This window comes from Balaenoptera musculus, chromosome 5 (assembly GCF_009873245.2).
Source record: "Balaenoptera musculus isolate JJ_BM4_2016_0621 chromosome 5, mBalMus1.pri.v3, whole genome shotgun sequence".
Taxonomy (NCBI): Eukaryota; Metazoa; Chordata; class Mammalia; order Artiodactyla; family Balaenopteridae; genus Balaenoptera; species Balaenoptera musculus.
The window spans coordinates 76521551-76655576 of record NC_045789.1 but is presented as its reverse complement, the minus strand read 5'-3'; the positions used below and the strand labels follow the sequence as shown (position 1 = coordinate 76655576).

General features: G+C 37.9%; 2 protein-coding genes across 8 annotated transcripts in view; one reads left to right on the top strand and one right to left on the bottom strand.

The window, feature by feature from the left end:
• Nucleotides 1-19169: 19169 nt before the first annotated feature.
• On the bottom strand, nt 19170-72797 carry TMEM156 (transmembrane protein 156). Of its 2 annotated transcripts, none has more exons than XM_036853340.1 (7): nt 72672-72782; nt 48790-49059; nt 47563-47823; nt 44253-44372; nt 42013-42096; nt 22117-22222; nt 19170-19755 (listed from the first exon to the last, which is right to left on the bottom strand). In XM_036853340.1, the coding sequence occupies exons 1-7, from the start codon at nt 72757-72759 to the stop codon at nt 19743-19745; spliced, it is 942 nt and encodes a 313-aa protein (XP_036709235.1). In that variant the 5' UTR covers nt 72760-72782; the 3' UTR covers nt 19170-19742. The 2 variants fall into 2 exon arrangements, with proteins under 2 accessions (XP_036709235.1, XP_036709236.1); XM_036853341.1 differs by having other exon boundaries at nt 19172-19755; nt 22117-22219; nt 72672-72797.
• A 14875-nt stretch (nt 72798-87672) lies between these two features.
• Nucleotides 87673-134026, top strand: part of KLHL5 (kelch like family member 5) — an 87334-nt gene continuing 40980 nt past the window's right edge. The window contains exons 1-5 of one of the 6 annotated variants that reach the window (XM_036853976.1): nt 87673-87964; nt 112686-113159; nt 126449-126631; nt 129772-129908; nt 130447-130643. In XM_036853976.1, the coding sequence (XP_036709871.1) occupies nt 112777-113159; nt 126449-126631; nt 129772-129908; nt 130447-130643 (900 nt within the window). In that variant the 5' untranslated portion in view covers nt 87673-87964; nt 112686-112776. Of the gene's footprint in view, nt 87965-88252; nt 88380-89495; nt 89514-112685; nt 113160-114335; nt 114397-126448; nt 126632-129771; nt 129909-130446; nt 130644-134026 lie in introns of those variants that run through there. The other 5 variants (XM_036853975.1, XM_036853977.1, XM_036853981.1 and 2 more) reach the window with 5 other exon arrangements.

Below are 134026 nucleotides of genomic sequence, written 5' to 3'. Positions count from 1 at the left end.
CACCAGTGGTAATGGAAGACTTGTTTCCAACCTGCCCTGTCTATTGCCTTGACAGCAGTGTGACTGATTATTAGGAGTCTTGGACTATTCTGCAGCCCCCTGGGACCATAGTATGGCCATTTATATAAGATATGGTTATCACAATCCAATGCCTGGTATCGCACATCTCTTTCTTTTAAAACCAGCTGATCTCTGGCAAGGAATATAGAGTGAAGACTCACATTTACTCAAAGAAAGTCATGTACAGAATAACATGTTTGCTTATTGAACAGTAACAAGTCTGTCACTTGACTGGTCATCTCCATCTGGATTTGCTGCAAAGGCAGCAGTCGATCAGTCACTGCTAGGGCATCAATACCTAATGGGAATAATATACATCAATGGTCTGAAATTAGTTGGCATAAAAATGAAAGGCTCATTGACTTTTAAGAGCAGGAATACAGGCTTCCATGTATTGCATCCAAACAACCTGTCCATTGTGGCCTGCTTGCTTCTTTGAGATAGTCATATTTTTCTTCTTTCCAGAGCTAAAACTGAAACAAATCATGAGATAAAGTAAAAGAGGAAAACATCTATTGATTTTCATGCAGCTCTACCCTTCATTCATTCAATTATCCATTCATCCATATATTCATCCAGTCAGTACATAACATTTATTGCAACTGTTGTACCCTCTAGTAATTAAAATAGGGTTCAATTTGAAATTCAGACTGAAACCGACTTTGCAGTTCTCTTATCCAAAATTATATAAATCTGTTTGGGCAAAAAAATCCACTAGGTATATCCATGGTTTCCACAGCTACCCACCTATATGTTAATGACACCCAAATTTCTACCTGGAGCCCTGATATCACTCCTGGATTCTAGCCATGGAGTCAGCTTCCTACCAGACACCTGTACATCAATATTTGGGTGTCCTAGTAAATTTAATCTGAACATGTCTGAATTGAATTCATCACCTTTCCCCCTCCTTCTACATTCTCTGTCTTAGTTGCTTGTCTTAGATGCACAGTGTTACTTCTACCAGAAGCCTAGCTGTCACCCTAGGCTCTTGCTTTTCTTCACCCTCAACACCCAATCAGTTTCCAAATGCTATCAGTTACTTCTTTGTATATCTTCCTCAATCCCATTGCCTCAGTCTTGTTTCCCTTTCTTCTCATCATTCCTGTGAACTGGTGTAATAGATACTGAAGGGTAGCAGCATATGCCACTTCAGTATATAACTGTAGGAGTTCAGGACATGCCATCCCCAAATATGCTGCTTTGGTATGTTGATTACTTTGAGTTGTAGGCACTTGAAAAACAGCAAATACAGGGAGAGGCTTCATTTGAACTCCCCTTATCTGCCTGAAGATAGATCCTCCAAAAGGAAATCAGTTGTCATAGATTCCCACACTAGGAGTTTCATCAACCAGGGAAGATTGACTCAATACAGGAGAGGAGACTATGAGATGACGCCACCCCCAGACAGACTTTGTCACAAACTATCACACCTCCCACCTGTTCTTCTAAGGACCCATTCATATTTCCAAAAACTCATTTACTCTCCCCTAAGAGGCTGACATCTCCTGCCCCTTTCCCTATTTAGATGGCATTTGAGTCTGAATTCTAAGCCACCTCTTTGAGTTACTCATTCTTCCCTGGGTATCACCCGTGTATACATGAGGTTACATGTTAGTAAATTTCTGATTGTTTTCCTCTTGTCAATCTGCCTTTTATTACAGGGGTCTCAGTTAAGAACTCAGAAGGGTAGGGGGAAAATCATTTTTCCTCTCCTGTGATACCAAGCTGGTGTCAGCGCAGGTCTTAGTCCCCCTCTAATCACCCACGATGGTAGTGTCAGCATAGACTCTCTAAGAGGGCAAACCTTCGTTGGCTGAACCCCAGCATTCGGGAAAACACCCAAACAAAGCCCTTCGTAGTCTGGTCCCTGCCTATGTTTTCTGGCACCTTCATCAATTCCTCATCAACTCAAGGGTAAAGCCCACAGAGATCCTTGTGGGTTGCCCCTTGCACCATGCTCCCTCTCAGCTCTATGTAGTGGCAATTTAACTTATGCAGCTGCTACCATGCATTGATTGGAGCCCATCAGGGACCCGTATGAATTGAGGAATTCAACATTATCGCTAACATCATAGACCAAGGCATTCCTAAAATCAGCATAGCATCATTAGCACAAATTGTGCTTTAATGGAATTTATCTTAGACTGGATTTTTAAAAATCTGTCTATAATATAACCCCAAAAGAGGGATGAAATTTCCTCCAGTGTCTCAATCTTCTCTTACTGCAATGATTCAAAAACTGGTACTCAGGGATAATTGGGAAGGAAAAAAAAGAATTTTCCTGAGAAAAGTGTTAACCATTAATAAACCTTTTTTTTAGAAAACTATAGTGAATTCCCAAACCTTTCAGTTTATTATTGTGCATTGAAACTCTCCAAAAGGGGGACTGAAGGTGCAGCTTCTCTCCAGGTTGAACAGGGAAGCCTAGATCTGGAGCCCCAAATAACAGCCACCTCCAGTGGTGTTCCTCTGAATGCAATCTGGCTTCCCTCTCTTCCAATAACCTTGTGAGTAATAAATCATTCTTTCAGTTGTGCAGTAGCATTTAAGACCTGCCTGCTTAATCTTTAATTGGTTAAGCAGTTACACGCTCAAATTATAGAGTGTGAAAAATATCACAATAGATCACAGTATTGTTAGTTTTCCCCTGCAGAACCCTGACATTATCAACTTTAACAAAGCCCATCCCTCACCCACATTAATTACTGCAATGTCCTTGAAAGAGAATAGCATGGTTATTACTATTTCCAAGAGAGCATGCTTCTGTCTCCTGCATGACAGGAGCTCACACGTGTGTGTGTGTGTGTGTGTGTGTGTGTGTGTGTGTAGACACATAGATCTTAATTTAGGCCCCCCCCTTTTCTGTACACAACTGCCCAAGTGTCTTCAGATGTATTCTTTACACCCTGGCCAACTTCTCCTTTCAGTCTCAGATTGTGTCCCCTCCTCCAGGAAGTTTTCCTTCACTTCTTCCTCCTTCATTTAGGTTCCCCTTGTCTGGGCTCCCATAGCACTCCATTCATTAAGTCCACAAACACTTATTGGGTAATTTCTATATCAGATACCAGTATTCGTTACTGGCGCTCAGACACTAGCTTGTTGGGGGCACAGGTAGGCCAATCTGGGTCGCCAGGGAGGGGAGGCCTACATGCTCAGGGCTCATAAAACCAGTTCCCAAGGGAGGCAGGAAGTCTCCTACCTCCTCTTCCTCTCTCCTCCCTACTGCTCCTCCACCCCTACCCATCCCATGCAAACCAGCAATTTCTCAGGAATACAGCCTGTGTGAATTCTGTCTCTGATGACATTTCTGTCAGTAAAACATGCCATTGAAAGAGATCCTTTTTGCTCACATTGATCTAATTATTCTGCTAAATAAGCAACAACTACTACTGAATAATAAACTTTTCGTCTAGTATTAGTCTGTTATTTAGATAGCTGGAATAAAATAGACAATTTTTAAAGTACCTTTTTTTCTATTGAATTTTTCACTCTGAATAAAGAATAATGTAAGAAAAAGAAATCTCACTATGATGTAATCATTAAGCACTCTTTTTTTTTTTAACATCTTTATTGGAGTATAATTGCCTTAAAATGTTGTGTTAGTTTCTGCTTTATAACAAAGTGAATCAACTATACATATACAAATATCCCCATATCTCCTCCCTCTTGCGTCTCCTTCCCACCCTCCCTATCCCACCCCTCTAGGTGGTCACAAAGCACTGAGCTGATCTCCCTGTGCTATGCGGCTGCTTCCCACTAGCTATCTATTTTACATTTCATAGTAGATATAAGTCCATGCCACTCTCTCACTTCATCCCAGCTTACCCATCCCCCTCCCCGTGTCCTCAAGTCCATTCTCTACATCTACATCTTTATTCCTGTCCTGCCCCTAGGTACTTCAGAACCTTTTTCTTTTTTGTTTTTTAGATTCCATATATATGTGTTAGCATACGGTATTTGTTTTTCTCTTTCTGACTTACTTCACTCTGTAGGACAGACTCTAGGTCCATCCACCTCACTACAAATAACTCAATTTCATTTCTTTTTATGGCTGAGTAATATTCCATTGTATATATGTACCACATCTTCTTTATCCACTCATCTGTCGATGGACACTTCGGTTGCTTCCATGTCCTGGCTATTGTAAATAGAGCTGCAATGAACATTGTGGTACATGACACTTTGTGAATTATGGTTTTCTCTGGGTATATGCCCATTAGTGGGATTGCTGGGTCTATGGTAGTTCTATTTTTAGCTTTGTAAGGAACCTCCATACTGTTCTCCATAGTGGCTGTATCAACTTACATTCCCAACAAGAGTGCAAGAGGGTTCCCTTTTCTCCACACCCTCTCCAGCATTTACTGTTTGTAGATTTTTTGATGATGGCCATTCTGACTGGTGTGAGGTGATACCTCATTGTAGTTTTGATTTGCATTTCTCTACTGATTAGTGATGTTGAGCATTCTTTTGTGTGTTTCTTGGCAATCTGCATATCTTCTTTGGGGAAATGTCTATTTAGGTCTTCTGCCCATTTTTGGATTGGGTTGTTTGTTTTTTTGATATTGAGCTGCATGAGCTGCTTGTAAATTGTGGAGATTAATCCTTTGTCAGTTGCTTCATTTGCAAATATTTTCTCCCATTCTGAGGGTTGTCTTTTTGTCTTGTTTACAGTTTCCTTTGCTGTGCAAAAGCTTTGAAGTTTCATTAGGTCCCATTTGTTTATTTTTGTTTTTATTTCCATTTCTCTAGGAGGTGGGTCAAAAAGGATCTTGCTGTGATTTCTATCATAGAGTGGTCTGCCTATGTTTTCCTCTAAGAGTTTTATAGTGTCTGGCCTTATATTTAGGACTTTAATCCATTTTGAGTTTATTTTTGTGTATGGTGTTGGGGAATGTTCTAATTTCATTCTTTTACATGTAGCTGTCCAGTTTTCCCAGCACCACTTATTGAAGAAGCTGTCTTTTCTCCATTGTATATTCTTGCTTCCTTTATCAAAAATAGGGTGACCATATGTGCGTGGGTTTATCTCTGGGCTTTCTATCCTGTTCCATTGATCTATATTTCTGTTTTTGTGCCAGTACCACACTGTCCTGATTACTGTAGCTTGGTAGTATAGTCTGAAGTCCAGGAGCCTGATTCTTCCAGCTCGGTTTTTCTTTCTCAAGATTGCTTTGGCTATTCGGGGTCTTTTGTGTTTCTATACAAATTGTGAAATTTTTTGTTCTAGTTCTGTGAAAAATGCCAGTGGTAGTTTGATAGGGATTGCATTGAATCTGTAGATTGCTTTGGGTAGTATAGTCATTTTCACAATGTTGATTCTTCCACTCCAAGAACATGGTGTATCTCTCCATCTGTTTGTATTGTTTTTAATTTCTTTCATCAGTGTCTTATAGTTTTCTGCATACAGGTCTTTTGTCTCCTTAGATTGGTTTATTCCTAAGGTATGTTATTCTTTTTGTTGCAATGGTAAATGGGAGTGTTTCCTTAATTTCTCTTTCATATTTTTCGTCATTATTGCATAGGAATGCAAGAGATTTCTGTGCATTAATTTTGTATCCTGCTACTTTACCAAATTCATTGATTAGCTCTAGTAGTTTTCTGGTAGCGTCCTTAGGATTCTCTATGTATAGTATCATGTCATCTGCAAACAGTGACACCTTTCCTTCTTCTTTTCCGATTTGGATTCCTTTTATTTTTGTTCTCTGATTGCTGTGGCTAAAACTTCCAAAACTATGTTGAATAATAGCGGTGAGAGTGGGCAACCTTGTCTTGTTCCTGATCTTAGTGGAAATGGTTTCAGTTTTTCACCATTGAGAATGATGTTGGCTGTGGATTTGTCATATATGGCCTTTATTATGTTGACGTAAGTTCCCTCTATACCTAATTTCTGGAGGGTTTTTATCATAAATGGTGTTGAATTTTGTCAAAAGCTTTTTCTGCATCTATTGAGATGATCATATGGTTTTTCTCCTTCAATTTGTTAATATGGTGTATCACATTGATTGATTTGCGTATATTGAAGAATGCTTGCATTCCTGGGATAAACCCCGCTTGATCATGGTGTATGATCCTTTTAATGTGTTGTTGGATTCTGTTTGCTAGTATTTTGTTGAGGATTTTTGCATCTATGTTCATCAGTGATATTGACCTGTAGTTTTCTTTCTTTGTGACATCCTTGTCTGGTTTTGGTATCAGGGTTATGATGGCCTCGTAGAATGAGTTTGGGAGTATTCCTCCCTCTGCTATTTTTTGGAAGGTTTGAGAAGGATAGGTGTTAGCTCTTCTCTAAATGTTTGATAGAATTTGCCTGTGAAGCCATCTGTTCTGGGCTTTTGTTTGTTGGAAAATTTTTAATCAGTCTCAAATTCAGTGCTTGTGATTGGTCTGTTTATATTTTCTATTTCTTCCTGGTTCAGTCTCAGAAGGTTGTGCTTTTCTAAGAATTTGTCCATTTCTTCCAGGTTGTCCATTTTATTGGCATACACTTGCTTGTAGTAGTCTCTCATGATCCTTTGTGTTTCTGCAGTGTCAGTTGTTACTTCTCCTTTTTCATTTCTAATTCTATTGATTTGAGTCTTCTCCCTTTTATTCTTGATGAGTCTGCCTAATGGTTTATCAATTTTGTTTATCTTCTCAAAGAACCAGCTTTTAGTTTTATTGATCTTTGCTATTGTTTCCTTCATTTCTTTTTCATTTATTTCTGATCTGATGTTTATGATTTCTTTCCTTCTGCTAACTTTGGGTTTTTTTTTGTTCTTCTTCTTCTTCTTTCTCTAATTGCTTTAGGTGTAATGTTAGGTTGTTTATTTGAGATGTTTCTTGTTTCTTGAGGTAGGATTGTATTGCTATAAACTTCCTTCTTAGAACTGCTTTTGCTGCATCCCATAGGTTTTGGGTCATCGTGTTTTCATTGTCATTTGTTTCTAGGTATTTTTTGATTTCCTCAGTGATCTCTTGGTTATTAAGTAGTGTATTGTTTAGCCTCCATGTGTTTGTACTTTTTACAGATTTTTTTCCTGTAATTGATATCTAGTCTCATAGCATTGTGGTCGGAAAAGATACTTGATATGATTTCAATTTTCTTAAATTTACCAACACTTGATTTGTGACCCAATATATGATCTATCCTGGACAGTGTTCCATGAGCACTTGAGAAGAAAGTGTATTCTGCTGTTTTTGGATGGAATGTCCTGTAAATATCAATTAAGTAGATCTTGTTTAATGTGTCATTTAAAGCTTGTGTTTCCTTATTTATTTTCATTTTGGATGATCTGTCCATCAGTGAAAGTGGGGTGTTAAAGTCCCCTACTATGATTGTGTTACTGTCGATTTCCCCTTTTATGGCTGTTAGCATTTGCCTTTTGTATTGAGATGCTCTTATGTTGGGTTCATAAATATTTACAATTGTTATATCTTCTTCTTGGATTGATCCCTTGATCATTATGTAGTGTCCTTCTTTGTCTCTTGTAAGAGTCTTTATTTTAAAGTCTATTTTGTCTGATATGAGAATTACCACTCCAGTTTTTTTTGATTTCCATTTGTATGGAATATCTTTTTCCATCCCCTCACTTTCAGTCTGTATGTGTCCCTAGGTCTGAAGTGGGTCTCTTGTAGACAGCATATATACAGGTCTTGTTTTTGTATCCATTCAGCGAGTCTATGTCTTTTGGGTGGAGCATTTAATCCATTTACATTTAAGGTAATTATCGATATGTATATTGCTATTACCATTTTCTTAATTGTTTTGGATTTGTTATTGTAGGTCTTTTTCTTCTCTTGTGTTTCTCGCCTAGAGAAGTTCCTTTAGCATTTGCTGTAAAGCTGGTTTGGTGGTGCTGACTTCTCTTTGCTTTTGCTTGTAAAGTTTTAATTTCTCCATTGAATCTGAATGAGATCCTTGCTGGGTAGAGTAATCTTGGTTGTAGGTTTTTCCCTTTCCTCACTTTAAATATGTCCTGCCACTCCCTTCTGGCTTGCAGAGTTTCTGCTGAAAGATCAGCTGTTAACCTTATGGGGATTCCCTTGTGTGTTATTTGTTGTTTTCCCCTTGCTGCTTTTAATATTTTTCTTTGTATTTAATTTTTGATAGTTTGATTAATATGTGTCTTGGCATGTTTCTCCTTGGATTTATCTTGTATGGGACTCTCTGTGTTTCTGGACTTGATTAACTATTTCCTTTCCCATATTTGGGAAGTTTTCAACCATAATCTCTTAAAATATTTTCTCAGTCCCTTTCTTTTTCTCTTCCTCTTCTGGGACCCCTATAATTCGAATGTTGGTGCATTTAATGTTGTCCCAGAGGTCTCTGAGACTGTCCTCAATTCTTTTCATTCTTTTGTCTTTATTCTGCTCTGCAGTAGTTATTTCCACTATTTTATCTTCCAGGTCACTTATCCGTTCTTCTGCCTCAGTTATTCTGCTATTGATTCATTCTGGAGAATTTTTAATTTCATGTATTGTGTTGTTCATCAGTTTGTTTGCTCTTTAGTTCTTCTAGGTCCTTGTTAAATGTTTCTTGTATTTTCTCTATTCTATTTCCAAGATTTTGGATCATCTTTACTATCATTACTCTGAATTCTTTTTCAGGTAGACTGCCTATTTCCTCTTCATTTGTTTGGTCTGGTGGATTTTTACCCCACTCCTTCATCTGCCGTGTGTTTCTCTGTCTTCTCATTTTGCTTAACTTACTGTGTTTGGGGTCTCCTTTTCGCAGACTGCAGGTTCATAGTTCCCATTGTTTTTGGTGTCTGCCCCCAGTGGGTGAGCTTGGTTCAGTGGGTTGTGTAGGCTTCCTGGTAGAAGGGACTAGTGCCTGTGTTCTGGTGGATGAGGCTGGATCTTGTCTTTCTGGTGGGCAGGATCATGTCTGGTGGTGTGTTTTGGGGTGTCTGTGAACTTATTATGATTTTAGGCAGCCTCTCTGCTAATGGGTGGGGTTGTGTTCCTGTCTTGCTAGTTGTTTGGCATAGGGTGTCCAGCACTGGAGCTTGCTGGCCGTTGAATGGAGCTGGGTCTTAATGTTGAGATGGAGATCTCTGGGAGAGTTTTCGCCATTTGATATTACATGGAGCCAGGAGGTCTCTGGTGGACCAATGTCCTGAACTCGGCTCTCCCACATCAGAGGCTCAGGCCTGACACCCGGCTGGAGCACCAAGACCCTGCCAGCCACACGGCTCAGAAGGAAAGGGAGAAATAAATAAATAAATTAAATAAAGTTATTAAAATAAAATGTAAAAAATTATTAAAAATAAAAAAGAAAGAAAGAAGAGAGCAACCAAACCAAAAAACAAATCCACCAATGATAACAAGCACTAACAACTATACTAAAAAAAAAAAAAGAAAATGGACAGACAGAACCCTAGCACAAATGGTAAAAGCAAAGCTATACAGACAAAATCACACAAAGAAGCATACACATACACCCTCAGAGAAAGAGAAAAAGGAAAAAAATATATATATCATTGCTCCCAAAGTCCACCACCTCAATTTTGGGATGATTCGTTGTCTATTCAGGTATTCCACAGATGCAGGGTACATCAAGTTGATGGTGGAGATTTAATCCGCTGCTCCTGAGGCTGCTGGGAGAGATTTCCCTTTCTCTTCTTTGTTCGCACAGCTCCTGGGGTTCAGCTTTGGATTGGCCTCGCCTCTGCATGTAGGTCGCCTGAGGGCATCTGTTCCCGCCCAGACAGGACGGGGTTAAATGAGCAGTTGCTTCGGGGGCTCTGGCTCACTCAGGCTGGGGGGAGGGAGGGGTACAGAGGATGCGGGACGAGCCTGCGGCGGCAGAGGCTGGCGTGACGTTGCACCAGCCTGAGGCGCGCCGTGCGTTCTCCCGGGGAAGTTGTCCCCGGATCACGGGACCCTGGCAGTGGCGGGCTGCACCGGCTCCTGGGAGGGGCGGTGTGGAGAGTGACCTGTGCTCGCACACAGGCTTCTTGGTGGCGGCGGCAGCAGCAGCCTTAGCGTCTCCTGCCCGTCTCTGGGGTCCGCGCTGATAGCCGCGGCTCACGCCCATCTCTGGAGTTCGTTTAGGCAGTGCTCTGAATCCCCTCTCCTTGCGCACCAGGAAACAAAGAGGCAGGAAAAAGTCTCTTGTCTCTTCAGCAGCTCCAGACTTTTTCCCAGACTCCCTCCCGGCTAGCCGTGGTGCGCTAACCCCTTCAGGCTGTGTTCACGCCACCAACCCCAGTCCTCTCCCTGGGGTCTGACCTCCGAAACTGGAGCCTCAGCTCCCAGCCCCCGCCCACCCCGGCGGGTGAGCAGACAAGCCTCTCGGGCTGGTGAGTGCCACTCAGCACCGATCCTCCATGCGGGAATCTCTCCGCTTTGCCCTCAGCACCCCTGTGGCTGCGCTCTCCTCCGTGGCTCCGAAGCTTCCCCCCTCTGCCACCCGCAGTCTCCGCCCGCGAAGGGGCTTCCTAGTGTGTGGAAACCTTTCCTCCTTCACAGCTCCCTCCCAGAGGTGCAGGTCCCGTCCCTATTCTTTTGTCTCTGTTTTTCCTTTTTTCTTGTGCCCTACCCCAGCGTTCGGTAGGTGTTCTGTAGGAGTTGTTCCACATGTAGCTGTATTTCTGATGTATTTGTGGGGAGGAAGGTGATCTCCACGTCTTACTCTTCTGCCGTCTTGAAGGTCTCCCCCATTAAGCACTCTTGATTTGTTCTGACATAGGGGAACTTTGTTTTGATGAATTGTTTAAAAATAAAACATAGTCCGTTTGCCAAAATAGGATGGGGAATAGAGATGATTTCCTGTTTCTCTGTAACAAATTTCAAGTAGAAAAATGTTTTGAACCCATAAGCAGAAAGAGACTTTCCAGGTACTTAGTTCACAGCTTTTTCTAAGCAATATTTGGCTGTTTTTGCACTGTAATTAATATCATTCACCAAAGGGGATCTTGAGATGAGTTCAAAGAATTTACCTCTTTTAAATATCTATTAAATGATTTACCTTTGATCCTATTTTATGAGCATCCAGAGCAAAAAGCTTCCTTCTGTGCAATTTTTCTCACAACTACCAAATAATTAAGTTCTTTAGATGTGCTTTGTTGCATGGGTAGAGACAAGAAAAGCATTTGTTGTGTAGGAGTACTTGCAGTTGAGTGGTGCTTTTTAAGTATACCCTCCAAGCATTGTTGGGACACAAGAGATTCATGCTACAGAACCCCCTGCTAGAAGTGTTTATGAAAAGGTATTGGACAATATCTTCCTAAGAAGATGGATCTACCTTTACCTCCATAATTAAGATGTAACAGGGAAGAGGGTTAAGGACATGGACTTTGAACCCAGACCACCTGGGTTCAAATCTCAACTCTGCCACTTAAACCTGTGTGTCCTTGAGCAACTACTTGACCTCTCTTTGCCTTAATTTCTTCACCTATAAGTTGGGATCCTGATAAAAGTACTTACCTTCGGGTATTGTGCTTAAAATAGAGACAGGCACATAATTAGTACTACATTAAACCCCTCCTCAACTCCTACCCTAACATTGGGCTATTTTGGCAGCAGTTGTATGAGCTACGACTGCCCTAAAGCAACTGAAAAAATAGAGCAGATATATATGTTTTAGTGTGAGTTGAGGAAGGCTCTCCCCAAATGCACACAGCCAGAAGCTAGAGTTAAAAATGGTAGATAATCACTTTCAGAACCCTAGCCCATATGTTTCCCTAGAGCAAACCACTTCCTTTCCAAACATGAATTTCAAGAGAAAAATAAACATTTATAGATAGCTGGAAAGAATTAAGGCTCCATATAAGGATATAAACTGATGCCTGTCTTTACCAGATGCCATATACCTGAAAGGACTATCTCTGAAACAAGTTTTTTCACTACACAAAGCAAGTTGTCAGTTTGCGGGGGGAAATGAAGATTTTAAAGTCACTATTCTGTATTAATCATGAGAGAGAGAGGAGAAAGTCAGGCTGTGGTTTATACTAAAAAGGAATTAAAATTAAAAACTGACTGCACTACCCTGGGCAAAGGAGACCCTGTCTTATTCCCAGTTCTGTCACTGACAAGCTCTGTGATGTAACCTTGGGTGAAACCCTTAACCTCTGGGAACTTCAATTTCCTCAGCTGTAAAATGCAGGCATTGACCAAATGATCTATAAGATTTCTTACAGCTCAGACATCCTATGAATTTACGAAATAAAGTAGATGTTAGATGTATATAGCAGGCAACAGAAACCAGCTCTGAAACTGAAGCAGGAAAGAATCTTTTTGCAAGGATGTTACTGGTAGCTCACAGAATCAAAGGGAAGACTGGAGAATCAGGCTCAGGACCAAGGCAGTTTGGTGGGGGTAGGGGGATATTGGGGTGTCTAAAAGCAGGAATGACTCAGCAGCTGGAATGAAGAAGCTCAGATCTTTTTTTCCACCCTCGTGTCGCTATAAATCAAAGTCCTAAGAAAGTGGGTCAAATTGGTCTAGCTCAGGTCATATGTCACCCCTTGGCCGATGGGAAAGAAACCATGATTTGCAGTCTTGCCAAGACATCATTCAATGGACGAGAGATAACTCCTAAGAGGAAGGTCGTATAAGGCCACGAAAGAAAGGTAACAACGACCATGCAGCTCTTCACTACAAATGTTGTGCCTGCCTTTGTAATATCACACACTGATATCACTTTTCTATGTGGAAATAGTTGGGTTATTTTCACAGTCCATCTGAAAATAGACGTGTCTTTGGAGGGAGATAATGGCCCCAGGACAGCGCTGTTGACACCCATCATGAAATGCTGGGCAATGACATATGCTTGGCAAACAGCCTTAGCATGCCCCCAAGAGATTGTTCTGGGGGGAAAATAAACAAGCCTGCATTTTGTCTTCAATCAGTTTCTCTCTGCACATCTCCTTGGAATTGAGGAGGAACATTCCCAGAGCCACACAATAGTCATTTCCTCTTCTTCCATGTTTACAGAGCCCTGTTTTCATTCTGATGGTCAATTCCTCTCCCCTCTTTAAAAACCAAGCAAATCTGAGTTCTTCTAAACTAGTCATCATGGTCCCAACCCCCTGTCTTGTCATTGGTGGGTTTAAGGGTGGGTCTGTGATCCAATCCTAGATGCTCTGACATGAGGAGAAATCTTTCCAGGAGGGGTCTTCTTATAAAGTTTCTTTACTCTTAAAAAGGATACTGTGGTGTAAGAATGTGCTGATGGCTGGTGCTGTGGCACCACCATTTAATACAATCTCTTCTTGAAACCATAAGAGGGGAAGCCTGAAGGCAAAAGCCAACAAGTTGAAGATGGCAGAGAGGAAAAGGAGGAAAGAACCTGCGTGCTCGATGATGTGAGTTCTTGAATTCACCAACTTGGGACGCACCCTATTCAGAATTTCTATTAGGTAAGACAATAAATCTTATAATTTATGTCATTTTGATTTGGGCCTCCTATTACTTGCAGATGAAAGTACCTCAATTATAACCCTCAACATGATATTCTTTCAATAAGCAATACATTTATCTCCATATTTCTCTCTGGAAACAGCCTTAACTCTCAGGTGAAAAAATAACTCATCCAAAGAATTTTGTATTATTTTTTGCCAAAATGTCCTGTTTTGCTCCATGCCCTTGCATGCACACTTCATCTTGTCCCTCAAATTATAGAAGCTTCTAGACTACCCTATCTTTACTAAAGTACATGATTCCCAGTTCATAGAGGATTTTTAAATGCATCTTTTGTTGTCATATCTCTCAGTTAATCAATAACATCCTTATTTGGATTTTAAAAATGTAAGAACTTCCTTCCACTCATTATCCTAAGATTGCCACCCATCAGAATAGCACCAATAGTTGGAGATGGTTAAGAAGATGCAGACAGAAAAGAGAAATAAAATAAAAAATAGAGAAGGAAGTAAACAAAATCAGATCATGAGAATCAACTGTCAGAAAATTGACTCCAAGTCTTTATTCTACCATGCTTTACATGAAGGGAAAGAAATATAGTTGGGAGAGAGACAGACAGAGCTATCTTCTGACAGAGGGAGAAAGGAAGATGCAATTTATACGATATTTATCCTTTGTAAAATTTGGTTTTATTAAATTTCGTGTAGGTACAAAAGTATATTTTAAAATATATGTAAGCTACATAGAATCATGACACAATGACTCCCCTATACCCACCACCAAGTTTATAACAGAACATGACAGTTGTGTTAGAAGTCCCTGGCATGTAGCTGCCCAGCCCCATCCCCTTCCCCATCGCCTTAGGGGTAACCACTGTGCTGAATTTACAGCCAACACCTGTCAAACTCCATTGATGAGCATTGTGAGGGAGGAGAGGGTAGGGAGGAGTGAGTACCTGTCCCTGGGGACTCAGAAGCTGGAGAAGCTGTGGTTCCCAGTCTCCTCACAATCTAGAGGGGAAACAGACACGAGTACAATGGTTGTGGTGTGAGGCAGGAGGGAGAAGTACTTTGCAAGAGGACTAAATGCTGGGAAAGCACAGAAAAGAGACATTATTCCAGCTGCGGTCAGCAGGGGCCGCTCCATGGGCAAGGTAGCCTTTCTGCCTTTGAAGGGTGGAGAGGATTTCTACAGATGGAAGGAGAGGGCAGATGTCACAGTCAGAAAGGAGGCAGAAGGAGCAAGGTGGTCTGAAGAATGACTGCTCCATCCAGGATGACTAAGGATGCAGGGGGCAGGGGGAAGTAGAAGTTACAACCAGGATGAAAGTAAAGTTTGAAGGGAATCCTCTGGGAAATGAAAATTCTTCTAGAAACCCAAGCTAGCTGCTATAAATTCAGGTGATGCTGTTTTCCCCACATAGAGATCCGGAGGGGTGCCCTCCGTGCCTCTTCTCTCCGCCTTCTCCTGCCCCACCCTCATTCCCACACCTGCATCACATCATTGCCAAGTGCCTCCAATTCTCCCCTCACATCCTCTCTCTCTGTCTCTCCCTCTTTCTACCACTCCAATTCCACCGTGTCGGCTCAGCGACTGAGCAACCCCGGCAGCCTCCCCGCCTGGTGCCGGTTTCCCTCCCCCCAGTGCACACCTGAACCCCTCTGCATGGAGTGCTGGGCTCCCGGCTACTGAGCGGGACACAGAGGTCGAGGAGGTGAGTGTGGCTCACAGCTGGGAAGGGGAGCCCGTGGTGAGAGCCACAGACACACGACGACAAGGCTGTAAGTCATAGGGAGGGGGCGCGAGGTGGGTCAGTGTCAGACGTGGAACCAGTTGAAAACCGGAATGGGCTAAAAGTCAGGCTCAGTTGTGTAGACTGGAAGCCAGGCATCACACCAGGCACCCAGGAACACAGTGTCGTTTTTATTGGAGCCAGGTGGGCAGGGAGGCGAGCAGAACTGCGGGGCTGAGGGAGACATGCAGGACCAGCAATGCCGAGGCAGTTCCATCAGAGGCCCTCCTCCGAAGGCAGGTTCACCCAGCCTCCTTGCACTCCCAGAAGAGAGGCCGCTGGTGCTCTTGGAGGGAGCCCTTCTCTCAGGCACCCCCTCCAAGCATCCTGCACCCTTTGTCCCGTCTCCAGCCCGCAGTGCGAGTCCTGGGAGCAGCGCCGGCTTTACACACTTTGACTGGAGCCAAATATTAGTCCAGAGATGGCAGGCAAACTGGTGAGCTTCCCTTGGCCTCAGCTTCCTCAGGGGTAATGACACCTGTCTTGAGAGCAGTTGTGAGGAGGAAATGAGTATACACGGAATGTGCCTGATGCATAGGGAGGCTCAAGAAATAGTTCTCCATCCAACAAATATTTATTAAGCGCCTACTGTGAGCTGAGCATTCTACCAGCTGCCAGGGATAGGACGGTGAGCAGAACCAGTCTAGAGAAGGAGACAGACATTAATTAACAACCACAAAAATAATTGTAAATGACCGATATGAAAAGGGCTATGAGGGCTGCGAACATGTACACTTGGGAGATTTGACTTCTACTGAGAGAACAAGAAAAGCCATCTTCCAGACCCTGCTCAAAAGTGGCCTTCCCAAGAAGCCCACCAGATTACCCCCACTGGCAATGGTTCTTTTGGCCTGTGAACTCTCAGCATGAAGCATGGAGCCTGCTAATGACATTTATCTTACCATTGCATCTAGTATTATAACTAACGGCATTCATATCCTGTCTCCTCCACCACATCGTAAGCTTGCTGTGGGTGGAGAGCCCATAACACTACATCCCTCAGTGCTTCACAGTTTCTGTTAAAGTCTAGTATTTTAATAAATAAGTGAAATTAGCTTCTAAAAGCTGCCACAATGTAACAGAACTTGAAGCTTAATTCATGCCTTTTGTAAACCAAGTTCCCATTGATTTCCAAGTCATTTGTCAGATCATAATAGGTGATATACAAGGAAACAATAATTTGACTTCTCAGAAACTGTATAAGGTCCATACCTCAGAGAGTGTGACATCCCTCAATTCCTGCTGAAGTATCCCAGACCTGAGCCTGATTCACCTATTAATCAGGGATATACAAATAAGAAAAAGTATGGCTAGTAGAATTCCATTTGCCAAATCCTCAATCCCTAAATTTTACAATTAGAATTTCAGTTTGTGATCTAACAAAAAAAAAAAAAAACTGGAGTACCAAAAAAACCTCTGTGTGCTGAAACATTCATTCCTGTTAGGTTGCTTAATGTTAAATCTGACCCTGCAGTTAAACTCTGAAAACCTACTCAGATAAGCAATTTTAACCATATAATGACGTCAGGAGATTAAGTTCCACCTTAACTCTCAGAAGGTGTTTTCTTTTCTTTTTTTAAATTGAAGTATAGTTGGTTTACAATGTTGTGTTAATTTCTGCTGTACCGCAAAGTGATTCAGTAATACATATACATTCTTTTTGATATTCTTTTCCATTATGGTTTATCTCAGGATATTGAATATAGTTCCCTGTGCTATCCAGTAGGACCTTGTTGTTTATCCATTCTATATGTAATAGTTTGCATCTACTAACCCCAAACTCTCAGTCCATCCCTCTCCCACTCCCCCTTGGCAACCACAAGTCTATTCTCTATGTCTGTGAGTCTGTTTCTATTTTGTAGATAGATTCATTTGTGTCATATTTTGGATTCCACATATAAGTGATATCATATGGTATTTGTCTCTCTGACTTACTTTGCTTAATATGATAATCTCTAGGTCCATCCATGTTGCTGCAAATGGCATTATTTCATTCTTTCTTAAGGCTGAGTAGTATTCCATTGTATATATACAGCACGTCTTCTTTACTCATTCATCTGCTGATGGACATTTATCTTGTTTCCATGTCTTGGCTATTGTGAATAGTGCTACTATGAACATAGTGGTACATGTATCTTTTTTTTTCTTTTTCTTTTTTTAATTGGAGTATAGTTGCCTTACAATGTTGTGTTGGTTTCTGCTGTACAACAAAGTGAATTAGCTATATGTATACATATATGCCCTTCCTCTTGAGCCTCCCTCCCACCCCCCTGTCCCACCCCTCTGGGTTATCACAGGCGTGCATGTATCTTTTTGAACTATAGTTTTGCCCGGATATATGCCCAGGAGTGGGATCTCTGGGTCATATGGTAGTTCTATTTTTAGTTTTTTGAGGACCCTCCATAATGTTTTCCATAGTGACTGCACCAACATACTTTCCCACCAACAGTGTAGGAGGGTTCCCTTTTCTCTACACCCTCCCCAGCATTTATTATTTGTAGAATTTTTAGTGATGGCCATTCTGATCAGTGTGAGGTGATATCTCATTGTACTTTTGATTTCCAGTTCTCTAATACAGTAAGTCCCCTACATACGAACAAGTTCCCTTCCAAGAGCGCATTCATAAGTCCAATTTGTTCATAAGTCCAACAAAGTTAGCCTAAGTACCCAACTAACACAATCGGCTATATACCACTGCTTTTACGCTTGCTTCTGGACATCCTGGGCTTGAAATAATGATACTGTACTACTGTACTCTCTACAGTACTGTACAATAAAGTACACAAAAGCACAACCACTTGTAGAGGATGCACACACGTGACAAGGTATGCCAGACACATGAACTTACATGATTGGACATGCAAACACATGTTCGCATCTCTGAAAGTTCACAACTTGAAGGTTCATATGTAGGGGACTTACTGTAATTAGCAGTGTTGAGCATCTTTTCATGTGCCTGTTGGCCATCTGTATGTCTTCTTTGGAGAAATGTCTATTTAGGTCTTCTGCTCATTTTTCGATTGGGTTGTTTGTTTTTTTGTTGTTGAGTTGTATGAGCTGTTTGTATATTTTGGAAATTAGGCCTTGTTCGTCTCATCATTTGCAAATATTTTCTCCCATTCCATAGGTTGCTTTTTCATTTTGTTTATGGCTTCTTTTGCTGTACAAAAGCTTGTAAGTTTCCCTAGATCCCCATAATAATTAGATTATTTTTGTTTTTATTTCTATTGCCTTGGGAGACTGACCTAAGAAAACATTGGTACAATTTATGTCAGAGAATGTTTTGCCTATGTTCCCTTCTAGGAATTTTATGATGTCACGTCTTATGTTTAAGTCGTTAAGCCATTTTGTGTTTATTTTTGTGCATAGTGTGAGAGTGTATTCTAACTTCATTGATTTACATGCAGCTATCCAACTTTCCCAGCACCACTTGCTGAAGAGACTGTCTTTTTCCCATTGTGTATTCTTGCCTCCTTTGTCGAAGATTATTGACCATAGGTGTGTGGGTTTACTTCAGAGCTCTCTATTCTGTCCCATTGATCCATATGTCTGTTTTTGTGCCAATACCACACTGTTTTGATTACTGTAGCTTTGTAGTATTGTCTGAAGTATGAGAGGGTTATGCCTCCTGCTTTGGTTTTTTTTTTTGTTTTTTTGTTTTTCCTCAAGATTGCTTTGGCAATTTGGGGTCTTTTATTGTTCCATATCAATTTTAGGATTATTTGTTCTAGTTCTGTGAAAACTGTCATGGGTATTTGATAGGGATCACATTAAATCTGTAGATTGCTTTGGGTAGTAAGGCCATTTTAACAATATTAATTCTTTGGAAGGTATTTTTCTATTTTGCAATGTTAAGAACTGTCCTCTTTTTTATATATGATTTTACTGTAATTAATAACTATAATTATTCTTGACATCAATGATAGCTATGAAAAGATGAAAGCCAAAAGAAACAGAGGAAACATGTTGTTATTAGATTTAAACATTCAAGTATTTCACTTAAATTCATTTTATTTTGGTATTTTGAATTTTTTTTAAACATCCCAGTGCCAAAAGGAGGCAAGATTTACAGATGCAAACAAATGTATAAACAAACAACCCAGGTCCTCTTAAGCAATTTGCCAAATAGAAACAATCCATCTATATAAGAAAACACATCAAATCAGGATCTGCAATGTGGGCCAGTGAGAGAAAGGATTTGCATCCTCAACCCTGTTTTTGGTCCCTCAAAATCAAAATCTTGGGGCTAGTGTAAGCTGTATAATGATGGATAAACAAAGAGAGTAAGTGTTCTCTTGCTTTTTCCATGGGTTTCATTAGCTTGTTTTCCATGACTCATAATGCCTTCCTGAAAAAAACTCTTGTCCCTTTGATCTCCTGGGTCAAATGAGTACTGTTGAGTTAGTTTCCATCAACCAGTCAGCACTCCTACTGGTTCCTATTGTGCATCCACAGCCAGACCAACAATTACCAGTTAACTCATTCCCAGAATAGAATTATGAGTACTTTTCAGAAGGGTTCAGTCCAAATTGCCCAGAGGAACTCATAAGGATAGTCTGAAGATTTAAAAAAAGGCAAATATTATTCACACAAAAATGTTGTTGACCTGAAAATTATTAGTGGAAAAAAATTTTAAACCATTTATTAAAACTATGTCTTGGGGCTTCCCTGGTGGCGCAGTGGTTGAGAATCTGCCTGCCAATGCAGGACACACGGGTTCGAGCCTTGGTCTGGGAAGATCCCACATGCCGCGGAGCGACTGGGCCCGTGAGCCACAATTACTGAGCCTGCGCATCTGGAGCCTGTGCTCCGCAACAAGAGAGGCCGCGATAGTGAGAGGCCCGCGCACCGCGATAAAGAGTGGCCCCCGCTTGCCACAACTAGAGAAAGCCCTCGCACAGAAACAAAGACCCAATACAGCCATAAATAAAAACAAAAAAAAAAAAAAAAAAAAAAAAAAAAAAAAAAACTATGTCTTATAAGAACACGAAAAACTCCCTAAAGTCACTGATTAAGGGCTCTTTCCAATCCTTTGTTATGCCATGGACACTCCTTTATATCCCCAAGTAGACAGTGTGGTTAGTGGTAATAAACTTCTCAGCATCGGTCCCAGGAAACCTAGGGTCTCCTTCAGCCTCTGCCACTATATTTTTTTGGCTTATTTTCCACTTATATAAAATAAAAGTGAAAGTGTTCACGCAAGTTTCTTTTGGTTACAGGAGTCCATGATTCTAGTAGAGAGACACAGAAGTTGAGATTTATCCATTCACTCAATACTTATGTCCACTAAATATTTATTGGACATCTATTAAATTCTAGGCAACATGTCCTCTGAATGAGGGGTCTCCCCATAATGCTCCCCAAGTCCCTTGTGGGTGCCTCCATCATGGTACTTGACACTCAGTTGGAATTAGGGATTCCCTAATCTGATTCCTCCACTGATAGACTGCATGTTATTTTGCCAATGAGTAGCAGAATTCTTGGCACACAGTAGGTGCTCCAAAAGCATTTGGTAAAAGGACAGAGGAGAGCTCTTCACGAGCAAGCTTGAGCATCCCAGAATGAGGACCAGAATGAGAAATATCAAGCATAATAGCCAGTAACATTTCATTAAAACAATTGTATGATGACATTATATTCTCCCTAGGAATTTCTGAGCCAACAGCAGACCCTGATTTCACTAAAGACCCAAGCACGAAGACCTGCCTCTCTCTAGTCCTGAAGACAAAGTGTTCCTTGGCACTTAGTTTCCAGTTTGATGTATTGGGCCACCTATGCTGGAACCCTTTGGTTGTCTCTCCAGATCTGCCTTCCCCTTTTGTCCACTTTGCTTGGTGCTCTGGGAGGCCAATCTATATGAACTGTCTCAATCTAGCACCAGTGTCCTCTGGCTCTGGTTGGGTTTGGCCAGTGGGGAGTACTAGACATTGGGAAAAAAGGAGAACACCCAAGTTGGGATATTCATTCTCTCTCCTCAGGGCAACCACAGGCTGTTGTGTCCATGACCAAAAGCCACAGCTCCTATCAGGCAACCCTCCCCACATATTCCTTCTGTGTGTGTATGTGTGTGCTTCTGTCTCTGTCTCTCTGACTTCCTTGTCCCTTTAGTCTTAGGGACAGTAGCAGTGCCCCCAGTTACTAGTCCTAGGATGCTACACTGTCCTTTTTTGGTTTTCCCACATCCTGGTTTAATAGGCCCTTTATGAAACTCTCCCCAAATTATTCAATATGAGTATACCATCAGTTACCTGCTGGGACCCAAATATTATAAACAGTAAATGATCTAGTCTATCACCACCAAGCACAATAAAAGAATACTAAGAAATGCTAGTTTCCCTTCTTGTCCCTGTTATAATTTTTATACCCCCTACAGTGGTTATCAGTAGTGCCTTTAACAAAATAGCTATTTAATAAATATTTGTTGAACGAAAGAAAAAGATTTCTAAGACATTTCTGATCACAGTTTTGTATACAAATACATGGAAATCAATGTGCATTAATCTAGGTTATCAAATATTAAATTTAGAGAAGTTTTATTTCAGTAGTTGGAAGTCAGTGAGTAGTTCTGCTTTACAAATGTACATTCTCTCTTTTCTCATGTTCCAAGTGAAACAGTGATTAGCCTGCTGGACTTATGACTCAACCCCAGGAAACAGTACCAAGAGATGAGTAGACATCTCAGGGCACATGTTGTTCAACAGACTAAGAGATTAGTTTACTGGTCCTTCCTAGACCTTGGAGGAAACAGTGATTATATTTCATGCCATCTAATTCATATGAACTGATTTCGCAAGTTCATCACTTTCTATCTCCTACACCTGGATAGAAATGCAGTTTGGGGCAAACTATACCTCCTTGGATCTATTCACGTTTATAATGAATAGTCAAATCGTCAATAAAGCTGAAGCATCACTCACCGTGTATATTGATCTTGCTGATGCGCCATGGAAGTAACTTCTAGTTCTGGTATTGGAGGAAGCGCGTCCTTGACCTGAGCCATAGGCAGCCTCTGCGTGGTCTCTGCTGTTTAAGAAGGAGAGCTGTTCTAGTCTGTATTTAGTCAAGAGCAATGCTAAAGTAGACACAGTATATTCCAATGTAGTAAGAGAACCATGCCTTCCACCTAGACAGGACTCTGGCAGTTTCCACGACTTACTAAATTTCCTGCCTGCACCTCTGACACTTTGTTTTTCTTTTCTCATTAGTCATCAGTATTATACACATCAGTGTATACATGTCAATCCCAATCGCCCAATTCATCACACCACCATCCCCACCCCCCAGCAGCTTTCCCCCTTGGTGTACATACATTTGTTCTCTACATCTGTGTCTCAACTTCTGCCCTGCAAACTGGTTCATCTGTACCATTTTTCTAGGTTCCACATGCATGCATTAATATACGATATTTGTTTTTCTCTTTCTGACTTACTTCACTCTGTATGACAGTCTCTAGATCTGTATGACGTCTCAACAAATGACCCAATTTTGTTCATTTTTTTGGCTGAGTAATATTCCATTGTATATATGTACCACTTCTTCTTTATCGATTCATCTGTTAATGGGCATTTAGGTTGCCTCCATGACCTGGCTATTGTAAATAGTGCTTCAGTGAACATTGGGGTGCATGTGTCTTTTTGAATTATGGTTTTCTCTGGGTATATGCCCAGTAGTGGGATTGCTGGATCATATGGTAATTCTATTTTTAGTTTTTTAAGGAACCTCCATACTGTTCTCCATAGTGGCTGTATCAATTTACATTCCCACCAACCGCGCAAGAGGGTTCCCTTTTCTCCACACCCTCTCCAGCATTTGCTGTTTGTAGACTCTCTGATGGTGCCCATTCTAACTGGTGTGAGGTGATACCTCATTGTAGTTTTGATTTGCATTTCTCTAATAATTAGTGATGTTGAGCAGCTTTTCATGTGCTTCTTGGCCATCTGTATGTCTTCTTTGGAGAAATGTCTATTTAGGTCTTCTGCCCATTTTTGGATTAGGTTGTTTGTTTCTTTAATATTGAGCTGCATGAGCTGTTTATATATTTTGGAGATTAATCCTTTGTCCGTTGATTCATTTGCAAATATTTTCTCCCATTCTGAGGGTTGTCTTTTCGTCTTGTTTATGGTTTCCTTTGCTGTGCAAAAGCTTTGAAGTTTCATTAGGTCCCATTTGTTTATTTTTGTTTTTATTTCCATTACTCTAGGAGGTGGATCAAAAAAGATCTTGCTGTGATTTATGTCAAAGAATGTTCTTCCTATGTTTTCCTCTAAGAGTTTTATAGTGTCTCGTCTTACATTTAGGTCTCGAATCCATTTTGAGTTTATTTTTGTGTATGGTGTTAGGGAGTATTCTAATTTCATTCTTTTACATGTAGCTGTCCAGTTTTCCCAGCACCAGTTATTGAAGAGACTGTCTTTTCTCCATTGTATATCCTTGCCTCCTTTGTCATAGATTAGTTGACCATATGTGCCTGGGTTTATCTCTGGGCTTTCTGTCTTGTTCCATTGATCTATGTTTCTGTTTTTGTGTCAGTACCATACTGTCTTGATTACTGTAGCTTTGTAGTATAGTCTGAAGTCAGGGAGTCTGATACCTCCAGCTCCATTTTTTTCCCTCAAGATTGCTTTGGCTTTTCAGGGTCTTTTGTGTCTCCATACAAATTTTAAGATTTTTTGTTCTAGTTCCATAAAAAATGCCATTGGTAATTTGATAGGGATTGCATTGAATCTGTAGATTGCTTTGGATAGTATAGTCATTTTCACAATATTGATTCTTCCAATCCAAGAACATGGTATATCTCTCCATCTGTTGGTATCACCTTTAATTTCTTTTCTTTTCTTTTTTTTTTTAATTAATTTATTTATTTATTTATTTTGCCTGCACCTCTGACACTTTGTGTTTTTTTTTCTCATTAGTCATCAATATTATACACATCAGTGTATACATGCTACGTGATGTGTACACATGGCTGTGTTGGGTCTTCGTTTCTGTGCGAGGGCTTTCTCTAGTTGTGGCAAGCGGGGGCCACTCTTCATCACGGTGCATGGGCCTCTCACTGTCACGGCCTCTCTTGTTGCGGAGCACAGGCTCCAGATGCGCAGGCTCAGTAGTTGTGGCGCACGGGCTTAGTTGTTCTGTGGCGTGTGGGATCTTCCCAGACCAGGGCTCAAACCCATGTCCCCTGCATTGGCAGGCAGATTCTCAACCACTGCGCCACCAGGGAAGCCCATCACCTTTAATTTCTTTCATCAGTGTCTTATAGTTTTCTGCATACAGGTCTTTTGTCTCCCTAGGTAGGTTTATTCCTAGGTATTTTATTCTTTTTGTTGCAATGGTAAATGGGAGTGTTTCCTTAATTTCTCTTTCAGATTTTTCATCATTCGTGTATAGGAATGCAAGAGATTTCTGTGCATTAATTTTGTATCCTGCAACTTTACCAAATTCATTGATGAGCTCTAGTAGTTTTCTGGTAGCATCTTTAGGATTCTCTATGTATAGTATCATGTCATCTGCAAAAAGTGACAGTTTTACTTCTTCTTTTCCAATTTGTATTCCTTTTGTTTCTTTTTCTTCTCTGATTGCCATGGCTAGGACTTCCAAAACTATGTTGAATAATAGTAGTGAGAGTGGACATCCTTGTCTTGTTCCTGATCTTAGAGGAAATGCTTTCAGTTTTTCACCATTGAGAATGATGTTTGCTGTGGGTTTGTCATATATGGCCTTTATTATGTTGAGGTAGGTTCCCTCTATGCCCACTTTCTGGAGAGTTTTTATCATAAATGGGTGTTGAATTTTCTCAGAAGCTTTTTCTTCATCTACTGAGATGATCATATGGTTTTTATTCTTCAATTTGTTAATATGGTGTATCACATTGATTGAGTTGTGTATATTGAAGAATCCTTGCATCCCTGGGATAAATCCCACTTGATCATGGTGTATGATCCTTTTAATGTGTTGTTGGATTCTGTTTGCTAGTATTTTGTTGAGGATTTTTGCATCTATATTCATCAGTGATATTGGTCTGTAATTTTCTTTTTTTGAAGTATCTTTATCTGGTTTTGGTATCAGGGTGATGGTGGCCTCATAGAATGAGTTTGGGAGTGTTCCTTCCTCTGCAATTTTTGGAAGAGTTTGAGAAGGATGGGTGTTAGCTCTTCTCTAAATGTTTGATAGAATTCACCTGTGAAGCCATCTGGTCCTGGACTTCTGTTTGTTGGAAGATTTTTAATCACAGTTTCAATTTTATTACTTGTGATTGGTCTGTTCATATTTTCTATTTCTTCCTGGTTCAGTCTTGGAAGGTTATACCTTTCTAAGAATTTGTCCATTTTTTCCAGGTTGTCCATTTTATTGGCATAGAGTTGCTTGTAGTAGTCTTTTAGGATGCTTTGTATTTCTGCGGTGTCTGTTGTAACTTCTCCTTTTTTCATTTCTAATTTTGTTGATTTGAGTCCTCTCCCTCTTTTTCTGGATGAGTCTGGCTAATGCTTTATCAATTTTGTTTATCTTCTCAAAGAACCAACTTTTAGTTTTATTGATCTTTGCTATTGTTTTCTTTGTTTCTATTTCATTTATTTCTGCTCTGATCTTTATGATTTCTTTCCTTCTACTAACTTTGGGTTTTGTTTGCTCTTCTTTCTCTAGTTCCTTTAGGTGTAAGATTAAATTGTTTACTGAACAATTTAACCTTGAGATTTTTCTTGTTTCTTGAGGTAGGCTTATATAGCTATAAACTTCCCTCTTAGAACTGCTTTTGCTGCATCCCATAGGTTTTGGATCGTCGTGTTTTCATTGTCATTTGTCTCTAGGTATTTTTTGATTTTGTCTTTGATTTCTTCAGTGATCTCTTGGTTATTTAGTAACATAGTGTTTAGCCTCCATGTGTTTGTGTTTTTTACGTTTTTTTCCCTCTAATTCATTTCTAATCTCATAGCCTTGTGGTCAGAAAAGATGCTTGATATGATTTCAATTTTCTTAAATTTACTGAGGCTTGATTTGTGACCCAAGATGTGATCTATCCTGGAGAATGTTCTGTGCGCACTTGAGAAGAACGTGTAATCTGCTGTTTTTGGATGGAATGTCCTATATATATCAATTAAATCTATCTGGTCTATTGTGTCATTTAAAGCTTCTGTTTCCTTATTTATTTTCATTTTGGATGATCTGTCCATTGGTGTAAGTGAGGTGTTAAAGTCCCCCAGTATTACTGTGTTACTGTCGATATCCTCTTTTATAGCTGTTAGCAGTTGCCTTATGTATTGAGGTGCTCCTATGTTGGGTGCATATATATTTATAATTGTTATATCTTCTTCTTGGATTGATCCCTTGATCATTATGTAGTGTCCTTCCTTGTCTCTTGTACCATTCTTTATTTTAAAGTCTATTTTATGTGATATGAGTATTGCTACTCCAGCTTTCTTTTGATTTCCATTTGCATGGAATATCTTTTTCCATCCCCTCACTTTCAGTCTGTATGTGTACCTAGGTCTGGAGTGGGTCTCTTGTAGACAGCATATATATGGGTCTTGTTTTTTGTTTGTTTGTTTGTTTTTTTGTTTTTTTATTTGCATAGGGCTTTATTGTTGAAACTACCATCCCATTCTTCGCTTTTTCTTCAAGTTCTTCCAAATAACCAAGTGTGTATTTTTTTTTCTATTTGTACTTGAGGCAGTTAATTGGACAGCATGAGAATTATTCATATTCATATTGTGCCTTGCTTGCAAGAAAAAGAGGAATCTTACTGTGTCTTTTCAGTTTCATTTCCTCTTCCTAAATAAGCTTCCAGGCTCACCAGCTCCTAGGCAACTCTGGCTCAAAGTCTCTCAGGAGGCTGTGTCAAACTATTGGCTGAGGCTGTGGTCTCATCTGAATGCCTGACCTGGAGTGAGGTGGGAATCTTCTTTTAAGCTCATTCATGTGGTTTTTGGCAGGCCTCAGTCCTTTGCCACATGGACCTCTCAGCAAGGTTGCCTCAGGACATTGCAGTCAGCTTTCCCAAGGGTGAGTGATCTCAGGCTCAAAGCGACACCTTTGCAGGGAAGAAGATGTCCCAGGGTCGGAATCTGGGTGACTTGAGGCTGGCACAGGAGTCCTCTGAGTTTGAGAGAAGAGAAGTGTTCAGTGCTTCACAGAAGTGCGGGCAGGGGCACCAGAGCCTGCGGGTCCAGAAACCGCCCCCTGCAGGATCTGAAATTTCAGCCACAACGTGAAGGACGGGCAGGAGTCAGTTGGGCTGCGTGGCTGAGTGGGCAGCAGAGAGAGGATGGGCATCGTGGTCAGAAAGGATAGGCACGGTTCTCAGTGAGGAGAAGGGCACGGCGAGTCCTGCTAGTGTTGGAGGGTCTCCTGCAGAGGCGGGGGTGGCTGTGGCTCATCATGGGGACAAGGACGCTGGCAGCAGAAGTTCTGGGAAGTACTCCTTGGCATGAGCCCTCCCAGAGTCCGCCATTAGCCCCACCAAAAAACTGGGTCTTGTTTTTGTATCCATTCAGCAAGCCTGTGTCTTTTGGTTGGAGCATTTAATCCATTCACGTTTAAGGTAATTATCAATATGTATGTTCCTATGACCATTTTCTTAATTGTTTTGGGTTTGTTTTTGTAGGTCCTTTTCTTCTCTTGTGTTTCCCACTTAGAGAAGTTCCTTTAGCATTTGTTGTAGAGCTGGTTTGGTGGTGCTGAATTATCTTAGCTTTTCCTTGTCTGTCAAGCTTTTGATTTCTCCATCGAATCTGAATGAGATCCTTGCGGGGTAGAGTAATCTTGGTTGTAGGTTCTTCCCTTTCATCACTTTAAGTATATCATGCCACTCCCTTTTGGCTTGTAGAGTTTCTGCTGAGAAATCAGCTGTTAACCTTATGGGAGTTCCCTTGTATGTTATTTGTCGTTTTTCCCTTGCTGCTTTCAATAATTTTTCTTTGTCTTTAATTTTTGCCACTTTGATTACTATGTGTCTCGGTGTGTTTCTCCTTGGGTTTATCCTGCCTGGGACTCTCTGCACTTCCTGGACTTGGGGGGCTATTTCCTTTCCCACGTTAGGAAAGTTTTCAACTATAATCTCTTGAAATATTTTCTCTGGTTCTTTCTCTCTCTCTTCTCCTTCTGGGACCCTTATAATGTGAATGTTGTTATGTTTAATGTTTTCCCAGAGGTCTCTTAGGCTGTCTTCATTTCTTTTCATTCTTTTTTCTTTATTCTGTTCCGCAGCAGTGAATTCCACCATTCTGTCTTCCAGTTCACTTATCCGTTCTTCTGCCTCAGTTATTCTGCTGTTGATTCCTTCTAGTGTAGTTTTCATTTCAATTATTGTATTGTTCATTTCTATTTGTTTGTTCTTTAATTCTTCTAGGTCTTTGTTAAACATTTCTTTCATCTTCTCGATCTTTGCCTCCATTCTTTATGAGGTCCTGGATCATCTTCACTATCATTATTCTGAATTCTTTTTCTGGAAGGTTGCCTATCTCCATGTCATTTAGTTGTTTTTCTGGGGTTTTATCTTGTTCCTTCATCTGGTACATAGCCCTCTGCCTTTTCATCTTGACTGTCTTTCTGTGAATGTGGTTTTTGTTTCACAGGTTGCAGGATTGTAGTTCTTCTTGCTTCTGCTGTCTGCCCTCTCAACTCTGACACTTTTAACCCTTTTCTCTCAACTCTGTATCTATTCTTTCAATTCCTCCTCCCTCATCTCCTTCTGAGCACAAGATCTGCAGTATAGTTAAGGAGGAGCAAAGTAAAGAAAAAATTTAAGGTACAATGTCAAGTAGCAAGAAAAGAATTTTAGTTTGGAAAGTACAAACATTTCCTTCTTTGCATATTGTTGAAATATGTCCCTAAGAATAATATTAATAAATAACATCCTTGATTTCAGGGACAATTTTACCAAAAAGCAAGGTTACAAATTAGATGAACTCTAACCTGTCTTCCTTTGCTATGACTCTGTGACTTTATAAAATTCTTCTAATATTATCTTCAACTGACTTTAAATAGAAGGTAAAACTTAATGTCCATGGCTCAGTGGTATCTCTTTTATTCCACTGGGGTCCTGGGTCTTGCTTTTCTAGTCTTTATATTGAAACTTGAGTTCTACATAATACACGTGGTTTTTTGCTTCACAGATGTCTCTACTTTTTATACAGAGCCCTGAACATGGATGGAAATGAGGTGACCTCTAATTTAAAGAGAAATTTGTGTAGTTGCTTCTTAAGAAGAGATATCAGAAAGGAAGATTTAAGTATAATCAAGAATATGACTCTTTTTTTCCAAGAAGATTATTAAACACTGGTGTAGTTTACCAAAAGGGAAATCCTGTCAAAGCTTCTCTCAGAATGTTATTCCTTTAATTAGAAAAAAATTTTTGATAAGAAAAACTTATTTTTTTGGATTTAATTTTCTGTATAAGGAATACATTCACCTGATTAAAAAATTTTTAACTATGAAGGGATATTCAGTGAATATTCCTTTTTACCCCATCTCCCAGGCAATCACTTCCCATCATATCACATAGTTCTTTCCCTTCTAGATAGTTGATAGGTAGATAGATAGATAGGTAGATAGATGATAAATTTGTACTTTAATATATGTGTTATTAAAATGTTGTTTTTGTCATTCTTTACACAATTAGTAGAATACCATACATATATATCATGAATGATGTATCTTAGGGATCTTTCCACATAAGTGCTTCCTCTTTCCTTTTTACAACGTCCTGGTATTCCACAGTATGGATGTAGCACCATGTCTTTAAACAGCCTAGATGGTGTTTGCTTAGATGGTGTCTAATCATTTTTGATCTTGTAAATACACAAGCAATAAACATTGTATAGATGCCATTTCTCTCCTATGTGAGTAAATCTATAGGATAAGTTCCTAGAAATAAAATTGCTGGCTTAAAGAGCTTATACATTTGTAACTTTGATGGTTATTGCCAAATTACCTATCATGGAAGTTGCACCAGTTTCGCCTCTCAGTTTACCTTAGTAAAGTATGAGAGTACCTCTTGCCCCTTGCCATAGAGTGTGACGTCAAACTTCTGGATTTTTGCCAATCTGATAGATGAAAGTGGCATCTCAGTGTAGCTTCAACTTGCTTTCCCACCTGAATGAAGCTCCATGAGAGCAGAAATCTTTATTTTGTTTGGTTCACTGCTGTGTCTCCTATACCCAAGTGACCAATATTATTGGCACATAGTAAACAACAACAACAAAACATTTTTTAAAGACTTTGGTCTGAGCGAGACCAAACAACCTTTCATATGTTTAAGAACTATTTGTATTTCCTTTCTCTGTAAACAGTCCATTCTTGTCCTTTACCCATTTGCCTACTAGGTTATGGTCTTTTCTTCATCAATTATTAGAAGCTCCTTATATACTAGGAAAGGTTGCTTATTTGTGATGAACTGCAAATAACTTTCCCCCAATTGCTTTTGCTGTGTACATTCTTTTGCACAGGGTCAAATTTATTAGTGTTTTAGCTGAGTTTTGTGTCATGATTAGTTCTGCATTAGTTGTAAATGAATTCTACCATTGTTTCTTCTATTACTTTTGTGGTTTCACGTTTTCATTAAAATCACTGATCTGTATGGAATTTACTCCAGTATTAGTGTGGGCTCTGGATTAAGTAAATTTTTTTTCCTAGATGATTATTCAGTTGTTCCAACATCATTCATTCAGTATTTCTTTGTTTTCCTACTGATTTGATATGCCATTTTCATCATTTACTAAAGTCCTGAACTTTCTAATGTTTCATTGGATATTTTTATCTAGTCTGTACCAGTACCATAATGGAATGGATACTCCTCCTGTTTATTCTTCTATGTCCATTTTTTCCTGTCTACTATTGACAATTTATTTTTCATTGGGATATGGAAATGAACTTGTTTATTTATTGATTTAGGGAAAATTGGCATCTTTTTATATTCATCTTCCTTTCAAGAACATTATATACCATTCCTTTTCTTCAAGTCATTTTTATGTCTCTCAGGAGCATTTTTCTGAAGTTTTCTTCAGAAAGATCATGCACAGTTCTTATGAAGTTTATTCCTAATTACTTTATTTTCAGCAGCTGTTTTAAATGCAGTATATCTTCTAACTGGTTGTTGTTTAAATATATAAATGTTGTTTGACTTTTTATATTAATTTTGTACCCTGCCCCTTACTGAACTTTTCAAAGATGTTTTTAGGGAATTAGATTTTTTGGGTACATATCATATCATCTGCAAAATAAGTGATCATTTTACCTATCCTTTCCAACTTGTGAACCTTGTAGTTCTGCCTCTTATCTAATTGTGTTGATTAGTACTTCTAGGATAACTGTAGATAAAGTGGCAATAGTGAACATTCTTGAACATTTCTGGCTTTAGCTAAGCATGCTTTTAGTGTTTCCCTACTAAGCATGAGTCTGAGTTTTTGTTTGAGACAGATATATTTTATCATATTATGGAAGTACCTATTTATCTTATTTTTATTAGGTGTTTTTATGAAGAATGGGTATTGTATTTTGTCAAATACATTTTTTTTCATTTTTAACAACTGTATTGATATCTTTGACATATAAACATAGTAATTATATAAGGTGTACATACAACTTGATATTTGGATATATGCATACATTGTGAAAAGATCACCACGATAAAGCTAAATAACTTATCCATCACCTCCACATAGTTACCATTGTGTGTGTGTGTTGAGAAAATTTAATTTAAAATCTACCCTTTTAGCAGATTTCAAGTATACAATACAGATTAAATAACACTTATACAAAATACCCAATTGTTTATACTTAGCATTATATCTTCCTTAATTTGTCTAAATTTTATACATTTTGCTTTTTATGTGTGGTTTCTGGATTTTTAATTTAGATTTTACTATATGAATTATGCTTTCTGTAATTTAGTCTTAGGTGTTTTGATCGTTAGGTAAATTGTTTTTAATTTTACTAGTTTTACTAAAGGTTTACAAAATCCCTACAGCTATTGCTGTGAAATGACCTAAGCCAATCTAACCATGCACAACCCTTAGGTTCTTATCAGTAGATAAAATCAACTACCAAAAAGTTTGAGCATGGGTAATCTCACCAGGAGAAATTTTTCCTCACATACAGGCATTTATTAGGTATTTGTTAGCCAATAGAGAGAGGGCAAGGACACAGCTTGGAAAACCTGCTGTATAGGCTTGATGTGAGTCCATGCTCCCTGTCACTTGGGCTTCACAGCTCACTTGGGGAGGACAGGACATGCTCCAGAGGTAGGACTTGCTTAGGCTTGCAGTTGGTATCATGCAGCCAGGGACCTGTGCAAGGAGTTGGACGATTCCTAAAGTAGAGGTTACAGTGTTGGCTGGGTTCTCATACCCCATTAGTGCAGCCATGGAGCATTTTTCTACAATATTTTATCCAACTAACAAATCTTGAATGCCTCTAATTTCAACAGTGAACATACAATTCGGACTTTGATTACCACTAATTTTACTAATGAAAACTCATTTCTAATATTCATCATTCTACTTAGCAAAGTCTCTGGTTGATAGCTCAGAGCCTTGTGGTGTGCTTAATATTTAACTGTAACATCATATTATCTATGCTGAAATGTTTTAAATCAATTGAATATAGCATAACAGCTATATTTGTCTTTTAAAAATTAGAAGTAAATTTGTAGAATAAATAATGAGAAAAGTAGGTCTTCTAAGTCTTCTTCTTTTGTGCGTATAATCAAATACATTTTTATCATCTATAGAAATGATCCAACAATCGTTCCCTTAGATCTGTTAATATGATGAATGATATTAATAGATCTCCTAATGCTGAACTGTTCTTGTATTCGTGGAATAAGCCCCACTTGATCATAGGAGTGTGTGTATGTAGGTATGTATACATATTTTTTTAAACTGTGCTACTGGATTCTTTTGCTAATATTTGTTGAGGATTTTTGCATAGATAGACATAAGTAAGATTGCTCGATACTTTCATTTTAGACACAATCTTCCTTGGGCTTGACTATAAACGTTTATTTCATAAATAGACGTAGGAAACATCCTTTTTTTCTATGGTCTATAACAGTTAAAATACCACTGGAAATATCTGTTGTTTAGAAATTGTTAAAATTCCACTGCGTACTGCTCTTCCTGTTATTTTTTGAGAAATAACTGACAAATTTTCTATTTCTTCTATGATAATGGTTTTGTTTAGATTTTCTGTTCTTCTGATGTGAGGTTTTGTAAGTTTTCTCCGAAAAGTATCCGTCTTAACTAGACATTTAAAAAATTAAGGTAACAACTAGTCTTTAAGGGAATAGATGCATTTTTGAGGCCATGTCCAGCAGATAACCGAGGGCCCTTTCCTTCCTATAGAAATGCTAAAATCACCACCAAAGTCCACATTTTTTCCTATGGAGCCTTTAGCTGTAAAGAGTGAATGACAAAGCTTTCCTGACTGATTAGAGCAAAGGTGGGAAAACAAGACCAGTTTTTCCATTTTTATTTTATTGTTGGTAAGGACCAACTGCACCTATGAGACTAGATCTATCAGCCTTATCTGTGTCACACTGGAAGTTCCCAGGCGTCTGTGATTTTTGTCCTCTGAAATCTGTGCTTCTCAAGGGTGGCTGTAGCAAGCAGGATCTCAAACAGTCCCCAGATTTCCACCCCTGGTGTACATGGCAGCCCTTGTGACTCCCTTCCCTTGAGCGTGGGCAGGGCGGTAAATAGCATCTCATTCCGGTGACTGGGTTACACTAAGATGAAGAGCTTTTGCAGGTGTAATTAACATCCCAAATCAGTTGATTTTGAGAGAGACTATCCTGGGTGGGTCTGACTTAAGGAGGTGAAAGCTTTTAATAGAGAGACTGGGCCCTCCCTGGGGTCAGAGAGCATCCCTCCCTGGGCTCAGGAAGCATGCCGCCATGTCTGCGCTGTCTATGGAAAGGGTCATGTAGCAGGGGTCTGCAGCTGGCCTCTAGGACCTGAGAGGGGCCTCTGACTGAGAGCCAGTTAAGAAGCCAGGGCCTTCAGTCTACAGCCTCAAAGAAAGGAATTCTGCCAACACCCTGAACCAGCTTGGAAGGAGAGCCTCCAGATGAGAGCACAGGCCAGCTCACATCTTGATTTCAAGCTTGTGAGTCCCTGAGATCCAACAAAGTTGTTCCCAAATTTCTCACCCACAGAAACTGTGAGATAATGAACATGTGTTGTTTTAAGCCCCTAAGGTTGTGGTAATTTGTTACACAACAATAGAAAACGAATAAAGTGACCAACAGAGCCTTGGCTTGAAAATCCCCAGAGGTAGTAATTTAAAATGCAGGTTCTAGGACCCTGCCCCAGATCTACTGAATTACAATCTCCTTTCATAAAGGCCCAGGAGCCTTTGATGGTTGATTCTGATGCACATTAAAGCTTCAGAATGAACTTACCATGAGAATAATTGTTTAGACATCTTTGACAAAGCATCTTTTTTTTTAACTTTTTATCTTATACTGGAGTATAGTTGATTAACAATGTTGTGTTAGTTTGGGGTGTACAGCAAAGTGATTCTGTTATACATATACATGTATCTATTCTTTTTCAAATTCTTTTCCCATTTAGGTTGTTACCAAATATTGAGCAGAGTTCCCTGTACTATACAGTAGGTCCTTGTTGGTTATCTATTTTAAATATAGCAGTGTGTACATGTCAATCCGAAACTCCCTAACTATCCCTTCCCACAACCCTTCCTCCCTGACAAAACATCTTATAACCTTCCAGAATTCGAGATTTGGAGATAATTCTTTTTAAAGGTTAAAATCTCAAAAGAGCCTATTCATGAAACCAAATAATTATCAAAGAAAATTAACAGAGCTCTTTTGGTTGGAAAGCCAAACTGCTCATCATTTGCTTATTCATTAGGTTTGCTGATGTTTTATAGTACGGTATAACCATAATTCAGAAAGCCATTATCTGTCAAAATGACAGCTAGTCCAAAGTAACTCTCTAGTGGTACGTTATCTTCTATTTCTCCTAGTATCCAAAGTCATGTAAGTTACATGCTAATAGGAAAACTTCTGAAAAATTGATAAAAAAGCAAAAAGGTAGGATATCTTGTCATTTTTATACCTTCTTTAGAATAGCTAAAACAGGTGGAATTTTTTTTCTAGTTTTACACTGAGAAATAGGGTTTCTTTCAAATCATATTAATTCAGCAACACTAGTTAAGTCAGCAGAAGCAGTCAGAAGTATTTTAAAACCTCACAGAAGTCTTTTCATGAATTTGTCAAATCTCTAAACCAAATATTTCTTTGACTTTTTCCAAGAACCTTAGCAGAGCCTAAAAAATTTAAAAGAACCCCGGTCTGAGTTTTGACCTGGTTGAGTCTAGTGAACAAAATGGATTTCCAACAGTAGAAACTTTGATTAAAAATAAAACTCCATGCCTTAGGTTCTTGAATAAAGCCCCTATCATTCCATCCATGACAATGTCCAAGTTGACCTCTGATATTTCTTTCTCTCCTTTTTAAAAAATGTTATCACTTTTCAAAATGCTTTATATCTATGTCATCTGGTATCTAACCTCAATTCATCTTTCCAAAGTAATTCTTGATTCCCACTTAGTAATGGAAACTTACGGGGTATTTTCTTCACTTTGTTCCTGATGATTTTCATGTCAAAGACAAGGTACATCTCCCACACTGAAGACACATCTAAAACTTCCCCATCCTAGTCAGGCTGTCTTGGCTGCTAAGGGAATTTGCCCCATCAATGTTTGATATTCGTTATCTCCAAAAATACTTGTTCAGCTAAATTTTACTTGGTTATTAAATTGGAAAGCCAAAAAACAAAAGAAGGAGAACAAAACAGATTTAGGTATCCATACTATCTATGACCCTCTGTGACCTCTACTTTCCCAATAGTGAATTTATCCAATTTTGCATAAATTTGCATAATTTATCCTTATTTGTCTGCCTCCTTGTGTACAGAGATTGTATTTTTATGCATGGTTTTACTCCCCAGAACCCACCTTGGAGCATGACACATAATAGGTACTCAATAAATACATGTTGAATGACTGAAAGAATGTTATTTAACTTCTTTGTGCCTCATGTTTCTTAATAACGTGGTGTGGGTTCAAGCAGAACAAAAAGTCAACTCTGGGGTGCCACCCAGGAATTTGGAGATAAGGAAAATAAGAGTGCCCTGTGAGAAAGCACTACTAAGTGCAAAACAAAGTATTTTTACTGGCATCTTTTTAAGCCCACTGGAGGGCCCTGCTCAGAATTTAGTAGGACCTGTGTGTGAACTCAGCAGGGAAGGGCTATGGATAGCTGAACTTGGAAGCGATGACCTTGGGCGCTTCCTTCTCTCCTTCGTACTTTGGGAGATTCAGCCATGACTCTTTGTGGAGATAATGGCAATAAATGTCTAAACTGTTACCCACAAAGTACTTGGTTTCCTCATAAGAGCCTCTCCAAAAAGGAAGGAATTCAAGTTAATCGTCACAGATTGCTTCGGTCAAAACAGATGTGGACATTTTCAGATGGTTTGGTGATTCTTACTCAGTTCTCTAATCTGGCTTCAAAAAAACTTTTCAGTCTTAATTATTTCTTCTTACTGTCATAGGAATGCAGGATTTCAATATTGCTATGCATCATTCTGACCTTTCCATCACATAAAAACACAGGCACTTTTGTGCAAGCCCAAAATAGCTAGTAGCCTTTTAGGGTTAATAGAACCAATTATGGTGGCTTAAAATAGATTTCCATTATTCAAGACGCCAACTCCCTACTATGTTCAAAGATCCATCTGTTATTTTTAACGGTGATCCTAAAACTACTCAGCTATTCCAAATCTGGCCAGTGTGAAAATCAAATGAGGATGGAAAAATAAATGACTGCAGAATTATCTAGAAATAGCAATTAAAGAGGGAAAAAAACCCTCCTTGAACAGACAGCTGCCAATACTCTGAGCCATTGACTCAGTTTCCAATTCATTCACACTGCAGGTATCCTCAATACTCCAAGGAATAAAACTGATGAAGTGTTTAACCATTCTCCTCTTGTTATTTTGGGTAGGCATTATCAAAAGTTATAATTTGAGGGAGAAAGTATTTGAAAGGTCTTTGTAAGACAGCAGCAGTCATTCTTTCAACATAGACAGTGTAGAGTTGTATTTATTTAACAAATATTTATTGGGTACCTATTCTGAACTCTTACATGTACTGTGCCATGAGCTGGGGATGCAGTGATAAGTACTATCAGATAGTGTCCCGGATCTCAAGGAACTAACTGGCTCATAGGAGAGACATCAATCAAATAATAACAGAAATGTAAAAAAGCAACAGTGATAATTGCCACAAAGAGAGATGTGTGATGTTATGAGGGTGTAATTTACCTGGTCCACCAGCTCTGAGACAACTTCCCTGAGGAAGTGTTAGTTAAGCCAAAATCAGAAGGACAGGGTTGGACTTAACTAGATAAAGGCAGGGTGGGAAAAGGGGAGGATTGCAAGGGAGGTGGCAAGGGAGGCCAGATGGTTCAGGCAGGGAGAGTCTGTGCGAAGATGGAGAAGATGTTTATCTGCATATGTTTTATCATCAGTTTTTTCAGACCTGGCACAAATGGCTGTCACATAAAGTCATTCAATGAATGAATAGAATAAATCACCTTATTTTGCCTATAGATTCTTCACACTTTATGAATTTCCTCCTGCATGTAGAGTCACACTCTGAATCTTGATCTATTCTGTAACCAAGCAGATGGCTATAACCTTTACTGTTTTATGAACCCCAATCTGTATTTTGAGTCTTAAATATTATAGTTAAGCAAGTAAAAATTAAATTTTCATGTTATCTTGCTTGGTTGCTAGACATCTGGCACCAGTAATTTATCTTCTCTTCGGCAGAAAATTGAAACCTGCTTAGTCTTTATTATGTTGGCCTTAAACATGTTGCAAATTATAATTTTACATTGCCACTAGTTTTATTTTGGGGTAATATATATTACTGGGTCATCCACTTCCTTTTGGCATTTAGCAATTCTCCTTCACAATGAATTTCCGTTTTCTTTGCTTTAAGAGCCCACCCACATTAAGTGCCAGTGCTGAAATGTTACTTTGAGGATGACTCACATTGTCTCACACAAGCTTCTGATACCTTACAGAGAAAATGTCTCATCTCAGTTCCCAGCGCTAAATGTAAAAGAGCGAGAAAAGTTTTGATCTGTGGTTTGAACCAGCAGGAGTAAACTCCCCAGTTCATCTTGCCATTAAGTGATGCACTGGAAAGTGCAGCCATTGGACAGAACTGAGTTTGAACCCTAACCCTGCTGGGATCTGGCAGTGGGTCAGTTACTTTAAACTCCCTTAGCTTCAGTTTTCTCACCAGGAAAAAAAGTGAGGTTCTTATGAAATGAAATCCAATGATGTGTGTGGAAGTACTGTGCACGTGGAAGGTGCTGAATGAGTTTGTATAGCTTAATTAGCTTCCCTTCTCCTAGGGAACTAGGAATTGAATCTGCTGAAGGGTGGTGTCAGCTCCATGGAGGCGGGGACTGCGCTGTGGTACAGCCACTGCATCGGCAATGCTTAGAACAATTTCTGGCCCATAGTCAGTGCTCAACAGATTTTGGTTGAATATTTGAAGGTGAAGAACTTCAAGTTTTAAAGATCTCACCATTTTTGATGGACAAAGTAGAGAGATGACAGGACTCCCTTGGCTGACCCATGCAGTGGAGGCTCGAATCCTAGGAACCTCGTGTCGTGCTTGTAGATATTTATTTGCTGGCTGACCAGCATGTAGACATCTCAGGGGTACTCTCAAGTATGCAGGAAGCCAGAGGGGCAGATATCTCCTCTCCCTGCCTCCTGGTACCCAGAGTACCAATCTGTGGCCTGCATTCAGTCAACCAGATACCCCTCCTTAGGGCTTGCAATCCTGGGCAGTGATGCAAAGTTGCCAGGTGGTCAAAGGGAAGCTCTAGCAGCCCAGAGGGAGCATCCAGTGGTGGTGACACCAGCAGACGCATTCTCACCAGACCATTCCTATGGGGCTGTATTTTTGGCTGCTTGGCCTCTCTTTTGAGTCCTGCATAAGCTCAGCTTGCCTAATGTTCCTGTTGCTTCCATGGGTTACCTACTGGTTTTCCAATAAATTTCCTTTCTGCCAAGTCAGCCAAGTTGGTTTCTATTGTCTGCATCCAATAATTCGAGTCCTAGTACACTGCTCCTGCCCCTGGCCTTGGTCTCCCAATGTGGTCAACTCATTAAACACTGTTTCTAGAGATGCATTTCAAAGTTACTTTTGCATCGTTCTCAAAATCTCTTCTTCAAGATTTTTTTTATTATTCTTTGATATCCTTAGCAATTCTACAAAGTGCATTTTATGTTCTTCAATGAAATGGAATTATGTTCCCTCTGAACACTCTTTGTCTCTCCATTTGTTTTCACATTTCCCAGCCTCCAAGATTCATTTCTCATTCATCTTCTGTTTTTACTCAATACTCATTTCCCCTTAGGGTTTGTGCGATTTAATAAGCTTTTATTGTGCATGAACTACATGCCAGATATTATGCTAGGGACAGGGGTCCAAAGATGAATAAGACAGAGTTATCACATGTGTGAAGAGAATAGTCGAGTGAATAAAATGTAAAATAGATTAATACCAAGGCAGGCAACAGAAGGTATCACACTTCCCCAAGCAAGGAAGAAAATATCGGAGACACATAAAAGCTTGGGATTTGATTCTGTATGATATCTCTTTCTACAGCGATGAGGCTTATTTACTCTATCGGTGTTTAACCTGCCCCAGTACATGCCAAGCCCCGTGCAGTGCCAGAGTGTTGGTAATCTCTCCTTATTTCTCTCTTATCTTTTTGAGGGTGTGAGTTATCTATAGCTCTGTGTGTATGTGTGTCATAGTACTTACTTTGCGATACATGAACAACTAGAGAGACATTCTGGAATGTACAGCCAGAGCTGACAGCAAGCTGCTCGGCTGAATGTGACTATAGTCACTGCTCTCTTTGAACTACATTTTTTTTTCGCTCGTGTTACTGCTTCTTCCGAGAACCACGCTGGCACATTTTTTTTCCCCTTAGATTCTCACTGCTGCCTATAATCCATCATTACAAAGAGAGGCCTTAAAAACAGCACTCGGGGGAGACATTATTTCCTTCCCATTTCGCTCTCAGAAAGAGCAACTTAGAATGGGAGGGGAAAATTGCATGTAGGTTAAAGGAATATATATAACAAGAAAGCATCTGCTTCTACCCCTCTTTAAGATGCTAAGCTTCAAAAGGCCTCTTGGTTTTAAAAAAGGCTGTCACCCCTTGGCCCGCTCTAAACATTAATATTATATGCGTGGTAATAAAGCCAGAGGATTTTTTGTGAGAGCCATTAAAGGGAAAGAATGGCCGAGACAGATTTCTCTGGTGAATGAAAATCACAGGCTCATAAAAAGAACCTGTGAGGTTAGTCTTGTGGTTAGCTAGTACTTTAAATTTGAGATTCCCCCTATTATATTTGTTGACGGGAACTGCTGACCTTTTCTCAGACAAGGCTGTGATGCTCAAAATTATGACTTAAAAAGAGAAAGTACCAGAATTCCTAAGGCAACCAAAAGCCCAGCAGCACCAGGTTAAAACACGCCTGGTACATGAACGTCAGGGTACTGATAAAAGGGGAGAACAGAGGAAATGCAATTTTCTCCCCATAAAAGTTAATTTTGCCATTTGAAACCGCCCTATGATATTTATGTCATTCATCAAACAAGATTGTCACTGACCCCACAAAATTTTCATCAACTTTCTTCACATTTAGCTGGTGTCAAATGACTACTTAGCTAATGCTTATTATTAGCCATAGGTTAATAATTTTACTGCTAATTATGAGAGTAGAAAGTCTAAATTTTTTTAATTGAGCTCTTTAGGTGCACCCAACCCAATTTTTCCTCACGCTAGGGGTGTGAGTACCTCCTAGTTTAAATAACTAAGGAAAGTCTCAGCACAGTTCCCAGTGAAATGCTGTGCAAATCTCCATGTGGTTACAGATGCAGCTATGGTGGGCGCTCGGGGTTTGTTCGGTTTCCTTCCATTTTTGAAAACCGTTTACACACCAGACTTGAAGCTCCTTATCTAACTTCTCACAGAGTACGAAGGCACCCACTCCCTGGCTGTGTGCAAGGAGCTGTGGTAACATTAGTCATAATTCTGTGGTTTTCAAAGAGTCAAGGACGTTATTTCTCCCTGATGAAAAAGAGGCCTTTGCCCACGTTGCATTCTCTCTCTCTTTCTTTTTAATGCGGTTTGACAACTTGAATTCAGAAGGAGGTTTCACAATTAGAAGAACGAGATCGAACCACAGCATCTGTGCTCACAGCCCCCTTAGCTGCTCTAATTAGGATTCCCTTATTCCATTTCTAGTTTTCAGGAGAGGACAGGGGACTTTTTAATTGGGGCTATTAGACGTTCTCTTTGTACAATGACACCCTCTGCTAAGCGAAGGCTCCAGCAAAAGCCATGCCCACTCTGCAATTACTTCTTGCAATTCCGAGGAATAATGGTATCTTGTCTCATTTAAAAATAAACCTGAGGCTTATTCCTTATTGCTTTCTCTCCTCTGCCTACTCACATGAATTTCTTCTTGCCAATTAAACCAACTTTCCATTATTTAAGGAGGTAGTTTTGATCATAACTGTCCCCTGATAATAAGACATATTAAACTAGATTTCATTTGCTCACAGCTCCTTTCTTCCAGCTACAAGACTAATTTAAATGAGCTCAGATCACTCGATCTTATGTTTACTCAATAGTGAGTGGTGAAGTGTTGGAATTTCATAAGTGGTACTCTGCATGTTGCAGAACTCACCTGAAATAACCTGCACGTTCAACGTTCGCAGTTTCTCAGAATCACTTCCTCTTAAGAGGACAGATGTAGGTTTGTATTTATGACCTATTCCAAGAAAAGAAATTAAATATTTAGATGATAAGCAAGCACATTCTTAATATATATTCCCCATGTTGGTTCCAAGGATTACCAAGGAAAATGGGCCATTCACAGCAGAGCCTGGAGTAACAAGACATTAAGAGCCTTTTCTTATTAAGTTATTTTCCATTAACAAATAGGTACTTTCTAAAACCAGTGGCTTCTCCACTGCCATAAATGCCATTATGCATCTCTTCTTTTTTTTTTTTTTTTCTCTCTTCTTAAATGCAGAATATTATTTACATTATTACATACAATAAATATGATATACAGAATATTTGATGTATATTTAATATTTAATAATATTTAATGTCATAAATGGCATGGTATTTTTCACTACTTCATATGCTTGGATTTGCAAGGCAAGCTTTTGAAAGCCAGTAAGCCTGTCATTTAGGTAGATGTTCATAAAAACTTAATGTCACTCCCCACTATTGGTCTCTTTCTAGGCATTTTTTTCTATCTGGCTTCTATCTCTCTTTCCTAATATGTAATCATTTATAGAAAAACAGATCAAGAAACTCAAAACTATGCACTAATTGCAAATGACACACATTTATTTAAAATAATATAATTTTCAAAACTAGAAAGACCCTGGGTCTTAATTCTGTCATTTTATTAGCTGCATTACTTTGGACAAAACAACCTCTCTGAGGCTCAGGGGTTTTTCATCTATAAAAAATGAAAGGAATAGCACACACCCTGTTTATAAACTTTGAGAATCTAGTAAAAATCTCATGAAAATGTTCTGAAAATGTTTATTCTACAAATATACAATACTGATGATGTTATTACCCAATGCATTTAGGGCCTTATATACTAAGGTACCAATGACAAGACTTGATATGAAACTGCTCTCAGAAATATCTCCAACAAACACTTAGCCAAAAAAATTAATGAAACTTTCACTCAACCCTACAGGCAACCACTCTTTCTGCCTACTGAAAGGACTAACACAGCCTTGCCTGGCAAAGAACACAAGAGCCTTGGGAAATGCTACACCAGCACAATGCTACTATCCTTTATTGAGAACTACTAGGCACTGGGCACTGTGTTACACTTCTTATGCAATCTCTTTAGTTCAATCCTTACCTCAGCCCTTGTGGGAATGGTGATTATTCTTGTTTTACAGAGGAGGAAAGGGACACTCAAACATGGCAAGTAACTTGCACAAAGTCACATAACTAGTAAGTGGTAGCACTAGGGTTCTAACCTAAGTCCACCTGACTCCAAAGCCTAGTCTTGTAATGACACAGTTTATCCTGTCTTTAAGAGACCAACTACTCATATTATAAACTGTCCATCAGGTCTGATATTCAGCCAGTATCTGCATGGGTGCATGCCCGTGGAGCCAGTATGTGCATGGGTGCACACCAGAAGGGTCATGTATACATGCTTACACACCAGTAGGGCCAGCATATACACGGGTGCACACCAGAAGGGTCATGTATACATGCTCACACACCAGTAGGGCCAGTATATACACGGGTGCACACCAGAAGGGTCATGTATACATGCTCACACACCACTAGGGCCAGTATATACATGAGTGCACACCAGAAGACCATGATAGTAGTTGACAGTCAATGTCCATTCTGATAGGTGGATGCCCGTGTTATACTAGTTAATTCTTTTTTAATATCATCCCTACTTCCTGATTTCCAACTATACATTTTAGTGCTTCACAGTCAAAAATCTACTGTCCTCCCCACACTTATTAAAGATTGACTCCTGCTCATCACCTAGAGCCTAGAGCTCAAGACCTCCAACTCTGAAATTCTTTATCACCACTCCCTATTCTTCTACCCGTCTTCTGCCCTCACTTCCACTAAGCTCTGCTCAACCTCCAGTCTCCCAACTCCTTCCAGGTCACGCAGCCCTTCTTCCCCTTCTACTCACTTGTCTGGGCTGGAGAAAGACACATGAAAATCCTGGAGAGCTGGCCCTATGTCTTACTTATGCTTATGTTCCTTGGGTCACCTAGGATCACCACTTACACACAGTAGGTGCTCAGTTAGTGGTAAATTGAACTAGAAAAAGAAATTGAACCTACAGATAAGATTAGGAGTACCTTGATACGAGATGAATTCTCCCAAAAGATGGATTTATTTTTCAATACTTACCCTGCCACTTCTGCACTCTCCTGTGGGCTTCAAGTATTTTGTAGATAATGAAGAGGAGCAAAAATATAAAAACTAATAGAACCAGAACATACCAAGTGATCTTCATGGAACAAATAAAATCTGCAAAGAAAAATGTACTATAAAAATACGGTAAAATGATGCAGCAGATAAGAGGCAATATGGTGATGTAGCTGGCTTCTACTATATATTCTGCCCATAACTGAAAGGTTGAATATATAACCATCACTGTTACAAGGTCACTTGCTTTCCTGAGTTCTTTCCTAACATATTAAATGAAGAAACATGACCAAGTGGTTTCCAGGGATCCATTTAGTTTCAAAATTCTAGGATTAATTTCACTTCCAAGTTATATTGATGTTAGTTTTGCTATCATTGCTATCACTAGGTTAAGACCACAACAAGCAGAGTGCCAGAATCAGAGCCATTTGTGATTAACAATTTGGCCCTGGACCAAGCAGCCAAAAAATGTATCCTCAAATCAACAAAGATGCAGTGTGTAAGATGAGGATGGGGAAGAAAGGGAAAGGCAAAGAAAGAGGTTGGATTGAGGCATATAAGAGACCAGGGTAGATGATTAATCAGCCCTTCTTTCCACAGGGGCTCACATGGCAATGATCAGATCAAGTGCATGCATTAGTTAAACATACAGTTACTCTCGCCTAAATTTAGTAAGGATACAGGTAAAAAATCGCTCATTCAAATGACAGTGAGACAACATGGAAGGAGAGTCACCATCAGCAATAGCTTGGCACGATATTCTTTTGTCCCATAAACACACACTGGCCAGCAGACCCAGGAATCAGTGACTTAAAGGAGGGTGACTTCATTATGTCCAAAACACAATTGTCTACTGACTTTCTAAGCCACCCTATGTACTCTCTTCCTTGTATGCAAAGCACAGCTAGTACTTATTCAACTTAGCAGGATATATAACTTGTTAATACCTTTAGATGACTGCTCTTTTGGGACTCATGATCTGGGTACCCCTTTTACAGGTCCCCCACTCCATAAGCAGATGTACATTAAATAGGCAGTGAACATTTATTTAGAGAAGACACTGCATGGAGAAGGTAGAGGTTGACTGGAATGGCAGCACTCAGCCTTCCTAACATCATTCCATACTATTTAGACTTGCATACCTCACTCAGCATAATAAAAGCATGCAGTTAACTGGCATAGAAGATGTGCAGTGCCAGCAAGAGTCAAGGTGGGCCTAATACCAAGGTATCATGGGCACTGATCAAGCTATGAAAAAAAAACCATGCATTCACCAACTTTATATTACAATAGCAGAATGTACACAGTTGGGGCCAAGCCAGCCAGTACACCCACCAAAGCACCATTGAGAACACAGATGAGTGTATCTCCCTACATCCTATGCTGTCCCCCTTCTCCTCGTCCCTGTAGCCATCTTGGAGAGGAACAAGGGGAAATGGACAGGAATCTGAAAAAAATCTAAAGAGGTGGATTAAATTATTTTTTCTGAGTAAATTTACCAGACTGGTCTAAATTTAGTTCCCCACCACCACCACCCTCCAGTAGATAGGACTTTTAAGGGAGATCAAATTAGTCTTTGCACAGCAGAGTAAAATATGAATAAATTTTTAATCTTCTACACATGGCAAAATAGGTATACTTTCTCCCAAACACAAGACTATATATTTGCACTACTATGTCTAAAATAGATAACTAATGAGAACCTACTGTATAGCACAGGGAACTCTAGTCAGTGCAATGTGGTGACTTAAATGGGAAGGAAATCCAAAAAAGAGGGGATATGTGTACATGTATAGCTGCTTCACTTTGCTGTACAGCAGAAACTAACACAACATTATAAAGCAACTATACTCCAATAAAAATTAATTTAAAAAAGACTACATATTTGTACACCTCTGTTATCTTTCTGATTTATGGACCCATAAAAGCTGTCAATTACTACTTCACTTTGACTGGAATTTATGATTTTTTCCATTAACACAAAAATTAATTCTCAAAATAATGAATATGGTAATGCTTATTTTTCCTTCATGTTTTAGAAGATACAAAAAGCAATTAGATAGATACATAAATGGACACTGAAACAAGTATAAGTTTTGAATATATATAATCTAAACCTCTTTATCTTTCAGATTTCATCATAGTCTCCTTCTCTATGTGGTCTTTTCAGAACCTCCAACCTCATTCCTGAGCCAGAGGGAATTAACCCCCCTGTTCAGCTTCTCAGATCCTCTCCCATACCCCCTACACATACGCACACCTTGAAATACCCCTCTAACTGCAGAGACTGTAGGGCCTTGAGCAAAAAGGAGAAATTTATTTGAAGTCTTATATTTCACTTTAAAAATGCATGCATATTATATATTTGTGTTTGCTTTAAAATCAATATAACATTTTAAAATAATTACCTCTAATAGAATTAAAGCTTTAGAAAAGCATTCTAAGGCAATCTGAAAGGCTTCCCTATGTCTGGAACCTCAGAAAACACAAGTTACTCTGCCATAGCACCTGTCCCACTGATTGCACTGACTCCATTGTTTTACATCCATCTATCTCTGTGTCTCCAGTGCCTGGCACACTGATTGGCATACAGCAGGCACTCATTAAATGGTTATATCATAAAATGCTCTTCAAGAGTAGAGTTTATGGGTCAAGTGAGGGTACCCTGCTTAGTAGTGAGATCAGTTGTGTTAATTCAGAATAGGGTGACTAGAGTGTTAATCAACCTTAAGCAGAATTAAGATATATGTAAGTTTTATATTTCAGACTCCTACCTTTCCCTCAGAGTCATCCAGTGACTCAAAATGCTTAATCTGTACCCCACCTATCTTCACAGCAATACATCAAAAATCCCTTTAATTCAGGTCCGTTTCTCAGCTCTAAGAGAGGACATGTTAAATCAATTCAAAATTTAATAGCACATCACAATGTATATGTATATTTAAATTTAAAAAGAAATATCATCCTTTAATACACAAGTGTGATAGTGTTACCTCAAGCACAGCTAATAGGCATTCCCAGAAGTTATTCTGGGGCAGAGGGTCTTTCTAATACCCCTCAGATCACAACCCATAGACGTCTCCTCCACCTCTGAGTACAGCTGGGCTCCACAAAAAGCACATTTTGAAAGAAAAATAAACAGATAAAGGGCTAACATTCTTTCCAGCTTTGTTATTTCATCAATAAAATTCTTCAACTATTCGACTTTCAATGCAGTTAGTGTGATAGTCCTTACTTAACTTTGTGTCTATATTCCATTCTCCTTTTCCCTCTAATTTCCTTAAAAACTTACTTTTTACATCCATTTCTAGGTGCAAAGAAATATTTATACAATTATTCGGGTGTTCCATAATTCTACAAGTATGGTTTATATCTGTTTCCTTGGTTGGATCTTCCTCTTTGATTGCTGACCTTCTAGTGTGGGTTTTTAGATTACAGGTAATGTTATATTCCTCCAAGTGGTCAACCATAGGAGTTACAGTGAAGTTAAAATGTTGACAAGGTGAATGAAAATCATTTGCCTTCACTTTCGTTGATCCTCTCATGATAAGAACTAGAAAGAGATTAAGAAAATGTTATTCACAAAAAACAGTAGTACATAGTAAGAAAACACATAGAACTCAAATCTAAATCCCCTCCATCCTATACAACAAAAAAGAGTAGAAACAAGAAGATACCAGCACTAAAAATAACAATTACAGTGTTTACATTTTTTAAAAGAGTGAAAATTAGGTGAGTTTGAAATAAAATTGGAGCATCTCAAAGAAAAAGAAAACATTTCCCTGATGACTTGTGGGACAGATTTTATTGTCCAAAATGGTCACAACAATATTTCCCATCCCACATTATACTAGTTTGCTAGGGTTGTCATAACAAAGTACCACAAAATGGGTGGCTTAAACAACAGAAACTTATTGTCTCACAGTTCTGGAGGCTACACTTTCAAAATTAAGGTGTTGACAAGGTTCCTTCCTTCTGAGGGCTGTGAGGAACAACCTGTCCCATGCTTCCCTTCTAGCTTCTGGTGGTTTGCTGGCAGTCTTTAGTGTTCCTTGTCTTATAGAAGCATCACCCTGATCTCTGCTTTCATCTTCACATGGCATTCTCCCTATGTGTGCATGTCTATATCCAAATTTTTTTTATTTATAAGGATGCATCAAGGATTCAATGACTCCTTGGGGAATCAAAGTATGATTTTATATGAGAACCTGCAAGTTTACTTAGACTTTTTTCAGTACTTTTGAAGAGAGCTTGCTAAATAATCCTTTAACCATTAAATGTGCATGGATTATAGTGGCATTTTGATGTATTTTAAACATAGATTTTTTTATAAATCAAAGTAAACCAAGAACAAGTTATTATACTATCTCAAAGCCTGTAAGTCACTCATTGAGCACCACAGAGCTGAGTGTTCCAGGGCCACTAGACTTAAAATTGGGATGTATTATTAATACTTTTTTAACAGAATAAGGTTATTTATCCTTGATAATTTTAATTCTCACTTTTCTTTTGCATTTACCTTTTGATGTTTGCTCCTGAGAAATAAAATCCATGTTTCCTTTGGACTCACAAGCCAAACATGAGGAGCACGTTTTAAATTCACTTGTGATGTCTTGGCAAATCCTGGTGAAGTTTTGAAAACTGGAGTGATTTACAAAGATTCCCATAATAGTCTGAGTTTCTCTTATTGGTTGCAGAAAAGTCACGAAAGAAAAATTTAAAGAAGAGAATGAATAGGTGAAATTAGGTTGTAAACATACTTCCAGGCATGATAGCTCCAACGTGTTTCCTATAAAGGAAAAAACAAAACAAAACAAAACAAAAAACAACTTTCTTTACTGTAAAATTTTGAGGTTTTGGCATTCAAATGAATACACAATAAGCTCCCAGTTTTTCTTAGGCAGATTCAGTATGTTTCTGTTTATCACTGACAAGACTTTGTTTTCACATGAATTAACAATATCTAGTCCATTTAAATATTTCTTTTTAAAAATTTGTCAACATTCCCTATTAACTTTCAGAGAAGAAAAGTCCTGCTGAGAAGTTCTTTGAAACCCTAGCATTGTAACCATTCTCTTTTCTAGGAAAGTTTTAATGGACAAACCTTAGTTTCCTCTGAATCCATCTGTTCCCAAATAGGGGCTCAAGTGAATTGCATGGAGTTGAATAGGGAATGGAAAACTTGAACAGTATCTCTGTATTAGTTTCTGAGGGCTGCTGTAACAAACTACTACAATCTTGGTGGCTTAAAACAAGAGAAATTTATTCTTTTACAGTCCTGAAGGCCAGAAGTTCAATGCCAGTATTACTGGTCTGAAACCGAGGCGTCCCCAAGACCACACTCCCTCTGAAGACCTTGCACCTCTTCCAAATTTTGGGAACTGTTGGCATTCTTTGGCTTGTGACCACATCACTCCAATCTCTGCTTCCATGGTCACATTACCTTCTCCACTGTATCTCCATCTTCTACTCTTCTGTCTGTGTCAAATCTCCCTCTGCCTCTCTCTTATAAGGACACTTGTGATTAGATTTAGGTCCCACCAGGATAAGGCTCAGGATAATCTCCCCATCTCAAGATCCTTAACTTAATCACGTGTGTAGAGACCGTTTTTCCCTATAAGGTAACATTTATAGGTTCCCAGGGATTAACGCCTGATATATTTGGGTGACCATTATTCAACCTACTTGAAATTTAATCGGATGGCATCATAATTTTTATTTTGGTCTGAAGACAAATATCAGATTTGGAAATAATGGCATAATAGAAGGAAGACTGAGTTCAAAGCAAAAGACAAAGACTCTAGTGCTAAAGCTGTTATTAGCCAAGATACCTGAATAACTTACTTTGTCTCCACAAGTCTCATTTTCTCATTAGCAAAATAGAGATAATAACAAGATCCTGCTAACCTTGTGGGGTTATAGTAGCATCAAGTGATATATATGAAAATATTTTTGAAAATTGTTCAAATGTATATTATTAAAATGCAAACCCATATTCCAAAGTAAAAATTTAAAATTCATCCTTTATTTAAGATAGGATTATGTAAGATTTAATCCACATGAGTAATTAAAGCTCACCATATGAAAATTGGGAATCCCTATGTAGCAGTAATGATAAACTAAGGAATAGATAACCTCTCTTTCAGATATTCTCAGTTTGACAGTCATTTCCTAGCATGAGAAAATAGCTGACAAGCTCAGTTCCACATTTATGTGGCTTTCGTTACCATTTCTCATAATCATATGGGGCAAAATATATTTTTTAAATTTTCTAAATAATGTGGAGCACAATGAAAGAATTACTTCATTTTTAAGAATGATTACTCCTAGTCATACATCTTGATTCAAACATAAAGGAAAATCAAACTATTGATTGATATTAAAGCACATTTTTTACTTGTTGAATTTGTACTTTGATAGTAATTTCATAATTGTTTCGTTACTGATGATTATATTTTTTTTATTTAACAAATTAAAGGTTCATTTACCAGCCCTCTACATTTGAAATTGCTTCTGTAATAATTCACATGTAATTTCCAGCTATAAACACATTTCATACTTGAGTTGCTATAAAAGTTTTGGGAGGTAGAGATTGTATTTTAGTCAAATACACAATTTTGTAATGTCTCAATATATTTGTAAACAAAGTTGTAATCAAATTAAAACTAATTTTTTAAAAAATTGTCTTCAATAATAATGTCCCAAAAAGAAGGTAGGAATGTACCATTTGATAGAAATCTATAATCTGTAGATTTTTTTGTATTACTAAACACATGAAAAACTTATTTCTTGCCATCTTTCCATTTTTCTCACTGGCATTTTTCATCTTATGAAATTTTCAACTTCTTGAATTTATATTCTTATGTTATGACCTAGAAGGGAGATAGAGAAATTTTTACTGTCAATATTGCAGTCTTCTTATCCAATAAGTGACAAACTTGGCTTTCTAGAATTGTTGAGATATATCCTTTATATTTGGCTATGAGGTCATTTTATGATGGTTTTTAAATCTTAGTTTTAAATAATTCAATTAGGAAAGAAAGAAATACAGGACATGCCCTTCCCCAGTATAATTTTAAGAAATAAATGAAGTCTACTCAATCATTTTTGTTATCAGCTGGGCTGTATTCTCATCTTCATAAACAAGGATATATGAATTTAACTACTGCCATTAATATTGCTGAGAGTCAGACATCTAAATTCTCACTCCCAGAGATAGAAATGATTCCAGAATTACTCCAGTACTAAGACTGCAATCTTTCAAGATAAGGATATAGAATACTAAGTAGAATTAGGAAAATAAGTTACAGTATAGGACAAATGCCCAAGTCAATGATTTTTTCTTTTTAAAGAAAACCAAAGAGTAAGGTTAAGCTGTCTTTATTTTCTTTTTTAACTTTTATTGTAAACATATATCATATACAAGCATATATTAAATGTATTGTTCCAATTAAAGAATAATAAAAATAAACGAACACCCATGTATCTATCACACAGATTAAGAAATAGAATACTAGCAACATCTCTGAAGCACCCTATCCCTCCCTGCCCCTACATACTCCTTCTTTCCCAGAGGTTAAGCACCACATTGAATTTTGTTGCATTAGCCTACTGTATACATATATATGGACTATATTGTAGGTATTCATCTATGACTTGATTTTTTTACTGAATATGTTTTAGTTGTGTTGCTACACATGGCTGTAGTTAATTAGTTGTGGTACATTTTGAATGAATATACTACAATTTATATATCCATTCTTCTGACAGTGAGCATTTGGGTTGTTTCTATTTTTGCTGCTCTGGATAATATTGCTATGAACCATAACTCTCATACATTGTTGGTAGGAATGTAAAATAGTACAACCACTTTCGAAAACATTTTTATTTTCTTTAAGTTAAACATATACTTAGCACGTGACCCAACAATTCTACTCCTAGGAGTTTACAAAAGAGAAATAAAAACATATGTCCACACAAATACCTGTACATGAATTTTCATGGCACCTTTAAAATTTATAATAGCCAAGAACTGGAAACAATCCAAAAGTCCAACAACTAGTGAATATATAAACAATTCCTGACACATCCATAGAATGAAATACTACTCAGCAACAAAAAGGAAGAAAATGCTGATACAAACAACAACACGGATGAATCTCAAATGCATTATGCCAAAGGAAAGAAGCCAAACACAGGTGACTATATACTAATGTGATTCCATTCATATGAAGTTGTAGAAAATTGAAAACTATATTGATAGTGGGAGAAGGGTTCTTCTGCAAAGGAGAAAGAGGGACATTTTGGAGGTATTGGAAAGTTGTATATCTTGATTGTGTTGATAGTTACATTGCTGTAAACATTTGTCAAACCTCAAACTTTACACTTAAAAATGGCAGCATTTTATTATATGTAAATTATATCTCAATAAAACTTATTTTACAATAGCGCTACTATGAATATTCATGAACATGTCTCCTGATACACAAATACAGTAGTTTCTCTAGCATACATATTGAATGAAATTGCTGGGTATTCAGTATGCACATCTTTGATTTTACTAGAAAATGCCAAATCATTGTACAAAGCAGTTGGACCAATTTAATCTCCCACCTGCAGTGTATAAAAGTTTCCCATTGATGCATATCTTGGCCAGCACTTTACAAGTTTTGACAATTCAGTGACTGTTAAATAGAATCTCATCATGGTTTAAAAGTGTATTTTCCTGGTTTTCCCTACTTTTTCTATTTTTCCATTTTTCCGGTAGGTTGTTTGTCTTTTTCTTATTAATGTTTAGGAGTTTTTAACTTTCCTTTTTAAAATTTTAAGAAGTTCTTTACATTTTTTATCAAGATATCTTCTCACAGTTTGTACCTTGTCCATTCATTTTCTTTATGACCTTTTAGTTAAAGGAAGCTCTTAACTTAAATGTATTGAATTTATCAATCATTTTCTTTACAATTTGTGCTTTGTGTCTTGTTTAAGAAATTCTTCTCCTGGACTTCCCTGGTGGCACAGTGGTTAGGAATCGCCTGCTAATGCAGGGGAGATGGGTTCGAGCCCTGGTCCGTGAAGATCCCACATGCCGCAGAGGAGCTAAGCCCATGCACCACAACTATTGAGCCTGTGCTCTAGAGCCCGTGAGCCACAACTACTGAGCCTGTGTGCCACAACTACTGAAGCCCGCGCACCTAGAGCACATGCTCCACCACAAGGGAAGCCACTGCAATAAGAAGCCCACGCACTGCAACGAAGAGTAGCCCCCACTCGCGGCAACTAGAGAAAAACCCGCGCGAAGCAACGAAGACCCAACGCAGCCAAAAATAAAATAAATAAATTTATAAAAAAAGAATCTTTCTCCTTTAAAAAGATCTTCACCCACATGGTCTTCTAAAAGTTTGGAAGTTTTGCCTTTTATGTTTAAGTTCTTAATCTATCTGGTATCGTGTACAGTATGAAGTAGGAAACCAGATTAGTTTCTCCCACATGTGACAATCAATTGTACTACCAATTGTTAAGTAGTCTATCTTTTCCCCACTATCTGTAATGACATCTCTATAATCTATCAAAGTATCCACGTATGTATGACTGTGTTTCCGGGTTCTCAATTTTGTTCCATCAGTCCATTTTTCTATCTTGGCAAAGATATGTTACTGACTTAATTACTTTTGCTCTGTAAAGCTCTTATATCTGATAGGAAAAATCTCCTCACCTTGTTCATTTTCTTTAGGAACATCTTAGCGATTCTTGGCCCTTTGCTCTTTCCAATACATTTTAGAATCAGCTTACTAAGTTCAGTGAAGAACCCAGTTGTGATTCTGACTTGAATCTCAAAATCAGTTGGAGAAAAAAGATATGCTACTGAGTTTCTCTTATCACTCATTTATTCCTTTCTTTCTCTCTATATAGGTATTCTTTGATATCTTTTAATAAAGTTTCCAAATTTTCACCGTTATGGTCCCATATATCTTTTGTTAGATTTCCTCCTGGCTACCTTATTTTTTGTTGCTATTGCCAATAGTATCTTCCAAGAAATATGTTTTCTGTTTATTAGTGGTACATGGAAATACAGTTGACTCTTGAATATCAATTTTTTTACCACTTTGTAAACTTCCTTATTAATTTTAATTTTTCCTATAAATCTTTTGAGTTTTCTATGCAGATATGCATGTTGACTGCAGATAATGACACCTTTATCTCTTGCTTTTCAATCCTTATACCATTTATTTCTTTTGCTTGTCTTAATGCACTGACTAGGACCTCCAGTACCATGATAGAGGTGTTGAGAGAGGACATCCTTGCTTGCTCCTGCACGCTTATGATGTTCAACGCTGAGAATGATGTATAATCATTTTTAGACATCCCGTTTCACTTTAAGGAAGTTCTCTTCTATTCCTAGTTTGCTAAGAGTTTTTAATTATAAGGGCTGTTGAATATAATTGAATGCTCTTTCAACAACTATTGACATGATTATATAGTCTTTCTTTAATCAGTTAATACAGTGAATTACATTATTAGATTTTCTAATGCTAACTCAATCTTGCGTTCCAGGAATAAATCTAATTTAATCATTTTTATACATTGCTGCAATCAGATTCTTAATGTTTTGTTTAAATGTTTTTTACCTGTATTTATAAATGAGATTGGCCTGTAAAGTTTTCCTTTTTGTCTTTGTTGGGTTTGGATACTAAGATATACTAGCCTTAAAAATAAATTGGAAAATGTTCCCCTTTTTCTATTTTCTAAGAAGGTTTATTATAAAATTGCACTTATGCATTGCATGGGGAGATCAGCTCGGTGCTTTGTGACCACCTAGAGGGGTGGGATAGGGACGGTGGGAGGGAGATGCAAGAGGGAGGGGATATGGGGATATATGTATACATATAGCTGATTCACTTTGTTATACAGCAGAAACTAACACAACAATGTAAAGCAATCATACTCCAATAAAGATGTTAAAATAAATAAATAAATAAATAAATAAATAAATAAATAATAACAAAATAGCATTTATCTGTTCAATCCATTTCTTGAAAGTTTGACAGAACTTGCATATAAAAGCATCTGAACCTAGTGCTTTTTCAGGGAAATTAAACCACTGGTTCAATTTTCTTTATTGCTGTACGATTCTTGGGTTTTCCATTTCTTCCCACGTAAGTTTTGGTAAGTTATATTTTTCTAAAAATGTGTCTTTATATTTTAAATTTATTGACTTAAAGTTATTCATAATAATCTCATTATATTTTAAATTTCTATGTCCCTTTTTCATTCCTAACATTTGTTACTTGTGCCTTCTCTGTTTTGATTATTCAGTTTTAGTAGGCAGAATAATGGCCTCCCTAAGATGTCCGTATCCTAATTCCCAGAACCTGTGAATATGTTATATTACATGGCAAAGAGGAATTAAGGCAAAAGATGGAATTCAAGTTGCTAATGAACTGTTCTTAAAATACAGAAATTATCCTGGATTATCTGGGTGGGCATAATGTAATCATACATGTGTCAGATGGGAGAAAAACTCAACAGGCCATCCCTGGCTTTGAAGATCAAAGGAAGCCACAAGCCAAGGAAAGCAGGCAGCTTCCAGAAGCTGGAAAAGACAAGAAAATAAATGTATTCTTTCCTAGAGCCTCTGAAATGAATGTAACCCTACTAACACCTTGATTTTAGCTCAGTGAGAACTCTGCTGGACTTCTTACAGGCTGTAAGATAATATATTTGTGCTGTTTGAAGCTACTGTTTGTGGCCATTTGTACAGTGGCCATAAGAAACTAATACATCAGTCATTCCAGAAGTGTGTCCATTTAATTAGTCTTTCCAAAGAACCAACTTTTGACTTTATTGATCCTTTCTATTGTATCTTTTAATTTCATTGACTTTTACTTTTGTCTTTATTATTTCCTGCCTTCTACTTTCCTTGGGTTTATCTCCCTGTCTTTCTTCTGACATCTTACATATAAGTATTTAAAGCTATAAATTTTCTTCTAAATACCTGCCATTTTTATAATATCCCACAAGTTTTAATTGATGTTATTTTATTATCATTAATTTTTACCATTTTCTAATTTCCATTATGATTTCTTCTCATCCATGGGTTATTCAGAAGTGAACTTTTTACATTTCCAAATACATTGTTTGTTTTTAGTTTTCTTTTTGTTACTAGATTCTAGCTTAATTGCATTTAGTCAGATATATATTAAAGATTGTTTGAAATTTATTGAGGCTTACTTACTTTCATAACCTAGTATGTGGTGAATTTGTACTAATGTTTCATAAGTGCCCAAAAATAATATGTATTTCCAGATGTTGAGTTCAGTATTCTAAATATGTCATTAGATAAAACAAGTTATATAAATTATTTGAATCATCTGTATTCTTATTATCTGTCTGATTATATTTTATACTGGAGAATCATGTTTAAAATCTCCCACTCTAATAATGAATTTATAAATGTCTCTTTTAAGCTATCTCATTAGGGGCATACAAATTTAGAACTGATAGATATTTTTGTGAAGTGAACTCTTTTCCATACATATTGACCTTCTTTATTGGTAATAATGACTTTGATCTTAAAATCTTATATTAAGACAGTGATACGTGCTTTCTTCAGTTACTATTTGCTCCTTATATTTTTCTCATCCTTTTATTTTTATCTTTCTCATATTCTAATGCTTTAGGTGCATCTCATTTAAATGTCATATTGCTGAAATTTTTAAAATTTAACCTGATAATTTTTTGTCTCTTTACCTGGATAGATTTGCCTACTTACACTTACTGAGATCATTGATATATTTGGATTTAACTCCATCATATTATTTAGTGCTTTCTATTTTTACCACTTTCCCTATTACCTTTCTTGCTATCTATTGATTTAATGATTTTTTAAATTCCATTGTTTTTCCCTTTAGTTATTTGCAGGTTAGACACTATATTTCTATTATTTTAGTAATTTTTAACATGCATCCTTAACAAATCTAAAGCCAATCAATAATGTTACCCTCTTTCAAACAATATAAGGATCTTAGAATACTTTAACTCTGATCACATCCTTCCTGACTTAAATGCTATTTTTGTACAACATTTTAGTTCTACCTTGTTTTTTCATTGACACACAAATTAGTAGTTAATTTTGTTTTATACAGTAATATTTTCAAGATTTATTTGTATTTATTCATATGTTTATAATTGTTGTTGAGGGTTCTTTTCCTGCCACTTCTTCTTGCATCTCTGTCTTTTCTCCTAGGATTATATTCTTTCTCCTGAAAGTAATTCTCTAGCAGTTCCTTCACTGAGGATCTGCTGATTATACACTCCCTGTTTTTGTTCATCTGAAGATATATATCTCACCAATTCTAGATTGACAATAATTTTGCCCCAGCACTTAGCAGACATTATTCCAGTTCCTTCCGATTTTCATTGTTGCTTTCAAGAAGTGAGTTCTCAGCCTAATTATTGTTCCTTTGAAGACAATCTGCCTTTATCTCTGGTTATTTTTAAGATCTCTTTAGGTTTCATGTTCTACAGAATTTCTTTTTATTTATTCTATCTAGAATTTATTGGGTTTCCTGAATCTGAGGATTTGAGTCCTTCATTGCTTCTGTAAAATTATCAGCCACATCTCTACAAACATTTTCCCCATTCTGTCTCTTCTCTTCTTTCATAGTTTTAATTAGAAATATCTCCCTTTGTTCTCCCATGGAGAGCTATTTCTAATTCAACTCTGTTTCACATTTTCTATTTCTTTGGTTCTCTGAAATGTGTTCTAAGTAATTTCCTTAGATCTATATTCCACTTCATTAATTCATTATTCAGTTGCATCTAATCTATTTATTGCATTCCTTGTGTTTCTACTTCAAGTTATTATATTTTCATAATTAGAATTTCTAGTAGGGTTCTTTTTCAAATCTGCCTGGTTATATTTAATAATCTTGTTTCTTTTTTTTTTTTCTTTTTTAAATACTATAGAAGTGGAATCATATAGTATTGGCTTTTTTTTTTTTTTTTGGCTGCGTTGGGTCTTCATTTCTGTGTGAGGGCTTTCTCTAGTTGTGGCAAGCGGGGCCACTCTTCATCGCGGTGCGCGGGCCTCTCATTATCGCGGCCTCTCTTGTTGCGGAGCACAGGCTCCAGACGCGCAGGCTCAGTAGTTGTGGCTCACGGGCCTAGTTGCTCCGCGGCATGTGGGATCTTCCCAGACCAGGGCTCGAACCCGTGTCCCCTGCATTAGCAGGCAGATTCTCAATCACTGCACCACCAGGGAAGCCCCAATAATCTTGTTTCTTAATCATACATTTTGATACCATTTTTAATGTATTGAAACAAATTAAATACTTATTTTATATTTTATATCTCATAATTCTGATATCTGAATTCTTTAAAGATCTGATTATATTTGTTGTTTCTGTTGACTCTTGTCAACTGGAGTCTTAATATGTTTTATGATTTTTGATAGTAGCTCATGTTCCTTAGAATTTTATTCAGGAATATCTGAGATCTGGTTTGAAGGTATTTTCCTCCAGAGAGGATTGTGTTTGCCTCTACTTGATGTCTAATGGCACCATTAATCCAAAATCAGTTTAAATTAAATTTTTGGATTGGGCTTTTCACACTTCATAGACAATGACCCTCAGTATCCAAATTATGACCATCTTGTGTTCACAGACTCTCAAAGGAATTTTTTCCTTGCAAAATTTACTTACAAACCAACAGGTTATTTTCCTTGATTACTCTTTCATGGAGCATATCATCTTTTGTGTCCCAGACTTACATGTCCTGCCCATGTATGGCCCAATGAAACTGAGACTCTAGCCACCAGGAATTGGTAGATACTCCTGAGGTGACCAATTTCTTCACTCTTGCTTATCCACCTAGATTTGTAATTTCTAGTCATTTTCCATCGTTAAGGAGTTTTTAAATTTTCTTATCGGTTCAACTATGTATTTTTAATGTTTTTAATATGTTTTATCTTGTATTTTTAGATATTTTGTGCCAGAAGTGTTTTTCAAAGTATGACTGCAAGAACAGAAGTCTCATCTATCTGTTGACCTTCAAAAGTAAGTGAGAATTTATAATAAAATCTTCATTGTTTGGCCCACAATAGGAGCTCCAGAAACTACTTTATGTCATATTTTCCCAATACCTAGGTTATTCCTCTGTTAATCAGTTGTCAGGGAACTCTAAGGAAGCATGGATTATTTTAGACAATATATATATTCTAAGTGTTATTGCTCCAATATATTACATATAAACCAGAGAAGATAAATCTTACCATGAGATATAGTGAGTACAACTCCTTTGGAGAAGCATTTGGTGATTTCTTATAAAATTAAATATACTCAGCTATTTCACTACTAGATGGTTATCCAGTGAAATGAAGACATATATTTATACAAAGATTTGTAGAAGAATGTTCATAACCGCATTTTTATAATAGCCCAAAACTGGAAACAACCCAGTGGTTGAAAGGACAATTGTAGTGTATTTGGACAATGGGCTACTTGACAGTAAACAGAAGGGAACTACTGATACACTCAATAACATGGATGAATCTCAGAAACATTATACTAAGCTAAAGAAGCCAGACCAAAAGTAGATACTTTGTGATTATTCCATTTATACAAAGTATAAGGGACTTCGCTGCTGATCCAGTGGTTAAGACTCCACGCTCCTAGTGCAGGGGGCCTGGGTTCAATCCTCTGGTCAGGGCACTAGATCCCGCATGCCGCAACTAAGACCTGGTGCAACCAAATAAATAAATAAATAAATATTTTTAAAAAAAACAAAACAAGTATAAGAAGGGACAAAACTAAACTATGGTGAGCTAGGCCAGAAAGTTGCCTTGGGGTTGGAAGGAGATTTGATCGGAAAGAGCAGAAGGAATCTTCCTGAGAGTGATGACAATCTGTACCTTGTATGGGGTGATAGATAGGTGCATACAACTGTGAAAATTCATGAAACTGAACACTTAAGACCTTTCCATTTTATTGTATGTAAATTATGTCTTTAAAAAAATAGTCAAACCGAACAAAACGTAGCCAATTGTTTCTAAAGATCTTTCATCATTACTGGATATTCTGTAGCTAAATTCAGCAATTTAAAAATATTAGCTGCCAGAGGTATAGACAAGATGGCAGAGCAGGAAGATCTTGAGCTCACATCCTCCCATGGGCACACGAAAATTACAAATATTTATAGGTCAACTATCAATGAGAACAACCTGAAGACTAGCAGAAAAGATTTTTCACAACTAAAGATATAGAGAAGAAAGCACAATTAGATGGGAATGAGGAGCAGAGACGTGGTACAGTCAAGACCATGCCTCCAGTTAGGTGGCCCACAAATAGGAGCATAATCACAACTGCAAATGTTCTCACCAAGGAGCAAGGGGTTTGAGCCCCACTTTGGGCTCCTTAGCCCAGGGGTTCTGCACCAAAAACATGAGCCCCCCAGAACACTTGGTTTTGAAGGCCAGAGGGGTTTACATATGGGAGAGTCAGAGGGCTGTAGGAAACAGAGACACCACTGAAAATCTCACACCCCCCAAGCCTCAGCACAGAAGGAGTAATTTGAAAGAAGCTTGGGTCAGGCTGATCCTGGAGAGCCTCCCAGCGACATGGGAAGCACCTGGGATTCTTGCTTGTGGACATAGATGCTGGTGGCAGCCATTCTTGGGAGCTCATTCTACCACAAGACCACAGGTGCTGGAAAATGCCATTTTGGAGTCCTCCCTCCAGCCTATTAGCATCAGGGGCTTATCCACCCACTAGCAGGCCAGCCACTAGCACCAGGCCCCCGCAGGCCCCACAGCCAGCTACACCAGGACCTGGCTCCACCAGCTGGCCAGCAGCCACCACACAAGCAGAGCCTGGCAGCCAACCAGCCAGGGGCCAGCCCCGCCTACCAGAGTGCAAACAGTAGTTGGCCCCAAAACAACGGAAGGGCCCACACAGCCAAGTAGGAAGTACCCCTAGAGCATATAGCTCCAGTGACTATGAAGGAGTGTTCTGTTGGGCCCCATGAGACTTCTCCTACATAAGGCCACTTCTCCAAGATTGGGAAATGTAAATGGCCTAACAAATACATATAAATAAACACAGAGAACTGGGCAAAATCCAGAGACAGAGGAATATGTTCCAAACAAAGGAAAAAGACAAAATCCCAAAAGAACTAAGTGAAGTTGAGATAAGCAATCTACCCAATAAAGAATTCAGGGCAATGATCATAAAGATGCTCAATGGGGCTTCCCTGGTGGCGCAGTGGTTGAGAATCTGCCTGCCAATGCAGGGGACACGGGTTCGAGCTCTGGTCTGGGAAGATCCCACATGCCGTGGAGCAACTAGGCCCGTGAGCCACAATTACTGAGCCTGTGCGTCTGGAGCCTGTGCTCCGCAACAAGAGAGGCCGCGACAGTGAGAGGCCCGCACACCGCGACGAAGAGTGGCCCCCGCTTGCCACAACTAGAGAAAGCCCTCGCACAGAAACGAAGACCCAACACAGCCATAAAAATAAATTAAAAAAAAAAAAAAAGATGCTCAATGAACTCAGAAGAATAAATGAACACAGTGAGAGGTTTAACAAAGAGAAAATATAAAGAAGAACCCAAAAGCTAAAGAATACAATAACTGAAATAAAAAACACACTAGAAGGAATCAACAATAGATTAGATGATACGGAGAAACAGATTAGCAAACTAGGAGACAAAGTAGTGGAAATCATCCAAGTCGAACAGAAAAAGGAATTTTTTTCAACTTCAAACATACTAATATTTGCATTATAGGGATCCCAGGAGAAGAGAAAGAGAGAAATGTGCAGATAATTTATTTGAAGACATAATAGTTAAAAAATTTCCTAACCTGGGAAAGGAAATAGACATCCAGGTTCAAGAAGTACAGAAAGTCCCAAATAAGATGAACCCAAAGTGGTCCACACCAAGACATATTATAATTAAAATGGCAAAAATTAAAGATAAAGAGAATCTTAAAATCAGCAAGGGAAAAGCAACTAGCTACGTATAAGGAAACGCCCATAAAACTCTCAGCTGACTTTTCAGCAGAAACTTTGCAGGCCAGAAGGGATATATTCAAAATGATGAAAGGAAAAAAACCTACAACCAAGAACACTCTATCCTGCAAGGCTATCATTCAGATTTGTAGGAAAGATAAAGAGTTTTACAGATAAGCAGAAGCTAAGAGTTCAGAACCACTAAACTGGCTTTACAAGAAATATTAAAGGGACTTCTCTAAGTGGAAAAGAAAGACCACAACTAGAAATATGAAGTTACAAAAGGAAAAATCTCATTGATGAAAGCAAACAGTAGATCAACCACTTATATTATGATGGTTAAAAAACAAAAGTAGTAAAATCATCTATATCTACAGTAAGTAGTTAAGGATACACAAAACAAAAAAATGTAAAATATGATGTCAAAGGCATTAAACATTTGGGAGATAGTAAAAATGCAGGGTTAGTATAATACATGCAAACATAACAGATCATCAACTTAAAACAATTACATGTATTATAGGTTGTCATATATATCTCTTGGTAACTACAAACCAAAAATCTATAATAGATACTCACACAAAAAACGAAAAAGGAACTCAAACATAACACTAAAGATAATCATCAAATCACAAGAGAAGAGAGCAAAAGAAGAGGAAAGGAACAAAAAAGGACTCTAAAACAACCCCAAAACAATTAACAAAATGTCAGTAAGTACATACCTATCAATAATTACTTTAAATTTAAGTGGACTAAATACTCCAATCAAAAGATATAGCATGGCTGAATGCATACAAAAACAAAAATCATATACATGCTGCCTACAAGAAACTCACTTCAGATCTACAGACACACGCAGACTGAAAGTGAGGGGATGGAAAAGAATGCTCCATGCAAATGAAAAAAAAAAACTGAGGTAGCAATAATTATATAAGACAAAATAGACTTCAAAACAAAGACTATAACAAGAGCCAGAGAAGAACATTATGTAATGATAATGGGATCAATCCAAGAAGGTAAAACAACTCTAAACATATATGCACCCAACATAAGAGCACCTAAGTACATAAAGCACATATTAACAAATGTAAAGAGAGAAATTGACAGTAACACAACAACAGTGAGGGACTTTTAACGCCGCACTTACATCAATGGACAGATCATCCAGGCATAATATCAATAAGGAAACACTGGCCAACAGATTAGAGCAGATAGACTTAATAGATATACATAAAACATTCCATAGAAAAGCAGCAGAATACACATTCTCTTCAAGTGAACATAAAATGTTCTCCAAGATAGATCTCATGCTAGGCCACAACACAAGTCTCAGTAAATTTAAGAAGATTGAAATCTTATCAAGCATCTTTTCTGACTACAACAGTATGAGACTAGAAATCAACTACAAGAAAAAAACTGCAAAAAACACAAACACATGGAGGCCAAACAATATGCCACTAAGTGCCCAATGGGTCACTGAAGAAATTAAAGAGGAAATCAAAAAATACCTGGACAAATGAAAATGGAAACACAACAATCCAAAATCTATGGGGTGCAGCAAAAGCAGTTCTAAAAGGAAAGTTTATAGCAATATAAGCTTACCTCAGGAAACAAAAAAAATAAGTAAACAATCTAACCTTACACCTAAAGGAACCAGAAAAGGAAGACAAAGTTAGCAGAAGGAAAAAATCATAAAGATCAGAGCAGAAATAAATGAAATTGAGACTGAAAAAAAAAAAAAAACAGAAAAGATCAATGAAACTAAGAGCTGGTTCTTGGAAAAGATAAACAAAATTGATGACCCTTTCACCAGACTATCAAGAGAAAAGGAGAGCTTCCCTGGTGGCGCAGTGGTTAAGAATCCATCTGCCAATGCAGGAGACATGGGTTCAAGCCCTGGTCCGGGAAGATCCCACATGCTGCGGAGCAGCTAAGCCCGTGCGCCACAACTACTGAGACTGCGTGCCTAGAGCCCATGCTCTGCAACAAGAGAAGCCACCACAATAAGAAGCCCTCACATCGCAACGAAAAGCAACCCCTGCTTGCCGCAACTAGAGAAAGCCTGCACACAGTAACGAAGACCCAACGCAGCCAAAAATAAATAAATAAATAAATAAATAAATAAATAAATAAATAAAATTTTAAAAAGAGAGAGAGAGAAAAAGAGAGAGAGCCCAAATAAATAAAATCAGAAATGAAATAGAAGTTACAACCAACATCACAGTAATACAAAGGGATCATAAGAGATTAGTACAAACAATTATATACCAATAAAAAGGACAACCTAGAGAAATGGATAAATTCCTAGAAACGTTTAATCTCCCAGGACCAAATCAGGAAGAAATAGAAAGTATGAACAGACTGATTAGCAATAATGAAATTGAATCAGTAATTTTAAAACTCCCAAGAAACGATAGTCCAGGACCAGAGAGCTTTGCAGGTAAAGTCCACCCAACATTTAAAAAGAGTTAATACCTATCCTACTTAAACTATTTCAAAAAATTTAAAGGGAAGGAGTGCCTCCAAACTCATTCTACAAGGATGGCATCACTCTGATACCAAAACCAGATAAAGACACCACCAAACACAAAAAGAAAATTACAGGCCAATATCACTGAAAATATTAGCAAACCAAATTCAACAATACATTAAAAGGATCATACACCATGATCAAGTGGGATTTATCCCAGAGATGCAAGGATGGCATTTTTCACAGAGCTAGAACAAATACTTCGAAAATTTGTATGGAACCACAAAGACCCCGGATAGTTTAAAAAAAAAAAATCTTAAACAAGAAAAGCTTGAGGTATCACACTCCCTGATTTCAGATTATACTATAAAGCTACAGTAACCAAAGAGTATTACTGGCACAAAAACAGATACATAGATCAATGGAACAGAATAGAGAGCCCAGGGCTTCCCTGGTGGCGCAGTGGTTGAGAATCTGCCTGCCAATGCAGAGGATACGGGTTCGAGCCCTGGTCTGGGAAGATCCCACATGCCGTGGAGCAACTGGGCCCGTGAGCCACAATTACTGAGCCTGCGCGTCTGGAGCCTGTGCTCCGCAACAAGAGAGGCCACGATAATGAGAGGCCCGCGCACTGCGATGAAGAATGGCCCCCACTTGCCGCAACTAGAGAAAGCCCTCGCACAGAAACGAAGACCCAACACAGCCATAAAAATAAATAAATAAATAAACCCAAAGTTAAAAAAAAAAAAAGAATAGAGAGCCCAGAAATAAACCCACACTTAAATGGTCAATTAATCTATGACAAAGGAGGCAAGAATATGCAATGAGGAAAAGACAGCCTCTTCAATAAATAGTGTTGGAAAAACTGGACCGATACATGCAAAACAATTGAACCAGAGTACTTTCTCACACCATATACAAAAATGAACTGAAAATGGATTAAAGACAAATGTAAGACCTAAAACCATAAATCTTCCAGAAGAAAACATAGGCAGTAAGTTCTTTGATATTGGTCTTATTAATATTTTTGGATCTATCTCCTCAGGCAAGGGAAGCCAAAGCAAAAATAAACAAACAGGACTATGTCAAACTAAAAGGCTTTTGCACAGTGAAGGAAAATATCAGCAAAATGAAAAGGCGGCCTACTGAATGAGAGAAGATACTTGCAAACAGTGTATCTGATAAGGGGTTAATATCACAAAGAGCTCATACAATTCAACATCAAAAAATCAACAACTAAATTAAAAGTGGGCCAAGGACCCAAATAACATTTTCCAAAGAAGACATACAGATGGCCAACAAACACATGAAAAGATGCTCAACATGACTAATCATCAGGTAAATGCAAATCAAAATCACAATAAGATACCACCACACACCTGTCAGAATGGCTGTTATAAAAATACAACAAATAAGTGTTGACAAGAATGTGAAGAAAAGGATACCCTTGTGCACTACTGGTGGGAATGTAAACTGGTGCAGCTGCTATGGAAAATAGTATGGAGGTTACTCAAAAAGTAAAAATAGAACTACCATATGATCCAGCAATTCCATTTCTGGGTATTTTTCCAAAGAAAACAAAAACACTAATTTGAAAAGATATATGCATCCCTATATTCATTGCAGCATTATTTACAATAGCCAATATATGGAAGCAACCTAAGTATCCATTGACAGATGAATAGATGAACAATATGTGGTATACACAGTTGACTCTTGAACAACACAGGTTTGGAACTGCATGGGTCCAAACTTCTACATGGATTTTTTTCAATAGTAAATACTACAGTACTACAAGATCCACAGTTGGTTGAATCTGCAGATGCAGAACGGTGGGTGTGGAGGAACTACGTGTTTGGAGGGCCAATTATAAGTTACGCATGGATTTTTTACTTTAAGGAGGGTCAGCACCCCTAACAACTGTGTTGTTTAAGGGTCAATTGTATATACAATGGAATATTGCTCAGCCATAGAAAATAACGAAATCTTGACAGTTGTGACAACATGGATGGACCTAGAGGGTATTATATAAGTAAAATCAGTCAGACAGAGAAAGACAAATACTGTATTATTTCACTTATATGTGGAATCTAAAAACAAAACAAACATATCAAAACAGAAACAGACTCATACAGAACAAACTGGTAGTTGTTAGAGGGGAGAGGGGTGAGGGGAAGAGTGAAATAGATGAGGGAGATTAAGAGGTACAAACTTCCAGTTATAAAATAAATAACTCTCAGGGATGTAATGCCCAGCATAGGGAATATAATCAATAATATGTAAAAACTTTGTATGGTGACAGATGGTAACTAGACTTATTGTGGCAATCATTTTGTAATATATAAAGATATCAAATCACTATGTTGTACACCTGAAACTAATATAATATGGTAACTCAATTATACTTAAATTTAAAATTTTTAATTAAAAAATTCTTGCCTCTAACCACATAAACTGCATAAAAGATATGCCATGATAAATTTCTATTCCACAGCAATTAAAATATGCATATTGGTTGTGAGGATAGAAGTTCATGGCTTAGCTGCCTAATTTACAAAGACGTTAGTTAATATATATTGCTTTCCTTTGGTCACAGGTCTGTTTCTTTAACAACTGGCATAGACTCAAAAGAGTATCAATTTCAATAGCAAAAACTCAATTATATTTCCATTTGAGTACAATAGTTGAAGCTTCTCTAGTAATATTGAGCGGGAAAGGGTGAAAAAATATCATGTTGTGTATGGATGATACATCCATGGTGTTAACCAGATTAGGAACAGGGCAGTCTAGAGAGAGTATGGATTTATTCAGAGATCATTTGGGAAAGACAATATAAAATATTTCCTAGGAGGAAGGGGCAAGGTTTGGGATCACTTTTAACCTATGGTCGCAGTATATGAATGGCAGGTTTGGGACATAAGAAAGAGACTGCTGGTTTTATTTGTCAAAACAAGGAAAGTAAATGCACACTGTGAAATTCTCCATTGGGGAAAAAAATGGTAGGTAAATGATTCAGGGTAAAGTGATGCATATCTTTTAAGTAAAAGATTCTGTGAAATAAATTTCAGAGGCTGCACAACCTAAAAGTTCTAGGTTTGTGGTGAAATTTTATGTTTCAAAAATGTAAGATGAGGATAATAACGCCTGGCCTACCTAAATTAAAAGATGGTTGTGAGGGTCTGATGGGAAATGCTTCCTTCCAGAAAGCATTTTCTTTTTTATTTCCTTTATAATATTTTTTATTTCCTTTACAATATGACTCAGAAATTTCACTTAAGCACAAATTGAGTGCCTTCTAATGTGGCGGGTACGTCCTAAGTGCTTGAAATATGAACAAAACAGACAAAAAAACCTCATTTTCATTGAGCTTATGTTCTATTTGGAGAAATCAGGCAACAAAAAATATAAACAATAAATAAGTCAATAATATAGGTGGTAAGTGCTATGGAGGAAAGAAACAGAGCGGTATAAGGGGAATATACATTACCATATTAATGTTTTAGAGAAAGCCATTTTTTCTATAAAAACAAAAAAGATATTCCGAGAGAACATTTATCTACCAATGCAAATGAATGAGACATGTAGTGAGAAAGCTTCCCACGCAAGGGTTATTGGTATTGTAACCTCGCCTATGAGAGAATAAGGCCAATTCTGCCAAAGCAGTGAAAAGCATTATTTCCAGCAGTATTTTTTTTGCCAGTACGTATGTCTAAGATATATATGTAAAAATACCATGTCCATTAGTAGCCATTTTAAAACTATAATGATTCAGAAAATTCAGTAAGAAATAAAATCTTTAAAAAAAGCAAATTTATCCATCTAGGCTTATTCCTTCTTCCTGTAGATTTTCAGAATAGTCTCCCTTGAGAATGATGCTTCACCATTAATGAGTTGAAATATTTAATGAGTTAAAATGAGTTATTATATGTAAAAGTACTTGGTATATAGTACCTGCATATATATGTATAAATATTTGTTAAATTTTTAAAAAAATTTTTTAATAGTCATGACTATATCCCAAACCTGATTGGGGATTACTGATTAAATTATTAATGCATCAGCCAATAAGAAAATAAAGTGCCCATTTTTTGAGAACTAAGATAAGAATTTCTCAAATTGATTGCAGTTACCCTGATTACACTGGTCTTTATAATACAGATATAAGTAATATGTACATACGCTCATATACTTCAGGGTTTATCCTATAGTTTGTAAGTATGTGAGGTTCCTTTATCCTTTGTTTTCTTCCACTTCACTGCTCACTATACAGCCATTTCCATCAGAAAGTGTGAAGTGGAAGGGAAATGAAAGCTGGTAAACATAGTGTATGTCAGTTTGGCTCTTAAAAGTAAGACAGGAAGTCAAAACAGCTAGATGAAATTAGGTATGAGGTGATTTCATCTGTGCTATTCCTGGTCCTCGTCACCACAGTCAGGAATATACTCACATAACTCACTAAAATTTCTGGCTTCAAGAATTTCTGAGCTATAAATACGAGTATATTTTATTTGAAAATCAATAACAATTGCTTCTTCTAGAAAGTGCTCCTGCAAGTAGCTAAGAAGAAATATTAGGTGATCATTAGAACTCTGACAATTATTTCTCTTTGTGAATGAAAATGGAAGAAACATCCTCCCCCAGACAGGACTGGAAGCAACTTTTATGTTCCCATTGCATCTTTTTAACGTTGCTGTTTTCATAATTACAGTATTGTATTTAATTATTTACCGGTCAGTCCTCCCCTTGACTGAAAACTTTTTGAAGGAAGAATTGCCTTCATTTTTGTAGCCTTGGGTTCCTAGTACAGTTAGACACTATTCATAAGTGAAAGAATAAATAAATAAAAGATCACTGAGATTTATATGAGTTAACCAGGTCTCTCTCTCTCTCTCTCTCTCTTAAACACTGTAAGTCCACCTAAACCAGGTTGGTAAAACATCTCTTATTTGGAACAACCCAGCTTCCTTAATTTCAAGAAGCTCTGAATAAAAATATATCCATACCCTTTTATATCTCTATTATCTAATGCAATATAAGAGTATGAAACTGTTATATTAACTACTGTGTCTTAGTATAAGCTGCCTTTCCAATAAACTGAAAGCTAGAATAAGCTACCTTGCCAGTGCAAACCAATGCAAAGTCATTAAAAGTCCCAAACACCATTAAAGAAGTTCCCCTTCTTTGCTAAAGTTAGACTAAATAGCTTATACTATGTAATTATAATAATTGAATATTCTGTGTAATGATTATTCAGATACATTCTTGATGAAGAATGATCAAACACAGTGCTCTATTTTTAACTTAGGCCTTCAGAGGATTTATTATTTTGAAATCAAATCTATTAAACCTGGTGAATACATTATTCCTCATTAAGATTCCTTTTGAATTCATTCGACATGTTAAAGAGTGTATCGATAAATAATTTACAAGTAAAAATCATTTTATAATATTTATCTTAGAAATTAAAGTGAATAGAATATAAGAATGGAAAAAAGACACAACTAACTGACGGAAAGGGTAAGACTACATGGGAAACTCTCAAGGTTAATTTTAGCACTTCAGGAACTCTTTTATCTTATCATCTAAATAATCTTACTAGATATTTTATTCCATGAAATACATCAGGTAACAAGTCAACTCATTTCATAAGGCAACTCTTATTGTGATTAAAAATTATTTTTAAAAAAGACAAAACAATTATGTGCCCTTAGTTTAATCAATATCGAACTGTATAAAATGAGGCTATATAAACTTGCTCCTGGTGACCCATAAACCATTATAAAATATAAAGCATTATTACACTATTGCATGTGTAAAACATTTTGCCTAAGAATCAACTTTTCATTTATGGCAGCTCTGTGCAAAATTCCTTCTACCACAAAATGATATTGGGACAAAATGGTAGTTTTCAAACAGTTTTGTTTGTTAGTTCCAAGGAGAGTTCCTCTGAAACAAAATTGTCAAATAAATCCATCACTCTAAAAAGAGTTGGAGGAAATATCCACGTTGCTCTTGGACAAAGAAAAGAGAAATGGGTATTTTAAATTTTAGGAGGCAGTAAAGGTAGTATTGGAAGCTATTGTAATCAGTTAAGAACCTAAGAGTACAAAATCATTATCAATGATGGTTGATTATTGTCGAGACATCTGCCCCAAAAAGAAAAACTTTTAACATGCTCTTGTAGTCACCAGTTCTCACAAAACACTAACCAATACTTAGCAAATAGATCATTAAATCTTTTAGACTGATTACCTGGTTTTCATTAGATCCAACCTGATTTTCTTTGGAGGTGCTAGATACATCTATCTGACCTACCTTAGACAGCTATTAAACGGGCTACCCCTCAGCCCACAATAGCTTAAAAATTGAAATAGGTTATCTCCATTCCAATTCTAACTATTCCTTTTATATTTTCACTCAGTGAAATCAAGAATTAAAATATAGGCTATGATTGCTTAATCTAAGCAACATAATGCCAGAAAACCAAGAGTAATTTGAAAAATTCAATTATTCACAAAATGGACATTCATAGTATTTATTTATCAAAAAAATTTTATCTGCTACTTCACATCATGTATATGCAATATTAAATAATCATTGCAATATGTCACCAAATGTTATTAGCAAATGTATTTACATCTGGCCACTTAGTATTATGTATATGCAATGATAAATAATCATTGCAAAAAGTCATCAAATATAAGCTTTTCTCTGATTTTAATCAAATTCATATGATAACTTTTAAATGATAGAACACAGCATTTTCTTTTTACTTTTTCTTCTTATAAAATGCTAGGGAACACAATTACCATTCAAACAATCACACTAATATATTTTCAAATCTTTTACTGACACATAAACATAGTTTAAATTTACATCTGTTTATTTTCCTACCCTAGGTTTCAGCAATATCACAATTTTCTGAAATATACACAAAGCTAATTTTGTTCCATTTTTCTCTAGTTGCAAATATGCACAGGCATACACCTGCTTAAATTTGCACCCATCTTATCTTAATAGTATTTTGAAAAAAATCTAAATACATTTCCATAAAGTGACAGTAAGTGATGTGCGTGAAATAGTTGTGATAGAGGGAATTCAAGCATTTTTAACATAGTAAATATTACTTTCTTTATAAAATAATTCCAGAATGTAAAAGCATACTTAAAACTGTTTTGAAGGAAACTTTCAAAGAGCAAAATCATATGATGAGATTATTGTAAACTCAGTGTTTGAAAGCTAGAATACAGATTTCAAATATTTCTTTTCATTTTTTCATTTCATTATTGTATGCTACAATACTTAAGTACTACCACTGTAAACTGGTAAAGACATTTTGGAAATAATAAATGGTAAGAGTATACACACGTGTGCGTGCACACACACATACACATCTATATCTATCTAATGTATCCATGTATATTCTTAGATATAGCAATCTTATTCCTGGGAATTTGTCCTCAGAAAATAGTTCAGTAGAAGGGAAAAGTATGTAGATGCTTTTGGGAGGAGCAGTTATTATCTTTTAAATTGGAGGAAATTTTTCAAATTCTAAAAATAATAAAATAGTTGAAAAAATTCTGGGGCGAAATGTTATAATAAGCTATTATGCATATATAGCAAGTAATTATTAACACTGTAGAAACATTGGAAAGGTTTTTTAATACCATTGTAAGTCAAAGAGCATAATGCAAATCATATGTCTTCTATTTTAAAATAAAACAAATGCATAAAAACAATACTTAAGTACTGTAAGATTACTGTACTATATAACAGTCAACTAAAATTGCAATCGCATTTTATTAGCTTTTCGGACATAGAACTTCAGCCCACACGACATGTATTCAAAAAAAAGGCCTTTCCTGTAACCATTAGCTGACATAATTTTTAAAAATTAAAAAAGAAAAAATAGATTGTAATTAAATACTCACCGTTTGGTGTCTTGAAATATTCTGGCAAAATTAAAATGAACGTGATCACTATGGCCAAAAGTAATTTAAGGACGGCTGTATTGGTCATGTCTCTTCACATGACACGTGTGTTCTCATCAAGTACATTGATGGCATGTTTCTTCCTGGTTTAAGTTGCATCTCTGCGGTACTTTGTTTATACAGTTTACCTCATACTCACTTCCTTTTTTATAAAAAGGAGGCCTTGAACTGAGACTTCTTCATTTTTGAGTCACTTTCCACTAAGAAAAGTATCTTCTAACAAGCACTTTCAAACTATCTTCTAAACAAGAAAGAATAAAGAAATGATCTCAGGAAGTAAAGAGGTCTTGTTCTCATCTAAATTTGAAGCTATTTTCCTACACTTAACCAATCTGTGTGAGTAAATATAAACCCACAATATACTCACCAAAAATGAAATGATGAATGTCAGTCATGTCCAGGTTGTAAGAACATCATTCATTCATTTACTTATTAAGTGATTATTGACCCACTTTTACGTGCATTGTCCTGGATTCTGGTGTTCAGAAAACAATATGTCTAGAAGACAGTAAACAGTACAAATGTAAGGATAAATTAAAAAGACATGTAAAATTTTGGCTCTACTTTACTGCACTGTATAAAAGCAATAGAATGGGACTTATTATCATTATACCTATAAATACAGGGATTATTGTTACAGAATCCACATTTTCAGTTCCCGTTTCAAAAAAAGATCCATTACAAAAATTCCAGTGAAATAAAATGCATTGTCTTAGAATATAAATGAAGGGCAGGCAAAATTCATGGTGAATATAGAATATGTGCAAACAAGTATTTTTATTCCATTGTTCTTGTTTTCTGGTTTAAAAAAAAAAATGGTATCAGATATGTCCAATCTTTTCTCCCTGCTCATTCCCTCTTGTACCCCCACCACCCATCCATTTCCATTTATCCTATTTCTTGTTCTTTACCCACTCAGCCCTGGGCTTTATGGAACCATGGGTGAGCTGGGGGTAGGAAACAGGGAACAAAGGTCATCCTGTGAATATATTGTGAATATGAATTAACTGTCTTTTCTTCTGATTGGGTGCAACAATTTGTTGGACAAATAGGAATCATGGACCTTAGGACTTGAGTCTAAGAACAGTCAAAATGGGTGTATGACTTCAAACATAGGACTTATTTTATGACCAGCATCAAGGATCATTCAAAGGAAGAGAGGAATTGATGAGAGTTATGGCCTGCACCAATTACTGGACTGAGATATATTGGATTACAGGTCAGGCAGTGTCTTCAGTAGAGATTCTGGTAAGGATGGATGGGAAACCCTGTTCCTTAATTCTTAGAGGTATCACTAAGTGGTCCGTGGACCCTCTACTCCCCATTTTGACCCTGTTTTGATTCCCTCAGACATTCTAACTCTTATTTATGAATACAAACATTCCATCCATAACTTTACCAATGGCGATAAAATTGATCAAGAAAGTATTTACTTGACATAGCACTATTAAGTCAGTTTAATTCCTGGATGAATTTTCTTATAAGAGCAGTTAAACCACTTCTATATTTTTCCCCTTTAATTTTGATTTTACTGAAACTACTTTTGTTAGTACCTGTCCTTTTTTTATGAACGACAGCGCTTTGGTTCACTTATTAATTTTTTTGTCCATATTAAATTTTATGGATTTGTGAGTTTTTTGTTTGTGTGGTAGTATTTCTTATAGATCTGCTTCTTTCCTTGCTACTCCCTTCCCCCCAATATGAACTCAGGCTGCTAAACTTATTCCTGAACACCTAGAAGATAAACTCCCCTAGCGGCTCCATGGGTCCTTTGTCAATAATGGGCTGCTCCATGTTCTCTGCAGCTGGTTTCTCTGGTGCTGTACAGATGGTGGATGTCAGGAGACCAGTCCAGGGTCCCTTAGTCCCAGGCCACTGCCTGGCTGCTCTGAGGATGTAGGAGATCAGTGTCTCATACCTGGCCTATAATCCATTTGCCGGATACCAGTGTATCATCTCTGATTTAGCAAATCATGAGAAAATTGTGATATTCCTTCAGATATTTCAAGACTCTTTTATTGTCCTCGATTGTTCTATTATATTTTAATTTAATTTTCATAAATACTTTTGATCTTTCTGCTTACCGTTACTAACAGCTTAAAGTGTTAGCAGAACAATAGCCAACAAGAAGTTCCAAGTATCCCTTGGGTCAAATCCTCCAAGATTCAATAGCAAGGGTGAAAAGAGCTGAAGTATCTTGCTTTTTCTGACTGCCATAATTCATCCACTAAAATGTTTTATTACTGACATTGCCACATAAAGTATGTCATTAAATATTTGCATTTTAAACACCACCAATCACTAAAATTTAAGAACTAGGCTGCAGTTTCTTGTAGGTAATCCAACTTAAAATGATAGTGCCTTAGAAATAAATAAATATAGGCTGTGCCAACTCTTGATTTAATTTAACTTTTAATTTTAATTTGAAGGTAGAACTGAAGCAGCAGAAAAGTTAGAAACAAATAAGTAGATAAGCATCTAATGGTGTGTAAGAAACTTTGTTTAACAATGTTATTTGTGGCTTTGAAGGCCAGAGATGTAGTAAGCTCTAAACCTTTAAGTGTGTGACTCTGAGTTACTGTTAGAATTTAATGTGAATATTTACCCTAAGGTACTGTGAGAAGCCCAGGAGACTCCCAGAGCCTGAGAAGTGTGTAAGGGTAAAGGACACTCCTCTTTAGATGTCCCCCCTTGCATCTGTGCTCTCCTTTCTTTCATATTTCTGTACCATCACCTCTCTGTCAGCCAAACATGAAAACTCTACAGAATAAGTTATTTCTAAAGACTATTTGATGTAAAATAGATAGCTAGTGGGAAGCAGCCACATAGCACAGGGAGATCAGCTCGGTGCTTTGTGACCACTTAGAGGGGTAGGATAGGGAGGGTGGGAGGCAGACCCAAGAGGGAGGAGATATGGGGATGTATGTATATGTATAGCTGATTCACTTTGTTATACAGCAGAAACTAACACACCATTGTAAAGCAATTATACTCCAATAAGATGTTTAAAAAATAAAATAAATAAAATAAAGACTATTTGATTTTTAATCGTTCATAGATAGATCAAAATTTATTTAAGCATACTCCATTTGTCATTAAAATTTTTTTATATAGCACCACAATGTGAATAGTCACATGCATACATCTTTGTGCAAGTCTGATTATAGAGTAGAATTATGAAGACAAACAGCATAAAGATTTTTGAAGTTCTTAATTCATATAGATAACTGTCTCCCAGCAAAGTTGTGTCAACATATACTCTACCCACAGTGGATGAGGGTGCCCTTGTATCACCAAACTTCAACACTGGCCATTTTATCCTTTTAACCTTTGTCAATTTGAAAGGGAAAAAAAACCCAAAATTTGTTTTAATTTGTGTTTCTCTGATTGCTAGTAGGTCTGAACATATTCCATATTTACTGGCAATTTGAATTTCTTCTCTTGTGAATTGCCTCTTCATGTCTTTTATGGGAGCACTCATATCCTTGTTTTTGCTCTGTAGGCCTCTTTTCTCTATTGGGAATATGTATCTTTTGCCATATAAGTTGCAAACATTTTCCCCAGGTTGTCATGTTCCCTTTTGTTTTGTATATGGTGGGTTTTTTCTCCCCCATTTTGTGACAATTTCCAAAGCACCTTCACAAATATCAGATTATAAAAAGAGGATGGCTACAAATCTGCAGTTACCCACTGTGGGCTTCTCTCTACTATCTCAATGAAGGAATAAAACCTTAATAAATCTAAAACACAAGAGACTGTTGATACTGTACTAGTGTTTAACATTCCTAAGTTTATATTTCATATTTGAGAATTGGATTCTGGAAATACTTTAGTGTATCTATAATTCTAATTGAAAAAAGTCTTAATTAAATAATTGTATGTTGTGTGCTAGATACAACTTTTTAAAATGAGAGAATCCTTTATTTCAAGGAGCTGCTCTACCAGGAAAGCAAGAGCAACATAGTTTTAAAAAATAATAGTCTTAAAAATGATGGTTTGGATTTAAAGTCTGTGTAGTTATCTCTTATTATATGAAATATACACTTGTTGTAATACTTTATATGAGCAATATTTTTTCTATTTTTTCTTTGTTGAAACTACCCCCAATCCCTTCACTATATTCTGTGGAAAGATCTTTTGAGGTCAACAAAAACAATAGCAATGATCAATGACATTTATTAAATGTTTACTATGTGCTATTACACATTGTTGACTTAAAACAAGTAGACTGCCAATTATTTCTCCAGGAAAAAAAAAAAGTGGGGGGTTGTTATTCAGGATCAGCAAAGAATTGCAATTCAGAGCCTGCAATCATGGCAAGCCACAAGCAAGTCCCCAGCAAAAGTGAAGAGGAGCACTCTTTTATAGAAGGGGAAAGGAAATTGGGAGGGCTATAGTAAACAAAGAGTCCATGGATTTTCATTGGTTGAGTTGTGACAGTGTCTCATTGGTTGAGCTCTTGCCAGGCAAGAAGAGGAGTCTTTCTTCTTCCTATTAGGCTCTTCTATTGTTGTAGGGCATGGGAGCTCCCTGCTCTGGTCTCCCAACTCTATTTAATTGAGGTTTCTGTTGATTAATTTTTTACAACATTATTGAATGTTTTATATGGATTATTTTAATCAATCCCCAGCAACTTTCTGAGGGAGTTTCTATTGTTATTCCAATTTTATAGGCAAAGAATATGAGGCAAAGAGAAGTCAAGTAATGTGCTTAAAATCACATTGTTAAAACAGTAAAGCTAAGCTTTAAACCCACAGAGTCTGACTGTAGATTTAATGCTGTCAACCACTGTGCTATACCCCCAGTTACAGACTGTGTGAGAACATTTGTCTGTCAGAGAAGGATCACTTGTGAAATAATAATAATAGCAAACACAAATACAGTAAGTCCCCTACATACGAACCTTCAAGTTGCAAACTTTCAAAAATGCAAACATGCATTCGCATGTCCAATCACGTAAGTTAGTTCACGTGTCTGGCGTTTACTGTCACATGCGTGCATCCTCTACAAGTGGTTGTGCTTTTGTGTACTTTACTGTACAGTACTGTATAGAGTACAGTAGTACAGTATCTTTATTTCAAGCCCAGGATGTCCGGAAAAATCAGCAGTATATAGCCGATTGTGTTAGTTGGGTACCTAGGCTAACTTTGTTTGACTTAGGAACAAAATTGGACTTATGAACGTGCTCTTGGAATGGAACCCATTCGTATGTAGGGGACTTACTGTATAGCCCTTTCTGTGTGCCAGACATTGCTCTAGTCGAGGGTTTCTCACAGGTGGCACTACCAACATTTGGGGCTGGATAATTCTTTGTAGGGAGCTATCCTGTGCATTGTAGGATGTTTAGCAGCAGAGGCCGGTAGCAACCCTCCTCACCCCTGTTCGGACAACAACAACAAAAAATGTCTGCAGACAATCCCAGATGTCTCTGGGGTGGGCCAAATAGCTCCTAGTTGAGAACTACTGTGCTAAAAACTTCACTTACATTAAGTCATTTAATCCTAATAACAACTGTATGAAATAGTTACTGTCATTATTTCCATTCTACCCACTTCAGACCAGTTCTATTCTAGATAATCTAATCATCCAGAAAGTGAATTTAAAAGACAATTCGTAATCTGGATCAGTCTAATTACCTCTAATTGTATTACTTGCAGATAAACCATCTACTTTGGCAACACAGCAATGCTTGGATTAACACATTTTGTGGGTGGAAATAATCTTTTATTAATGAGGCCCGCCTAAGTATAGAGAGGTTTTGGGGAAGCTCCAATGTCCTCATTCATTTTGCAGTTCATTCAGCAGATATTTACTGAACACCTACACAGTGTCAGGCAGTGTTCTGAACCCTGGAGATGAAGTGGGAAATGAAGCCAAGTCCTGGCACTCACATTCTGGTGGGAGTGTACATTCCAGTGACAGACAACAATCAAGAAAATAATGACAATAGTTCATTTTCAGATAATGTTAAGTGTTCTGAAAAAAATAAGAGTGTGATGTGCTAACAGAGAGTTGGGCAAGGTACACGTTGGTTTAAATAAGGATGTTAAAGAAGACTTTCTATGATTTCTTTTATATGACACCAGGGAAAAGCAGAAGTACAGAGAAAGAAAACAGGCCAGTTGTTGCCAGAGGCTGGAGGTAGAGGGAGGGGTTGACTACAAAGGCACATGAGGGAATTTTTAAGGTGATGGAAATATTATATATCTTGATTATATCTTGATGATGGCGGCGATTATAAAACTGTATGCAAAAACTCTAGAACTGTACACTGAAAAGGGTAGATTTTACCTTATGTAAATTGTAACTCAGTAAACATAATTCTCTCTCTCTCTCCACATAGGCTTTCTACTGTTTTAGAAACAAAGACTATTGAGAAAGAGGCTGGGATGTTGTTCCTGAGGCTGGGAGTGTGGGCCAGAACTTGAACTTAATTGGAGAGAAATTCAGAGAAAGCCTCAGGTCAGGCTGACAGGAGACCACAGTGTTGCCCCTGCTTGCCTTGTTACCTTCAGTGGCTGTAGTGAGGCTGCTGCAAAGAACTGAGGTCACGTGGCCACACAGGAGGTCACCTGTTAGCAGCCAGTTCAGCCCGGCCAACCTGGGATGTACACCTGGCCCCTCAGAGAACCAGAAAAGATGCTCAGCGTTGCTCAGACCGCAGGCTGCGGTTCACTGAGCTGCCTTTTCTTTGTTCACCTGCCCTCTGGGGAAGATCTGGTTTGCTCTGCCACAGCTGGGTTTAGAACTCTCAAGACTAAGCAGAGTTCACCCAAGGTCTTCACCCACAGGCTTCCTCACAGGTGTCAGGCCTTCGTGTGCCTGGCCCATACATGGCTGCTTTCCCTAACCTGTCCCCACCCCATCACCTGTGGCAGGAAAAGCAGAGTCTGTTTTCACTAACAAAACCCGTTGAACTGAGATAGCAGCCTGTGCAGGAAGGAACCTGTCGGGACCACTTTCCTTAAAAGGAATAAGAGGCAGGCTTGTCTGCCCAGACAGTACAGTCAGAGAGGGGAGGCTAGACGGAAAGCCACCCTGGAATGGATTCCTTGGACCACTGCAGTATTTCAGCCTCTGGGAACAAAGTTTTTGGCAACTGATTTGACCTTGAAATATATTATCATGTTAATGACATGTATCAAGAGACAGAAAAGCACAACCGAAACATTCTTCATGATGCTAGAATATAACAACCTTTGACTCTTTAGGAAATAGAGTAAAATCAATCGCTGAGCATCTGAAAGTTTTAGGTCCAATAGGTCCATACTCAGATAAAAAGAAGTGGCTGCAATAGGAGGGCTCTTCTAAATCTAAGCAACACTATTTCTTGATTTTCTTGGGAACGGAGGGGAGGAGAACGAAATGCATTCATAATTTGACATTGAAACGCCCTCTTGTTGCAGCAAGTTCTTTATATCTGAGACTGGACCTATTGCACCTAATACTTTCAGATGCTGAGCGATTGATTTTACTCTATTTCCTAAAGAGTCAAAGGTTGTTATATTCTAGCATCATGAAGAATGTTCTGATTGTGCTTCTCCGTCTCTTGATACATGTAATCTATAAGTAATACTATGTCTTGACTTTCTTAGGGACTGGGGAAGGAGAAAGAAATGTTTGTTTTCTTCCCTGTCTTGCTGAGACCATTGACTCTGAGACTGTCTTTGAATGTGTATAGAACATGCCACTTTCTAGTCACCCACTGTTTTTGTATCTGAGGGTCAGCTGCTTATTACTCAACCAGAAACTTTCCTCAAGAATTCTGTGCTAAGTATAGATACTGAATATAGAATGCAGGTGTGAACAAAGAGGGATTTGTGCTTTTAAAAAAAAGATGAGCAAAATGGAGGAGGAAGAGGAAGCATAATGATTGATAAGAACTTTTCAGTTTACATATCTGTCTGAATCATCTTTGTTTAATACTCTTCCCCATAACAAGTAGCATGGTGTCTTCTGTGCTGTAGGCCTCTTCATCACATCTGGTAAATGCTGCTGCATGAATATTCTAAGAGCAAACCATCAGCACAGTGCCAAACCTAAATGCTTAACCCTGCATAGTGGTTATCAGCTTGTTCTCTGAGACCACTGAGATGGAAGCCAGAGGAGTGGTTCCTGTCTGTTAGGCAGTGGACCTGGAAGTAATATATCAAATACGAAGATACATGGAGGAACATTTTTTAACTCATAAGAAATCAACATCACTTAGCAGTCTTGCAACTTTCATTTTTAAAAAGCAAAACAAGTATATTGAGACGCTGGAAGAATTTTTTTAATGCATGAAAATAAATACAAGTACTTTGTGTTCATTCTCTTGCCTTATAAGTTAATAGGATCCTAAATTAAGGACCTTCTAAAGTTTTATGAAACTGGTAGTGTAACACTATAAATTAGAGGAAAGTTTCCATTCATATATGTTATAATGCTAAGGGGTAGAAATGGCCGTACCCTAATAAGTTGTTATTTCTCAAGGCTTCATAGGCAAGGGGTTTTTTCATTCATTCATTCATTCAACAAATATTTATGAGTGCCTGCCATCATAGACTTCTCAGCTTGTCAGGGAGGCAGACAAGTAAATCAACGTTCATAGCCCATTAAGTACCTGTGGTGATAGAGGAGTATGAAGGATATTATGGGAACACAGAGAAGGAACAGGGTCAGCCTGGAAGATTCAGGATAAAGATTGCCAGATGAGATGCCCCTTGAGTTAAATCTTGAGGAACTCACGCAAGCAGAGATTGGAAAGGCAGGACATTCCAGATGGAGGAAACATATGTAAAAGTATAATTATAGAAGAAATGATACATTCTGGACACTGCAAATCATTCAGAATGGGCACAGGCCTGGAGAGGTAAGAAAGGGGTAAGGTTATAAAGGATCTTACAACCATGCTAAGATGTTTGAACTTTACCCTGAAGGCAATGGAGTCACTAAAGCTTGTTAAGCAGAGTCCTGGGGGATGAACAGAATTAGGTTTGTGTTTTAGCAAGGTTAGGGAGACTGGCAGGAAGTGTTTAAATTTGTTTTACAAAAACCTTTTTTTCTGGTTAGAACACGGCCTGATTATAAAAGGTCTACTTACGAATGAGTGAATGGAAATATATGCATGAGAGAATGCACGTTCTTTCCCAGTGTCCCCAGCTGGTTTGGGGGGTGGGGAGGCTTGGGTTTTTTTTGTGGTTGTCGTTTACTTTTCTTAATTTTTGGTAAAAAGTTGGCTTTATTTGTTACTTTTTCACCTTATCTCAGTTATGCCATTTTGGCGACCACAGTGGCAATCCCCTGGAAGCTGGGGTTGGTACCCACCCACCATGATCATTAACCACAGAGCATGAACCTGAGCCTAGCAGGGCCCCGCTGAATGGTTACAAGCTTCAGGCAGGGCTGCAGGGTGCCCCCCACGAGGCCCAGTGCCCTCCGACTCACAGCCCCTGAGCCTGAGGACTACTACCCTGCCTGCCAGGGGCCACAGTGCTCCCATGGGAGGGGGGTTGCTGAGCAGACCGTGTGTCGGGGGAGATGCCAGATCTCTGCTCAGGACCAGGTCTGATACGGCCATCTGTGATATGACAAGGGACCATGGAGCATTGTGATGACAAGGGACCATGGAGCATTGTGAAGAATACAGCATGGAGCACTGTGATGACAGGAGTCATGGGGCATTGTGATGAGAGGGGGCATGGAACACTGTGATGAGAGTGGGCATGGAGCATTGTGAAGACAGGTGTCATGGAGCATTTTGATGAAAGGGGTCATGGAGCATTGTGGTGACAGGGGGCATGGACCATTGTGATGAAAGGAGTAATGGAGCATTGTGATGACAAGGGTCACAGATCATTGTGACTACAGGGATCATGGAGCATTGTGATGACAAGGGTCATGGAGCATTGTGATGAGAAGGGCCATGGAGCATTGTGATGACAGGGGTCATGGGGCATTGTGATGACAGGGGTCATGGAGCATTGTGATGACAAGGCCATGGAGCATTGTGATGAAAGGGGTGATGGAACATTGTGATGACAAGGACCATGGAGCATTGTGATGACAAGTGCATGGAGCATTGTGATGACAAGCGTCATGGAGCACTGTGATGACAAGGACATGGAGCATTGTGATGACAGGGGTCATGGAGCATTGTGATGACAAGGGTCATGGAGCACTGTGATGACAAGGACATGGAGCATTGTGATGACAGGGGTCATGGAGCATTGTTATGACAGGGGCCATGGAGCATTGTGATGAAACGGGTCATGGAGCATTGTGATGACAAGGGCGTGGAGTATTGTGATGACAAAAGCCATGGAGCCAATGTGATATGGTGGTATGTCCTGGACTGTGGGAGGACAGACCTGTTGGGCACATCCTGGTTCTGCCGCTGACTTGCTGGGCAGCTTTAGACAAGTCACTTCTTGTCCCTCTGTCAGTCTGTTTCCTGATAGGCACTGCCAGTGATGTCTCTTAGGAGCCCCTCATGACTCAGACAGGTGCCAAGTTTGCCACCTCTGCTGAATTATGACCATGGATTTGTGCTTTGAAGGCCACTGTGTGTCTGTTGCTGAGCATCTCTCGCTATAGGGCTGCCCTTGCCCCTGGTGTTCCCTTCTTAGAACTGGGGCGCCCTCCAGCAAGAAACCCTCAGGCAGTCAGTGTCTGACTCTGTTGTCTCTGCTGCCCAGCACTGCCAGGCCCCTGTCCCAAGAGGGGAGTCCTTAAACATTCTAATTCCTAAGATCTAGGTCACCTGTTATTGTAAACAGAACTTATTTTAGACACAATTGTGAGTCTTTCTATTGTAGGGTAGTTCTTATGTGAATGCTCTGGGGATGGAAAGGAGTAACATGACAGTGGGCTTATAATGACCTTTCCTCCATAAAGAGAGTCCCACCTGAAGAAGGGGCTCTCACATTGGGTCAGTCCCCAAAGTCCTGGCACTGGACTGGGACTATACCATAGCCCTCTGACCAGAAGTAAGAATTGAACAGGTGCACAAGTCCAATAGTTGTGACTGGGACAAGCCTGATGGCTCTCATGTGAAAGACAGAAAAAATGACCCTACCATGTGGAGAAAGAAAGGAAGTCAAGAGGGAAGGAAAGTAGGTAGATTGCCTGCAAATTTATACCTGCCCTTTGGGGATGGAAATTTGATCCTGGAAGAATGGAAACTGGAGAAGAGCAGCTGAACGAATGAATGGAGTTATGGGTGTTGCTTATATTTTCCATAATAATTTCATTTTTATTTTCCTTTAGAATTTAGTAAAGTTCATTTTGAAAATTCTAGATTGGCTTGGCTGTGGTAAAGAAAGCCAAGGAAACCTTTAATTTAATTTAATTTAATTTGGTATTTGAACCAAGTTAAAAAGGGAAATGAATTACCCTGGGGAACCAAGAGAAACCAGAGTGAGAATCTGAAGTGAACTTCAAGGGGACACATTTTGGGTTTGGTTTCTTGGCCATCTATCACTCCCAACCTGGAGATTCTCCTTCCAGGGGTATGATCTGCTCAGACCTTTTAAAGCTCTGTATTGTCATAGGAAACTGTTTCATGTCAAAACATGGATAGCTGCAATACTGTTAAAAGTAATCCTAAAGTCTCTAAAAAGATTCCCATTCCTGGGATTTTGAACATGGATACTGTATATAATGATATTTAAGCCTTTAATTCTCCCCACTCACACAACTGGTAATCAGAGCAGAAAATGAAAAGTCAAACCACTTCTTTACTAAGGGCATCTATACACTAGGATTAAGTTCTGTTTGCTATCTATCAGTGCTACATTTTAAACAGATTAAAACATTAATTGTTAACCTCACTATCATGATTATTACCAACTAAAATCATCTGAGCATTCACAAAGGACATTGTATTGGCACCATTTATCAAGTTATCAGTAGAGTAATCACATTTTAGGTTCAATTATTCCACTTCTGATTACTGTTATATTGTTTCATCTCAGGGAAAAATATTAAGACTGACAACATTTATTGATCTATCATTATTCTCTGATTCTATGGATCCATTTTGGGCCAAGTTGTAAGATCTTAGCATAAATTCTTAGCTGGGAATGCTTCTTCAATTCCTGTTTCTTAGTATATTGCCAGAATAAGAGATTAAAACCTGCCATTTTCAAATTCTAATTTTAAATAGGGTAAAACCAGGCTGTATTTTAGACCTTATGTCTAAGTCATATGACTCACTTATAAGATAAATTTCATGAGGGCTTCCCTGGTGGCGCAGTGGTTGAGAATCTGCCTGCTAATGCAGGGGACACGGGTTCGAGCCCTGGTCTGGGAAGATCCCACATGCCACGGAGCAGCTGGGCCCGTGAGCCACAACTACTGAGCCTGCGCGTCTGGAGCCTGTGCCCCGCAACGGGAGGGGCCGCGATAGTGAAAGGCCCGCGCACCGCGATGAAGAGTGGCCCCCACTTGCCTCAACTAGAGAAAGCCCTCGCATGAACCGAAGACCCAACACAGCCAAAAATAAAATAAAATAAATAAATAAAGTAGCTATAAAAAAGAAAAGTGCTTTAAAAAAAAAAAAAAAAAAACACTAGACCTTAAAAAAAAAAAAAAAAGATAAATTTCATGAAAGCCCTTTGGCCATTACAAAAAGGGATACAAGCTATCTTTCCTATGTGAAGCCATTCATTCATTTAAAACATATATATACATATATTTGCTGAGTATCTACTATGTGACAGACAACAGTAAGTAATAAGACACTGGATATGTAACAGTGAACTAAACAGACAGGATTCTGCTCTCATGGAGCTTACATTCTCGTGGGAGTAGAGAAACAAATATATGTCAGGTGGTGCTAAGTGTTGAGAAAAAAGAGATGGGGTGGGGTGGTGGTTTGCAGGTTTAGTCAGGAAAGGTGATATGAAAAAAAAAGGGAGACAGTCATGTGTATCGCTAACAGCCTTCCAAACAGACAGACATGCAAAGGCTTCACTGGCAAATTCTTGGTTGGTTGGCAGGAGTGAAAGGAGTCCACTGTGTGGAACAGCCTGAGAGCAAGCATGGTGTGAGCTGAGGCCAACAGCAGGATGCCAGATCATGAGGGATGTTTTATTTGATTTGCTTTCACTGGGGTGGAGGAGCAAATAAACTGAAAACAGATTAGTAAGTAAGAGAATAGATTTCAGAACCGAACAAACAATATACTTAGCATGGGGGAAAAAAAAAAAGAGAGAGAGAGAGGGAATTCCTATTTCTCTTTTACTGCAGCTGTAATCTGATTTGATTGTAATGCTTTTTTAGCCTTCCTCACTATAAACCCAAATGAAAAAGACTGAATTAAATTTCCAAAACTGAACAAATAACTATGAGAGGAAACAAAACTATGAGAAGAATGTCATTTGCTGTCAATGTGCACAAATGTTAACACTGAAAAATCAAATGAGAGCTTAAAATTAGTACCAAATTCTATAAATTCAGGCTGTGGGTTTACACAGTTGTCTTGTGTTAAGTACACAAGACAATGCTATTGAAGTAATTTTTATCTATGCATGGTAGGTGTGATTGCAAAGAGGGAGTGGGGCGTCTCTTCCAGGTGGCTCTGATAAAAAATGTATCCTGAGCTTTGCGTTGGAGCCCTCAGTGGTAGATTTTGTGAAGTATCTCTTCCTGATTGTAACAGTTTAAAATCAGGTCATCCACTTTGAACTAGCATATCAATGCTTCATTGTTTTACATTACTTTGCTTTTTCTAACCACTTCCCCAAGAGGGAGTGTACAAAATAGATCCCTAAATAGATCTCCCAGGCACCCCAGGCTGTTGCCACAATTTGGCTATGTTGTTTTGCTTATGACTTGACCCATCAGTCTTCTGGACCATTTGCTTCCATTGGGTTTTCATTATGGACACGTACTGAAGACCTCCTTAGTAAGTCATTTTGGGAGGACTGACCACATGCAGCCATCACCGATGGGATAGATAGAGACGGCTCAGAGTACACTGACTCTGCAAATAATGAACATATGCATTACATTGAGAACAAAAAGCAGGTTGGCATTTCCTTTACACATCAGTCTGAGACAAACTAAGGAAACCCCTTCCCTCCCTTATCCACCGTGAGCTCCGTGGGGCAGGGACCTTAACTGTTTTGCTTAAGACTGAGTGAGTTAACATACATAAAGCGCTTTAGATTTGTGTTTGCCATATAGGCGCTGAACAAACTAGTCATTGACATTCTCAGCATCTATCATATATATACATTAACATACATAGGCTAGAGAAATGGATAAGGAACCAACTTTTGAGGAATTCTTATTATCCCACCATTGGAAACCAATGATTATGGCCACAGAGTTGAGGATCATAACTGCTATGTCACAATACCCACAAAGTCACTACCTGGAGCACAATAATTATCCGAGTGTTGCGAGGGGACGAGTTGCAGGGGCTGGAGAAGAGAGGCAACTCTTGGTGAGTTCCCCCAAAGCTCTAGGACAATACAGTCCTGTTCTCCAAGGAATCAAAAAAACACAGGCCAGCTCTCCGATCGGCTTCCAGCCCTGCAGAGGGACCTCTTCCTAAACTTCCACCCCCAGGAATTCCCCCTTATCCCAGTTTCAAGGGGCGGGGAACAACCAGAATCTTTGTCAGGTCCTCCGCGCCCCGCCCCCTCCGCCCAGAGCCCCACCCCCTCCGCCCAGAGCCCCACCCAGCCTGACGTCCCCCTCCCCCACAAGCTCCCCTCCCCGCAGCCTGCGCCCTTGCCTCCCCTCTACTCCCCGCCCCTCCCCCTTCTCCTCTCCCTCCCCGGGCCCAGGCCGTCGGCGCGCACCACTCCGGGGGCAAGGGAAACCGCCAACCGGGTGGCGGCGGCGGTCTCTCGGGGCGAGGGGGCCAGCGAAGAGGGGGCGGAGCCTGGCTGGAGTGGGCGGGGCCTGGCTGGAGTGGGCGGGGCGGGCAGCCGCTCACGCCGCGCCCGGACTGACGGGCGAGCCGGCCCCCGACCCCCACCCGCCGGCTCGCTCGCCCCCCCTTCGGGGCTGCCAGACGAATTTCTCTCCCCACTGGCCTGGTGCGGCCTGACGGAGGCGGAGTGGCTCGCTCCGGGCCGGCCGGCGCCGGGGGTGAGGCTGCCGGGAAGGAGCTGGGGGCGCTCGAGGGGCCGAGCATCCCTCTCCTCGGCCCGCCGGCCCCCGTCCCCCGCCTTCCCTCCTCCTCCCGCCTGGCCGCCCCGCCCCGCCGTGACCCCCGGGCGCCTCCAGAGCCCGACGCGGTAAGTGCGACTTCCTTTTCGGCGTCGGGGATGGGGCCGCAGCGGGCCGAACGCGCGCCGAGGCCCGCTCCCGTCTCCGCGCGAGCCTCCCGCCCGGCCGCGGCGGCCAGACTCCGGCCGGGCCCTCGGGGAGGCGGCCCCGGGGCGTCTCGGTCCGGAGGGGTGGGCCAGGCGGGAACTTCCCCGAGCCGCGCCCGGGGCTCGAACCCCGGCCTGGTCTCCCGCCGCGCAGCAGAGAGTCCGGAGGTGCGTCTGGGCCGCCCTCGAGTTGTGCAAAGTTCTGGACGCGGCGTTTGTGGCAGGCCGACTGCGGCGTCGGCTGCTGTCCAGAATCAGTGCTTCCTCCCCGTACTCTTCTACCAGTAAAACAAAGTGGAAACCTTATTTCCACTTTTTTTTTCATTGTTACCCGCAGGTGATTATAATCTAAGTTTTTAAGTATATAATTGCCTCATCCCCGGAGTGTGGAGAATCAGAAAGAGACTTTATTTCAATAAAAACCGGCGTGTCTGGTTGAAACTTTTTCATTTAGGCGTTTCAGTGCATACGCAGGGATCAAAAGCTGACGAAGAAAGTTTACTGAATCAAAGAGTAAAGCATTTCTGACGTCTTTATTATCATTCCGTTTTTAAAAAAATTTTTTTTGAATAATTGATAGATTCATAAAATTCAAACGGTACAAAAGAGATACACAAAGTCTCTCGCCCAACCCACCAATATTACCAGTTTCTTGTGCATCTTTCCAGGGATCACGTATATGCCAATGTCCTTGCTTTCTTTAAAAAAAATAATAAAATGTAACTGTTGTGTGGTAAGTGCCTAGCAGTTACTGGTGCCCAATAAATGGTAGTTGTCCTTACGTTTAGAAAAGAGTTTAATAAGTCTTTTTGGTATTAGACCGCTGAAAACCCAGTAGTAACTTTTCTTCTGGTTTAAGCGTTGCGAACTTGATTATATTGTGAATGTGTATGTTCTGTTGGCTTGTCATAACTATGTGGATACTTTTACACAAAGGTGACACTGATATTTTGGGGTAATGGGACAGGTAGGGAGATATCAATACGAAATTGTAAGAAAATAGGACTTAGTATATACAATAGATAGTTTCAAAAATGATTTGAAGCAACTTAGTGTCCATATGGTATTGTAGGGTAAAACAAAACTAAATGAGAAAAACTGAGGCAGAGCAGGGGAAAAAAAGACTACAAAGTCAAGGGTAAGATAATACCAAGTGCATAAGATCCCGTACTAGAGGTGAGTCACAGTTTTGGCTCTGGGCTTCGCTAGCAGCCAGGCGGAAAAAAGAGAGAGAGTGGAATAAAATAAGTTTCAGTGTGTTTCTAATTCCAAGATAAAAACAAACCAGTTCTCCTGCATAAGCACGACATTTTCTAGTAATGAGGCCTGAGAGGAACATTTTCTCATGGGCCCTAATAAAAAGGAAGATTGTTGTGATGCAGTTGACAACAGCTTTAAAATATCCCTACAGAAACTGATGACTTTTGGATAACAGTGTTCTTCAGTATAGGACAATGGTAAGACTCTAAAGGTGAGTTCTCTGAAGGCTTAACTTGATCCATTCATAACGTTTAGAATTACCTAGAACAGTATTTCCCGAACTGTGTTCTTAGGCATCAGAAATTAGTAGTTTATTTCTTAAAATAAGATTCTGAGCTCAAATAAGTTTGAGATAACTGGGTTAGACAAATTTCAATAGTTTTTTTTCCCTCAATTTCTTGGCTAATGTTCAAGTTTACTGTCTTAAAGGGGGATGTATTGTGTGACCTTTTCCAAAATCATTTGACTATGGAACACAAATTGAGAACCACTGAACCTGTAGAAATGGGTGGATGGCCTATCCTTCAGGTGATTCTTTTTTTTTTTTTTTAATTTATTTATTTTTGGCTGCGTTGGGTCTTCGTTGCTGCGCCCGGGCATTCTCCAGTTGCGGCGAGCGGGGGCTACTCTTCGATGCGGTGCACGGGCTTCTCATTGTGGTGGCTTCTCTTGTTGCGGAGCACCGGCTCTAGGCGTGTGAGCTTCACTAGTTATGGCGCACGGGCTCAGTAGTTGTGGCTCGTGAGCTTTAGAGTGCAGGCTCAGTAGTTGTGGCGCATGGGCTTAGTTGCTCTGCAGCATGTGGGATCTTCCTGGACCAGGACTCGAACCCGTGTCACCTGTGTTGGCAGGTGGATTCTTAACCACTACGCCCCCAGGGAAGCCCCCTTCAGGTGATTCTTTGTGAGTATTTCTTACAGCTGAGGTTTGATAAGAATTAGAGAGCAAAGGGTTTGAGGTTAGCCAGTTTATTAAGAGCCAAACTGAAGATAATCTAAAAGTCAGAATTTTTTTTTTTTTTGGCTGTGCGGCATGTGGGATCTTAGTTCCCAGACCAGGGATCGAACCCTCGACCCCTGTGTTGGACGTGCAGAGTCTTGACCACTGGACCTCCAGGGAAGTCCCTAGAAGTCAGAATTTTAAAATACTATATATCAAAGGAAAAGGCTACTTCTCCCCGGAGTTCTTTTATAGTTCATTGTTGTTCTGCAAATTGCCAAATGATCTCGAGAACTTTTTCCTGTTCTGTGCTTCAGGGTACTCAGGGTCTTGAATTAAACTAGGTTTAGGCAAGTAGAACTCCTTAAAGGTTGACTTTTATTATTCTTGGATGTAAATATGTCATTAACATTTACTTTTTATCCTAAACACTGTTGGTACTATTACTATCAAATCCTAGAATTCTGTAGCTGTAAGAGATCTTTTTGGAAAGCATGGTACATAATGGAAAGGGGTTTGGAGCCGGCAAATCTGGGATTGTGCTACTAATGTGCAGGGTTGTTTCCAGTAAGTTTATGAACCTCTCTGAATCTGTTTCCTTATTTGTAAGATTAGAATGATGACAGCACACAATTCATTCAATAGATGTTGAGAGTCTAGTAGGTACTGGGTAGTAGAAAAACAGCTTTAAGGGCACAAATGAAATAATGTATCAGGAATCCTTTACTGTCGAAATTTTTTCTGTTCTTGAGTGTAGATGGCAAGAGTTTGAACAGCAAGGAATATCATCCTATCCAAATATATTTGGTCTCTGAGTTTCAGATAGCAAGTAGTGAGGGGTTGAGAGAATGAGGGATTAGTCCAAAAATTTATTTGACTCCATCCAGTTGTGTTTGGATTTTGAGAGTTTGGATAATGAGCGATACTTCTGTAAGAAAGTATTCTATAAATGATGCAATGCTGTACAAAACGTTACCATTCTGAAGACAATGAGAGGGGTTTGCAGAGTATATCAGGTAGGGTAAATAATGATGTGGTAACAAAAGCCCTCACATCTTAGTGGTTTAAAACAACAAAGGTTTGTTGCTCAGTCAGGCTACATGTCCAGTTAGGGTCAGCAGGAGAGCTCTGTTCCAGTAATCATTTAGAGCTCCAGGTTGTCAGAGGCTCCATCTCAACACCTGCTTCCACATTTGTTAGGGAGGGGAGAAGATGTGATAAATTGCACATTGGCTCTTAAAGGCTCTACATGAAAGTGACACAGTAACTTCTACTGCCATTTCATTGGCCAAACAAGTCATATGACTGCAACCCAACTTCGAGGAGGTGGAGAACTGCAATTCTATCTCGTGCCCAGAAGGAGGAGAACGGGAATAGTCTTAAGAACAATCTAAGCAGACTTTATAGTACCACAAGTTAATACAAAATCTGAATAAATCAAATCCAGATTATGTTTTTCAGTATTCCATTTAGAGAATAGAAAACAGCATTTCTTTGTGTATATATATATAATCATAGAATTATGCTAATGAGAATTTAAAGAACGTATTTTATTAATTGGAACTGAAATGCTTTTGAAAACTCCCAATTAGACAAACTGTTTGGCCAAGTGGATTTCATTATTTTTTAATTATATGTCCATTCAATAAACATTTGTTAAATGTGGTGTGTATGAGGCAGGATGTTAGATACCATGAGGATAAAAAGATGAATGGGAAGTTTATACCCCAACAGAAAATAACTATAATTGAGTTCTCTCTCTTTCCCTTTCTCTTTAAAACAACATTAAAAAAAAAATTAACAGAATCTTTCAATATGATAAAACCTGATTATGTATATATACATCGTTACACTTTGCCTCTAACCATCTTTTTTGGTCTTAGGGATTATTTGGTGACAAGTTATAGAAAATTATTTAAACTAATTTAAGCAAAAAGAGTGTTTTGTTAGAAAAGGGATATAGCTTTATGTCAAAGAATCCAAGGGCAAGAAGTGCAGCTGAGTCTCAGAGGCAACTGGCATCAATAACAGAAAGTTAGGAGCTGGGCTGCTTGCCCCCTCCAGGTCTATGTGATTTCTTGCCAGTGTCTCTCTCTGCACATACACTTCATTCCTCTTTTTCTCTGTTGACTGGTTTTCTCTATTCTGCTGTTAAATGGGTGTCTTTAAGCTAAGAGTTCAAACACTTAAAGGAAACTAACTAGAGCCTTTAGCAATTCCAAAAGAACTACTTTTTTTCTAAGTGCCACATCTTGGTTAGTTCTTAAGTTAACCACTATCAGAATTTGAAAATAATAGAGTTGGCCCTAAAATATCAATATAACAAGTTAGGGTAATTGACAACTTTGTAATAAAGGAGGCAGTTCTAATAGCTTAGGATGAAATAAACCTGTGATGCTGGTGAAAGTTCTGCTACGTAATTAACATCAGCTTGCAAATCTCCTGGGATAGGCTGATTAGAATAATCAGGATAAGAAGGTAGAACTGGAGCTGACTTGTGGCAACAATATCCCCTCCCTGAACACTGGCAAATGCCATCTCCATTGTAATCCTTTTAGCCATCCCTTCTCCCTCTCCCAAGGTACAGACTACTGAATTGTCTAACTCTTATTAAGTCACCTACTTTTGATGCTAATGCAGTGCTCCTTGGTTTCTTCCCATGGCTAATAATGCAGGAAGAAGGGAGCACTTAATAGACTGCTTTACGCTGTTCTTTTCTTTCTTTTTTTAAAAAAATTATTTATTTTATTTATTTTTTATTTTTGGCTGAGTTGGGTCTTCATTGCTGCGCACGGGTTTTCTCTAGCTGCAGCGAGCGGGGGCTGTTCTTGTTGTGGAGCACGGGCTCTAGGCACGTGGGCTTCAGTAGTTGTGGCATGTGGGCTCAGTAGTTGTGGCTCACGGGCTCTAGAGTGCAGGCTCAGTAGTTGTGGCGCACGGGCTTAGTTGCCCCGTGGCATGTGGGATCTTCCTGGACCAGGGCTCGAACCTGTGTCTCCTGCATTGGCAGGCGTATTCTTAACCACTGTGCCACGAGGAAAGCCCTACGCTCTTCTTTTCTATCCTCCAAATTGGTCTAGACACTCTACTTGGCATTTTACCCTTTAACATGATCGCCATATTTCTCCACCAACTTAACCTATTTTTATTCTTTATAAATTTCCATTCTTTTTCTGTAAACTGTGTACTTAGCTTCTCTAGAAAAGTTCCCTTGGCATTCTTTACCTATGCAATATCTCCTTTAGTTTTGGTTGAAAAACGTCCGTAGCTTCACCTTAGCAGACGGCTGAAGGGATGGATTGTGGAGAGGTAGTATATGTTACCTGGAAGAGGGAATCCCCAGGAACAAATAACCACAGAGGAAGGCGAGTAAAAGCTGTATAAGACATCAGGTGGGATTTGACAGGGATACATGTTAGGCTAAAAAAAAAAAAAGAGGAAGGGGTTGGGTTCAGATTGTAGAACATCTGGAACGTCATTCTAAGACATTCTTATAGTCTTGTTGCTGTGCAAATGAATGGGTCTTCTTGGGTTCAGACTCGTAAAACTACCACAGGCTTGTTTACTCAGAAGGCTATCAGACAGGAACCACAGCTTGCCAGCAAGGCAGCATCACATATTCCTCATCAGTGGCTGTAATCCTCACAGCAGGCCATGTAAGCAGTTCATGTAGCCACCTGGGAGACATCTCTCCCCGTGAAAGCTTAGGTGCAAGGAGACAAAGCTCACAACAGGAAGATGCGAGAGCTGAGTTGGCTTAAAAACCTCGTGTCCCACAGGAGACAGTTCTCTCTTACAGGATTCCATAGACTTAGCTTCCAGGGTCCCCACAGGGAATGTGCCAATTACAAGAGCCACCACACTTAGGAAAGTCAAAGCTATGGCTTCTTAAGAGGTATTTATAATTCATCATTCCTCTGAGTCCAGATGCAAATTTACTAATCGGGGGATCATTTTTACTATAAGCAATGTTGCCAGGTAACATAGTCGACATACCTACTTCCATCAGATTGCCAGGGGAATAGAGCCAAGAGAGTTAACTGAAGGTTAGTAGTAGAAGGCAAAAAGATTTTACCCACACTAGTCATTATCCACAGTGTTTTCCGTAGTCCTTTTCATTTGGGAAGTATTCAATAATATTCATTTTGCTTATGTTAATGTAGTGTGTTTTAACTCTTCATGACAGAAAGTGTGAAATAGAGAGCTTGAGAGAAAGGGAAGACTGGAAAGGTAGGCAAGGACTACTAGGTTGTCAAAAACACTGAATTCCATACTAAAGATCTGTACTAAAGATTCCATACTAAAGGCAAGGACTACTAGGTTGTCAAAAACACTGAATTCCATACTAAAGATCTTGGCTTTTATTTATCTTGTAGGTGATCAGGGAAAAAAAAAGTTTTAAGTAAGCGTGATGTCAAGAATTACACTTTGGAAGGTTAACTTTGGCTATAGTGTGAAGAGCCAAAGGCTGGTTGGTTCATTTCTAGTAAATATTTGCCTTTCTTTGGGGAGATATTTCTCTGATAAGCAGAAAGAGGGAATACTCAATTCTGTGCTCTGCAGGAGTTTAGAATTGCTGGACAGCTTCAGCATGGTCCACTGGATGGAGGGGTCTGAACCAGTTCGTCTTTCTAAATTTATTCGCCATCCCCCCCAACCCCCAACTTGAAGACTGAGAGTTTGGGAGGACTGCTCTGAACTGCCTGAGAAAATTGGATTAACACTAAGAAATAATCCTCGCCTCCACTGGTCTCCACTGATCGCCATTTGACTCACTAGCATGCCTTATTTTGCTTTTTGCCAGAGTTAAATTATAGAACAGTCTTTTGGTGGCTTTTTCACTTCTTTTCTTTCTTTCTTTCTTTTTCCCTTTTTTTTGGTTTGGTTTGGTTTTTTTAGGCCTGGTTGTAGGGCAAGCCAGGGAGTTTCTTTAATGGCTAACTGGTTTAACATTTGTAGTGATTAACCATTTCTAATTATGAGCAGTTGAGAAACCTAGTGCTTCACGTTTTTCTCTATTGCTTACATTGCCCTTTTGACCCTTTCCTTACCCAGCTTACACTGTTCTATCTAATATAAAATACAGTTCATAAAATCTGATTGATCCTACAGCAGAGTCAAGTTGATCTGTGATGGGCTCATTATGTTCCGAGAACTCAGGCAATTTTGCTTGATTATATTTGTGTCTAGAGAGTACTGATTGATTACTTTTTTCCATCACCATAAAGCTACAAAGAAGACAGAAACACTGACTGGATTTGGTTCAGGTCAGTAAAAGATAAAATTACGGTTATACAGATTATTACTTTTTATGGTATATAAGACAGCTATGTGCACATGCCAAACATAAAGTATCCAGCAGGAATTTAGCAGTGGTTTGCCGTCGTATTTATGGTATGATTTTCATCCTTGTGCCACAGCAAATACATGCTTAAATTCACAGAATCTAAGGAGGTGGTGGTGCTAAGGAAATCTTTCGTTTTGACCTGTCATCAAGTCAAAGGGCTGTTTTTTAAAGTAAATATTTTGTTATAATCATGCTATGGTCTTCAGAGTATCAATTGTGATAACTTCTATAGATGAGTTGGGGATTAAAAGGCCATATAATATTAGTTTAGCTGATTTTTAAAATGTAGCTTGTTCTACTACAAGCTGTTAGTACCAACAGACAGTTGAGGGATGAAAAGGTACTTTTGATGTTAATGTGGGTCAGCACTTCACCCTATAAGAAATAGTGACAGAAGTTGGGAGGGAGCCAAGTGGGGCAAAATCTGTGAGGCATTTGTATTTGGTGAATAAATGCCATATTGGCACTTAATTGCAATAATGATGAACTTAGTATTTTGTTATATTAGGAGTGATGTGGTAAGTACTCTTTTTTTCTTGCTTATTGTCTTTTTGCTTTTAGTTTGGTCAGTCTTACTGATAAAGCATTTAAGTCTGCTCTATGGCTCTCTTCTAGATAGCTAACCTTGATAACCTAGATAACAAATCAACTACACCCTGAGTCTGCTTCCCAATTTGGACAATGAGGGTAAATACCTACTCTACCTTCTAACAAGGTAGCTGTGGGTTACAAATGAGAATACTTTAAAAGCAAGAAGCAATGTGATGTACTTGACAGTGTATGGTCTTTAGAGCCAGTCTTGGATTCAAATTGAACCCTGCTACTCACCAGGTAGATATATGTAGCCTTACTTCACTTCAGGGTCCTCACGTGTAAGGGGAAAGCGGAATGACCCCCATTGCTCAAGTGTCTGTGACAACTGAATGCTCCATTCAATGTAAAGTATTCCATGTTACCCTGCACATTTGCACACTGAAGAAGTGGTAGCTGCTTTTACAAATTCAGATTCTTACTCAATTCTTCCACGTGCTACTTACTTTTAATCCATTTATCTTAAGAGAAAACTGAAGATCGAGGAGGTAAAGTGATTTGTTAGAATTATACAGCTGAGTGAGTGGCTCAATTATTGACTCAAGTTCTTTCTGCTCTACCACTTAGGCTACCACTAATAAGTGACCATGTGGGAAAATGACAGCAGAAGCGCCCCCCACCAACTAACTCTGAACTGACTCATGGTTTTAACCTAACGCACTCTCTTCCCTCTGTCAAATGTACTTACTGATCCCAGGGGCCAAGTGATTACTCATGGCTGAGTAGGCTACTCCACAGCAGACCTGCATGACTCTGTGCCTACCTGTTGAGTTGGGTACTTACCAAAAGTTGGTTGTGTTTATTCACAAACCTGTTTTTAACAGTTATGCTTGTTATGGTAACTATAAAACATTGGTAAACATGTAAATTCATGAGAGTGTAAGGAAAAGAGAATTCATTCTTTGAAAATTAAGTTGACTGCTTTGGGACGTCATCTCAATATAAATGAATTATTAACAAATTTGCTATGAAATTTGAAGAAGGCTGGATAACTGTAAAAGACTAGGGGGAGCATCATCAAAGTCTAAACCAGAGGCTGTCAGAGTGTTCAAGTCCATGGTCCAGCTAACTGGTCATTAGACTATTAGTGGTTCTCAAGGAAATAAGGAGCCCACACCAGAAAGTAAATTAACTACATCATTAAGCACACCGTTTGGTTCAGCTGAGGGTTTTTTCGTGGTAAGACTTTCTCCTTGAAGGAAGCAGTGCATTAATTTACATTCTGGCGCAAGTTTTTTAATGTCGTGGTGGATAGACCATTGGACTAATGGATTCTGTATTCATATTCTTTCAGAAGTGCTTTTAAGTTCTCTCTCCATTTATAGAAGCAATAAGTGGAAATCATAGATGATGGGTCATTGTGAGCATGGCTTATGCAAGAAAGAGGACCCAAACTCAGTAGGAGGCCCACGTCAAATATATGGCATTAACCCTATATGAAAAGATTTGTGAATGAATGTGCATTTATGTTTAAGTTGAAATAAAACCTTTAAGAATACGTAAATATAATTTTTATGCTTACTAACTTTTTCATTTAATGGACCAGCTATGGGTTTCATCCAACAAGGGGGCTTTTATCATACTCAGAGTTCCAGCTTAACTGGAAATATATCTTTCACCTCTGCAGCTATCTTAGCATCCTGTGCTTGCCCCTGTATATTTTTACCATGCTGTATTGCAGTTTTAAAATTGAATGTCAGTGCCTGTATTGTAAGTGCTTCAAAAGCCATAGTCCTTTCTGTAACCTTCATAGAGTTTCCAGTCTTGGGAAGAAGGCAGACATTAAGTAAATAATTTCAGTGAGATTATTGAATTACCTGAGCAAGTAGTTTGGAATGCTATGTGACCATATAGCAAGGAGACATAATTTAGTTTAAAGGTTAAAATTTACCCCACTCATTTTTTTTTTCACCTTGATCTTATATAAGTATATATCACAATACTTTTAGGGTACACAAAGAAATAAAATGCTTGTATTAGATGGCTATTACCATGAAATTAGTCTTGAGTCTTCAGTGTATATGAGAGTTCTCAACTGCTGTTTTCAATCTACTGTGTAACTTACAAAGCTAAACTAAATCTCTTAGCCTGTTACAGCTGAATTTAAATTCAATACTTATTTTTAATTTTCATTTACTGTTTTTTTTTCACACACACACTGTATTTTATTTTTACAAGAGATAAATAGACGGACACCAAGCATTGTACATGGATGACCACAACAAAAGCAACAATGATTGCAATTACCAAACATGAAACACACTCATACTATGTCATAATATTGACATTCAGTCCAGTAATCCTCCACTGTAACAGCTCCTTTACTTTGCAGTGAAAATTGATTTGTATATTCTTTGCCTCTGAGTCCTTGTGGGATTTTTTTTTTAATTCAAACAGAAAGTCACAAAAATTATACTCATCCTCATCAGTTCACTCAGTCCCATGTAATTAATTTTTTTTTTCATCTTGATCTTTTGTTAGCACTTTTATGAGTTTATCAGTTTTTCATTAGAGTTTTGAAAATGTTTATTCATTCAGTTCAGCAGTACAGTCAGTTACCAGAAACCTGTACTTGTCAGAGTCTTTTCCATGAATTTCTTGAAGATGAAACCCTTTTATAGGAACATATTTGCAAAAGCATCAGAGTACACCCAGAACTGTCTGTAAATGACAAAAGACTTAAAAATGACCATGGTTAAAGATTTGATGAAAGTTCATAATAATGCAGTTGACAAGAAAATTAGTTATTTCTGAGATATACATTTTAAAGTAATAACTAGGATTATGATTTATAACATTATACCAGAACATATAAGATTTTTAGAAATTTGATGTAATGTCTGAAACATTTATATTAACATATTTCCATACAAATAACCCAATGAAAGTTTAGTATTAGTTGTTTTGTTTGTTTGTTTTTTTATACTGCAGGTTCTTATTAGTCACCAATTTTATGCACATCAGTGTATACATGTCAATCCCAATAGCCCAATTCAGCACACCACCATCACCACCCCACCGCAGTTTTCCCCCCTTGGTGTCCATATGTCTGTTCTCTACATCTGTGTCTCAACTTCTGCCCTGCAAACCGGCTCATCTGTACCATTTTTCTAGGTTCCACATACATGCGTTAATATACGATATTTGTTTTTCTCTTTCTGACTTACTTCACTCTGTATGACAGTCTCTAGATCCATCCACGTCTCAACAAATGACTCAATTTCGTTCCTTTTTATGGCTGAGTAATATTCCATTGTATATATGTACCACAACTTCTTTATCCATTCGTCTGTTGATGGGCATTTAGGTTGCTTCCATGACCTGGCTATTGTAAATAGTGCTGCAATGAACATTCGGGTGCATGTGTCTTTTTGAATTACGGTTTTCTCTGGGTATATGCCCAGTAGTGGGATTGCTGGGTCATATGGTAATTCTATTTTTAGTTTGTGTTTTTTTTTTTTTTTTAAGATGTTAGCTATGAGTTTTTCTTTTTTTTTTTTTTAATTTATTTATTTATTTTTGGCTGTGTTGGGTCTTCGTTTCTGTGCGAGGGCTTTTCTCTAGTTGTGGCAAGCGGGGGCCATTCTTCATCACGGTGCGCGGGCCTCTCACTATCATGGCCTCTCTTGTTGCGGAGCACAGGCTCCAGACGCGCAGGCTCAGTAGTTGTGGCTCATGGGCCTAGTTGCTCCGCGGCATGTGGGATCTTCCCAGACCAGGGCTCAAACCCGTGTCCCCTGCATTAGCAGGCAGATTCTCAACCACTGTGCCACCAGGGAAGCCCTATTTTTAGTTTTTTAAGGAACCTCCATATTGTTCTCCATAGTGGCTGTATCCATTTACACTCCCACCAACAGTGCAAGAGGGTTCCCTTTTCTCCACACCCTCTCCAGCATTTGTTGTTTGTAGATTTTCTGATGATGCCCATTCTAACTGGTGTGAGGTGATACCTCATTGTAGTTTTGATTTGCATTTCTCTAATAATTAGTGATGATGAGCATCTTTTCATGTGCTTCGTGGCTGTCTGTATGTCTTCTTTGGAGAAATGTCTATTTAGGTCTTCTGCCCATTTTTGGATTGGGTTGTTTGTTTCTTTAATACTGAGCTGCATGAGCTGTTTATATATTTTGGAGATTAATCCTTTGTCCGTTGATTTGTTTGCAAATATTTTCTCCCATTCTGAGGGTTGTCTTTTCGTCTTGTTTATGGTTTCCTTTGCTGTGCAAAAGCTTTGAAGTTTCATTAGGTCCCATTTGTTTATTTTTGTTTTTATTTCCATTACTCTAGGAGGTGGATCAAAAAAGATCTTGCTGTGATTTATGTCAAAGAGTGTTCTTCCTATGTTTTCCTCTAAGAGTTTTATAGTGTCCAGTCTTACATTTAGGTCTCTAATCCATTTTGAGTTTATTTTTGTGTATGCTGTTAGGGAGTATTCTAATTTCATTCTTTTACATGTAGCTGTCCAGTTTTCCCAGCACCACTTATTGAAGAGACTGTCTTTTCTCCATTGTATATCCTTGCCTCCTTTGTCATAGATTAGTTGACCATAGGTGCGTGGGTTTATCTCTGGGCTTTCTATCTTGTTCCATTGATCTATGTTTCTGTTTTTGTGCCAGTACCATATTGTCTTGATTACTGTAGCTTTGTAGTATAGTCTGAAGCCAGGGAGTCTGATTCCTCCAGCTCCGTTTTTTTCCCTCAAGACTGCTTTGGCTATTCGGGGTCTTTTGTGTCTCCATACAAATTTTTTTTTTTTTTAGAAATTCACGTTCTTTTATTTATTTATTTATTTATTTATGACTGTGTTGGGTCTTCGTTTCTCTGCGAGGGCTTTCTCTAGTTGTGGCAAGTGGGGACCACTCTTCATCACGGTGCGCGGGCCTCTCACCATCGCGGGCTCTCTTGTTGCGGAGCACAGGTTCCAGACGCGCAGGCTCAGTAATTGTGGCTCACGGGCCCAGTTGCTCCGTGGCATGTGGGATCTTCCCAGACCAGGGCTCGAACCCGTGTCCCCTGCATTGGCAGGCAGATTCTCAACCACTGCGCCACCAGGGAAGCCCTCCATACAAATTTTAAGATGATTTGTTCTAACTCCATAAAAAATGCCATTGGTAATTTGATAGGGATTGCATTGAATCTGTAGATTGCTTTGGGTAGTATAGTCATTTTCACAGTGTTGATTCTTCCAATCCAAGAACATGGTATATCTCTCCATCTGTTGATATCATCTTTAATTTCTTTCATCAGTTTCTTATAGTTTTCTGCATACAGGTCTTTTGTCTCCCTAGGTAGGTTTATTCCTAGGTATTTTATTCTTTTTGTTGCAGTGGTAAATAGGAGTGTTTCCATAATTTCTCTTTCAGATTTTTCATCATTAGTGTATAGGAATGCAAGACATTTCTGTGCATTAATTTTGTATCCTGCAACTTTACCAAATTCATTAATTAGCTCTAGCAGTTTTCTGGTGGCAGTTTTAGGATTCTCTATGTATAGTATCATGTCATCTGCAAACAGTGACAGTTTTACTTCTTCTTTTCCAATTTGTGTTCCTTTTATTTCTTTTTCTTCTTTGATTGCCGTGCCTAGGACTTCCAGAACTATGTTGAATAATAGTGGTGAGAGTGGACATCCTTGTCTCATTCCTGATCTTAGAGGAAATGCTTTCAGTTTTTCACTGTTGAGAATGATGTTTGCTGTAGGTTTGTCATATATGGCCTTTATTATGTTGAGGTAGGTTCCCTTTATGCCCACTTTCTGGAGAGTTTTTATCATAAATGGGTGTTGCATTTTGTCAAAAGCTTTTTCTGCATCTATTGAGGTGATCATATGGTTTTTATTGTTCAATTTGTTAATACGGTGTATCACATTGATTGATTTGCATATATTGAAGAATCCTTGCATCCCTGGGATAAATCCCACTTGATCATGGTGTATGATCCTTTTAATGTGTTGTTGGATTTTGTTTGCTAGTATTTTGTTGAGGATTTTTGCATCTATATTCATCAGTGATATTGGTCTGTAATTTTCTTTTTTTGTAGTGTCTTTGTCTGGTTTTGGTATCAGGGTGATGGTGGCCTCATAGAATGAGTTTGGGAGTGTTCCTTCCTCTGCAATTTTTTGGAAGAGTTTGAGAAGGATAAGTGTTAGCTCTTCTCTAAATGTTTGATAGAATTCACCTGTGAAGCCATCTGGTCCTGGACTTTTGTTTGTTGGAAGATTTTTAATCACAGTTTCAATTTCATTACTTGTGATTGGTCTGTTCATATTTTCTGTTTCTTCCTTGTTCAGTCTTGGAAGGTTATACCTTTCTAAGAAGTTGTCCATTTCTTCCAGGTTGTCCATTTTATTGGCATAAAGTTGCTTGTAGTAGTCTCTTAGGATGCTTTGTATTTCTGTGGTGTCCGTTGTAACTTCTTTAGTCTGTTCCGCAGCAGTGAATTCCACCATTCTGTCTTCCAGGTCACTTATCCGTTCTTCTGCCTCAGTTATTCTGCTATTGATTCCTTCTAGTGTAGTTTTCATTTCACTTATTGTATTGGTCATCTCTGTTTGTTTGTTCTTTAATTCTTCTAGGTCTTTGTTAATCATTTGTTGCATCTTCTCAATCTTTGCCTCCATTCTTATTCCGAGGTCCTGGATCATCTTCACTATCATTCTGAATTCTTTTTCTGGAAGGTTGCCTATCTCCACTTCATTCAGTTGTTTTTCTGGGGTTTTTTCTTGTTCCTTCATCTGGTGTATAGCCCTCTGCCTTTTCATCTTGTCTGTCTTTCTGTAAATGTGGTTTTTGTTCCACAGGCTGCAAGATTGTAGTTTTTCTTGCTTCTGCTGTCTGCCCTCTGGTGGTTGAGGCTATCTAAGAGGCTTGATGGGAGGCTCTGGTGGTGGGTAGAGCTGACTGTTGCTGTTGCGGTCAGAGCTCCGTAAAGCTTTAATCCACTTGACTGTTGATGGGTGGGGCTGGGTTCCCTCCCTGTTGGTTGTTTTGCCTGAGGCAACCCAACACTGGAGCCTACCTGGGCTCTTTGGTGGGGCTAATGGCAGACTCTGGGAGGGCTCACGCCAAGGAGTACTTCCCAGAACCTCCGCTGCCAGTGTCCTTGTCCCCATGGTGAAACAGAGCCAGCCCCCGCCTCTGCAGGAGACCCTCCAACACTAGCAGGTAGGTCTGGTTCAGTCTCCCCCAGGGTCACTGCTCCTTCCCCTGGGTCCCGATGCGCACACTGTTCCATGTGCACCCTCCAAGAGTGGGATCTCTGTTTCCCCCAGTCCTGTCGAAGTCCTGCAGTCAATTCTCACTAGGCTTCAAGGTCTGATTCTCTATGAATTCCTCCTCCCGTTGCCGGACCCCCAGGTTGGGAAGCCTGATGTGGGGCTCAGAACCTTCACTCCAGTGGGTGGACTTCTGTGGTATAAGTGTTCACCAGTCTGTGAGTCACCCACCCAGCAGTTATGGGATTTGATTTTACTCTGATTGCGCCCCTCCTACCGTCTCACTGTGGCTTCTCCTTTGTCTTTGGATGTGGGGTATCTTTTTTGGTGAGTTCCAGTGTCTTCCTGTCGTTGATTGTGCAGCAGCCAGTTGTGATTCTGGTGCTCTCGCAAGAGGGAGTGAGAGCACGTCCTTCTACTCCGCCATCTTGGTTAATCCTCTTCATTTACTGTTTAATCAGAAATATTTCCCAAATATTTTTAACAGAGTGAAAGATTTAACATTGTGCTAGAAATTTAATTTTGGATATCAGAGTGTGTTTCTAAACTTGTTTTTATTACAAAAGAGATTTTGATGCCATGTGTTTGTAGTAACGAGTGGAAAGAGTGCAAAGATAAGCAGTGTTAACAGCCCAGGGTTCATCTACCCACACTTTAAATTTCTGATTTCTTAAATAGATTGTAGATTGATTTTTAACTATAAGCTAAATATGACTCTAAACTCCATATTCCTAGCTATTTTGTTGCTAAGTACATAATTAAAGCTAAGTTTGTCTAAAGCTACCCTCAGTCCCCCCTGAAACTGTATCCTTCTTACTTCCTTATTTCTGTTAATATTACCATTCTTCCAGCCCCCCACATTGGAAAATGCCGTCCTCTTTGACTTCTTCCTGTCCATTTGCCACAGACATTTTATCAGGCCTGTTTCTGTAGTATCTTTAACAGCCACCCCCCTTTCAGATCTCATTGCTTCCTGCCATGGTTACTATCCTCTCACCTCAAAGAGTTTTCTGATTTTCCTACCAATGGCATCTTCCCTCACAAATCCATTCTTCACTTACCAAATTAATTTTTTTGGGGTATACCTCAAAATTCTTAACTCAGGAACCTCATCTTCTCCCGAATAAAGGACATACTTTCCTCTTGATAATTAGTAAGGGTTTCATTCAAAACCCTCTTCTGCTATATTTTAAGATCGTTCAAGGTCTGTGCCATTAATTTATTCATTTATTCTTTGGTTTAAATTCAGTAAAAGTTTGAATGTCGTGCACTATACAAGTTGTTACAGATATAGTGGCCCCTGCCCTGATGGATTGTACTGTCTATTTTTTCATCTTTGAGTTCTTTCTGCTTATAGCAAAATTTATTGAGTTTATATAAATACAGGATTTCTTTTACATTTATAATGTTTGCTTTTAATGAGTTTGGGGAAGAGGTACAGAATTTTTATTTCTGGAATTAAAGTTAAAATTAAATCTCAAATCTTTCTTAACCTGGGTAAATACTGGACTGACATTTTCTGCTGTCATACATTTTTAAATGTTAGTGGAATTATATCAGTCTTCAAATTTTTAAAATAAGCCAAATTCTCATAAAAGACCTAATTTGACAGAGCTTTAAAAGCGTCCTGGAATTATCAAACTTTAAAGGGTTCTTTGAAATCATGTGTTGTAACTTATTCTTTTTATAGTTGAGGGGAAAATTGGGGAGGTGAAGTGCTGCTAAGTTAGTACAGTAAAATTAATTCTTGATGTGTTTTATGCAATATGTAGTACACACTTAAAACTATAGGAATAGATTCATTAAAATTGATTACTCATAAAACAAATACTGTTTTCTTAAAAACTCTATGTGAAGAGAGGTTTGTATAATAATGATTACACATATAAACCAGTTACTAAATGGTTGTAATTTAAATTGTTGAGTGAAGCCATAGCTTTAAAAGCCATACTGTTGAAGTGAGCTCATCTGCAGTCTATCTTAATGACATCTGTGTTGCTATTGTCATACTGAATAATGTCATCTTTTAAATTCACAGACTAACATTTGAGCAGTTTTGAAGCAGAAATTGCATGTGGATTCCTTAATTACATTTAAAAAAATGTATTCATAATTGACACTTACCTATTTTAAATACTGTGTGAGCTTTTGTATCTCAAATTTAAGTAAAGCAAAGTTATTAAAACAAGAAAGAGGTACAGAATATAATTTGATAATCAGTTTTAAGAAAGAAATGTCAGTCTGAAAAGATATCTGCTGTTTAGCCAGTAGATTTCAAAGTGATACAAATTTTATGCCTAAAGAATGAAATAGAAAAGAGAAGTTCTTAGAGTAATATATTGTGATTTTTCTCTTAAGTTGAAAAATACTAAAAAGGTTTTGTCACCAGAGGTAAATGTTTTCTAATATTCTTTTAACATTTGGTTCTTAAGTTTATTTTATAATTTCAAAAATGTACATAATAAGTATATATCTTTTATTATTGCTTTTATAGTTATTGGATTCATTCATTCATTAGAGAAATATTTATTCAGCACCTGTCTTTCAGGTACTGTTTTAAGTGCTAGGACTACAGCAGTGAGTCAAACAAAGCTGTACTGCAGCTGACTTTGTGGTGAGGGTAAAGATAATAATAAGGGAATAGCATCTAATATGCCAGGGGGTGATAAGTGCTGTGAAAAAAATCAAGAAGGTCAAGGGGATAGAGAATGATGAGGGATCTAATTTATATAGAGTAGCCTGTGCAAACCATTTTGATAATTTAACAATGTAATGCCTTTTAGTATGTATTGCTCTTTCATAAATAATTACCCTAGGAAGGACTTCTCATCAGAAATGCATAAATTTTTGAGCGAAACAATATTATTGTGTAGTAAAAGTTGATGGGACAGAAGAAAAAGTGTTATTTAAATAAATGCTGAATTCCATGCCATGAAAACCTTAATGCATAAGTTTACTACATATTTTTCATAAAGTATTTGGCCCAAGAATTCAGTTAAAGCCGGGAAATATTTCTGTAAACCCCTTTCTATCGGGGGGCTATAACAAGCTACTTTATCAGTAGATCATTTTTTAATGTATTTTGTTAGAGTAAAGATTTTTCCCCAAAATGCCCATGCTTAAGACAGGCTTAAGCTTAGGCGAAAATTGTTAGAGACCTAGCTATAAAGGATTTTGAGCAAATTCTGTCTTTGAGGAGTATTTTCCAACTTTGCTTGCCTAAATTCTCTCCATTTGTCATCATTTCCATTATTCAATATGACATTTAAAATTTTTGTTGCAATAGTGATCTTTTATTTTTTAAGTCTTTTATTTAAATATTCTATTTTAATGGTCATGTTATCCTTGTTCTAAGTTCTAATTTGTTTTTTCTTTGAACTTGCTAGGAGGTAAGAGAAGATACCAGCAAATTTTTTTTTTTTTTTTTTTTTGTGGCGTGTGAGCTCTAGAGCACATGGGCTCAGTGGTAGAGGTATGCGGACTTAGTTGCCCCGCAGCATGTGGGATCTTAGTTCCCCAACCGGGGGTCGAACCCATATCCCCTGCATTGAAAGGTGGATTCTTTTTTTTTTCCTTTATACAGCAGGTTCTCATTAGTTATCCATTTTATACATATTAGTGTGTATATGTCAATCCCAATCTCCCAATTAATCAGTACCAGCAAATTTTTAAAGAGCTAGATCTCTAATTCTGTCATTTCATTTCTTAATTCTTTAGTTTCTCCTCTAATCTTTATTATTTCATGACTCCTTTTAGAGGGCTTATTTGGTTTTCAACTTGAATAGACTGACTAGTGCATGTCTTTTCTTTCCTTTTTAAATAATCAATGCATTTAGAAAGTCATAAATCTTACAGTAGAGGAAATATCCCACCTACAATGATTATCCAAGCCATCCACTGTGCTTAGGTGCCGTTTCTTTTTCTTTTATCAAAGTCTTCACTTTTTTTGCTCCAGTGCTTCTGCCTGCAGTCAACAATCTCACCTTCCTGTTGGATCATTCTCATCATTCTAATATGTTCTGTGTTTTTTAAAATCAACAAATAAACAAGCAGGCAAAACAAATCCATTGCCTTGATTCCTCAACTCTTCCAGCTGTAATCTCATTCCACAGCCTCACTACTGAGCAGAATTTTCTGAAGGAGTTGTCTGTACATGCTCTCTCTTATTTCTCATCTTCCGTTAACTCTTCAACCCACCGCAGTCTGGCTTTGGTCCCCAACCCTTTACTGAAACTGCTCCTATCTGATTTGGCAAAATTTTTATGTTGCCAATTCCAGTGGACATTTTTCTTTGCACATGGTACCTGACCTCTCATTTGACATTGTGACCATGCCTTTTGCATTGAAACACCTTTATCCCTTGACTTGCCTAACACCATAGGCTGCTGATTTTCCTCTGCTTCATTGGTTGTTCCTTCTTAGTGTCCTTTGCCTTTATCTGTTACAGTTCCTTGGAGCTTGGATCTGAGCTCCAGGAACATTTATCCAACTACCTGACATCTCCACCTAGATGTCTCAAAGTTGCCTCTAACTTATCAAGAAATGAACACTAATTTTAAAAATATCATATCTAATGAGAAAGTATGATAAAAGGACTGGCTATAAGATAAATGTACTTAATACTTTTATTATAATAGCAATAACCATGTGGAAATGCTAGAAAAAATTTATTGTATTTACAACAGTGAAAAAAGAGAAAATAAAAGAACATGATAAAAATTTTAATAAGAAAGGCACAGGACCTATAGTTAAAAGATTTAAAAATCTTATTAATGAGCATAAGATCTGAACAAACTAAAAAACATATGCTTGGATGTGAAGCCTTGATATCATAAAATGCCAACCATCTTAAAATTAGTACACAAATTTAATGCAATTCCAGTTAGAATCTCAATAGGGTTGGATTTTTTTTTAATATTTATTTATTTATTTGGCTGTGCCAGTCGTGTGCAGGATCTTTTAGTTGCAGCATGTGGGATCAAACCTGGGCCCCCTGCACTGGGAGCATGGAGTCTTAGCCACTGGACCACCAGGGAAGTCCCTAGGGTTGGAGATTTTTGTTGAGAGGACTGGGTAATATTATTTTAAAGTATATATAGAAGAGTACATATTCAAAATTAGTTTAAAATTTATTGTAAAAGAATATATGTGGAGATAGGAACTTGCTTTAACAAATAATAAACATATTGTAAATGTACTGTAATTAAAACACTAATATTGGCATAAAAATAGACAAATGGTGCAACAGAATTAGCATCCTGAATTGTTAAAATTCATAACAAAAATAATACCTCAATTCGGTGGGAAAAGGGTGGTTTATATCAAGATGATGTTGATAATAGAGGGCTCATATTAGAAATATAAAGAATTATAATACTTATTGTTGACTGGTGGGCCTGTGAAAATGAATGAGGATACACTCACTTTACCTTTGAAAATATAAATTTCAGGAAAGTAAACTATCTTTTCAAATTTAAAATGCACATACTTGCAACCCAGCAGTTCCACTCCTGTGAATAAATTCCAGAGACACAAAAGCCTCACAAGGATGTTTATTTCAACATTATCTTAATAGCATAAAACAAAAATACCTGAAATCAATCTGCATGCCCACTAGCAAGGAAGTAAGTAGTTTAATAAATTGTGTTTTACAATTATGGAATATTACGCAACTATTAAAAAGATCATTATTAGTTTATATTTCCATTTATATAATTTTGGTGGGAAAAGCAAAATGCCAAAATATGTATACAGTATGATCTCTTTTATAAAACAATAACAAAAACTCCTATATATGTGTATATAAGTTTGGGTATGAGTTTTATAAAGAAAGAGAAAGTTGTGAAAGGCTCTACACCAAGCTGTCAGCATTGATTACCAGGAAGGAAGAGGAAGATTGACAAAATAAGTGTCTCGGTGAAAAAAGCATGCAGTATAAGTCCACTGATACAAAAGCTTGGGGTGGTGGTGAGCTTTTGTATATACATGCGTATGTATGTATGTATGCATGTAACCAAACCCATGACTGTTACAGCAGTGGTTAAAGGCTGCTACTTGGCCTTTGTCAACCCAAGATCCTAGTATCCCTTTAAAATCAGAAAGCCTATTTCAGTGGCTAATCTCCCACCTGCATCTCTAGCCTACTCAGAAGAGCTACTACATTAAAGAGGTATTTATTTAATGTATATCTCACTATCTTGGTGAAGAGGGTCTTTGGCCCCTCTTGGGAGTGGAGGCATGGTTCAACATTTTAACGTTCACGTCTTTGGATTTCTTCTCTATATCGGGAAATGTCTTGCATATCAGTGGTCTTTTTTTTTTTAATAAATTTTTAAAATTTTATTTTTGGCTGCATTGGGTCTTCATTGCTGCACGTGGGCTTTCTGTAGTTGGGGCAAGCAGGGACTACTCTTAGTAGTGGTACATGGGCTTCTCATTGTGCTGGCTTCTCTTGTTGCGGAGCACAAGCTCTAGGCGTGCGGGCTTCAGTAGTTGTGGCATGCAGGCTCTAGAGTGCAGGCTCAGTAGTTGTGGTGCACAGGCTTAGTTGCTCCGCAGCATGTGGGATCTTCCCGGACCAGGGCTCGAACCCGTGTCCCCTGCATTGGCAGGTGGATTCTTATGTACTGCGCTACCAGGGAAGCCCATCTCAGTGGTCTTTAATGAAGTCCACTCTTGTGTTCAGGCTCCAACCAATCACCAAACAGCAAAACAATTAAAATTAGCTTATGGAGCTGACACAGTGTAAATGAACTCTCTGGTAATTGTTCTCATATTGACAGATTGAATTTAAAATTTGAAATTATATTTATATAAAAGTATATACATTAAAATGTATTCTTTATTTGTAATGTTCACTTAATTATCCTTTTCTCTACCGGAGTATAGCCCTCTTTAAAGAAAGATCTTTGTTATTTATTTTTCTACCTTTTGTGGTGCCTTAAACATGTAAATGCTTGGTAAATATTTATTTGCATGAAGACAGTGATGGCAAGATCATTATGAACTACTACAGTGGTATTTCTTCATTGTGTGGGTCTACACCGTGCACTGCAAGATGTTTACCATCTCTGGCCCCTGCCAATTCAATGCCCATAGCCCTCTCTGGTCATTCCAACAACTAAAACTCCATGCCCCCTACTTCCAGAAGTCTTTCTGGGGTGTGGGAGCAGAGGGTTGGTGCTACCTTTGTTGAGAACCACAAGGCTAGAGTAATTGGAGAAGCCTTTCTAAGGGCAGCAGTATCTGTGCTAAACCTTGAGGGATGAGTGGGATTTCAAAACCAGAGAAATTGGGACACAAACAGCATGTAAAACAGGAAGCACTATAATGTAGACTCTGTCTTAATTGATGAAGCAGTGTGTCCATTTGGAAAATAGTTAGAAACAAAGTTGTATAGGTAGAGTGGAGTTAGAAGGGTGTTGATAAAAGGAGTCTGACAGAGGTGAGAGGAGAGGGAATGGTGTCATTTCACTCTCTAATGCATCCTGCATGCTACTGCCAAATTAGTTTTCTAAAACATTGCCCCGTTCAACAGTCCACTTAACATTGCCTGCTAGCTTTACACCTTTGATGTGTGTTCAGGGCATTTTATGTCATCTTATGCATCCAAATTTATCTCTTATTACTCCTTAATATTAATTAGGTATTTCTGGTTGGCTGATCAAACTGATATTCCCCCCTCTTTCTTTGTCAGTATGCTCACTTCATGCTTTGTTAATATCTTTCCTCCTTTATAAAATCTTTCATCATTCTGGCTGTAAAACTTCTTACTATTCTTAGAAGCCTTCTCCCTAATGAAACTGGCCCATAGCACTCCACACCATCCTGATATCTCCTTTCTCTTTCTTACAGTATTTATGGTTTGTCCTACAGTATTTGGCACAAAATTATATATGGCTTTTCATGCCTATTATTCTTATTTCTCTGAATAATTTTTATTCTCCTAAAGAGCTGTGTGGGGTTAAGATATACCTCACAATATTTTTGTAACCCTCCAAAGCAGCTTTTTTTGTCATTTATTTTGTCATTTGTCATTGTGATATAGCACTAGATATTGAGCACCCTGAAAATTCAAACTCTGTTTTTGTAGATGACAAAATGTTAATACTGCAGCATTATAATATTTCTTACACTTAAGTTATCAATTTTGTTGTTTCAGTAACTCGATTTAATTATTTTTGAGGGTAGGAACCAAGATGTATGTATCTGTGTCCCCCATAATGCCTATAGAGTGTCTTGCTCACAATAATCATTCAATATTTTAAAATTTGATTGCATTTGATAGATTTTTATTTGCTTTATCAATTCTCCTTAGCTGTAACCATGTTCAGACCATTGCTTTGTTTTGCCAACAACAGAGGGCACCATCAGGGTACTTATACACCCAAGAAATAATCCTATCCCAGTCCTAGGTAGCTTTCTTGAGCCACACTTTCCTTTTCCTAAGTAGTGTCATAGAAATTTGGCTATTGTAGTAATTCAGAGTGGCTCAATCCTAATTATAGAACAATATGGACTTCAGGTCATTTATTTGAGAAAGAATAAGTACTGTCATATTTTGATCCTTTGTAGTTTTCAGACCTTTTCTTTCTTCTTAGTCTTCTCAATATTCTTTGCTCATATTAAGTCTTACCCAGATCTTACTGTATTAGTGAAACACACTCCTTTCCTGAAGGGAGAAGATAGAAGTGGAGAGCAGTGAACGGGAACCCCACCTTTGTACTCCTCCTCCTTCCTGACCCCGCATCCAAAGAGCCAGCTTGAAAATCACTATAACTCATCTAATTTAAAAAACTTTAAAACAACCTGTTGTTTTGTGATATCTCATTTAGGAACTTAGTATAAAAATAGAAACATTTTAGTTTTACAGTGATTTTTTTAAGTACAAAGGAAAATGCTGTGGAATACATTTCTTGTTTCAGCAATAAAAGAGTTAATATACTAAGCAGCAGAGACTGAGACACTGCGACGGGATAGTGCTTTCTGTCTCTGTCATTTGTGGTTTAAGAAAAGGGGGTGGTGTTCTGCGTTTAAAAGGACTTTAATGAATGCTGTCAGTGTTTGTGAGAGCTAATGGTCAGTAAGGGAAAGGAGAGTAGGGGACAGTGGTCTAGCTGTTTCAGGATAGGTGGATGAGAGTTTGCTCTGATTGAATGGAATGTTCCACCGTGTTTCATCTTTTTTTCATTGTCCTTTGTTCTCTATAATCTGATATATTGGTATAAAAGTAAATGTAGATATATATGTGAATGTGATTTATTTTCCTTTCAATTTGTTTATTGTGTACAACAGGGCAAATACTTCTCTTGTCTTGGTTGGATGCACAAATCTCTGTGCAGTGCTTTTTGCCCGTTGCCTAGACGATCACTTGGTTTCTCTGAGGATGTCTGGTTCTCGTAAAGAGTTTGATGTGAAGCAGATTTTGAAAATCAGATGGAGGTGGTTTAGCCATCAAGCATCATCTCCCAATTCTACAGTTGACAGCCAGCAGGGAGAATTTTGGAATCGAGGACAGACTGGAGCAAACGGTGGGAGAAAGTTTTTAGATCCGTGTAGCCTACAATTGCCTTTGGCTTCAATTGGTTACCGAAGGTCCAGCCAACTGGATTTTCAGAATTCACCTTCTTGGCCAATGGCATCCACCTCTGAAGTCCCTGCGTTTGAGTTTACAGCAGAAGATTGTGGCAGTGCACATTGGCTGGATAGACCAGAAGTGGATGATGGCACTAGTGAAGAAGAAAATGAATCTGATTCCAGTTCATGCAGGTTGATTATTTTCTTACTGATAGAAATGGGGTGTGGGGATATATTCTATATACTGTTTAAAATAATTTAGTATTATTATTTAAAATCTATGATTATATATATATATATACCTCTACATATATACACATATGTAATATCTTGGTATGTATATGTGGTACTTTTGCTGGGATTTTTTTAAATGTTCTAATATTGATTTTAATTCTGTAAAATTATAAAGACAACGAATAGCTTTCATTTTGAAATATCTTGTGTTCCCTATATAGATCTGGCTCTGCCTTGAAAATAATACATGGTAGCAATTTTATGCATCATTGCCTTGCATTTTGCTTCATTCATTTATCTTCTATAGTCATAGCAAAACTATAGAAGACATTTCTATAGTATAAAAATTTTTATGACATTTTAGTTTGCAACAGATTATAGAGTCATTTTAAAATTTTTGTGAAAATGAAAGGTTTTATGAGGAGAGGCATATTGTAGTTGCCAATAATTTTTGCACCATTGTAGTTGTCAATAATATTTTTCTTATGGTTATTTCTCTTTGTCCTATGTTGCAGCCCTCCAGACTAATTCAGAGAATACAGTAACATGTCTCTTTCTAAGATGACAGCTACTAATTCCTGTTACCTTCACTTCTCTGAAAATTGTGCTATTTAGGGAAATGAAGGACATTCCTTCAGGAGAGTGTAAGGGAACATAGAGGAGCTAGATGTGGTCAGCTGGTGAAAAGGGGGCAAAAAGAAGGGGAAATGAGTTTGAGGAGAGAAAATTAAAAATTGGTAATTTCATAATGACTTTATCCACCTGCACCCGTGGAACCAGGCTTTACCTTTGAAATGAATTTTCTTCTTAATCAGTTTAAACTATCAATACTATAGCATATTATGTAACAAGTTAGGGCCTGAAAGTCATCTTTCTGATTCATCTTCATTTAAAAATATTTAAAGGCTTATTATTTTTCTAGATTAATTACTGGATCCTTTTTCTTTTAAAATTTCTTTACAGGTTTGATAACACTTGTAATTTGTATGTTGGTTATTATTAATATAGGCATCATAAGAGATGGAGACAAAATGAGTTCGTATATTCAAATATCTTTTACTTGGGGATATTCACCGCCTTCTCTTCTAATCTTCACAATATGGAATTCTGAACTGTGATGCTGGAACAATAACAAATATAGAACAGTCCTCTATAATCATTTGTGTAATGGAGAGAGGGGAATATCTTTACATAGGTAACTAGTGTATTTAATTTTTTTTAATTTAATTAGTTCATGATTTAGCATTATTTTAAGGGAATAGGAGCCACAAATAATTTTAATATGGAGATCATTTGAATTAATATGGTTTCATTGTTTTGTATTTTCTTTGGATACTTGTTGCCATAAAAAGAATAAAGTATATATTAAAAGGTTCAGGGTTTATCATTTTTGGGATAAAACCATTCCCATTTGGTGGGAAACCAAAGAGTAATCATCTTTTTATTTGAAACCAATGCAACGTATCAAGAATATTCTAACAAAATTAGAAAAAAATCAAAACATTCATTCATTTACCAGCATTAGTTATGAAAATCTTAACATGTATCTACTACCTGGAGAGATTATGCATATGTGATTATAAAATTTATATACATGTAAAACCTTAGAAAGGTTATACACACATAGGTCACTATAATTTACTTCCTTCAACAAAAGTAGTTTGCATAGCTAATGATTACTGAAATTAAGTTAATCTATTCTTTAGTATCCATATTAAAGTGTCCTCTTGATGGGGTATTCATTATGACAGAAAAAGATTTTTTTTTTTTTTACTGAGGTAGCTATGTGCATACTTCAAGAAAATACAATTGTCATTTTTAGTTGTAGGAGTTATAAAAATAAGAAAATTATATGTTTTAAAATATAAAATAAATGTAGTTGTTTTTAAAATGCTAATCAAGAATATTGAGAAAGTAAATAATAAGATGGGAGTAAACAGTTCACATCTGCAGTGACCAAACTATTTTTAAAATATTATTTCAAAAATAAAATGTACTTAGAGAACATGTCTTTGATTTTTAGATATGAGGGGAAATCTGTCAAAGAAATTTAATATTCCTGGTGTTTTAAAATTTCTATCCCAACATCTTATTGCAAAAAAGTAAAAAGCATTCTAGATTTTAGAAATGTCATTTGTGTGTATACTTCTACTTTTCCATTTTTTCCCTAGATTAAATATATCTAATTCTCACATCCTCCTTCAGTCCTCCAGCTCTGAGTCTTTGATCTTCGTTATGAGGATAAATTTATTTGCCCCCAGCTTTTTGATTAAGTAAGCAGTCTCTCTAGGTGTTTGCCCTTCTACTGTAAACAAATCAAAAACTATCACTGTTAATGTCAAAAGAAGCTACACTGACATTCATCAGATTTTGTATATAACTTGGATATAGTTCTTTTCATTATATAATATTTGCAAATAATAAAATATATAGTAAACATTTTATTTGCATATACTATAGATTGATATCACATGGTGAGGAAATACATACAATATACGAAGAATTTCTCATTTAAGCGGTCATAATACTTGTATAGACCTCAGAACTTAGATTGAAATTTTGAGTTATTAGAAAAAAGGGAAGACAACTTAGTGGTTTTACATACACAGAATCATAACCCCTACAGTGGGTCCAGACAAGTTAAAGCAGAAGTTAAGAGGCAGCGTATGTTGCTAATATGTTTGATCAGTTGTATTCTAAGTAGAAGAAATGTCTGCCTGAGCCTTCGACTTATGGTAATTTATGCTGTCACACATCTAAGTGATTTGAAAGTTTCTTATCTTTTAACTTTGATCTTGGGTCTGTAACCTAGCCACTCTTTGTCCATGGAATCATCTCTAAGTCATTACCTTGTTATTAAAATACAAACTTTGTGTTTTATACCGTGAGGAATTTTAGACCCTAAGTAACAGTTGTGACCTATGTGAGCAGTAGGTTCCAATGACTTTAACTCAGGGTGAATTTTCACCAGGGCCAGCCAGGTTTACATAGTGGCTCACCATGTGACCATAGCTTAAACACGGTTTACACTTTACTGGATTTGCCAATTTTGAAATTATGTAATTTTGACATATTGGAGAAATTTTCATTATTTCAACCTTTGTTTATAAAGTTAGGGTTTACTATTTTACATATCAGACTATTTTTAGTCAATATGTATCAAATACTACTATACAAATATCCAAAAATTATAATAGCTAATATTGATTGGGTGCTTGCTATCTGTGAGACACTGTTCTAAGCATTTTAGTACTATATTACCTCATTTAGTCTTCACAAATTTCTGAGTTAGATTGCTATTATTATCATTCTAATTGTAGAGATGAGGCCAATGAGGCACAGAAAGGGTAAGTAACTTGCTCAAGATTAGTAAGTAAAATAAAACCGCATTTTTAAAAAGCTAAAGTTTATATTCTTACAATAGTTTTAGATTTACAGGAAAATTTCAAAGATAGTATAGTGAGTTCCTTATATTCCCACACCCAGTTTTCCCTATTACTAATATCTTATATTAATATGGTGTATCTGTTACTGTTGAACCAGTATGATACATTATTATTAACTAAAGCCCATACTTTATTCAGATTTCCTTAATTTCCTTTTTTCTGTTACAGAAAACATCCTAACATCCTTTTTTTCTGTTACAGTCCAGGATACCAGTTACATTTAATCATCATATCTCCTTAGGCTCCTCTGGGCTGTGACAGTTTCTCAAACTTTCCTTGTTTTTGATGACCTTGGCAGTTTGGGGAGTAGTGGTCAGGTGTTTTGTAGAATGTCTTACTCAGTTGGGATTTGTCTGATATTTTTCTCATGGTTAGATGGGGGTTAATGAGTTTTAGGGAGGAAGACCACAACGGTAAAGTGCCATTTTCAGCACATCATATCACAGATACATATCATCAATCTAACTTATCATTGTTGATATTGACCTTGATCACTTGGAAATAGCTACATTTTGAACCCAAACGATTAACATGTAGATTTCATGCACACATACCAGTAAGCAGTTCTCTGTGACTATTCATTTAATCACTGAGTTCAACTGGGATCAACATAACAGTTAATGATTCAATCTATCCAGTTTCACTTTCTCTCCTCAACTAATTTTCTCAGCCTGGTTCTTGAAAAAGCCAACCCTGGCTGGCATACAGGTATAATCTCTCGACACACCCACAACCCTTTACCCACAGTCATCTGATCCGTCTTATCCGTGGTTTGCTACTCTGTGTTTCAACTGCAGATACCCTTGAACTCTTCTATACCTTGTCAGTTGATTTGCTATTCTTTGACTCATCTTGAAGGCATTTAGGTCCTTCTCCTCTCCCAACAAGGGGTTATCTTCATAATATACCATTTCTCAAGTGCTGTCTCCTTTTTCTTGACCCTCTTTAGGTTGTCTCTACATCTCCTTGTTTGAACCATTCTATTAATTCTGGTTCACTTTAAAATTAAAATCTTATATGTTTCCACATGAAAAAAATTTTGCTTCCAGAGATGGCAGAGAAGTTCAACTATATTGTACTTGTATCTGGGAAGGATGTATTGCATTGTCCTCCCTCACACATGTATGCCCAAGTCATATCATGGATTCCCTTGACATAAGCCGTGGAACCTCTCCCCAGAAAACCGTCTGTATGTGTGTGTGCACATACATGTGCATATGTACACGTGTGTGTTAAATATTTCATATGGGGTTCAAGGAATTCGTGAACCCTCTAAAGCCTATCTGTACACTGTATCAATCAGTGTTCTTAGTTTCAAGCAACTGAAATTGGCTGGTTTAAACAGAGTAGGAATTTATTGGAATCACATTAGTTCCTAGAAAGAATCAGCTTAGGAAAAAGGTTGAGCATTACAGTTGCACAACTGGCCTTTATAAGTCCAGATTTTTAAGGCAAAAGAGCCTTTTATGACACTTATTGCTTATATTTTATTTTCATCTAGTTGGAACTGGATAGTGAAGTTTTACATTTTTAGAATTAGATATATTAGGCATGAAAACAATGATACACATGCACACATACACACACCCCACATAAACACTCATATGCACAGAGCCATATAATTTGGCCATGTAACTTTAGGGAATATATATTAGTAGAGAATAGGCTAAGATAATATAACAAAGAGATTCAGAAATATAGTGGCTCAAATAAAATAGAAGTTTATTTCTCTATCACCTAACAAATGGGAAAATGACCCAGGGCAGACAGGTAGCTCTGCTACACAGGTTCCCTCAGAGACCCAGATTCCTTCCATATTGTTTCTCCATCCTGTAGGGTGTTGTTATTTCTTTATGGTCAAAGCTTCCTCAGCTCCCCCCTCTGCATTCTAGCCTATGGGAAGGACCAAAGAAGGAAAAGGGAGGACATTAAGCAAATAGCACAAGTTGCATATATCAGTTTTGCTCACGTGCCATTGTTGAAAACCTAGTCACATGGCCACAACTAGTAGCAAAGGAGGCGCAGCTGTGGTCTCTGCCTGGGTAGCCATGTGTCCAGCTAAAACTCATTACTGTGGTAAATGTGAAGAATGGTTTGGAGGTTATAATCAACAGGGTGCAAGAGGTGAAGACAGCTGGGTAGAACTCTTTGGAATTCTTTGGATCTAATTTTTTAATGAGTTTTTTCCCATATTATTTACTATTTTTACCACTGAGATGTGAGCAAATAGAGATAAGCAAAAATGGAAAAACAAAAATTACAAATTACCCTGCCACCCCAAAATAATAACCATTAACAATTTGAGGAAGTATCCTTCCAGTATATTTTAGGTAAGTATAGAATAAAATTATGTTTTTAGAATAAAAATCTGAATCTTACTGTACATACTATTTTGTAACCTTTTTTGCCCTAATGTAAACATAAAATTAAGACTCTTTTGGTCAAAAAAGGCAGAAGCCCAACTCAAACTGACAAGCAAAGACTAGAAAATTTTGATTCACATAAGTAAATAAAAACTCAAACAAGTTTAGACATGATGAATCCAGATACTCAAATAACACCAGAAATCCTTTTTTTCCCCCTCTTTAGAATCTGTTTTCCTTTGTGATGGCATTTCCTTAGGCAGGCTTTCTTTGTGGTAGCAAAAAGCCACTAGCAGCTCCAAGTTTACTTTTTATCAGCTTAACCTCCTCAATGGAAAGAGAGTGACTCTTTTCCAAGAGTACCAACAAACATCTTGAAATGGACTCTCATTGGTCTTGTTTGGATCTTATGTCCACCCAAATAAATCATTATAACCAGAAGATATGATACTCTTGTTGGCCAGGCCTCAGTCCCTTGCTCACCTCTGCCCAGGGGAAAGACTCAACTCTGCCCAAGCCCTGTGAACTGAGGTAGGGTATATGTGGTTTCCCAAAAGGTCGAGATGGGTCTGTCATCATAGAAAGAATCCTGAATAGGAAAAAGCGGTGTCCAGTAAAACAGCTTGCTATGTCATTAAATGTTCTCCTGTATCTTTTTGAATAGCTACATCATTCTCCCATGCACAGACATACCTTTTGGTTATTTAACCAATATTCTAATTTTTTTGGAATTTAGATTGTTTCCAATATTTTCTTGTTAGAAACAACCTGTGATAACCCCTTCCCCGTAGCTAGATCTCTACATACAGATGACCATTTCCTCTGGATAAAGTCCCAAGGGTGTGCACATTTTTAGGGTTTTTGATCTGTATTCTCAAAGTTATTTCAGGAACATTACTCCTCTTTTAATTCTCAGCAGCATTGTATGAGAGGGCCCACTGGCCCTTCTCCTTCACACTGGTTATTGTTTAAGAAAATCTGATTCTTATGTAAACAACGTTTGACTCTTTTCACCACAGATATTTTGGCCGCAGGACCAGCAGAGAACTCCTTAAATTCCAAAATGAAAAAGTATTTCTCTTGAGAAGGGAAGAGGTGAAGGTATTCTTTTTCTTTGCCTCTTGCCATTTCTCTTTATGCACCTGCCTTGTCCTCTCCTTAAAAGAGACATCCCCAACTCCTCTTCCTCCTTGCTCATCTAAACCTTAAGATGTATTTCAGATCTAACCTGCTGCTGGTTGCCTTTCCGAACACCAGCCCATACTGATCTTTCCTTTCTGTAAATTCTGTCGCAGTTACATTCCAATTGGGGATGTACAAGATGATCTGTTGGAGAAATGGTAATTATATGTATATATACTAGAATGTTTATTTACATTTTATTTTTTAAATCTCTATTTTTTCTGTTTTATAATGTAAATAATAATTGTACAATGATATATCTATATCTTTTATAAACTCATAAATATATATTGGGGCACATGCTTGAAAGTTCCCTGAAAAGGATATGCATAAGAATTTTTTTAGAGACTGCTAGCCTATACTAAGCAATTTACATTCTTATTTTACATTTGTGGCTTTGAATATGTGTAAAAGATGTCAAAAGATTCATGATATAGTAATCTGCACTTTGGCAAAAGCATGAATTCTGAATGCCAGAAGCTATGAGGCAGCTTATCACTTACCTGGGGAGAGAGCCAAACAGACCACTTAGAGTTTCAATGCAGCTTTGTTTTCTACTCAAAATCATATACAGTATAATTCTTGTGAAGTGATTTTTAAAACTTCTTTTTGAAAAATTTCTCCATTAAGAAAGCCTAATGCACGTTCTGGTGATGATAGTGAGGAAATCTAAATAGTTTCTAATAAAAAGATAGTATTGGCCATGGTGCATATTGTGTGTCCGCACAGATGTGTGAAATCTGAAGAATTGCAAGTATTAGTGTTGCTGTTTACTTTTTTCCACTTTATAAAACTTAAGTCTTCAAATTCTAAGTCCCTTCACTAAAAAAGAAAATCATATCTTCTTTGCATCCCCAGTTTCTAACAACTGGTGCAATGCTACATCTGAGGAGTTACTCTATAAATAGTTGGTGACTTGATTTGTTTGATACTTGCCTCTTTTCTATGTTTAGGCATTTTCTGACTTACAAATTCATAGCCTACTGCAGAGGGACAATAAGCTAAAAATTAAATGTTTCCCGGTAGCCTGGAAATACCCAGCAATGTAGAGTTCGTTACAGTGAACATCTATTACAAAAGATTTGAATGATCTCATGATGTAATTCTTTGAAATATGACTTACCATCTTAGTAACATCTAAGAAATAAAACTAAGCAGAAATGTTAGATATATTTCCTCTGTTACCATGTAAAGATCTAGTAGAAATCACAGAGAAATGTGTTTTGAATGCTCCATAAATGGCCTATTCCCAGTTGTTTATATTGTGGGTTAGGATGTCTACTGGGTTTGTTAAAGGCCATTTTAATTAGGAATCAGGAAATTTAGTTATAAAAATTGACAATGTTGGCGATCATTTTTTAGGAAGACAACCAAACAAACAACATTGTATAAGACAAAATACTGAGATTACAGGCCTTCCCATTGGCCTTTAAAAAGCAAGGATCTACTAATAGGAGTTTATTTACCTTGATTGTGTACTTATTCTGTGCTAGGGTTGTGCATTCATTTAATAATCCTCCCATGAAGGATCCTCTAAAAGAAAGTACTATGTATTACTTATTCCTGTATTATTATTGAAATAATAATAGGTAAGACTTAGAGAAGTTATTTAACTCATCCAGATACATAGTGACAGAGTTGAATCAGCACTATGCAATAGAACTTTATGCAGTGATGGAAATGTTCTATATCTGCACCATCCAACCTGGCAGCCACTAGCCCCATGGGGCTACTTGAGCATTTGAAATATGACTAGTTCAACTAAAGAACTTTTTAATTTTATTTTATTTTAATTAAAATAGCCACATGGGGGATAGTAGCTACTGTATTGGACAGCACAGCTCTAGAACCTTCCTAAAGTGCTCTTAATCACTACCCCATACCTCTCCAATTCAAGCTTCCAAACCAAAACACATAATAGGAAAAGAAAGAGTAAGAAAGTACTGACATTATAAATTACACAGAGCCAGAGTATTAAAAACATTTGATAAGCCAGAGATAGAGATGTTATCTCTGCCCCATGGAAACCTAAGAGACTCTTGCTCTCTTAACCCTAGCTAAGGAGTAGTCACAGAGCAGTAGACTTTTGTCTAGGATCCTGAATTCTCATGTCTTTTGTTGTTGTTATTGTTAAATTAGCCTCATTCATATTGTACTATCATTCTCCCTTCATACCCTTGGTCCTTGCACTCACTGATGCCTTAGGGTAAAGGTAAGCAAAAATTTCCATTCCTTTGTGAGTGATTTGACCAACATTCTGAATGCCTCCTGATCCTGGTTTTGTATCCAGCTGCCTATATGTCCTTGGTTGGTCACTTTGAGCCATTTGGGCCCTCAAAATTTTCTCATCTGCAAAATAAGGGAGTTGAATTAAATGACTACATAGGTTCCTTCTAGATGTAAAAATTCTGTGTATAATGGTTCTGATACCTAGGTTCTACAGTTATATGGATATGCAGTGAATTCTTTTTTTAAGTAAATTCTTGCATTATTAAAATTGTATGTGCAAGGTCCCAAATTTCTTAAAACAGAACAAGAAATGCTAGAAAGCTGTGCAGCTCTTTAAGCCTGAGTAGCTCTGTTCCTACCTCTTTCATGTTCCTTTTGTGAATGGATAGCTTTGCTTTTCCATAGACTACAAATCAGAAGCCTGCACTTCTTTTGATCCTTCATTTGGAGCAGTGGGAGTGATTGCTATACCCAGAAATCTCTGAATTAACTGTCACATTGAAATAACATGTTTATTTAACATGTGATAGCAACTGAAGCCTTGAAAGCAAATCAAGAAGTTCGAAATGTTCAGCAGAGAGTGTAAATAGGAGTAGAAAATTTGAATTCCTAGGAGCCAGAGAGCTAATACAAATCAGCAAAGAGGGTAAGGTTGGTGGTCAAGAGGACAGCTGGTCCCTCTTTTCTAGGACCTGCCCAAATCCAACCCAGAGTTGCCACAAGGGGATGTGGGCCCAGGGGAGCCAGTCTTAAGTCCTGGAGCCGAGGCTGTCTCTCTGACAGCCCTTGGACGGGCCTGCCCATAAGGCCTTCCAGAACCTCCAAATCCTGTTCCTCCACTTGATGTGACCTCTTTTTAGGTGTTTGGATGCCTTCAGACAGGTCCTCCTGTCTCTTTAGGGCTGTGGTTGTTAACTTGTAGATTAGTGAACAGGCTTCAGGGGGCTCTAACAATCTCCTCGGAAATTGTATGCAAAATTGTGTAAGGCAACTATGCATTTATTTGGGAAAAACTTCAACAGATTCTCAGAAGGGGTGGATGATGCAATAAAAATTAAACACATCTTTAAAAAAAAAAGTTTGAAATATTATTTTAGAATCATAAATAGTTTTGTTAATGTGTATGTATATAAACAATTTTGATGTTTTACCTTTATGCTCATTTTGAATATAACAAATATTCTATTAAGTTTTACTAGTGCATTTAAAATATTCAAAGAAATTCAGTTTACAAATCTGAAGTAAAGTATCTATTGTGTATGTCAATGTTTTGAATCTGTAAGTCGAACGCATGTTGATTTGTGTAATGTATCCATCTCTTGCCTGAAGTGTACTGGTGGTCTTCAGCCTGTGATGTGTTAGGATCGCATGTAGGGCTTTAAAAAATATGATGTTCAGGTTCTCACTTCAGACCTACTGAATCAGTCTTAAGGAATGAGACCTTGAACGCAAATGCTAAACTGCTTTCCAGATTATCCTGATTCATGTCATAGACTGAAGAACTAAACACTCTGAAAGTTCTTGACAAGAAAAGAGATGGTCTCTTTATTAATTGGGCTTATACCAACATAAAAGCTAGCCTGTAATAACTTAGTGATGTTGGTATTATGAAGTTCTGTTGTTCTTTCAAAATTTAACATTGATTAACATTTATGTTTGGATGATGGCAATTCATCACTCAAAAACATTCAACTAACTCATTGACTAGTCATTACTGAGAATTTATTATAAAGTATAAGAAATGTAATACAAAATATAGGGGCCCTAAAAAAAAGTACTTGATTTATTTACCTCATATTTTCTTGTTCTTGAAAGAATTTGGACTTATAAAAATCAGGTGTTCTAATCTTCCTTCATCCTTAGATCACTAATACTCAATCATTTGTCAGTATTTTGACAATATAAAACTTCATTTTATTGAGAAATGTTTTAAATCTTCAAATTGGTATTCATCAAGATCAACATTATTTGTTTTTGCTTATGTTACATTTTTCCTAGATTTTAAAATAGTTTCTAATTCTCATTTATTTATATAAGCAACATATAGTTACACATTACTCAGTACATTTTTATACTAATGATCTTAAATGTAAAGTTGAGTATTTTATACCAGATTTCCCAAGTCATTACACCAATAATATTCATAGTGTGCAATATATACCTTCTAGATAATATATATTTTGCTTCTGTTATCATTATTGACGGTTATCCCCCAAGAACATATTTTAGGACCCATATTTGTATGGCGTTAAAAATGCAATGGGCTGGGAGGATTTAGGTAGAGATATATATTAGTCGAGGCACTGCTAACTTTCGAAACTGATACATCTCAATCAACATGAGAGTCCTTGTGAGTATAGTCTGTGTATACAGTCTTCTCAATTAAGAACACTCTTGTGTATATTTTACCTCTTCCTCCATATAAGTCCTCAGTCCACATGGACATAGAAAGAAAGAATGGGAGATACACACCTGCTCTTAGCCACTCTAGCCTGGAGTTGACACAGTTCATTTCGATCATAAGACCACACCTATCTGCGAGAGAGGCTGGGAAATGTAGTCTAGCTATATTGCCAGGAGAAAAAGAAAAATGGTTTTGGTGAACACATAGCATTCTCTATGAAAGCCCTATTTCTGCCATGAACAAACTCTCTGGCTTTTGTCAAAACACTTAATCTCCTTGGCTTCAGTTCCCTTTATTTTAAAAGATTCAAAGACTTTTTCTTTTTGATAAGATTATTAGATATTTATATTAAGAAAATTCTCTTAAGATATAGTGAGGCTTGATTCAACAAAGCATTTATCAGAATCATTATATCCGGGCTTCCCTGGTGGCGCAGTGGTTGAGAATCTGCCTGCTAATGCAGGGGACACGGGTTCGAGCCCTGGTCTGGGAAGATCCCACATGCCGCGGAGCAACTAGGCCCGTGAGCCACAACTACTGAGCCTGCGCGTCTGGAGCCTGTGCTCCGCAACAAGAGAGGCCGCGATAGTGACAGGCCCGCGCGCCGCGATGAAGAGTGGCCCCCGCTTGCCGCAACTAGAGAAAGCCCTCGCACAGAAACGAAGACCCAACACAGCCAAAATAAATAAATAAATAAATAAATAAGAATCATTATATCCTTAAAAGTAGATCTGATGAGAAATGATAACTAAGTTATGGCATAGTCGGTGGTTTTGTAGTTAATTGCATAACCAAGGGATGTTGATTACTTGATTCAAGTGATCTTGGATAAGGGATCTGGGGGAGAGGGGTGGATTTAGGATTTCATTCTTAGTCCCAATCTTTTCACTTTTTCACCAGTTCCATCAATGAATCATAATGAAAATATAGAACTCATACTCTTCAAATTATAATTTGGAAATTTCAAATAATTTTTAGATACCTGGGTTAGGCCATCAAATTCTTTTAAGCTATAATCTAAGTTATAGGTTACCTGGGCTATTGAAGACTAGTCAGAGAATCAAATGATTTATTTATAATTTATAATGATTTATTTATAATCTGTTAATAATTATTATTTATAATTTATAATTATTTATAATTCATTTATAATTTTATGATAATATATTTTGTATTCTAAACAGTTATAAATGAACTGTGAACCCATTTTTAAGTAAAGGATGGCTTGGGTTTATATCTCCAAAAGAGTTTAATTCCCTTTCTGCCTTCAAAATATGATCTCTTATGCCCTTAAATATAATGTTGGAGCTATGACTATCAATATGAATATAGTTTGGCTCTTTTTCAGCAGAGACGTCGTATTGACCAGAGAAGAGACCTCAAGAACAGGCAAAGAATATATGTAGCTATTAACTAGACGGTATCACATTCACAATGTTTGCAAGACACACATGATTTGAGCCATCATTTGATTTTCAAAGGCAAAAATGATGAATGATTGTTCATTAATATAGACTGGTAGCATTGCTTCTATTACATCTGAAGGATTTAAAAGGACTTAATAGGAAAGATATTTTTAATGTGTTAGCGACTTTTCAAAATGTGTGTTTTCTTTCTTTTCAGGACTTGCAATAGCAGTCAGACATTATCAGCCTGCCATACTATGGAGCCATGTTCATCAGATGAATTCTTCCAAGCCCTTAATCATGCTGAACAGACATTCAAAAAGATGGAAAACTATTTGAGACACAAACAGTTATGCGATGTAATTCTAGTTGCTGGTGATCGCAGAATTCCAGCTCATAGGTAATTGTTTTCTAAATGTCTATATGTGTGAAATATTTCCTTGATCTTGAGGTAACTTGTTCTAATTGATTATGCAATGGACTATTTTGGTAAAGTGGTATATTTCATGGAGTTTCTGCAAAGAAGACAGTGCATATGAAATTATTACACATTAAATGACCCCAAAAGGATCACTTTCCCTCTGTAGAAGCATAAAAACAAAACATACCAGCCTGAAATTAGTATTGTTTGGTATAGATTTCAGCTACTATGAGCAGCACTCCACCTAATTCTCCCTGTTAAATAACTTTCAATAAGCTCAGTAGAAATTAGAGCTTTGAGTATTTAGAAACAAAAAGGCTGGTGGAACGGAGTGGCAAAACTTGAGCTTTTAAATAGCCACATCTATTCCAACTTCTGTTTGCCTGCCTCCAAGAAATATGAAAAGCAGTGGTGCTAGGGAATAAAAGCCTTTAACAGAAATGAAGTATTACTTCTTGATGTAAGAAAAGGAAATGGAAGCTGTTAAATAAATAACAATTCATTATTTTTCTCCTAATAATTACATATTTAATTGTTCAGTGTTAATCACCATTATGATCCCAAAGGTTTTTTTTTTAATACCTTTCAAAACTAATTAATACTGTGTCCCAAAAGTTTTGTTAAACCCTCCAAAGCGAAAGTAAAATTAGAAAAAATGGGCTTGGTCTTAAAGTTTTCAGTTACTCAGTTCAGCATACATTTATTGAGATGCTACTATATATTGTGACAGAAAGTCCATGTTGTGAGCATGGGTTTATTAGAAAGATATTCCAACCTGAATTTCATACAGGCATCTCAAATTCCCTGTTTCCAAAACAGAACTCATTACCTTACCTGCAACGCTTGTGAAAGCCATCACCATCTCACCTGGATTACCAGTGCAAGAAACTCCTAACTAGTCTCCCTGTTTGCACTTTTTCCCCTACGTTGTGTTCTCTACACAGCTCCCTGAGTGATCCTTTAAAATGGAACTTATATCTGGTTGCTTCTCTGATCAAACTTTCCAGTGCCTCCTCATGTCACAGTGTGAAAGCCCATGTCCTCACAGTGGCTTATGTGACCCAGCCTGCCATTACCTCTTTACCGTTCTGCCCTCCGTTCTCACTCTGCTTGAACCACACTGACCCCCTTGTGGTTTCTAGCATGTGGCAGGCATGCCACTTCTGCCTTTGGAGTTTTGCACTGGCTGCTTCTCTGCCTGAATGCTGTTCCCAAATACCTGTGTGACTAATTCCTGCACCTCCTTCAAGTCTTTTCTCAAGTGTCACCTTCCCATGAGACCACCTATTTAAACCCACTCCCCATTTGCACTTACCCTGCTTTTTTCCCCATGGCACTTATCACTTTTTGATGTACTATAGAATTTACTTCTGCTGGATATTGTTTGTCTCCCTGTAGAATATAAGACTCCGTAAGAGAAGGTATTAATACATCTCAAGTATTTAGAACAGTGCCCAGTATTTATTAGGTGTGCATTATTATTTGTTCAGTGAGTAACTGAATGAATGGGCAGTTCTCAGAAGAAGAAACCTGAATGGCCAAAATACATTTGAAAACACCTTCAACCTCACTAACAATCAGGTGAATGAAAATTAAAACAACAATGAGATACCATTTAACACCTTGCAGGTGGCCAAAATTTTGACATCGACAGTATTGTGGGGAAAGGTTAACTCTTTTGCAGTGCTGGTGCTAGACTAAACTGGCACAGCTCTTTGGAGAGCAGTTTGGCAAACCATAAGATTCAGCAATGCCCTCCTGGGAAGAGAGGTGAAGGGAATTAGAGAGGAGCACAGAGAGAGCTTCAACTATTATCTGTATCATAATTTCTACTTCTTTAACAAATGAATAAAGTAAATCTGTGTAAGTGTGCTGATATGGAAAATATCTTCAAGACATATTATCAAATGAAAAATGCACGTTTCAAATACATATATTTATAACCTATTTTTGCTTATATGTGACTATCAATAATTTGGACAGAGACGTACCTAATATATAATAATGTATTATAACAAAATACAAAGTATAGTTTTGTATTGTGATAACGATATAATTTTATAACAAAATACAAACATTATAATATACTATAATACTTTGAAAATCATGAAGTTTAAAAATAACCTGCTAGGAACTTCCCTGGTGGTCCAGTGGGTAAGACTCCGTGCTCCCAATGCAGGGGGCCTGGGTTCGATCCCTGGTCAGGGAACTAGATCCCACATGCTGCAACTAAGAGTTTGCATGCCAACAGCTAAAAGATCCCACATGCCGCAACGAAGATCCCACACGTGGCAATGAAGACCTGGTGCAGCCAAATACATAAATAAATATTTAAAAAAAAATAACCTAAGGGCTTCCCTGGTGGTGCAGTGGTTGAGAGTCTGCCTGCTAATGCAGGGGACACGGGTTCGAGCCCTGGTCTGGGAAGATCCCACATGCCACGGAGCAACTGGGCCCATGAGCCATAACTGCTGAGCCTGCGCGTCTGGAGCCTGTGCCCCGCAACGGGAGGGGCTGCGATAGTGAGAGGCCCGCGCACCGCGATGAAGAGTGGCCCCCGCTTGCCACAACTAGAGAAAGCCCTCGCACGAAACGAAGACCCAACACAGCTAAAAATACATAAATAAATAAATAAATAAATAGAGTAGCTATTAATTAAAAAAATAATAATAATAACCTAAAACCAGTATCAAATGTCTTCCATATATTGACTACCTCTACAATTAAAAAAAAAACTTAGGTTATTTTCAAAAGTGATAAAAAGAAGAACCTTTACATTTCCCCCCCCCATTTTTTATATCATCAGTTTAATGCCGTGAGCTTGTAGCTTTTTTTCAGGATGTTAAAAAGGGATATTTAAGTAGTGAATGAGTAAATCATTTATGTCAGCAGAAAATTTTCAGTAATGGTAATTTATTACTCAAAGGAAGGAGCTAGAGCATAAAGCAATTTGTCAAACTTAAAATGCATTTCTTAGTACCAAACACTTTCTATGGGTAACAAAATTTTTTTTAAAAAGGAAAAGAAAAATAAGGAAAAAGAAAGCAGCAGCATTTACTAATGAACATCAGCTTTGATGTTGTCACTAATTTGTTGTTTTTCTTCTAATATGTTCTTAGATTGGTGCTCTCCTCTGTCTCAGATTATTTTGCTGCCATGTTTACTAATGATGTCAGGGAAGCAAGGCAAGAAGAAATAAAAATGGAAGGTGTAGAACCAAATTCACTGTGGTCCTTGATTCAGTATGCATATACAGGTAATAAATCTGAAAATATGAATTTAAAACTTCTTAGATTTAAGTTGTATTATTAGATTTCAGATTTCTGCTTTTAATAAAGCCTGCCACAGCTAACAGTTAATTCTGCTGTTATAATCACCACCCCTGGTGGTATGTATATAGGTTAAAATCTCTATATTAGAACCTTTAAAATGGTTTTCATAATAAGCTATTGAATGATATTCTTAAATGTTAATGTAATAATTTGATGAGTTATGTTTTTTATTATTGCATTTAAAATTTGAGTTATATGTAATAGATATATTACTAATTAAATCATTCTTTAAAAATTCTGGAAACAAGCTATTAATTTTTAAATTTTAGTAGAAGTCACAAAGTGCTAATAGTTTTTTTTCATGTTCAGTACTTTTTTTTCTTTTTGGAATGTCTTAAATCATCTATGTCTGGAATGCATGTAATGAGCTCTTGTTTAGAATTATTACTGTTAACACCAATTATCTTATAAACTAAAGTTAATATAATTCCATAGTTAATGGAATTTCTTTTTATCATTAAGGCCGCCTTGAATTAAAAGAAGATAATATTGAGTGCCTGTTATCTACAGCTTGCCTTCTTCAGCTTTCACAGGTTGTGGAAGCATGCTGTAAGTTTTTAATGAAACAGCTTCACCCATCCAACTGTCTTGGAATCCGTTCTTTTGCTGATGCTCAAGGTTGTACAGATTTGCATAAAGTGGCTCACAATTATACTATGGTATGTATTTTTTGAAAAGCAGGAAGGTATATGCTCTTTGCCTTATTCCTTATTGTTGCAGGCTTATCTACATGTTGCTGTCTTCCCCATGGCTCTGCCATATGTCTTGAGGTTCAGGCTCACTGTGTAGTGTGTGTCATATTTTCATTGAGTTATGAGGAAAAAACATCAAGTCATATTTCTCCTGATTTATGAGTCAAGCCTTAAGTTATTATAGCCACTAAGAAACAGAGCAGTAGCCTAGGACTATTCCATTCAAGATTTTCAGATCTGCTGCTTTTTAAAGCAAGATTTCCCCCAGACAGTTTATTTTGTAGCACATGGATGAATTTCAGAATTGTCCACATACTGATGGAAGTTGGTGATAGTGATTGTAGTGTATGGTGCAGTACTAGTACAGAAGATAGGAGGATGAAAGGGAGACTTTTTATTAAGGATAAATCTGACTATATGTTGGAAGTGTCTTTAGCTACATAGAAAAATGTTCTTATTAATTGTAGCAAATGATGTGCTCAAAGTAAAACACAGGGGGTTCTGATTCAGAAGCCTGGCAGATAATGGATATAGATTGATCTAGGACAGCAAGAAAATAAGGGCATGTTGAGGGCATACTGTTGGGACCAGCCTCCACCATCTCAACAGTAGAGGGATTTGGGGAACAGAGGTGTGTGGATCTTTAAGGAATGACCATCTTGCTACACGTGGGTCTTCACACCTGGGCAGTGATTGAAATTTTTGCTTTAAATGCTTCATTTAGGGCAATACAGCTTCTGAGAGAAGAAAGAATGTGAACATTCACATACACATATATCATTATCCATGTTACTGATTTAGTCAACATTTAGGAGATATTTTTTTTGTCTACCCTCTCCTCCATCCCCCTTCCTTCCATTGAATTGGTTTTTAGGTGAAGGGATTGAACAGTACTTTAGAAATCTTCTACTAGAGAAATAGAGATTTGGAAAAAATTATAAGAATAGATATTTGTAACTATTAGGAAGATTAATTCTACTTACTTCATGAGCTTAATGTGAGGATTAAATGAGTTAATAGAAGTTTAGCACTTAAAACCTCAATTGATACATAGTATACCCAGTCAATAAATGATATCATCATCATCATCATTATTTAGATTTACTCTGTTCAACAAAGTAGGGATCTATGTGAGTGAGCAAAAGCACTCAGGCAAAAGCAGAACCTTTATGGATTCGTTATTCTCCCCGTGGTGTAATCGCTTTTTAGAAATGTTTCTTATTTATGATGTCAAAGGGCTTCAAGTGAAAAAATAGAGACTGTGTGACAGGGCAGTACTGTACAGACCTAGCATCGTATTACGTTAACATCTTTTAGACCTAGCATCGTATTAGGTTAACATCTTTTTTTTTTTTTTTTTAAAAGAAAGCACTCTTTTTTTTTTTTAATTAATTTATTTATTTATGGCTGTGTTGGGTCTTCGTTTCTGTGCCAGGGCTTTCTCTAGTTGTGGCAAGCGGAGGCCACTCTTCATCGCGGTGCGCGGGCCTCTCACTATCGCAGCCTCTCTTGTTGCGGAGCACAGGCTCCAGACGCACAGGCTCAGTAATTGTGGCTCACGGGCCCAGCTGCTCTGCGGCATGTGGGATCTTCCCAGACCAGGGTTCGAACCTGTGTCCCCTGCATTAGCAGGCAGATTCTCAACCACTGCACCACCAGGGAAGCCCCAGGTTAACATCTTTTAAATAAAGTCCTTTGAAATATTTCCCCCCTAAGCCTTTCTTTTTTTTTTTTCTTTTAAGGAAACTGGCACCCTTTTTAAATTTTTGCTTGTTTGTTTGTTTGTTGTTTTTTGAATTTTATTTATTTTTTTTTATACAGCAGGCTCTTATTACTTATCTATTTTATACATATTAGTGCATATATGTCAATCCCAATCTCCTAATTCATCCCACCACCACCTGCTTTCCCTCCTTGGTGTCCATATTTTTGTTCTCTACATCTTTTGTCTCTATTTCTGCCTTGCAAGCTGGCTCATCTGTACCATTTTTCTAGATTCCACATATATGTGTTACTATACAATATTTGTTTTTCTCTTTCTGACTTACTTCACTCTGTATGACAGTCTCTAGTAGGTGCATCCATGTCTCCACAAATGACCCAATTTCGTTCCTTTTTATGGCTGAGTAATATTCCATTGTATACATGTACCACATCTTCTTTATCCATTCGTCTGTCAATGGGCATTTAGGTTGCCTCCATGACCTGGCTATTGTAAATAATGCTGCAATGAACATTGTGCATGTGTCTTTTTGAATTATGGTTTTCTCAGGGTGTATGCCCAGTAGTGGGATAGCTCGGTCATATGGTAATTCTATTTTTAGTTTTTTAAGGAACCTCCATACTGTTCTCCATAGTGGCTGTATCAATTTACATTCCCATCAACAGTGCAAGAGGGTTCCCTTTTCTCCACACCCTCTCCAGCATTTGTTGTTTGTAGATTTTCTGATGATGCCCATTCTAACTGGTGTGAGGTGATACCTCATTGTAGTTTTGATTTGCATTTCTCTAATAATTAGTGATGTTGAGCAGCTTTTCATGTGCTTCTTGGCCATCTGTATGTCTTCTTTGGAGAAATGTCTATTTAGGTCTTCTGCCCATTTTTGGATTGGGTTGTTTGTTTCTTTAATATTGAGCTGCATGAGCTGTTTATATATTTTGGAGATTAATCCTTTGTCCGTTGATTCGTTTGCAAATATTTTCTCCCATTCTGAGGGTTGTCTTTTCATCTTGTTTATAGTTTCCTTTGCCGTGCAAAAGCTTTTAAGTTTCATTAGGTCCCATTTGTTTATTTTTGTTTTTATTTCCATTTCTCTAGGAGATGGGTCAAAAAAGATCTTGCTGTGAATTATGTCAAAGAGTGTTCTTCCTATGTTTTCCTCTAAGAGTTTTATAGTGTCTCGTCTTACATTTAGGTCTTTAATCCATTTTGAGTTTATTTTTGTGTATGATGTTAGGGAGTGTTCTAATTTCATTATTTTACATGTAGCTGTCCAGTTTTCCCAGCACCAGTTATTGAAGAGACTGTCTTTTCTCCATTGTATATCCTTGCCTCCTTTGTCATAGATTAGTTGACCATAGATGCATGGGTTTATCTCTGGGCTTTCTATCCTGTTCCATTGATCTATATTTCTGTTTTTGTGCCAGTACCATATTGTCTTGATTACTGTAGCTTTGTAGTATAGTCTGAAGTCAGGGAGTCTCATTCCTCCAGCTCCGTTTTTTTCCTTAAAGATTGCTTTGGCTATTCGGGGTCTTTTGTGTCTCCATACAAATTAAAAAATTTTTTTGTTCTAGTTCTGTAAAAGATTCATTGGTAATTTGATAGGGATTGCATTGAATCTGTAGAT

Coding starts and splice junctions, on each gene's coding strand:
- TMEM156 (XM_036853340.1), bottom strand. CDS start 72,759: ATGACCAATACAGCCGTCCTTAAATTACTTTTGGCCATAGTGATCACG. Junction 49,060..72,671: donor ATATTTCAAGACACCAAACG/GTGAGTATTTAA, acceptor TTTCCTTTATAG/GAAACACGTTGGAGCTATCA. Junction 47,824..48,789: donor TCAGGAGCAAACATCAAAAG/GTAAATGCAAAA, acceptor ATCTCTTTCTAG/TTCTTATCATGAGAGGATCA.